General features: G+C 52.0%; 5 protein-coding genes and 15 non-coding genes across 22 annotated transcripts; 1 reads left to right on the forward strand and 19 right to left on the reverse strand.

Moving 5' to 3' along the window:
* Positions 1-280: 280 nt before the first annotated feature.
* Positions 281-22,542, reverse strand: PIP4K2B (phosphatidylinositol-5-phosphate 4-kinase type 2 beta). The gene is made up of 10 exons (XM_054088313.1): positions 22,298-22,542; positions 12,554-12,651; positions 11,266-11,362; positions 7,206-7,358; positions 5,970-6,116; positions 5,606-5,644; positions 4,136-4,249; positions 3,581-3,839; positions 3,093-3,196; positions 281-2,466 (listed from the first exon to the last, which is right to left on the reverse strand). Exons 1-10 carry the CDS (start codon positions 22,472-22,474, stop codon positions 2,386-2,388), a joined length of 1,269 nt encoding a protein of 422 aa, XP_053944288.1. The 5' UTR covers positions 22,475-22,542; the 3' UTR covers positions 281-2,385.
* Positions 22,543-24,217: 1,675 nt separating this feature from the next.
* On the reverse strand, positions 24,218-37,754 carry CWC25 (CWC25 spliceosome associated protein homolog). Of its 3 annotated transcripts, XM_054088316.1 has the most exons (13): positions 37,395-37,754; positions 37,124-37,309; positions 36,718-36,814; positions 36,282-36,476; positions 30,893-31,065; positions 30,049-30,285; positions 29,287-29,356; positions 28,674-28,801; positions 28,385-28,454; positions 27,442-27,632; positions 26,537-26,620; positions 25,788-25,949; positions 24,218-24,760 (listed from the first exon to the last, which is right to left on the reverse strand). In XM_054088316.1, exons 5-13 carry the CDS (start codon positions 30,925-30,927, stop codon positions 24,646-24,648), a joined length of 1,092 nt encoding a protein of 363 aa, XP_053944291.1. In that variant the 5' UTR covers positions 30,928-31,065; positions 36,282-36,476; positions 36,718-36,814; positions 37,124-37,309; positions 37,395-37,754; the 3' UTR covers positions 24,218-24,645. The 3 variants fall into 3 exon arrangements, with proteins under 3 accessions (XP_053944291.1, XP_053944292.1, XP_053944290.1); XM_054088317.1 differs by lacking the exon at positions 37,124-37,309; XM_054088315.1 differs by lacking the exons at positions 36,282-36,476; positions 36,718-36,814; positions 37,124-37,309; positions 37,395-37,754 and adding an exon at positions 31,823-31,960.
* TRNAC-GCA (transfer RNA cysteine (anticodon GCA)) lies at positions 32,261-32,332 on the reverse strand. The gene has a single exon. It is a non-coding gene; the product is annotated as a tRNA-Cys (tRNA).
* TRNAC-GCA (transfer RNA cysteine (anticodon GCA)) lies at positions 32,605-32,676 on the reverse strand. Its single transcript has one exon. It is a non-coding gene; the product is annotated as a tRNA-Cys (tRNA).
* TRNAC-GCA (transfer RNA cysteine (anticodon GCA)) lies at positions 33,077-33,148 on the reverse strand. The gene has a single exon. It is a non-coding gene; the product is annotated as a tRNA-Cys (tRNA).
* TRNAC-GCA (transfer RNA cysteine (anticodon GCA)) lies at positions 33,538-33,609 on the reverse strand. The gene has a single exon. It is a non-coding gene; the product is annotated as a tRNA-Cys (tRNA).
* TRNAC-GCA (transfer RNA cysteine (anticodon GCA)) lies at positions 34,142-34,213 on the reverse strand. Its single transcript has one exon. It is a non-coding gene; the product is annotated as a tRNA-Cys (tRNA).
* Positions 34,651-34,722, reverse strand: TRNAC-GCA (transfer RNA cysteine (anticodon GCA)). The gene has a single exon. It is a non-coding gene; the product is annotated as a tRNA-Cys (tRNA).
* Positions 35,112-35,183, reverse strand: TRNAC-GCA (transfer RNA cysteine (anticodon GCA)). Its single transcript has one exon. It is a non-coding gene; the product is annotated as a tRNA-Cys (tRNA).
* TRNAC-GCA (transfer RNA cysteine (anticodon GCA)) lies at positions 35,590-35,661 on the reverse strand. The gene has a single exon. It is a non-coding gene; the product is annotated as a tRNA-Cys (tRNA).
* A 1,531-nt stretch (positions 37,755-39,285) lies between the features above and the next one.
* Positions 39,286-39,357, reverse strand: TRNAC-GCA (transfer RNA cysteine (anticodon GCA)). The gene has a single exon. It is a non-coding gene; the product is annotated as a tRNA-Cys (tRNA).
* A 513-nt stretch (positions 39,358-39,870) lies between these two features.
* TRNAC-GCA (transfer RNA cysteine (anticodon GCA)) lies at positions 39,871-39,942 on the reverse strand. Its single transcript has one exon. It is a non-coding gene; the product is annotated as a tRNA-Cys (tRNA).
* A 499-nt stretch (positions 39,943-40,441) lies between these two features.
* TRNAC-GCA (transfer RNA cysteine (anticodon GCA)) lies at positions 40,442-40,513 on the reverse strand. Its single transcript has one exon. It is a non-coding gene; the product is annotated as a tRNA-Cys (tRNA).
* Positions 40,514-41,175: 662 nt separating this feature from the next.
* Positions 41,176-41,247, reverse strand: TRNAC-GCA (transfer RNA cysteine (anticodon GCA)). The gene has a single exon. It is a non-coding gene; the product is annotated as a tRNA-Cys (tRNA).
* A 1,924-nt stretch (positions 41,248-43,171) lies between these two features.
* RPL23 (ribosomal protein L23) lies at positions 43,172-45,540 on the reverse strand. Its single transcript, XM_054088323.1, has 5 exons — positions 45,467-45,540; positions 44,827-44,910; positions 44,429-44,557; positions 43,504-43,617; positions 43,172-43,299 (listed from the first exon to the last, which is right to left on the reverse strand). Exons 1-5 carry the CDS (start codon positions 45,477-45,479, stop codon positions 43,217-43,219), a joined length of 423 nt encoding a protein of 140 aa, XP_053944298.1. The 5' UTR covers positions 45,480-45,540; the 3' UTR covers positions 43,172-43,216.
* LOC128854621 (small nucleolar RNA SNORA21) lies at positions 43,850-43,982 on the reverse strand. Its single transcript, XR_008453608.1, has one exon. It is a non-coding gene; the product is annotated as a small nucleolar RNA SNORA21 (small nucleolar RNA).
* Positions 45,541-45,984: 444 nt separating the features above from the next.
* Positions 45,985-46,056, reverse strand: TRNAC-GCA (transfer RNA cysteine (anticodon GCA)). Its single transcript has one exon. It is a non-coding gene; the product is annotated as a tRNA-Cys (tRNA).
* A 2,978-nt stretch (positions 46,057-49,034) lies between these two features.
* On the reverse strand, positions 49,035-49,106 carry TRNAC-GCA (transfer RNA cysteine (anticodon GCA)). Its single transcript has one exon. It is a non-coding gene; the product is annotated as a tRNA-Cys (tRNA).
* Positions 49,107-49,315: 209 nt separating this feature from the next.
* LASP1 (LIM and SH3 protein 1) lies at positions 49,316-84,075 on the forward strand. The gene is made up of 7 exons (XM_009556682.2): positions 49,316-49,469; positions 54,361-54,455; positions 67,105-67,189; positions 76,748-76,855; positions 80,180-80,336; positions 80,434-80,531; positions 81,294-84,075. Exons 1-7 carry the CDS (start codon positions 49,401-49,403, stop codon positions 81,465-81,467), a joined length of 786 nt encoding a protein of 261 aa, XP_009554977.2. The 5' UTR covers positions 49,316-49,400; the 3' UTR covers positions 81,468-84,075.
* Positions 84,076-90,968: 6,893 nt separating this feature from the next.
* On the reverse strand, positions 90,969-100,129 carry FBXO47 (F-box protein 47). Its single transcript, XM_009556702.2, has 10 exons — positions 100,093-100,129; positions 99,505-99,675; positions 96,804-96,880; positions 96,172-96,249; positions 94,988-95,096; positions 93,935-94,111; positions 93,234-93,380; positions 92,479-92,621; positions 91,911-92,070; positions 90,969-91,081 (listed from the first exon to the last, which is right to left on the reverse strand). The coding sequence occupies exons 1-10, from the start codon at positions 100,112-100,114 to the stop codon at positions 90,969-90,971; spliced, it is 1,197 nt and encodes a 398-aa protein (XP_009554997.2). The 5' UTR covers positions 100,115-100,129.
* Between the last annotated feature and the right edge of the window lie 11,331 nt (positions 100,130-111,460).

The raw sequence follows: 111,460 nt of genomic DNA on the forward strand, positions 1-111,460 counted from the left end.
AGCTCTGCGAGTGTCTCGTTGCAGGATGCCTGCGGTTCACCAATTCCCTTTCTCTCCTCCTCCCCCATTTTTCTCTTCTTTCAAATACGCAATTTTAAGGTAAACCGCCTAAAAGATCCGAGCTAGTTTCGCAAAAGGAGAATGGCAAACTTACCAGGCCAAAGTTGCGGATTCAATACAGATTTTTAACAACTGTCAAGAATAAAAAGTGACTGGTGTTTAATTTTGAATTGACAGTAAACGTAAGTGCTTATTGTTTAAGAGAAAAGCATCATTTAAGAGAAAACTATCATTTAAGAGAAAACTGACATAACACTCACAAAATGAAGCTGATGATACCCTCCAAGTCCTCCCTTTTTTTACAGTATCCTCACAGCTGCATCTGTTTTGTGGCTTTTCCTGCGACACGCCTTAAGACACGCAACTCCCCAACCTCCCAGACGCGGTGCGTTACCCCGCATTACGCAGGGACTGGACTGCAGCGGCAGAAGGAATCTGTCCCCAGTCAAAGGGAATGACCCATGAATGAATAAAAAGATTCGTTATGACCCCTAATACTAATTTTTGATTTCTTCAAGACTATTTACAGTGCACTCTCGTGGGCTGAGGCTTTAGCCCCCTTTTGTCCCCTTTGAAGTTGAGACCTGTGGGATTCACATCACAAATGTGGGTATGAACATCAAAAAACCCCAAGCCCACATTCTGAATCCAGACCAGAGCTAGCATTAGTCTAGGGGAATTATCGGGATGTGATGAGCACCAGTTATCTTTCAAAAGGACCAAATTCCACACAGCGAACTGTAGCACGCGTTACAGCACAGGACAGACATTCGAAACAGCTTATTCCCGAAACAAAGGCATATGTGAAAACAGTTTCAAGGCAGATAAGCAACATGTTTCAACTGCAAGAGGTTTGTTCGAAACACTAAATCCTGCTGAGAAAGAAAAAGAACATTAAAAAAAGAACCGAAGGATCCGTAACCGTTGTGCAGCAGAGCTAACAAAACCCAAAGCAAGTCTGACAAGCTTGACTGTGAAAAATATTACAAGCGTTCCAGAGACAGAACAGGACGTTATTCAATCACGCGTATCAGTTCCAAATCCTTAAGGGGGGGGAAAATAATCTGATGCGAATGTTCAACCACTTCCACTCCTCGGCTGTCGCTCTAGAGAGGGGTTTGGAGCAGAGAAGAGTAAAAATAATCATGGCTCAAGTCCCGAGTCCTCTTGAGCAGTGGAACTTGCTCCACAGTCACAGCTCCCAGCACTCCCCACTGGTAGCGAGTCCAATGCCTTCGTGTGCAAGTCACATTGCCATGGAAAAACCAAACCAACGAACCAAAGAACCTCTGTCAGGACACAAATTCAAGTACCTGTTGCAGATCGGGCGAGTAAGGAAGACTGAACATTAGCTAGATTAACACTGGCAGAACCATGATGAGAAGCTCTAATCTAAGAGAGACGGCAATTCCTGACCGAGGCATGACAGGGAAACGTTCCGGATAGTCGCTACTATCCCGTATCTACAAATACAAAAAGCCTTTTTTACCTCTTTTATGAAATCTTCATAGCTGGCCAATTTAAAACACAATGGCTCCGAGCATGTTATTGTCTGAGGTTGTTCAATGCTTCTACCACTTCTCACACTGTATTTTTAGGCTCTAGGAGTTACACCTTTTTAAGCAATCATCTTTGGTAGATGTTCATTCCCCTTGTCTTTCTTGTAAATCAAGTGCAGTTACAAAAGAAAAAAAAAAAAGTTTTTATTACTTAAATTAACCAAAAAATATAAAGTGTCCCAGTCTGAATTTACCTAAAGTTCAGCGACTCCTCCTTATCAGAGTAATATTTTCCGTCCTTGAAATGATGAGCTATTTTCCTTCCAATTCCTACCAAGAGGGAAATAAAAGGGTTTGTATGTCTTTCTGGTTAAAGACAGTCCAATAAAAAAACAAAAGTAGGTGTTTGTGGAATCAGGCACTGCTTTGCTGCCACTGAACATGATCTAGAGCAACCCCTTTCATACAGTGCCACGTATCACATCCCTACGGGATTCTCTGGATCAGAGAGGAGAAAACGTCATTAGAAAGAGCAGTGCTGAAACAATGCACTTTTCTTGGTTTTAAAAAGCCCTCAAATCTATGTCTGGGCACTTCTGTAACATAAAAACCCACTTTTCCACCTGGGTCAAGTGGACTGTTGGAGGGTGCACCTAGAATTAGTTTTTTAAGTCACGCAGTGCCATACACTCACTCTTGCACACGCGCGCACACACACACGCACACCCCACATGCTGCTACAGTGTCTGTTTTAGTGTCACAGGCTGCGTTCTCTGTTTGGAAGTAGCCCCTCTTCTCTTCGTTTCTTGCTGAAGGCTGAAGACAACTATGTCAGGATATTGGAGATAAATTCGTTGAAGCGTTTAGAGTACTGCTCAGGGTTCACGGTGGAGATCTCTGCCCCAGCCTGCAAGGCAGAGAGGAGAGAAGTCACAACACAGGCAGTGATCATAAAACATCTCTCCTGGGCAAGACCCATCACAACTTGCTAGTTCTAGGGAGAAACAACATTTGGAAAGGTCTAGAGAGATCCCAAAGGATTTTAGCTCCAGCTGGATCTTCTGCAGACCAGCAAGTCAAAACATTGGATTTGTTCCCTCATGGTTTAGAGGAGATTTGAAACAAGCATGAAAAACTTCCTGTCCTGCTAACCTGGGCTTTCTTTGAGCCCTCTTGGGAAGATCAGGATTGGTGCCAGGGAACAGGCGGACCCCAGAAAGGGGCACGGTGGTACGTCTCCCTGCAGCCAATCCATTCCTACTCTGTGAGGCCACTGGTGCCACATCAGAGAAATGGAGCACGTCCCAAACTGGGATGTAAACCCAAGTCATCTCCAATCACCCAGAGGGAAACCCTTTCCAAGGCAGTCTTGAGGAGACAGTAAGTGAGGAAAAAGCTGTTCTTGGGCAAGGGATTACAGAAGAATTTCCATACTGATAGAAAAACCAGTGTCAGAAAACATCACACACACGGACGCAGGCATGCAAGCAAAGCCCCAAAGCCCACTCTCCCTGCAGGCGGCAGACTGCTTACCCCATGTTTCACTGTTTTGGCAGCATGTGCAGCTTTCTTCTTCGCATCGTATGGTGTAAGAATGTCTATAATAGCCATGAAGTACACTTCCTTCTTGGGGGCACCTAGCAAGGCAAGAGAGTCGCTAGCACACCCCGAGCTGTGAGCAAAGCCCAGCAGCATCCCCCTCTTTAAGAAACACACGGCAGATCTGTTTTGATGCAACGAGCAGAGAAAGCAAGGCAGCTGAAGGCTGCAGAGGTCAGAGAATGACAGGAAACAGCACAACAGAGGCCTACGTGCTTTCCAAACACAGCTTTACACTCCAAGTATCACTTCTACCCATTCCAGCTCGCAGCATCCACAACAGACTGTACAGCAATGAAGGGGATGTTCAGCAGGTTCTCTCTCTCTCTGAACAGTCCTCCTACTCCTTTAGTCCAGCCAGACCACAGGACACCTCCTCTGCCCTCCAGACCTCCTTCAGAGCAATATTCCACGATACTCACTTTCGTGGCTTTTCATCGCGTAGACATCAACAGAAGGATCGAACTCTCCTGGCCCAAAGAAGCGAGGGTAGTTGAGGAGGTTCCCGGGGCTGTCGGGGGGCGTGCCGTAGGAGGAAATGGGGTTGCCTCCGAGACCATCGTTCTCACACTCTTCATCCTCTGCCCGATCCTCCACTTCCATCTCTTCCTGCTCTGCTCGGTCAACATCGTGGATCCCAACCAGCAAGCTGTAGTCCATAATCTTCAGCTGAGCTAAAAACTGAGAGAAAGAGATGAGTGAGAACAGCAGCAGCAGCATGGGATCAGAAATCCTTAAGTCCTACCCTGCTAATATCTCCCTGAAAGGGCTGTAGTGAGAGCTAAACACTTACTAGACTCCAGAGATCTACACTCGAGTTCATGTGTCCACTGCTATCAGCATAACCCGGACTGTAATTGCTGACTGACTCAGGAAAGACTTGCTTTTCAGTCCCTGCTGCACCCCTTGGGCCAGAGGCCACAATGAGAAACCAGTGATGGGAGACAGAGTAAAAGCTGTCCCCAAGGAAACTCTACCTCCACATCCCGCTTCAGCTTTTCAAGGAAGTTCTTTTTACTCTCTTCTCCAACATGCAGCTTCTGACCTTCATTCAAGAAGTCGTTGTCCTTGAACGTCGGCAGATCCTTGGCCTGCAATGAGAAGCCCGTGTCAAATTCCCCAAAGCCCTGCTCCCCGGGGAGGGCTGGCACACTGATCCGTGAGAGATAAGGACAGCGGCTGGGCAGAGAATGATCCAGCGCGGGGCTGCACCAGGATCTTCTGCTTGTTTATAAGGTGAAGTGGCTCATTCTGTCCACTGAGTACGAAACCGGCATCAGGCAGAGCACAGTATTTGCCAGTGAAACCATATGATGAACTACACCTCATGGGGAACCGAAGGGAGATGCAGAGCACAACTCAACTTTAAAGACTGCCAGGAAGATATATTGCAGGCTGAAAGCCTGGCAGCCAGGCTCCTGCCAGAGATGGTCCACCCAGCTCCCAGAATAGAAAAGAAATGCATTTTGTTGGCTTCTGACCGGGGGGAAGCGGTAAAGGCTTGAAAAAAAATGCTCCTCTCCCTAAAGACTTCAGGGAAAAATTAAAACCACTGCTTTTTGAGCAACTGGCTTGCAGCAGGCCCTGAGGATTTCTCAGGGATACAGAAGAACACACAAGTCCTTTGTGCAATGGGGAATTAAACTGTTTTGTTCTTAGAATGATATATGACTGTGTGGTGGCTTTATATAGATCTAATAGGAATGGTCTGAGACAAATTGCATAAGCAGAAAAAGCTGGAGAGTAAACAGCCATTAAGCCAGGGACGCTTGGGCACGATGCAGCCGTGCCTCGACGCCAGAGCGCTCCGTGTAAATGGGAATTCCTTGGCTCATGCCAGAGATCTAATTTTAGGGCAGGATGGAGCAGACTTACTCTGCAGTCCCAAGCCTGAAAATCCCCACGTGCATGGGCAAATCACGCAGTACTGTGAGTTACTGCTGTGACTTCAACAGGAGTTTTCACGGCAGCATAATTTCGAGTTCCTAAATTCCTCTAAAGGCATCAGAAACCAAACTTACAAATATGGTGAGATATGCCAAGAACCTGAGAGGAGCTGGTCTGGTTTACAAAAGCCTCTGACGCAAAAGCCAACTGCTGACCTGACTCAGCTTGGCACACAGGGAGCACTACGAAGAAATCCTTCCACACAAAGACTCCACTGCACTACTGTGGGGTTCAGTACTTGTGGGATTGTCCCCCAAGAAGTTGCTCCCCCCCCCGGTACTATCAAGATAACAGAGAAGGGCAGGGCAGCACCAGATCTGCACCACTTCATCCTGAGTAGTTACTGGGCACAGCCTGAAAGGTGGGACAGAAACAGGTTATCAGTCAGGGCATGTTTAACATCCCCTGCTCAAAATCCCTTTGGAAAAAGGAAGCCACTTAGATCCCATCTGATTCCAACCACTAGGAGGAAGGAAAAGCTGGCTGGGGACGGTCCATACCTTCTCTTTATCGCTTGCTTCCCTGGATACTGTTGAGCCCTGATAAAAGAATAAAGAAAAGAGCACTGCTGGGCTGTGTGTCATATTCTTCAAGAATTCAGAGACACCATTTAATCCCTCCATGCAGAGAAATAATGAAAGCATTGACACTATCAGTGCTCAATCCCTTTTTCATGCCTGAGACGGACTTACAGACCTCCCCAGTGTAGCACAGGCTGCTCGGGATAGGCGGATGCCCCACCCAGACCCCCCCACCCCGGACCCAATCCCCTGAACAAAAAGCAAAGCCCAGGGCCTTGCCAAGTAGGTGTCCAACTCCCACCCTCTTGGCAAAGGAGCTCATGACTGCCGTCCAAACCCTCACCTTCAGGTCATATTTTCGGTGCACAGTCAGCCTGTGACTAAACACGTTCCTGGTAACCACCATGTAGGTTTCCACCCCGTCCACGGTGAGCCGGTACATGCCCAGGAACTGGGGCAGGAGGGTGTTCCCGTGACACTCCACAATGAACTGGAGGAAGGGAAGGACAGAAAGATGGCACTGTCACACAATACCCATCTCTGACAGAACACAAGCTCAGCAAGAAGGTGATAGCGAAGCCTCCGGTTCCAGCCACTTGACATCAATGCAAAAGGAAAGGAGGCTTGCAAATGCCTCCTGGTGTCTCAAGAAAAACAAGTTAAGGTATTGTAAGAATCTTCCAGCCCTGAGCTGAGACAGAGCATCCCACTGTGTGTGCACATCCAGCCTGCTGTAACGGGCTCAGCGTGCACGTCTGTCACCCAGCCACAGCGTGGCAAGCCTGCTCTCGGCACTGGCCAACTCCTTCTTGTGGTTATGTGAGTGTGTCTGAAAACAAAGAGCAGATGGACTGGCAGATAACCTGGACCAGGGTGGAATATTTCCAGCTGACCCACTTTGCCCTTCCCCGTCCCCCCCCTTTCCCTGCTGCATGGAACCATCTCCTCTCTGGTTCTCCTGGAAAGTCTGACTCAAAGGACTGAATGAGGAGGACATTTACAGATCTCAGGTACCAACAATCCATAATTCATTGATGTAAGGAGCAGGGTGAGCTGTGAAGGGGCTCAGCACTGTGAAGAAGCAGGCAGCTGTGTTACAATTGGCTCTCTCCTTCCAGTACCTAGAGAGGGCTACAGGAAAGTTGGGGAGGGGCCCTTGATCAGGGAGTACACATACAGGACGAGGGGAATGGTTTTCAGCTGAAAAGAGGAGAAATTGAGATGAGATCTTAGGAAGAAATGTTTTGCTGTGAGGGTGGGGAGGCCCTGGCCCAGGTTGCCCAGAGAAGTGATGGCTGCCCCATCCCTGGAAGCGTTCAAGGCCAGGCTGGTGCTTGGAGCAACCGGATCCAGTGGTGTCCCTGCCCATGTCAGGAGAGTTGGAACCGGATGGGCTTTAACCAACCCAAACCATTCCATGATTCTGTGATTCAGATGCTAAGGAACACTGTTCTCTATTGCAAAAGCTCTTTGCAAGCTCTACCAGGTTGCACACTGTGAATCCGAGCTCTTAGCAAACCACAAGATGCTCCCCAAGGCGTTTGCCACCTCCCCTCCCAGGGTTCCAGACTCACCGTACCTGATGGTACTTCTTTAAGATGTTGTGCATCTCTGCTACGTCCTCACTCGACACTGCCTTAATGACAAACCTCCTGTCATAGGTGGTGAGGAACCGGGCCCCGCATCGGCCCTGGCTGTCGCTGTTCACCGGGGCGCTTCGTGTCACTGAGTTCTGAGGGAATCAGAGTAAAAAAAATGAGGAGGAGAGGCAGAAGCTGCCACCTCCCTGGAGAAGAGAGTCTTGGAAAGCAGATGAGACATGGATGACCAGGGCCAGCTCCACAACCTGGCTCTGGAATGACAGACACCCCAGGGACTTTGTGCTCCATCTCTGTAACCACGACAGCATCCTGACCAAGTTTCAGAGCATATTTGCAAACACACACCAACCTGGACCATTACTAAAAGCATCTTTGAGTGTTCTGCGCTATGGAGGTGAACCCACTCGTTTACAAGTCTGGACATGGAGATTAGAGCTTTCATCTGGGCCTTCTATTTGTTTGTGTGCTTTACTCCAACACCTGGTATTCATTTATTAACTCATTAACTAATGAGCAGCATACACAGGCCATGACTTCCTAGCATTTTCTCATCGAAATCTAAGAACTGCCAGGGTATTTCCAAGATTTAAGGAAAACCAGAACAAAATGAATGAAAAAGGCCTGCCTTCCTTTCCACCAAAACACAGCCTAAACTGGCAAAAGTCTCATTGTCTGGGAATTCTTTACAAGTGACCCTGAGGCTAAAAGTCACGCTCACCCTCTGCTACTCTTACAATTGGACAAAAAAGACAGGGAGTATAAATAGCTTTGGTTGTTCTTCCGACAACCAGCAGCATCTGTCTTTTTCTCCCTCTCTCACCTTAGCAACCAAACATTGCCGTAAGACTCATCCCACCGTTAGAGCCGCTGCTCTCCACGCCTTCCAGACTAACCTAAGCAGGTCACCAGTTTTTGGCTTGTTTCCTCCATCACTGCCCGGCAACCACCTTCCAATTCCACCACCCCAATCGCCAGGGTCTGCTCAGAAGCCATTTTGTCACCCAGCAGCACAGGCTCTCGTTTATCATTTCTCTGCCGCTGGCACAAGCGCACAGCAAGAGTTGCGCTCTGAAACACTCTGATGCTGATGCCTGGCTAGTGGTTTCTGGCTCAAGATGTGGCTTTCAGGGTTTCAGGGCTAGACAATGCGTTTCATGGTTTAATTTTTAGCCGTTCTCTCCTTCCCTCCGCTCTCTGAAAAGCAGACAGCAGAGGGAGCCTGCTCTTCTGCAGACGCAGACATGCAGCGAGCAGAACCTGCTGTAAAAGAGGGATTTACCATGTCACATTGCAAGTGAGCTGAGACGTTTCCCTTCAGAACGAAACGTTTAAAGCTTTTAAAACTTTAATGAAGCAGGGGAAAAACTACGCTCCGGCCAATGGCTTTAGAAACCATCAGGAAAATAAAGAGAAACAAAAAACATCCCTTGTTTCTGGCTGATATTTGCAAATAAGTCTTTGCTACACGGTTTAATCACCCCCCCACCTCCAAAGGACAGAGCTTTTCTTCCAGAGGAGATGGGAAACAGAAATCGTGACCACATATGGACATCACCAAATTCACAGCTCTTCGGTTTACTTTGTTCCTTTCCTGTTACTCCCACCTCTTCCACAGTCCAGGTGTTTTATTTATCATCCTGGCTTGATTCCCACTCAAGCCATCACATTTCATCCACCTGAATTTAGCTCAATGAAAGTTTTCTGCTGTCTGTTCTAGCTGGACACTTTCAAAGAGCCAAACTGTTCTAGTCCAGAGAAGGCAGAAGTAAATCCTTCATGGTAACAGACTTCAGAGCAGCCTTCCAGTCCTGAAAGGGGCTCCAGGAAAGCTGGGGAGGGGCTCTGGATCAAGGAGTACAGGGAAAGGACGAGGGGGAATGGTTTTCAGCTGAAAGAGGGGAGATTGAGATGAGATCGAGATGAGATCTTGGGAAGAAATGTTTTGCTGTGAGGGTGGGGAGGCCCTGGCCCAGGTTGCCCAGAGCAGTGGTGGCTGCCCCATCCCTGGAGGGGTTCAAGGCCAGGTTGGATGGAACCTGAAGCCCCTGATCCAGTGGGAGGGTGGAACTGGGTGGGCTTTGAGGTCCCTTCAGCTCAAACTATTCCATGGTTCTATGGACTTCACTGCAAGTGTGTCGAAGGGTATGGAGGAAGCCAGCAGGCAAAGTAACTCCCTGGCACAGCCAGGCAAGGAGCTGCTGGCAAAGTAGCCTCCTCAAGAGCCGTATGAATCCTGGCACGAGCTATTGTCCATAGACCAGGAGACAACGGCATTACTCCTCCTGACAAAGCACCGCTACTGCTGAAGAACAAGCCTGGCAGCAGGAGGGACAAAATACAATTAATAAGCATGGACCGAGCAGCCATGTCTGGAAAATAAGAGAGCTCTTCCATCACAAGCAAAGAGATCTGTGTGTGCGACTCGTGGCTTGCAGGTAATTAGATGGCACTGAGCACACACAGGCATGAAGAACAGCATCTCCTTCTCGCGCTGCCCAGTTCTATCGCCAGCAGTGGATGGGCACGCGTCCAGATCGGAGCTGCCACATTTACTTTTGCTCCTGGGGATGGCCAGCCCCTCACAGAAGGAAAGCAAAGACAACTGTCAGTTCTGCTTGAAAAACGTGTCTCACATTGAGCAAACGCCCTCAGAGCGCCCAGCAAACCGGAGAACAGGCAGAGAGGAGGATGGGTCCTCACAGCCCGCAGAGAGGCAAGCGAGACACAAAGAAACAAAAATCACTGATGCTGGTTATCCTCCAAGGTCATCCCTTCTCACACAGGGACCAATGTGCTCCCCTGGGAACACAGGGGAGAGGATGGGACGCAGGTGCTAGACATCTGCTCCTTGCCCTGAACCACACGAGGTGAGAAATCAGATCAAGCAAATCCAGCATCTCACCAGCGCAAGGGACCACGCAGCTGAAGGAAGAGAACAGATCTCTTATATTAACCCTGAAACAGGGTGAGATCAGGCAATAATACAGATATCATCAAAGAGAATTGTGACACACCTGGAGAGGGCACAAACACAGACATATGTGCACATGGGTGCACACACGCTCCACCAGAAGGAAGGACTTTGGTGGGATCAGCAGGAACAGCTCCGCCTCCATCTCCTCTCCACATAACACCAGCAGAGCAGGAAGCACGGCTGGGGTCGCACGTGAAGTGAAAAAGAGAGAGAACAGGGAGCCTGCACCGCTCACTCACCACTCCAGCACCAATGTGCCTCTCTGGGCTGGTGGATTCCAGGGAGGAATTTAGTTGAAGCTCTCGACCAGTTGGTGCTGGCGCATTGCCAGCCTTTATCAACTGCAGCACAGTGCCAACGATACTGGGTTTAATTGCCTAACACTCAGCCTGCCAAAGGCCACGCCGCTATCAAAGCCACCCTCTTTTTTCTGCACTGGCTTTCCCCTCACTGAAGAGGTCTCGAAGCAGAGATTGCTACTACACATCTCCTGCGTGCCTGAGACTAAGGGCCAAGCGTGGAAGGGTGGTCCTGCTGCAGCAGCATGAGTTAGAACATCACTATCACTGGATTTAAGCCCAGTGGCATTAACACAAGAAAATATCTCTCCCCTCCAAGACAACCCGAGCCTCTGGCCTTAGGGGATGCATCCCACCTTGCTAAACCCAATTCAACAGCAACCAACGCTTGGCATACAGGCTCAGTTAAAGCAGCACCTGAATCTGTAAAAACACGACAGACTCATTTTCCTTGCAGATGTTCCACACTAGATCATTGTTATCCTCCAGCTCCTGCCTGTCTGCAGCCATCTGCTGCCTCTTATTTCATGCCCAGACTGTGAGCTCTCCAGAGCAGGGACCATCTTTTCATTCTGCAATTGCCCAGTGCTTGGCACAGCAAGACCTGCTCCATCACTGTGGGCCCTGAGGGTTACAGTGAAACCATTTAAATCATGATTATAAACCCATAAAACCCGACCACACAAGAATGTCGATATCCTTTGTCTGCCAGCTTGGTTATTCGGTCCTAGGGAAAGCTGTTAGGAGGGAGAGAAGAGATGGTACCTGGTAGTCTTGATCGTCGATCCCAAATCTTTCTCGGAGGTTTCGGAACACCAGTGGACAATACTCCTTAAATTTAAAGCGACTTGGCAGGTTTTCCCTAGGGCAAAGCACAACAGATATTCTTATACAATGATCGGCTTGTAAAATCAAACCCGACTCTTCTCCCACTTCACTGCTAACACCCCAGAATAACTGAGCTCCTTCCTACCTATGAGGGCCCTATTCTGCAAGTATTTACCCCCATCAGGGCAATTCATTTCTTTGGATGCCTACAGAAGTCATCTGCTCATAGAAAAAAGCTTGCAGGATGCAGTTTTTGACTAAAAGGCTCTCAAGATGAGGAAGAGCAATCTCCCCTGCCACAGGCACAAATTTGACAGAGTCATTCCTCTCTTTCCTCCTCCTTTGTTGCTTTGTTCCGTTCAGTAACACAGCTGCCCCTGCAACACACTGTCACTGGTTAAGACGAAAAGCTGAAGGAATAGGGGGGGTCTGATTTAAGATCAGATCACTTGTGCATCAAAAGAAAGGTTAACACACGACAAAGCATCTCACCCAGAACGCAAAGGGAAGGGGGTGAATCATCTCCAGCCTGGCCCCAGCGTTACAGGGTGTGCTTTGCTGCGAGGCCCCACCAGCTGGCAGTGTGACCTCCCCAGAGCACAGGTGAGCAGATAGATAACGCTCCCTGTTACTGAGGGACGCTGCATCTACTCCCTATCGCAGCTCTTATTCCACACACAGAGGATGATCCTGCTTGGACCATCGGTCCTGGTCTCTCCTCTCAAGTAACAAGGGATAGGACAAGAGGAAATGGCCTCTAGCTGTTCCAGGGGAGGTTTAGATCGGATACTAGGAAAAATGTCTCCACTGACAGAGCTTTGAAGCACTGGCAAAGGTTGCCCTGGAAAGCGGTGGAGTCTCCATTCCTGGAGCGGTTCAAAGAGAACACAGACATGGCACTTTGGGGCATGGTTTAGTAGGCATGGTGGGGTTGTGCTGATGGTTGGACTGGGCTTAGAGGTCTCTCCCAATCTTAATGATTCTATCTCTTCTCATCACTCAAAGGACATTAAGCAAACCATGAGACAGCATCTCAGTGACAGACAGAGCCGTCCCTGCCCTGCTGAGTGGTCCAGGCAGGGCACAGGCTCAGGGCACGTGTCCAGCCATACCAGATCCTCTTGGCATTACCACAGGGAACAACCCCAAATGTCTTCAACATGCCAGTTTCCCCACAGCAAAGAGCTCTAATTACAGACAAACTTGTTGGGAAGCAGTTACTTACTTGTTGAATAAATGATTGTCCACCTTAATCTTACTGTAGGCTTTAAAGTCGTCAGGCATTAACATGACAGGGACAGGAACATTGCTGAGTTCATTGATCTAAAAGAGAAAGGAAAGGGAGATTCAAAACCCAAGTTCCACAGCCCAGCAATTACTGTCAATGGACTTAGGAGGATGCCAAACACCCCAGAAGCTGGTTTTGAAGCAATATAACCCATCAGACTCCCAGAGCGACTTGTTGTGCTGAAGTGACCTGGAGAACAGTGGTTACAAGGCACAGAAACGTCTCATTCGATTGTGTGGTGAGTGTGCCCAAGCCGGCCTCGGTACTTTCATCTGCTCACCTTCCACTGATCACCCAGGACACAGCTTAGAACCGAGACAAACCTACAGACCAATAAATAACAGGTTTTATGTTATAGATAAACCACCTTTGCCTTTATTCCTTAACTAATTCTCATCATTGCAAATCACAGTGACCAAAGCCTTTGCCGTGCCCAGCCCGACCAGACTCTGGGCAGTGTTGGCGCAGCGCAGCTCCCCTGTGGATGCTGTTTCTATGCTCGCTGCCTCTTGTTGCTCTTATCCTACCTTCTCTGAAGGGATGAGTCACTCCACTAGATTGTTGTTGCTCCTTAGTCATGTGCGGCAGCCACAGGAACAGAGGGAAGCAGAAGAATGAACGTTCAGCTACTATTGTGCAGGCAGCCTCGTGCTACAGCACTCAGCAGCGAAAGCATCAATAAAACTTTGCCTCTGGACTCTGTCTAGCTGCGCTGCTCCAGACAAGCCCGCGCACTGACAGGCATGTGCCAGCGTTCAAGAGTGGGTCAAGAGGCAGCACGTTTCCAAGCTGCCTTTTCTGAGGGTGGCCCCGGCATCACCCATTCACACAGACTTCCCAGGGATCACAGAAGTCCCATCTAACTGAGCTGCTATTAACACACTGGATTTAGGAAGCAATTTCATTACAACTCCATTCCTGTGATTCCTGTGCCAAGCAGGTAATGCCAGAGAGCAGCAGACAACGCTGGCAACAGCAGGGTTTGGCTACGAGTCAGGCCTGGGTTCTGTTCCCAACACCAAAACCTCAGGCAGGTCAAGCGACTCCCAGCACGCCTGGAAAGCACACAGTGTTTCCCTGCTGACCAGGAAGGGGCTCCAAGCCACCTGGCTAAGGAAAAGGACTCCAGTTCTGGGATTCCCCACTCCTTGCGTGCCACAGGACACACAATCCCATCCAAAGACCTGCTGCCACATCTCCAAAGAGGCAGAGATGAAAGGAAGCGTGAGGGAGCCGTCCCGCAGCAGGATGTGTGGTACAGCTCAACTCTGCAAGGACCAGGGAGGTTTCAGCTCCGCAGCGAGCTGTCTAATTATATGAGCAAGCCTTTGATGAAGTAAGTATTTTTCACATCCCTTTTCCGTCATTCCCAATGAAAATCAGACCAGATTTAACAAACGTCAGACTGGGAAGACAGACACGTACATGCTGCGAAGAGAAAAGATGGCTATTTTCAGAGACAGTCATCCCACACAACAGATAAGCGGAAAGTAAACTGGCCAACGCTCCGTTAAGAGCAGAGATGCTACTCTTTGAAGCCCTGCCCAGTATTTACTTTCAAGCAGCACCAAGGAGCATTAAGCGCTCCCATGAAGTGTTCTGGGATGTACAGAGAATGCCGCACAGACAAATGAATTAATAATATCATACGCCTCCCGTCATTTGTAATCACAATGGAGCAGGGAAGGCAACACCCACCAGTGCAAGCTAAAGGCTCGATCCTGCACCGAGTCACTCCTCGAGCCGCAACTTAGAAGGGAAGAAAGGCAAGGACTGCAGGCAAGAAAGGGATCTCCCAGATCACGGAATGGTTTGGATTGGAAGGGACCTCAAAGCCTATCCAGTTCCACCCCCTGCCATGGGCAGGGACACCTCCCACTGGATCCGGTTGCTCCAAGCCCCATCCAACCTGGCCTGGAACCCCTCCAGGGATGGGGCAGCCACCACTGCTCTGGGCAACCTGGGCCAGGGCCTCCCCACCCTCACAGCAAAACATTTCTTCCTAAGAACTCATCTCAATCTCCCCTCTTTCAGACGAAAACCATTCCCCTACCCATCCTATCCCTACAATCCCTGACAAAGAGTCTCTCCCCAGCTTTCCTGGAGCCCCTTTCAGTGCTGGGAAGCTGCTCTAAGGTCTGCCTGGAGCCTTCTCTTCTCCAGGCTGAACCATCCCAATTCTCTCCGCCCGTCCTCGAATGGAAGGTGTGCCAGCCACTGCCCGCAGCTGTACCAGAGAGCCCCATGCAGCGATTTCCCCTCTGGGTGAAAACAGTGGGGAGAAGCGCTGCCTCCAGCCACTAATTACGGCTGTCTAACAGGAGGGGAAGCCTGGCAGCACAGCTCCACAGACACGCCTGTTCTCAGCCCCCTTCTCGGCGGCGGGTAAGGCACAAACACGTTATTATCAGCTTGTTCCAGAGCGGAGGAAGGCTGCTGACGGCTGAGAGGGAACAGCGATTTGGAGATCGTCTCCTCCCTGCCAGAAATTCAGACAGAAATGTTAGCAAAGTGAGATGTCAAGACGTCTCTGGATGCCCTCATTTCTGCCAAAGCAGGAACCTCAAAGCAGTGTTGTACCTGTTGCAAGTCTCCTGACTGGCAGAAACAGAGCGCCAGGATACCTCATCTCATTTAAAATATGGCCCCACTCTTCCCAAGATAAAACAGCCTGACAACAACCAAAAAAATCCCTCCTGCAGAAGCCTTTCCCCTCTTCCAGCTGCATACAGCACAGCTTTCTGGATTTTTCGGGATTCTGGAGGAGACAGGGAGAAGGCAGTGCTCGTGCTGGGGACTGGAATCACTGCTGAGAAGCAGGTTTCAGTCCCAGCACTGCTAGCCCACCCTCCACCACACACGACAGCTTTCAGTCAGATGGCAACTGGGCCTTTGCTCCTGACACCAGTCTGAAAGCAAATATGGGTTTGGTTTGGGTGGCTTTGTTGTTGTTGTTTTAATTTGTTTGGTTTTTAAACAAGAGGGAGGCGCACAGCTACTCCCACAGTAACTCCCGTGTTTGACACTTTCCTCGGGATGCCAAAGGAATGAAAGTTCCCCACAGTGCCTTGGAAAAAGGATATCCCAGACCCTCCCTTCACACAGCACAATCCTCCGCATGCAGTGCCCCTTCCTAAGGGTTATCAGGCCAGGTCTCACAGCACGGTGCCAAGCGAAACAGTAGAAGACCTTGCCCAAAGCAGACGGCACCGCTCCGGAGGGATCCTCTCCTGTGCTTATCGTGGTGGAATCTGAGCAGCCTCCCAGAGCAACGTGACTAACGCCTGGCACATGTTTGCTCTCTCGCCTTCTCCCCGGGGAGAGGCGTGTAGCAGGAGATTAAATATAGCAGAGTGTGTGTCTCTGTGTATTTATGCTACAGAAGGCAAGGTCACAGCGAGGGGTGCAGCGATGAGGTGCCCAGCAATCCCTGGCTCCCGAGGAGCCCATTCTGATGATTCTGAACCACCTGTCTCCTACAAAGAGATGCCACTCAGCTGTAGGAACTTTGCTGTACCAGGACCTGGTGGTGGCCACACGATGGACAGTGAAATCTTAGACGTGGTTCTTTGTTCTGGAAGAGGCAGGAGCAGAGGTGGAGCAGCAGTCATACACCTCGGTCCCTCACCACAGCGCTATTCCGCGCAGCACAGCCCCAGGTCCATGCTGTACAGCAATCTGTGCCTGGAGCAGTTCCACAGCTCCACTACAAAAGCTTCAGAGGTCCCCAAAGTGGAAGAAGTTAAGAGCAGCTAATTTAAAGCAGGCATCTGTCTCCAGACCCAGCACGATGCTGATTTTCTGTAAGTCCTTCAGCTTTTTAGACCTAATCTGCCTCTGAATCCTCTTGAAAATAAGCCCCTGCTTTCACACATTCCTCTGTGCAGTGGTGGCTGCCCCATCCCTGGAGGTGTTCAAGGCCAGGTTGGATGGGGCTTGGAGCAACCAGATCCAGTGGGAGGTCTCCCTGCCCATGGCAGGGGGTTTGAACTGGATGGGCTTTGAAATCCCTTCCAACTCAAACCATTCTATAATAACCCATATGCTGAGCACAAAGGAGGAATTTCTCAAGCAAAGCGAACAGCCCTGGGTTACCGGAGGCCACCCAAGTGAGAGGAGGTAAAGCAGCAATTGCCTGCTATGTCCAAACAGCCACGACCCAGCTAGCGCTACAGAGGGAAAGGCACCCAGATCCCACTGAGGGACAGACAAGCACTTGGGCAACAAAAGTAGGTGATTGAGAGCAGACCCTCACCTCTCCAAAGCTGCAGCTGCCTCCTCCTCTGCTTGCCCAGCAGCCAGAGGAACAGCAAGCTCAGCTCCACCGTCTCCAGCCCGAACCAGCAGCTCTCTCTTCACCCAGAGCAGCCCAGCCCTTCAGCTTCTGTCAGCAGATTTCAGTTTTGCCTACGCCGCTGAGATGTCTACAGCCACCCCTGTTCTTGTAGGGCTGGAAAACCCCACCTCCCTTGTTGGTTCAGCTTCTTTTTCCTGGTCACTAGAACTCCTGAGCAGTACCAGTCAGTGCGATTACGTGTTTATCAGTGGCTGATAATTTGTCTTTCCCATCAAAGCCAACTCCTTTTTCAATAAGAGACGCATCAATATTCTGTGTCATTCACGGACAGCTGTCAGAATGAAAGGGCCAGGCATAATTTGGTTTCAAAACCTGACTGTAGCCTCAAAGTGGCAATTACCATTAGTAAATTGATGGGAAAAGGCAATTTGTTTACTAACAAGATCCAGATGATGGAGCGTGTGAGTCTGCTCTCTAGGATTCTTTACAATAGGAATTTGCTCAGAAAAAAAAAAATACTTTGTTCCTCTCAAAGCTTTTCCATCAGGCATCGCATCTCAAAGAACTTCACGAGCCTTAGTTAAACTTCATAATGCTCTGGGGAAGGAGGGAAAAGACACAAAGCAAAATCACATTAACTAGCATGGAGAGAAATCCACATCTGCAGCAAAACTTTGCTGCTGCCTAACACAGAACAGCATCTGGGCAACGTTTTGAGAAAAAGATACTGTTTTCCATGAATTAGAGCATGATTAATCAGCATCCAAGCTAACAACACCCCCCTGCAATAGTATGGGAGCATGAACCTTGTAGTCAATAATTTCTATCCGTGCTCTAGGGACAGCAATGTGCTTTAAGAGGGAAGAAAGAGCATCTCCTCATGCCAGTGAACACACCTCTTCCTGAACAAAGTACTTGGAAGCCTGCTGGGAAGGATTCCCATGTCCCGGTGGAGCTGCAGCACAACGCTGTGCCTCAGGCAGAGGAATCAGTCAGTGCTACCCTGCTGCCCACCGCGGCCGTGGGACTATGGCAAATCATCTGTCCTCCCAGTCTGCTTGCAAGGAGGCAGATCCAGCGCTTCCCTTGGTTCCAGCAAAAGCTGAGGAACAGAAAGGCTAAACAAGCTACCCACGGCCACACAAGTCAGGGGCAGAGCAGGCAACTGAGCCCCATTTTCCTCGCTGAACTACGCAGGAAAACCTTTTCTCTCCAGACGCCAGAAAGGAAAAGGGCTCCTGGAATCTCTATTTTCACAAGCTAAGAAGGCTCAGAGCCCCAGTCATTAGCAGGGGTGATCACAGCCATCACCATATGCTGCGCTCTCCGGAGGTCAATTAGAGCCACAACACAGAGCCAGCGTCAGGAAGGACAAATACAGGCAGCTTTCCCTGTGCCAGCACCAATTAATAGGACTTCAACATCTGATATGTGGCAGATGCCGGCTGGAATTAACATGGCAACACCAAACCCGATGCTGCAGAGAAAGGAGAAGCATGCTGCAAATCCCAATTTTGCTATTTCACTTGAATACTAAATAGCTGTGTTTTATACTGGCTGGCACCACTCCTGAAGGTCCTGGGAGATGGGCTTCAGCCAGTAATCAGAGCCTCTGGCGCACAGGAGGCCATCTCGGGCAAGATCCACACCACCAGCAGGAGAGATCTACCCATCTGAGACTTGTTTATGGTCATCCCGTGCCCCTGCCAACATCCACAGAGCCCCAGGGATCATTTCCAGTGGAGGAACTGCCACCCAGAGGAGCATCACCATGGACCATACGAACCCTACAGCTCATTTCACCAAAAGAAACCGGAGTCACAGATCCAACAGTCCCCAGACTCGCTGGGATCCCCGTGCCTGGTACAACCAGCACCTTACAACCGTTTCTATGGTTTCCAGAGCATCACACAACACCACCGTGTGCATCTTGCTGCTCAGAACGAGATGGCTTCTCCCTTCCAGAACCATCACAACTTTCCCTCTGCCGCTGGCGAGTTCCCATGCACACGTGTCCAGCCGGAGCGTGGAGAACACGCATGGAGCCACTCGTACGTAACCAACCCCCAGGAGCTGCATCACCTCTCCCAATGCCATGACAACAGCAGCCACGAGCAAAGCTTCCCCAGGAACCGTTTCCACGTTTGCTGAATTTCACAATGTCTTACAGAAAACTCAGAAATCAAGAGTGAGTCTCCATGTCTCCACTTTCTTCCCCTCTCTGCATGAGTTGTCCCCTCCCATCCCCTCCCCCCCACGGTTTTCTAGATCAAAATTCTGCTGCTGAACTAATACCACCCACGCTTGGCCCTGTTTACACCAGCTACAGCCCCAACCCGATCCAAATTCGCTCGGCTTAAATGGCTGGGGACCACCAGGACCGCCAAGACCCAGCTCATGCTCAGAGTTGGCGTTCCAGAAAACAGATCCCGTTCTGGGTGTGTTAACATCACCATTCCTGATCCTCTCCAGACCCATCTCTGCCTGGATTCACACCAGCTGCTAACAAGCTTGTTTAAACACAAGGCAGGGCCGAGCTGCCGCCAGACTCGCTTAACGGACCCAAGGGAATTTCTTCAGTCAACAGAAATGGTGGATTGCATAAAATGGTTGTTTGTTTGATTTGTCCATGAAAAAGTTCCATCTCAAAAGCAAGTATTTCTGACAGACTCTTCCTGGCACAGCCTCGTGGTTTGTGCCGATAGCAGTTTTCTTCCCCTCCTGCTGCAGGGATCCCAAGGCAGGGCTCTACGGGCACAGTCAAGGGATTCATCCCTCCTCACACAACCCTGCTCCAGGAGCTGAACATCAACCAACCCCCATAAAAGCTTTTATACACAGTTCAAAGCTACTCCTGAACGTATTCCTCAACTGCTCAGACCCATCTGCTAGAGGCACGTAAGCAATTCCACTTCTCACATCACCAGGGCACCGACACCACCTCCGAAACACAGACCAGGCTGAGCCATTGCTCCAACACAGCCTGCCCTGCAGCACAGTCCCTTCGGCATTCCCAGGGCTCTCCCAAACAAACCAAGACCAGCAGCAGAGAGGTGGAGGAAAAGGAACCAGGAGGAATTGGCTGGGAAATCCAGGATGCCTGTCCAAGAGGGAGGAGGTCAGAGCTGAAATGTTCTCACCCCTTCCCAGCCCCTCAGGACAGCGTCCTCCTCTCTGGCAGCAATTCCTTTGTAACGTACACTCGGATACAGAACCATCAAGGAATCACAGAATCATAGAACCATTAAGGAATATAATATAACCATTAAGGAACATAATCTCACTGCTAGCTAAGCGTTCATGCAGAATTGCTGGCTTGCTTCCCTCTCCCTTCGCCCAAATACTGCACAGCCAAGTGCTCTAAAAGTTACAGGGTCCTGAACCAGCACCTAAAAATGTTCCCAGATTCCTTGTACACAGACAGCTCCCCCAAAAAAATCTCCAAAAGCCACAACCATCCCCACGAGGCCACACAAGCAACTCAGAGAATCCAATTTCCATTTCTCCAGGGCTCCCAATAGCCCCACTGATCAAAGCCTGATTAAATTCATTATCTTGCTTCCTGGGAAGGCTCTGAGCAGCACTTGGAATATCCTTTGGCTCAGAAAGGCAGTACTGTGCTGAACTACATTTGGAAGCTCTCACTCCATCAGCAGGCAAGCTAGAAACACAACTCTAATTTTTTTTTTGTGTTGTTTCTGCAAAAATTAAAGGTAAATGCCTTTTACTCTCTAAGAAACACCCGTCAAACCACCAGAGAAATAGGTGTCTGAGCCCTGAACGTGTATTAATTTAAGAAGGAATGGGGTTTCTGAATTCTTTGACCCCTGAATATTCTCCCAGAACAGCATCCAGAGAGTAAAAGCAAATCAATTCCAGTAGGAGGTTTGTGCCATCACAGATGAGGGAGAAGCTTCCAGAGGAAAATATTACGATGATCTTCAGAGCCTCCCGAGGAGGTGGAGCACAGAGCGGAGCCTTCACCAACATTTCCAAGGGACCCCTTCCCAGTTCCATCCCAAAATTTGCTCCAATCACCACCCCGAGAAACCAAGGGCGAAAGCCAGGACACACACACGGCCTGAGCTCTGGAAGCTGAAAGGAAGATGGTGACAAAGTTGGAGAGATGGGGCCAAAAGACCCCGTGATGTTTTGGGATTGAGTAGAGACACGTGTAATTGTCCCACGCAGCCAAGTGAGGAATGGGATTGTGGCTGTGGCGTGGGATCCCCTTGCTGTTACAGCTACGTTGGGATGCCCTGAGGGAGAAAACCAGGGGCTGTGACAGGGAACAGCGCTGTGGGTGTGGAGGGAGCATCCTCGTAGCCTCCAGTCCTACAGAGCTGTGCCAGGGCAACAGCAGCACAAAGGGATGGAACCCAATATGACATTATCCCTCCCCAGCCCTGGGAAAAAGAGACGTTGGCAAAGATGGGGTGCAAGAGGCAGGCAGAGGGAAGCATCCAGCAGCAGAGAAGCCTTAAAGCCACCCCAGGCATGAGGATGGCTGGGAGGCACCCCCTGAGCCGGGGGAATCCAAACTGCCTGGAGACAGGGATGTGCTGGGGAAGGAGCTCCAAGGCCAGGAGAAAGGAAGCATCAGGAACAGGGGTGGAAGGACTGCAGAGATGCTCAGCACAGGGCGGGCATCATCCAGGCTGGGAGGGCAAACCTGCAGCGGAGGGGACTCCAGGAAGGAATTGAGTTAGGGAATGGGTGCCAGGGAGAGAGAAGGTGGGAAAAGGCAGAAAGTGGGGGGTAAGGATGGAGCCTGATCTGGGTGGCGGGGTTGGGAAAAAGCACTGCCTGAAGGATTGATGGAAAGAACACAATCCTGGGGTGTAAGGGCTCACCCTGAGGGATGGAGGAAGGGGAAGGGTCCGTTTTTGGGAACAGAAGGGCACGATCTGGGGGCTGAAGGTCTGGACTGAGGGTGGGTGAGGGTCCTCCCTGGGGGAGAGCAGGGCAGGGCCTGATCCTGAGGGCAAGGGATCTGCCTGACGGAGGGTAAAACCCATTCCTGGGGACCAGCCTTGGGCTGGGGGGCAGGAAAAGGCCCCGTCTGAGGGAAAACAACGGAAAGGCCCGATCCTGGGGGGAAACAAGGGGAAAGGGCCTGATCCTGGGGCGCGAGGGGAAGGGGTCGTTCTAGCGGGGGGGGGGGGGCAAGAAACTGGGCTGAGAGAAGGAAAGGGGCTGATCTGGGGGAGAAAGGCTCTGAGCGAAGGGAGGGAGGGAGGGAGGGGAAGGGCCCGATCCTGGGGAGGGCGAGGGCTTGGGCTGGGGGGTAAGAGGGGAAGGGCCCAGTCCTGGGGTGGGAGAAGGGGAAAGGGCCCGATCCTGGGGGTGGGGGTGGGGGGGTCGGGGCCCGGTCCCGCGCTCACCGTGTGGTTCGCCCCCCACATGAGGACGCTGAGCAGCGGCTCCGAGGCCCGGAACAGCTTCACCTTCTGGCAGACGAAGTGTTTCTTCTTGGTTTTGGTTTTACTGGCGCTCAGGACGGAGCCCAGCGTGGCCCCGCCGCTCCCCGCCGCCGAACCCCCCGCGCAGTTCGAGGCCATGACGGACCCGGACCGGCAGCGGCACCGGGAACCGGACCGAGCCCCCCCCCTCAGCTACCAGCGCATGGTTCCGCCCCCGCCCCCCCCGGCTCTCCCTCCCCAATGGTACCGCCCGCCCCTGTCAGCCCCTGCCCCTTGGTCTGGTCCGGCCCGGCCCGTTCGCGTCCCCCCCTCGCGCCTGCCGCGGTGGTGCCGTCCCAGCCTTCCTCCTCCTCCCCCCCTCCCGCCCCCGCGGTGGTTTGCTCCGCCACCGCCGGCCGAGCCCGCTCCGGCCCCGCTCTGAGGAGGTGCCAAGATGGCGGAGAGCGGAGGAGGCGGGGAGTGGGAAGTACCATGTCTGCGCTGAGGGGGGAGGAACAACCGAGCAATAACTGGGATTGGAGCGATGACCGCTGTCTCGCCCCAGCCCGACCTGCGGCGAGAACGGGGAGAACCACAGCATGGCTTAGGCTGAGAGGGAACGGCGGAAAGAGCTGCGGAGAAGGCGAGTAAGAAGAGAAAGCAAGCGCCCTCCCCTCCTGCTCTTCCCGGAGATGGTCTCGCCTAGCTGGCGTGACGTCTCCGCCCAGGCCACGCCCCCTTCAGAGCGGACCAATGAGCAGCGACGCGCCTGGAATTATGAATGGGGGCTGCCGCGCGTCACCGGCGGCGGTAAAGAGCGAAGGCTGGGGGGGGCACCGGGAACCGGGGGGGAGGAACGGAGACGACGACACAGGACACACCGGAGGATGGGGATGGGACAGGGACACCAGGAACAGCAGGGAGGATACGGGGGCAACAGGAACCGGGGGGGAGGATGGCATAGGATACACTGGGAAGCAGGGAAAACGGGAACACTGAGGGAGGGAGGAGGAAAACCGGGTACTGAGGTGTCCCGGGGGGTGGGGGGAGGAACCGAGGATGGGGGGGCGGGGTAGGAACCGGGGACACCGGGAACCAGAGACATCGGGGACACAGGAAAACCGGGTGTCTGTGAGGGACCAGGAACCGGGGACAGTGTAGGGGACCAGGGACTGGGAACCAGGAACATTGGGTGGGTGAGAGGGAGGAACACCGGGAACTGGGGTGTCTGGGGGAGAACCGGGGACAGGAATTGAGGGAGTTGGGGGGAAAACCGAGGACAGCAGGAACTTGGGGAACCTGAAGGTCTGGGGGAAAACGGGGTCACCAGGGGGGCAGAACTGGGAACTGAAGAAACCCCGGGGCAGGGGGACTGGGAACCAGAGGGACCAGGAACTGGGGACACTGGGCAGGGAGAGAGGAAAGGACCAGAGATTGGGAAGGGAGGGACTGGTAATCAGGAACCAGGGACACCGAGGGAGACCAGGAACCGGAGGGGACCAGGGTCCAGGTCCCACGGCCAGACTCTCTGTGGTTCACCAGGTTCACCCCAGCCCTCAAAAGTCACAAAGAATGGTTAAAAACGACAGGAAATGTTTCTTAATTTAAAAAAAAAAAGAGCGCTCTGCAGTGCTGTACATATACATATTACTTACATCACAAAATCCCAGAGAAATACCTGCTGTATCAGGTACGCTCTGCTCATTTCCCTCTCCTTGGAAGCAGCTTCCTTTGGGTCAAACAACATACACATCCATGAGCAGCCAAATCCCGGCCACAGAGGATTCACAGGCTTGTCTAACATCCCCTTCTTACCCACACCTGGAATGGGGACAGCAGTGAGCAGGATTTTGTCTGTCCCTCACGCAAGCTTTATCAAATTCCACGAAATTAACTCCTGTGTGAATTTGTTCTGCTCCGATTTTTAAGGACTAACAAAACCAGGTGTTTTGATCTGGCATACAAAGAGCCTTGACAGTCTGCCCAGCGTAGAAAGAGGTTCCCACCTGGCGTAATCTGCAATATGTGTACAAAAGTGGCAGCAGTTATGGTGGAGAGAGAAGGAAAAGGACCTGGTGATGCATTAAAAATAGGATACAAAGGCTCACGAGTTCTCCAGCAAAGGTTGGCTAGCAAGGTCACACTTATGACAAAGGTATTCACGGCGCCACAAGTCCCAAACACGCTGCAGGCTGCAGCACGGCAATCCAATGCCTCTTTGGGAGATGGAGCTGTTCCTGGAGGGAGCAGCAACTCTGTGCCGGAGATTCTCTCACCTTTGGGAACCAGCGTCCATTTCACTGCTCACAAGAGCAGAGCGAGAACAAGGCTCATCTCTGCATAAAGTTTTTTTCCAAGGCAGCAGGAGTTCTCTGAAGAGAGTGGATATTGCGTTTCACCCGGTCCTCCAGGGTAGAAGTGGATGCGCTCTCTAGTTTTAAGCGACTGCAGAAAAGGCAAGCAAAGAAAGAAATCAGAATCTCTCTCTCCAAGCATTACACACCATTTCTAGCAGGATCCATCATCCCCAAATCCAATCTAACACAGAAAATTGTTCCATATAAAAGCCTGCACTGAAAGAATGGAACAGCTTCTAGTTTGGGTTGTGCCAGATTCAATGCCTTATTTAAGGCCAGCGCTCAGAAATACATTTTCAGTAGCTCCCAAGTCTCTTCCACCTTCCAAATACAACTGTTAATTACAAATGCATCCATCACCAGGGACACGATTGCTTTCTGGGAAGCAAAGGAGGGAAAAGCAATGTGCCCCCAAACAGAAGGCAGTTGGTCCTCTGGGAGCCCAAACGCCAGAGCTCACGCTGTGACCACACTGAGACGGGACATTGCAACCAACTGCCGCATTCTACTACTTCAGATCATGCTGCTGCGCTTTCCCAAATGATGTCCTCATGCCCTCTCCCACCTCAAACAACATATTGATAAACACAGTTTGCCAGTTCAAGCAGTTTCTTCTGCGCAGGGAAATATACAAATATCCCCCTCCACAAGATATTTTGCTCCTGGGGAAAACCTGTTGTGATTTTAAGCCGTTCTTGAATAATCCCAGCTCGAGGCAGCTTCAGGAATTAAGTACATATCCTCCTCTGAGTACTTTATGGAGCCCTGGGGAATGCTCCAAGGTCTCCCTGGAGCCTTCTCTGCTCTGGACTGAACAACCCTAACTCTCAGCCTGTCCTCGTACAGGAGGTGCTCCAGCTCTTGGATCATTCATCTCTGTGGCCTCCTCTGGACTCACTCCAACAGCTCCATGTCCTTCCTGTGCTGAGGACTCCAGAGCTGGTCACAGGGCTCCAAGTGGGGTCTCACCAGAGCAGAGCAGAGGAGCAGAATCTACCACACAACACAGCAGAGCTGAATCTCATAGGCCAAAACACCTCAAACAGAAGCCAACACTCGCTCCTGAGCAGCTGCGGCCTCAATTTCCCCTAAGTGAAATACTAAAAGACACTCACTTGAAGAACTTCCCATCCCTGGAGTCAAGTTTCTCCAGTTCTCGCTCCAGCTCCTCCTCCTTTTTGTGTTTCCTGAGGTTGTTCGCTCTCTCCTCGTCCCGCCACTTGGCGTTTTCCATCATTTCCTGGCGTTTACGCTCTAGTTCCTCAGGAGAGATCTTTCTGTTTGTGTAGACAACATCACTGCTGTGAATCAACAGCACGCTGAGCCCACTCCCCTCTTGCTTTCCACTCTTTAAGATGATTTACAATCCCAAAATTAGGAGTGTTTAACGTGTTTTTTTCCTTTGGTGGCAAATCATTAAAGCTCCTAAGTATACGTCTAAACATTCTGCTTTACCGTGCCCCTTGTAAGGGTCCATTTTCTCCCTTTCCTCCCCTTGCTTTTAACTGAGTGGCAAGATGATGCTGTCAAGGCCACATTTTCCTGATGACAGTGAAACAGAACACTTCTAATTAACAGCCTACGAGACAAAGAGTCACTTCATGTCACTGCCTTGCGCAGCGATGCAAGATACATGGAGAACCAGCAACCCCATGGGTTAGGGCTTGGGAAGCTCTCCAAGGCGTTAACAAACAATCAGGCTCAAGAAAAGGAAACAGAGCAGACCGTCTACTCGGCTTTCTGGACATCTAATCCTATCTGTTACAGTTAACAGAATAATATCTGATTTGCAAATTACAGCTGGCTGTTTCACAATCACCAAGGCAGTTTCTACCTCAAAGCAGAGGAAGAAGACCTTACATACCTCGTGTAACCTGGAGTATGCTGCCGTCGATAGCTTTTCTTGGGGGAAGGGCTTCTGGCTCTCCCTTTTTCCTCCTTGCTGTGCCTGTAACCCAGAAACACCCTTGTCAGGACAGACACACATTCCCACATCTCTAAACCTACCCTGGATTGTTCTGCAGACATTCTGAAACCAAGGCCTCTCTTGTGGCTGTGAGACTGTTCCCCCTCTACTCTAAACCAAATCCAAATGACTCTTAATATGCTTTGAATGTCTATATATTTTTACTTAATTTTAATTCTTTCATCAGCAAACAATAAATACCTGGTACATGATTTTATCACCATTTAGTAAAGATAATGGCTATAAATTGGAGAGGGGCAGATTTAGACTAGACATAAGGAGGAATTTTTTCATGATGACAGTGGTGAGGCACTGGCCCAGGTTGCCCAGGGAAGTTGTGGCTGCCCCATCCCTGCATCCCAGGCGTTCAGATGGGATGCAGCCTGATCCCTTGGGATGTGTCCCTGCCTATCACACGGGGCTGGAACTGGATGATGTTTAAGGTCCCTTTCAACCCAAACTATTCTACGATTCTATGATTGCACAATTATGAACATCTTTTAAAGAGAATCAGCAGCCCAAACAAAGCACAGTCGCACCCAATACCCGAAGGGCGCACCCTGGAAGAAGGTGTCGCAAACAAGAATCATAACTGCAGACAGCAGGACCCCTCCAGGAGGTAACCTGTGTGCTTCTGTACTCCTCCACAATGGCACAGCTTCTACCTTTACACCCAGAACCGAACAATCACATAGCCAGAACAGTGAAGCGGTGGAAGGAGACTGGACAGGAGGGATGTGGGCTAGAGAGAACTACCCCCCCAGCAGCCCTAGGTTTGCACTATCCAGGTTGGCCGCACTTACTGTTTGCTGTGTCTGGAAGGAGATCTTGATCCCCGGCATCCAGACTGTTCTGAATTCTTCTTGCTAGAGCGCCTCTGAGGAGAGCGGGACTGGCTCCTGGACCTGGAGCCATCCCGGTGCTTGTGGGATGCCCTCTCCTGGCCGGCAGCTGGAGAGCTCCGAGACCTGTAGCTCTGGTCAGGGTCTCTAACCTGGAATTCAGAAGGGTCTGTCAGGAGAGACATAATGGAAGAGCACAACAATGTAAGGCTGCAGGGGAGACCTCAGGCTAGGCTCAGCGCAAGAAGGTTTGCCTTTACTTATCTCACTCCCTAGGTTCTCGTTCACACCCCTGTCTGACAACATAAATACTGTACAATGTTCAGTAATTGAAACAGCCAAAACAGTTAAGCAGAGGATTTGAACTGATGTGCGACCCTAAAGAAACTTAACTTGAATTTAGAGCAGACAGAAGCCCTACTAGGCTCTGAACAACTTCAATTTCAAGGCTTAGGTGGCTTCAAATTGAATCTGAACTGTATTATATCACATCCCCCTCATGTTACTCTTCTTGCTGGTCATAAAATCATTAAGGTTGGAAGAGCCCTCGAAAATCATCAGTTCGAACCACCAGCCCAACCCCACCGTGCCAACTAAACCATATCCTAAAGTGCCACAACCACATTTTGTTTGATCCCCTCCAGGGATGGAGGCTCCTCCACTGCCCAGAGCAGCCTCTGCCAGGGCTTCACCTCTCTACAAGTAAAGATATTTTCCCAGTCTTGAATCTAAACCTCCCCTGGTGCAACTTGAGGCCATTTCCTCTCATCCTATCCCTTCTTACTTGGGAGAAGAGCCCAGCACCCACCAATGATGAAGTGGTCTTGCCACGAATTGCCAAAACACGTGTTATTCCCTAACCCAGGGCGCTTGCTACTGAGAGAGCTGTGCAACAAACACGTACTTGTAGGCCATATCCTGGGACTTTGGCAGGAGCAGGTTTCCAGGAGGAACTGTTCATCCTCTTCTGAGACCTAGAGAGGAAACAGAATACCACTTCTGAAGCAGATTCAATTCAAGAATATTTTTAGCATTAAAATGTCACAAAAATAATTTAATGATGCCAAACCAATAAAGTAACAATACAGAAACATTTAGGCCAATTAAGAGCATTAACCAGCAAGATAACAAAAAGACATGAAAAAGTGATAAGCAGGAAAGAAGGTATTTTTACCACAAAACCTCAAACATACTTATTTTTGCTTCGCTCATCCTCGCTGCTGTCACTTTCACTGCTAGAACTGCGACGTCGATGTTTCTTGTGCTTCTTCTTCTTCTCTTTCTTCTTCTTTTTCTCTTTTTTATCTAAGCTGTTCTGCAGCTATAAAGCAAGACACTGTTTGGTTAGTAATAACGACTGTCTCTGCACGTGGGCAGTCAGTATCACGGTTCAAAGCAGCAGAGTTCTCTGTGCAAAGGCTCTCAGAACAAAACCCAGACCCTCTAACGAGCTCCTCTCCCAAAACTAAGGAGCAGCACGGAGCCATTCCTGGGACCAGTGCATGTCACATCGTATGTCTAAAATCACCCTGTGGTACTAAATCAATAATTAATCACAAGCTAATAGAAAGCACAGCAGAAGAGCAAAACAACTTAAAACCGAACGTGAAAGGAAGAGAAATCAGTTCCTGCTGAGAGACTGATGAGAGACCTTGTTCTATCACACCAAGATCACAGAAAGCTGAATTTGTTCTGTTTTTCTGAGTCAGCTCCTTGCTAACAATACTGATTTTGATGTACGCTCCTCTCCCTGTTTCCATGGATTCTATGCTTTCAGTCTGTAAAGGAGTGCTGAGATGCACCTACCAATTGTTTTATTTTCTTCATTTTCACAGGATTATTCAAAACTTCTCTCTTCTTCTCCTCCTCCCTCTTCCTGAAGCAGAAAAAAGAAATTAGTGCTTTCAAACAACTGAAAATACCACATTTTCATGAAAGACACTGATCAAGTGCAAGCTCTAAGAACACAAGAAGCGGGAAACAGAGCAAGTTTTGTACATTCAGCACAACATCCAACTAAGGAGGAGTCTTGTCCTTATCTCTCCAGCTAAGAGTGCAACTAGCAAGGTAAACACATAATTGTTCTGTTGCCATCAATGCTAATAAATGCCTGAAATCTCAGAGCAGACCAGATTTATTCACATCCACATAATGACAGGGTGAGCTAAACTAGTGGAGAAAAATTAATGGGTAATAACAATCTTTGCATTTATATCTATGTTCCGGTTCGAGCTAAAGCAGAACAAACTTCCTCATTTTTCAGCTCAAATCTTAAGAGTTGAAATCATCAGCAAAATTATCCACAAGCAGTAAGCGCAGTGCAAATGTTACTTGACATCACATTGCTGTGCTAGAACACAGGACATAAATCCGGCTTGACTGTGCCAGTGGCCGGTAACGCCTCCGCAATCAGAACTGCCACTCCCAGCCTGGAGCTTCCCAACAGGCAGGTGCGGCTTTCAGGATCAGACCTGAGAGTGTCTTTACAAAGAGAAACAATTCAGCTCTCAGTGAGTTATTAACACTGATTGTTTGCCTCACCACAGCTTTTTGCTCCACCTTTAATACCTTATCATGAAGAGCGGATCCTCCCGGATCTTGTTTGCCATATCTAGGACAGAATTGGCACCGCTCTTGGCAAAAATGGAGCCTGGGAGAAGTCCCGTCTCACTGGAACAGCCTGCGTCCTTGTCTTCTCCCTTCTCAAAGATGTATTTGTCCACGGGGCGACCCATAAGATATTCCTCTCTGTTCACCATACCACCAGGGCCCTGGTACATCCACTCCAGCTTCTCTTCTTTTTTCCTATTGTCAACAAGACCATTTTATTTCACTTCTCGCCGTTCTAAATTTACACTTTAAGGCTCATAGAGGTGAGTGGAAACATTTTAGCACCAAAAACATTAAAGCCACGGCTTTCACAGGCACTGGGAGCCCCCGCATCACCTCAGCGGGCAGTGTTGAAAGAAATGAGAAACACACAAACTTATAAAACTGCAAAAAGACCCCGAGACTTTTACAAGGAGCTAAAACTTGGATCATAAATGGTTTTGTGACCACTAAACTCATTATGAAAAAAGGAAACACTTTCCCCAATCTGTTATTAAAAAAATGAAACATTTTCCCCCAATTTGTGCATGACTTTTCTGGGAATTCTATAAATATTGACCTACCAACAGTGTATAAAGTTGTGAGGTCTGTGTTGGGGGCTTCATACTCAAGTTTGGAGGGTCCGTCTCCCCCAAGTACCCAGAATTTGTGCAAACTCTGAATGAACAACATCTATCTTGGTGATGTAGGGATTGGCTACTGCCAATGTGGCAACAGAGTCACATTTTGTACAGCAGTGCTTGTCCGCAGAGGACATTGAGGGCCAACATCATCGCTCCGAAGGGCAGCAGCCACCCCTCACCTGACAGTGCCCATGTCCTCGGCGTAGCGCTGCATCTCCTCCCGCGCCCGCTCCTCCTGCAGCTCCCGCTGCAGTTCCTCAATCTTCTTCCTCTCGGCCTCATGTTTCTGCTCAGCTTTCCACACCTTCTCCACATTGCGAAGCGTCTGCGGGTGCCAGCTCTTCTTCAGGTTCTGCAGGAGGGGGACATCAGCACAGGACAGTTAATACCGGGCCCCTGCACTCCCTGCAATCACAGGGCAGAGGCCCAGACAATGCCACAAGCTCCTCCTGCCCCACCAGGAGAGAACTTTTAACAGCTGAGCCCCACAGCCCACTCACCCCCAAACCAAGACCACACCGGGATGCGACTGTTACTAACAGGATGCTGTGCTCATTCACTGCCCTCCCACCACGGGGCTGAGGCCCTGACAGCACCACCTGCTCTTCTTGCTCCACCAGCACAGGGCCGTTAATACCGGGCAACCGTGCTCTCCACTACCGTCCCATCCCGGAGCCGAGGACACACGCTCCTTCCTGCTCCACAGGGGCCGTTAACACCGGGCGACCGTGCTCCCAGCTGCTCTCCCACCACGGGGCCGAGGCCTGGACAGTGCTACATGCTCCGCCCACCCCACCGGGACGGGGCCGTTAATACCAGAACACTGCGCTCCCGGCTGCCCTCCCACCCGACCAAGACGGGGCCGTTAATACCGAGCCACCGCGCTCCCTGCTGCCCCCGCATCGCGAGGCCGAGGCTCAGAGGTCGCCACCTGCTCCTCCCGCCCCACCACGGCCACCGGTGCCGCTGTCGTTGCCGCGAGCGCCCATAGGCCCCGCCGCCCGTCCGCGCAAGGCCAGGCCCCGGGGGAGCCGCTCGCCCCGGCCCCGTTGCCCGCCCGCGCAGCCCCCGGTCCCGCTCGCAGCCCCCGGGCCCCGCTCGCCCCTCACCAGGTCGCCCCCTCCCATGGCGGCGCTGCTCCCGCCGCTACCGGCCTCACGCTGACGTCAACAACGCGCGCCGCGCAGTGCAGTGACCAACGCGCCGCGGCCCCACCCTGACAAAGCGGATGTGGCGTGAGTTAGTGACGTCACTTCCGCCGAGGAGAGTGCCACAGCAAATATGGCGCTCGGGTAGCTCCGCGCGCTCAAGCTATTGAATACAGGCGTTGATTAACGTGTAATTAACGCAATTAAGGACAAGATAAACGAGAGGAACGGCAGCTGTGCTGAGCCAGGGCCCTTCCATCCGCGGGAGACGAGGGAGAGGAACGGCAGAGACAGATCCCGTGCAGATTCCATCGCCAGGAGAGGTCCAGGGGTCAGGAAATCTGCACAGCCCGGAAAGACTGGGAAGAAGAAAAGGTAAAAAGGAAGCTTGAAGAGGAGAGGGGGCACCTGGAGTTGAACCAGGGACCTCTTGATCTGCAGTCAAATGCTCTACCACTGAGCTATACCCCCTTGATAGGAATCACACTGGTGGATTTTAAAATCGCGTCTAAAGGAAATAAAGTTTTCCTCTCCTCTGATGAGATTCAGTTACTGGAGAGAATGCATATGAACAGCTACGCTGCAAAAAGAGCCATGGAGCAGCCTCTTCTCCCCCGGGAATCTGTTCTTTTCCTTCTCCCCAGCACCTGATCAAACTATGACAGAGTCTGCAGACAGTCCTGGGAAAAGCATCAAACAGAGAGCTCCAAAGTGACTTTTTTTCCAGATAAAAAGGAAAAGGGAGGGGGCACCTGGAGTTGAACCAGGGACCTCTTGATCTGCAGTCAAATGCTCTACCACTGAGCTATACCCCCTCACACACCTGCCACAGCAACAACCCATAATGTTCCAAGTCTGCTCTTCCTCAGTCTTGGACCAAATCCTGGTGCATGATGCAATGGAACAACAACCACCATTCCAAACTCTCAAGGCCTCAGCACCCTCAGCAATGGAGCTCAGTGACCAACGCTCCAGGCACAGCAACACTCTCCCATGTCCCAAGGAGAGCCCTTCCTCTGCTTCCTCAGAGAAAGCCTGGCAAAAGGGAGCTGCAAGGAGAAGGAACACCTGAAGTTGAACCAGGGAATCCGTTGCCTTCCCTCTTCCCAGAACCCAATAAAAGCAGAGGGTAGAGCTTTCAATCAGTCTGGGGGGAAAGCACTGAACCAGAGAGCTCCAAAGTGACTTTTTCTGGATCAAAAGAAGGGAAAAGGGAGGGGGCACCTGGAGTTGAACCAGGGACCTCTTGATCTGCAGTCAAATGCTCTACCACTGAGCTATACCCCCCTGAGAAACCTGCTCATCCACCAACCAACAACATCCCAAGTCTGGTTTTCCCCAGTGCAGGATGTAGTGTGACAATCCCTGCAGTTCCTGACAATCAGAAACTCAGCATATTCACCAACAGACCTCAGAGACCAACGCTCCAGGCACAGCACGCGCTCCCACGCCCCATGGAGAGCCCTCCCTCTGCTTCCTCCGGGAAAGCCTGGCAAAAGGGAGCAGAAGGAGAAGAGGAGAGGAGGCACCTGGAGTCGAACCAGGGAATCCGTTGCTTTCCCTCTCCCCAGAACCCAATAAAAGCAGAGGATGGAGCTTTCAGTCAGTCTGGGGGGAAAGCACTGAACCAGAGAGCTCCAAAGTGACTTTTTCTGGATCAAAAGAAGGGGAAAAGGAGGGGGCACCTGGAGTTGAACCAGGGACCTCTTGATCTGCAGTCAAATGCTCTACCACTGAGCTATACCCCCTCTCTGAGAAAGAACCCTAAAACATTTCTATAGGGAGACAGGTTTTTCTGTCCTCTGGTGAGATTCCTTTAGCAGACAGAGCCCTGTGCCCCTCTATGCACCAGCCCAAAGCTGTACAGGGAGTTAAATAGGATCTATTATCCTAAATGACTGCTACAGAGAATTAAGAACAGAGAGAAGAACACACAGGCAGGGAGCAGCCGCTCACACCCTGCACAGCCCCTGTGGTTCCCGACGGTCAAGGCCTCAGCACCCTGAGCAACCGAGCTCAGTGACCAATGCTCCAGGCACAGCACATGCTCCCACACCCCATGGAGAGCTCTCCCTCTGCTTTCTCGGAGAAAGCCTGGCAAAAGGGAGCTGCAAGGAGAAGAAAAGATGAGACACCTGGAGCTGAAATACAGAATCTGCTGCTTTCCCTCTCCCCAGCACCCAATCAAACTGAGGACAAAGCCTGTAGATGTTTTGTGGGAAAAGCATCAACCTAGAGAGCTCTAAAGCAAGTTTTTCTGGGTAAAAAGAAGGAAGAGGGAGGGGGCACCTGGAGTTGAACCAGGGACCTCTTGATCTGCAGTCAAATGCTCTACCACTGAGCTATACCCCCTGAAAAACCTGTCCAACCAACAAACAATGCCAACCAACAAACAATGCCAACCAACAAACCAACAACATTCCAAGTCTGTTCTTCTCAGGCTAGGACCAAATCCTCATGTGGTTCCAGGACAATTCCTGTGCTTCCTGACTGTCAGGGCCTCAACTCCATGAGCACTGAAGCTCAGTGACCAACACACAAGGCACAGCACACGCTCCCACACCCCATGGAGAGCTCTCCCTCTGCTTCCCCAGAGAAAGGCTGGCAAAAGGGAGCTGGAAGGAGAAGAAAAGATGAGACACCTGGAGTTGAAACAGGGAATCCACTGCTTTTGCTCTTCGCAGCATCTAATCAAATTGAAGAACAGAGCCTGTAGACGTTTTGGGGGAAAAGCATTGAACCAGAGAGCTCCAAAGTGACTTTTTCTGGTTAAAAAGAAGGGAAAAGGGAGGGGGCACCTGGAGTTGAACCAGGGACCTCTTGATCTGCAGTCAAATGCTCTACCACTGAGCTATACCCCCCTGAGAAACCTGTTCCTCCACCAACCGACAACATCCCAAGTCTGGTTTTCCCCAGTGCAGGATGTAGTGTGACAATCCCTGCAGTTCCTGACACTCAGAAACTCAGCACATTCACCAACAGACCTCAGAGACCAACGCTCCAGGCACAGCACATACTCCCATGCCCCAAGGAGAGCCCTCCCTCTGCCTCCTTCGGGAAATCCTGGCAAAAGGGAGCAGAAGGAGAAGAGGAGAGGAGGCACCTGGAGTCAAACCAGGGAATCTGTTGCTTTCCCTCTCCCCAGAACCCAATAAAAGCAGAGGATGGAGCTTTCAGTCAATCTGGGGGGAAAGCGTTGAACCAGAGAGCTCCAAAGTGACTTTTTCTGGATCAAAAGAAGGGGAAAAGGAGGGGGCACCTGGAGTTGAACCAGGGACCTCTTGATCTGCAGTCAAATGCTCTACCACTGAGCTATACCCCCTCACACACCTGTCACAGCAACAACCCATAATGTTCCAAGTCTGTTCTTCCTCAGTCTTGGACCAAATCCTGATGCACAATGCAATGGAACAACTCCTACCATTCCAAACTCTCAAGGCCTCAGCACCCTCAGCAATGGAGCTCAGTGACCAACGCTCCAGGCACAGCAACACTCTCCCATGTCCCAAGGAGAGCCCTTCCTCTGCTTCCTCAGAGAAAGCCTGGCAAAAGGGAGCTGCAAGGAGAAAAAAGATGAGACACCTGGAGCTGAAACAGGGAATCCACTACTTTCTCTTTCCACAGAACCCAATAAAAATAAGGACGGAGCATGCAAACAGTTTGTGGGAAAAGCACTGAACTGGAAAGCTCCAAAGTGACTTTTTCTGGATCAAAACAAAGGAAAAAGGAGGGGGCACCTGGAGTTGAACCAGGGACCTCTTGATCTGCAGTCAAATGCTCTACCACTGAGCTATACCCCCACCTATGCAGCAAGGCTGGGTCTGGCTCCTTAGGGAGAAGGACCAGTTGGTTCTGCTCTATCCCATCTCCTGTGTTCCCACACTGTTGCCTGAAGGCTTTCCAGCAGCCAAGTCTGTGGATGCCCAGTTACCTGCCTCTAAAACCTCCCGTCCTGGAAGAGAACAAGGAACACCTGGAAGCCCTAACTCCCAAACACACCTGCCAGGACTTGCTCCCGGGCTGTGCCCAGCCAGCACAGAGCTCACTAGCCACGCCAAGCAATCGCGTTCCACAACACCTCCTGTGCTGCCGGCCTCGCTCTCTTCCCAACCAACTGCCCAGGGGATGGAGACAGGGAAAACCAACACCCAGAGCATTTGGATGACTGCCAGGCCATGCCCTGCTTGGAAATAGCACTGGAACACATTGCCCAGGGAGGCTGTGGCTGCCCCATCCCTGGAGGGGTTCAAGGCCAGGCTGGATGGGGCTTGGAGCCCCTGAGCCAGTGGGAGGCGTCCCTGCTCATGGCAGAGGTTGGAACTGGATGATCTTTAAGGTCCCTTCCAACCTAAACTATTCTATGATTGTACGATTCCCAAAACATCCAGAATAGCCGATAAAAGAGATGGAGGGCGAGCACCTTTATTCCCGTGCTGGTTTCTCTGTCTCTCTCCCCAGCCTAAGGAACAGCTCCAGCATCTCTTGGGAAGAAAGAGCTCTATCGCAGCCACAAGAGTGGAGTGCTTCCAGGACTGCCGGAGCACCTGCTGTGCCCTTCAGGATTTCAGGGCTGCTGGGAAGAAGCTCTGAGCGCTCGACTGCTCCGTGGAATGGCCTGTGGAAAAGACAGGAGCACTCAGTCCATGCAAGCCTTTCCCCAAAATCCTCTGCCCTGGCTGCTGCCAGTGCACAGCTCCCAGCTCTCAGGAAGCAAGAGAAACCTTTTTCAGGCCACGCTTTCTGACAAATTCCTGGTGGCCGGCCAAATAGTGCTTTACAAACATCCCGATGTATTTTCACATGGCCGTTCCTCACTCCAGATATTCCCACCCAGGAGCTGGGAGCAGGACACATACCTGCACCTCGTCAACTCCTGCTCTGGTTCTTCTGCTCCATCTCACCACTACAGAATGGATCCACTATGCATCCTTCCCTGCGTGGGTGACCGTAGCGCTGCAGGGAAGAGAGGGAGAACAAAAACTGAAGAATGCAACAGGCTTTGATGATGGGGTAGGGAGAAAGGGCACGTTTGTGAGAGAAGGCAGATTTCTTTTTGAGGGGAGGCAGATTTCCAGGACCCGCTGCAAACTGTTCCATTCCAAAGCAGCTTGGAACGAGTCTGGGCAGAGGAAGGAGCTGGCAACTGGATCCATATCCCTCAAGAGCTTGGGAGCACGGATCGTGCCTCCCCACAGGACCCTCAGCAGCAAAGCGGGAAGAAGATGGGGAAAGGAATCGTTAAATCCCACGGGACAGCCTCACCTCCTAACCCCTGCTCCAGCCACTCAGGCTCCATTTTTCCTGTTCCAAACCTCTGCAATTCCTTTTCCATCAGACTCCGACGGGGTTTGGGGTTGGAGGCTCAGCCAGCGGAGGTGAGAAGTGGCGAACACCCATTTCCATACAAACAGAGACATTTTTCCATCGGAAACGTTCAACTTCCAACCCCTGGCAAGGCAATATTCTTGTTTGCACATGCAATTATGCGTCACAGCTACAGGAAAACACTAATTACCCCAAACCCGCTAATTACCTTAATGAAAGGGAACAGCAATCAGCCGAGTAGCCTCTCCCAACACAGCTCCACCGCAGAAGCGGCACCGCCGGCCCAGCCGGTTCTCCCTATGGCGGCAGCAGCAGGGTCGGGCCGTTACAAACAGCCCCGGGCAGAGCCGAACCGGTAGTCCCAGGAACCGGTAGTCCCGGGAACCGGGACCCCCCGCTCCCCTCCCAGGACGGAGCCCTCAGCCCCGCAGCTCCTTTGCCTCCTCCTCTCGGCCTGCTCATGGGGTACCGGCTCCTCCTCGGGCTCTGCGGGACGGGAAGAGACAATACGGCCCCTCCCCAGTCGCCTCCCGCCGTGGCACCGCCGCCCTGGCCACTACAGGCGCCCCGTGACGTCATCACGGCGCACCGCGGGCCCGGCCACCCCGCGCGGCACGGCTCAGTGACGTCATCTCCCTCGCGACGCTGCGATAGTGACGTACCTTCCGGCGCGTCGCTGGGGAAGGGGGGGCAGCAGCCAAGATGGCGGCGGGGCGGAGGTTGCCCTGGGCCACCGCAGTGCCTAAAGGTGCGCTCGGAAGGGACAACGGGAAAAAAGGAACGGTAACGGGGGACCCCCCTCCCTGCGGTTCCGGTCTGGAACCGCGTGGCCAAGAAGGCCAACGGCATCCCGGCACGTGTCAGCCACGGGGTGACCAGCAGGAGCAGGCAGGGATCATCCCCCTCTGCTCGGCGCTGGTGAGGCTGCACATCAAATCCTGTGTTCAGTTTTGGGCCCCTCACTCCAAGAAAGACCTTTAGGGGGCTGGAACGCCTCCGGAGAAGGGAACGGAGCTGGAGCCCAGGGATTCTGGAAGCGGCTGAGAGACCTGAGGCTGTTTAGGCCAGGGAAGAGGAGGCTGAGAGGGACCTCATTGCTCTCTGCAGCACCTGGAAAGGAGGTTGTGGGGAGATGGGTGCGGTGCTGGGCTTCTTCCAAGTAACAGGAGATAGGACGAGAGGAAATGACCTCAAGCTGCACCAGGGGAGGTTTAAGATTGAGAATTGGGAAAAGTTTCTTCACTGGAAGGGTTGTCAGGCACTGGCTGCCCAGGACAGCGGTGGAGTCTGCATGTAACAGGGACCTGAGAGGCAGGCAGCTGAAGTACTCCAGGCTACGGTTCAGTAGTGGACAGTTAGAATTGGACACCACTGTCAGAAGTGGTGGCTAACCCATTCCTGGAGGGGTTCAAGGCCAGGTTGGATGGGGCTTGGAGCACCAGGATTGAGTGGGAGGTGTCCCTGCCCATGGCAGGGGTTGGACCTGTATGGGCTTTGAGGTCTTTTCCAACCCAAACCATCCCATGATTCTCTGATTGATGATCTTAAGGGTCTTTTCATCGAGTCGTGTGGTTCTAACGCGATGATTCTGTGGTTCCATAGGGGCAAGACCCAGAGTGCTGGTGATGCTTGGAGCCCAGCGGAGGCGGGGTTCGAACCTGGGGTCCCCGGGTCCCGGCCCGGCGCGGAGCCGCGGCGCCACCGCCTCCCACCCCGTGGCCTAAGCCCCCCCGCGCCCCCCGCGCGGCCGCGGCTGAGAGGCAGCGCCTTCGGCTGCCGGCGTGGGGGTCGCGGGTTCGAGCCCTGGGGGAGCCGCAGCGGCAAAGGGGCCCCGAGTCCCTCAGAGACTGCAGGAGCAGGGATCCCCACTACAGAGGCATTAATTACACACGCTAGTTAACGTGTAATGAATGCAATTACAGCATCAACAGCTCTGCTGAGCCAGTCATGCCTGTGTGCCTACCCCAGAGAAAAGAATAGGGAGAGGAACACCAGAGTCTGTGCGCTTGGCAGGTGACGTCCAGAGCTCAGAGGTGGCAGCAAGTCTCCCCAGTTTAGGAGGATTTGGGAAGAAGAAAAGGTGAAAAAGCAGCCAGAGAAGGGGGCACCTGGAGTTGAACCAGGGACCTCTTGATCTGCAGTCAAATGCTCTACCACTGAGCTATACCCCCCCACACAGCACCATTATACAGAGATTTAAAACCATTTCTATAGACAGACAGGTTTTCCTGTCCTCTGATTGGATTCCTTTACAGCGTCCTGCATAGCTCTGTGTGCTGGCCACAGGCTGTACAGGGAGATAGATAGCAGAAATGATCATAAATATGACTACTATAAAGAGTTAAGAACAGAGGGAAGAATACATGCAGACAGGGAGCAGTGCCTCACACCCTTCACAGCCCCTCTGGTTCCTGAGGGTCAGAAACTCAGCACCCTCAGCAACTGAGCTCAGAGACCAATGCTCCAAGCACAGCAAATGCTCCCGTGCCCCACAGAGAGCTCTCTCTCTGCTTCCTGAGGGAAAGGCTGGCAAATGGAGGTGGAAGGTGAACTGATAGGATTGGTCTCCTTTTCCACAGAGCTCAATAAAAACCAAGGACAGAGCATGCAAACAGTTTGTGGGAAAAGCACTGAATCAGAGAGCTCCAAAGTGACTTTTTCTGGATGAAAACAAGGGAAAAAGGAGGGGGCACCTGGAGTTGAACCAGGGACCTCTTGATCTGCAGTCAAATGCTCTACCACTGAGCTATACCCCCTCTATGAAAGGCCATTCTAAAAGACTTCTAGAGGCAACTAATTTTTTATGTCCTCTGATGAGATTCCTTTACAGACAAGAGCCCTGTGCCACTCCAGGGACTGTACAGGGAGTTAAGTAGGATTAATTATCATAAATGTGCATACAACAGAGAATCTGGAGCAGAAACAAGTAATGCAACAAAGAGACAAGGTAGGAAGCAGCCACGCATAACCTGTACAGCCCCTGTGGTTCCCAACAGTTGGGGACTTGGGCACACGGAGCAACGGAGCTCAGAGACCAACACTCCATGCACAAGAAGCAGCTGTGTGCAAACGGTTCCTCTCGTGCCTCACCAACACCCACAGAGCAGCCTCTTCTCTCCTGGAAATCCACTGCTTTCTCTCTCCCCGGCACCTGATCAACCCAAGGATGGAGCCTGCGCACAGTTTATGGGCAAAGCATTGAACCAGTAGAGCTCCAAAGTGACTTTTTCTGGATGAAAACAAGGGAAAAAAGGCAGGGGGCACCTGGAGTTGAACCAGGGACCTCTTGATCTGCAGTCAAATGCTCTACCACTGAGCTATACCCCCTCACATGTGGCTCTTTTTTTGTAGCTAAGAACATTCCAAGTCTACTGCTTCCCAGTCCATCCCCTCTCTGTTCCACAGGGACCATGTCCTGCTGCAGAACTCCCAAGCCTGAAATGCCACAGCACAGACACCCGGCACTCCGACACAGCAGACAGACAGTGCCTCCCCGCTTTATTTACCAGGTGCCCTCACCCAGCTCCTCCCTGGCTCTGTGTCCTCTCCCAGTTGCAGTCCCTTCCGTTTTGGTGAGTGGGAACTCAACACAGCAACTACCCCTGAGTCTTTGACAGTTTCCCCTCTCTTTTGAGCTCCAGCTGTAATGTGAAAAAGAATCCTTTGGAGAGGAAGCTGAGCAGATCCTATCAGTTCACCTTGTTGAACTCCATGAGGTTCTTCTCTTCCCGACTGTGGCCTCTCCAGGTCTCTCCGAATGGCAGCATGGCCTCCAGTGGTTCAGCCAGGCCATGGGTGAAGATGTTCCACAGGACGGAGCCCTGTGCCACCAATCCCAACCCGCTGAGCTTTGCCAGCAGCCGGTCCTTCATCCACCTCGCTGTCTGCTCATCTCACCCACACTTCCAAAGCTTCCAAGCGAGGCTGTTCCAGGAGAACCAGTGGAGCTCCGAGGGAAGTTTTTTCTGGATGAAGGGAAGGAAAAAGGGAGGGGGCACCCGGATTTGAACCGGGGACCTCTTGATCTGCAGTCAAATGCTCTGCCCCTGAGCTATACCCCCATGAATGGGGAGGTATTGGGTTCAGCTCCTTGGGGACAGGGACCATTCTGTCCTGGTCCTCATGGTCCTGCACTGCTGTTTCTCCCTCTCTATAGACCCTGCGGGGCAGAGCCCGGTGACTGCGCCACCAGGAATCACAACCGTTCACACTTTTCAAGCCACTGTAGGGCCCTGGTGCTCTCATCCATCGTTGCCTGTGTTTGTGCAGCTACACCAGAGGCTTTGCCCCCTTCTCCATCCTCCTCCCTCCACTCCCCACCAAGAACATTACCGAGTAGCATAGAAGAATCTCGGGGGATCTCCATGGGAGAAGTGAAGCGTGCAGTGGGAACAGCCTTGTGCCTGGGTGGATGGAAACAAACGCAGCTGTTCCAGGGCTGCTTGGGGTGGGAGCTGCAGCCTGTCCAGGGAGCAGCCCCCCATTTCCCACCCCACGGCGCCAGCAGCACACACGATGGGCGAGTCTTGGCGCTACAGAGCACGAGGACCACCACATCCAGGACAAAGTCACCCCCATTTCGCTTGTGAGTCTAAATATTTGCTCAGGAGGGCCAGGAAGCAATCAAATAATCCCTGGCTCTGCTTCAGCCAAAGAGGAACAGGAGGGACATCACAAGCAACTTCACAGAGCACCAGGAGCTCTTACACAGCCATACCTCCTCCCAACTCTGATCCCCAAAGTTCAGATCCCCTCTTCTACACACCAGCAGCAACCAGCGGTCCTGGGGAACAAAGCATTTACCCACCTGTGCTTCAGCCAGGAGCTCCAGTGTCCTCACAGCTCCTTGGAATGGGCCAAGAAACCTTCAGAGCTCCCTGTCCAGAACAGGTTCTTGCAGCTCCTGGTAGATTGGCAGCATTCCCACCACTTTTCAGACCAGTATCTCCAAGCAGTTAAATCACAGAACAGAATTATGGAATGGTTTGGATTGGAAGGATCCTTTAAAGCCCATCCAGTTCCACCCCCTGCCATGGGCAGGAACACCTCCCACTGGATCAGGGGCTCCAAACCCCATCCAACCTGGCCTGGAACCCCTCCAGGGATGGGGCAGCCACCACTGCTCTGGGCAACCTGGGCCAGGGCCTCCCCACCCTCACAGTAAAACATTTCTTCCTAGGATCCCATCTCAATCTCCCCTCTTTCAGCTCAAAACCGTTCCCCTTATCCTGTTCCTGCACTCTCTGATCCAGAGCCCCTCCCCAGCTTTCCTGGAGCCCCTTTCAGCACTGGAAGCTGCTCTAAGGTCTCCCCGCAGCCTTCTCTTCTCCAGGCTGAACAACCCCAACTCTCAGCCTGTCCTCATACAGGAGGTGCTCCAGCCCTCGGATCATTTCCGTGGCCTCCTCTGGACTTGTTCCAACAGCTCCATGTCCTTCCTGTGCTGAGGACTCCAGAACTGGATCCCGGTGGGGTCTCACCAGTGGACCAGAGGGGCAGAATCCCCTCTCTTGCCCTGCTGGTCCCATGGCTTTGGATGCAGCCCGGGTTGGCTTTCTGGCCTGCAAGCGCACATTACTGGCACACATTGAGCTTCTCATCCACCAACACCCCCAAGTCCTTCTCTTCAGGGCTGCTCTCAATCCATAAATTGCCCATTCTGGAACAAAAATGCACACCTACAATTTGGGAACCCCTGCATGAAGGGTTCTTGTCTATCACCCCCATCTCTAAATGGGATCAGGTCAGCCTAAACATAAAGTTTAAGTCATTCCAGTGCAACCCCCTTCCTGATGTTTTCCAGTAGTACAAGAACCTGCCTGGAAGAGACTTGGCATTGGATACTGGACTCCAGATCCCGTTTTCCCACAAAAGTGTCCATCCACACAGCTAGTTCTGTACAGAGGTTTCCCAGGCCTAACTCCCTCATCACAACGCTGTTCCGCTTGGCAGAGGCAGGCGCTTTGGCAAGGCAAACACCGCATGTTTGGTACAAGGAGTTTTATTTAAACCCTCCGGAGCAGAGCGCATCTACGCAATGCTTCCCGCGTTGGAGGCTATCCTGGGCCACAGATCCGCACACTCCTTAGCCACAGGGCCTGTGATTGCAGAGCCTGGAAGAGAGGGAAAGGACACTGTGTGAGGATAAAGCAGATACAGAGATGGTTCAGGGCAGTGCTTTATACAAGCACAAGCTCAGTCCGTAGAGAATCCAGGTCCTTTTCCCCAGGAAAACAGAGTCCCTAGGGAGCACTGCCACCCCACTACCCCTCTCCGCACTCCCCTTTTGCCCAATGCAACCGGATTCTCGTCCATACCTTTCATTTCCCCTTTATTATTGACTATCACTCCCGCGTTATCTTCAAAATAAAGGAACACTCCATCTTTCCTCCTGTACGATTTCCGCTGCCGGATCACCACTGCCGGATGGACTGCAATGAGAAACCAGCAGCTTGGAAACCACAAAGAGAAACTGCAATTTATAGCTAGTTATAACTTAAAACCAACTCTGTAGCACCTAGGGCTGCACCTACGCTTGGAAAATTCCATGTTTTTCCACTTCCCCACCTTTATTTCTAAACACATCATCAATCCACAGACAATATTCACCAAGAATTCCACCTTTCCTGGCCAGAGCGGCAGCCAAACTTTGTTTCCAAAGCAGAATGTCGCACCACTGATTGAAATCAACAGCACAAGCTGCCACTTCACCCAAAAGTGATGCCTTTGCTCTGCCCTTCCGCGACAACTCACCGAGCCACTGCACACAGACCCTGCGAGTGCTTTACAGAAGGGTGGAGACCACACTCCAGAGATCACAGAATTATGGAATGGTTCGGGTCAGAACAGACCTCAAAGCCCATCCACTTCCACCCTTGCCGTGGGCAGGGACACCTCCCACTGGATCAGGGGCTCCAAGCCCCATCCAACCTGGCCTGGAACCCCTCCAGGGATGGGGCAGCCACCACTGCTCTGGGCAACCTGGGCCAGGGCCTCCCCACCCTCACAGCAAAACATTTCTTCCCAAGGTCTCATCTCAATCTCCCCTCTTTCAGCTCAAAACCGTTCCCCTCATCTTGTCCCTGTCCCCCCTGATCAAGAGCCCCTCCTGAGCTTTCCTGAAGCCCCTTTCAATACTGGAAGATCCACTGCCCACCTTCCACATGGGATTGAGGAGGAATTGTTCTCCCTTTCAAAATCTGCCTCAACCCTGCAGGACTCGCTGCTCTTCTCCACACTCACCCTTCTTCCTCAGCTCCGGTTTGCCCTTTTTGACGGTCGCCATCACCATGTCACCCACACCTGCCGCCGGCAGCCGATTCAGGCGCCCCTTGATGCCCTTCACGGAGATGATGTACAGGTTCTTGGCACCTGCGGAGACACACGGGCATCAACCAGGCTGTCCAGGAAAACGCTTCCCTCTTCAAACCCCAATCAATGGGAGTAGCCCGGGCTGCCACATCACCCCTAAGTGCTGCTGCATCCTCCCACGCCTCCCTGATACAACATACCCCAATATGAGCTTTTTAAATGAAAACTGTTTTTTACGAACTCGTTCCGCAGACAGTCGCCCTCTGTGTTACCACGGGTGTCTCCTCCTCAGGCCCTGGTGGTCAGGACACGGCGGCAGCCACGCTCACCTGTGTTGTCTGCACAGTTGATCACTGCTCCCACCGGGAGACCGAGGGAAATGCGGAACTTGGCACCGGAGGAACCACCACGTCCTGTGGGTCAAGATGATCATTAAGAACACGGTGAGGGTGCACAAAGTGACTCCGGGCACTGGGGAATCGGCCTGACCCATCCTCCCCGCGATGGGGCTGCAATACCGGCCCCTCCAGCGTTACCTCCCCGTGCCTCACATTTTCCCACCCCCTCCCTCTTTCCCCGGGATTCTCGTTCCTCCATACCCGACCAATCATTCCCCGGGATTCCCGTTCCACCCGCACTCCCCGGGTCCCCCAGTTCCGCCAACCCTCCCACCGTTTCCCGGGATTCCCCGTACCGCCAAGCCTTCCCCCCTCACCCCCGCTCCCGGGACCCTCGTTCCCCCCACTCCCCTCCCCCGAGGCCTCCCGTGTCCACTCCACCTCCCCGGGACCTCCGTTTCCCCACACTCCCCCCACCATTCCCTGGGATTCCCGTTCCAACCCCCCTTCCCGGCCCCCCCTGCTCCGCCAAGCCCCGCCCGAGCAGCAAAGCGTGCGCTCCCGGCCGCGGGGCACCGGATGGAAGCGGATGGAGGCGGATCCCGCTGCTCCCCCCCGCGCGCCTCCTTACCTCGCTTCGACATCTTGGCGCCGGAAGAGAAGGTGGCCCGCGGGGCACGCCGGGATATGGGAGGAGTCACGTGGCAGGAAGAGTCACGTGAAGCAGACGAAGAGGTTGCAGCGCCCCCCGGAGGTGGTAGGAGTCACGTGACGCGGGGGGGGTGGCTGTGTGCTCCGGCGCCCCCTGGAGGCGGTGGGGAGCAACAACCCCGTTACCGGCAACGGTAGGAGGGGCGGGGAACGACCTCTCCGGTACCGGCTGCAACAGGAGGGGCGGGGAACGCCCCCCCCGGTACTGGCTGCAACAGGAGGGGCAGAGAACGGCCTCCCCGGGAGCGGCTGCAACAGCAGGAGAGAGGGGAGCGCCTCCCCGCTCCGAAGCCTGGGATACGCCTCGTCTGAGCTACCGGGAAAGCTTCAGAACCGGTCCCCGAGGGGGTAATTTGAGGCGAAAATTCTTCTTTGGGCAATTTAGGGTTTTGGGGACTGGAAGGCGGAAACAAAAACAAAGGGAAAAGTTAGAAAACAAGGGGGCACCCGGATTTGAACCGGGGACCTCTTGATCTGCAGTCAAATGCTCTACCACTGAGCTATACCCCCTCACACCGAAAGAGCTACTCCAGGCCGCCCTCGTGCTTCCAGCAGGAGCCTGTGGGGCACTGGGTCTGGGAGGAATGGTCCCATCCTGCTGGCGCCGCACTGGGAGGGACTGGGGGAAGCGGTCCCGTCTTAATTACACTGCACCTAGAGGGACTGGAAGGAATGGTCCCATCCTGCTTGCAACACACTGGGAAGGACTGGGAGGGACTGGGGAGGATGGTCCTGTCCTGCTCACACAGCACTGGGAAGGACTGGGAGGGACTGGGGGGGATGGTCCTGTCCTGCTCACACAGCACTGGGAAGGACTGGGAATGTTCCCGTCCACCTCCCTGGGACCAAGATGGACTGGGAGAGTTGGGGTTGTTCAGCCTGGAGAGAAGGAGACGTCAAGGGGATCTCGTTGATGCCGATCAATAACAGTCGCTGCCGATCGTCAATGCTGATAATAAGGGTGAAGGGCAGGAGGAGAGGGCAGACTCTGCTCAGTGGTGCCCAGCAACGAGGGGCACCGAGCACAAAGCGGAGCACTGGAAATTCCACCTGAACGTGAGGAAAAACATCTCTCCTGTGCGGGTGATGGAGCGCTGGAACCGGGAGGTGTGTGTGGAGTCTCCTTCTCCAGAGACATCCAAACCCACCTGGATGTGCTCCTGTGCCACTGCTGGAGGTGACCCTGCTTTAGCAGGGCTCGGACTGGCTGAGCTCCAGAGGGTCTTTCCCACCCCACCATGCTGGAATTCCACGATCAAGAGCATTAGCAGAGAAACAGGAGTGAGAGCAGCACTTCCAAGCTGGGGAAAAACACTTCCAGGCAGTCAATTTGTGCTCACGGCTGCTGCTGGGAACGGCTTCATCAGGAGAGCGGCCGCAGGGCTGCACCTCTCGCCATGCTCCCGACAGCAAGGCAAGAAATGGATCTTTCTGAGTTATCAGTAGGAATTACCCTCATCTGGGTTTTGCCTCCACGTGGATTTTTCAGCCTTAGCGATTCTACAAATTCCAATGTAGTTTAACCACAAAGTATAAGAGCTTTTTTGCCCGGTGGCGAGGAATGGCTTTTTATTTACTTAGGGATTGCCTCAAATCTGATTTCAGGAGGAAAGCACAAGCGATGCTGCTTATACTATTCCACCTGCCTGCTCTGCTGCGTGGAGCTGAGACAGCAGCTTGGCAGCTTGAAAGCAAATCATGAGAAATGTATCGTTGAGATAATAACTCCAGAAAGCAAAGAAGTCTCTTGTCATTTCACGGCTGTAAAATCAACTGTTAACAGTAAAGATGTGGTTTGGAGCTAATGAGAGACAAGCACCGAAGCGTTTTCTCGTGTAACAACGTTGATGTATTGCAACGCGGCGCTGCTCGGCGCATCTCTGATATCCCGGGATATCAGCTCGCATCCGACATCCCTGCGAAATCACCAGGCTTGGGAGAACCCAAGCGAGGGGACAGATGCTTCAGGCTCCGGACATGGTGCAGCTCGTGAAAAGAAACAAGAGAAAGAAAATCTGCATCGTGAGCCTCAGCGGAGTGATGGCCTCGGCTGCCCCTGGGAAGCTGAACCGTGGTGCGCACCCACGACGACGTCTGGGTGACGAGGAGCCTCCCTCGCCCAGCAGCAGCTCCCGAGCCAAGAGAGGAAAAACCACCCACCGCATCCCAAAATGCTGGATAAGCAGAAAAGCTCATCTTATTTTAAGCTGCGATGGACCGGGAAAGGGTGGGAGGGTGGTTTTGGGGGGGCTGGGAAGTGTTGGGTGAGGTGATCAGAAAGGGAAGGAGTGGGCGCCTTTGTGAGAGGATCAGATAAGCTGCTTTTAAAACGAAGGAAGCCAATTTTAATCCTGAAATGAATAAGAGGGAAGAGAGCTGAGCGCTCGTTTGATGTGGGTGTGCTTTATTAAAGCCTGCAAATAGCGGTTGCTGAGGCTGGTTCTTTTCTAACAGGCTCCGGGAAAGAAGAATTAAGGTGTTGTTATCTCCTGATAGAAATGGAATTAATGTTCTTACTGAGTCTTTTGTAACGTAATAACCCGAATCGACACTGCCCACCTGACTCGCTGCACGTCCTGCTGGAAGGGCTGTCCTGCAGGAAAAATCCGGATGAGCCAGTGCTCATGGGGCTGGGGCTGCCTGGCCGAGCTCGAGCTGAGTTGCTCACAGTGTATTTCAATAGAATTAAGCTAAAATTTGAAACCAGGTTGGGAATCGGTTTGGGAAAACCCCGCGCCAAGATGAGAGTTGCTGCCTCTCACCCACGCAGGTCCCTACCCAGCTTTTCATGGAATTATGGAACCATGGGATGAGTTGAGTTGGAAGGGACCTTGAAGATCATCCATTTCCATCCCCTGCCATGTGCAGGGACACCTCCCACTGGATCAGAGGCTCCAATCCCCATCCAACCTGGCCTGGAACCCCTCCAGGGATGGGGCTTGGGGTTGTTCAGCCTGGAGAAGAGAAGGCTCTGAGGAGACCTTAGAGCAACCTTCCGGTACCTGAAGGGGCTCCAAGAAAGCTGAGTGGGGACTGTTTACAAAGGCTTGGAGTGATAGGATGAGGGGCAATGGAGATAAACTGGAAAGGGGCAGATTTAGGCTAGACAGAAGGAAGAATTTCTTCTCTAAGGGAGTGGTGAGACACTGGAACACGTTGCTCAGGGAAGTTGTGGCTGCCCCATCCCTGGAGGGGTTCCAGGCCAGATTGGATGGGGTTTGGAGCCCCTGATCCAGTGGGAGGTGTCCCTGCCCATGGCAGGGGTTGGAACTGGATGATCTTCAAGGTCCCATCCAACCCAAACTCTTCCATAATTCTTACAATAAGGGACCCAAAACCGAACCCACCATTCACCGTGTGACCTCACCACTGCCAAATACAGCGACGGAATCACCTGCTCCTTCTGATCCTCGCCGAGATACCTTTGGCAAGACGAAAAAAAAAAAAGGGAAAACAAAGACAGAAAAGGAGAAAACATTCTTCTTCCCAGGGGGCACCCGGATTTGAACCAGGGACCTCTTGATCTGCAGTCAAATGCTCTACCACTGAGCTATACCCCCGCGCGCTACCACGCGGCCGCACCAGCCTTGTTCAACAGCGCCCCCACGCGTGCACCGGGGGCTGCGCAGGCGTGCGAAGCGCTGTTAAAGATGCACGGCGAGGGGTGGGGGGGGCGCTTTAGGAGGGGGGGGGAAGGTGTACGTGGACATGCACGCCCCGCCCACGCCGCTCCCCTTCCCCCCCCCCCTTTTCCCCCCCCCGTATTTAGGGAGGCGGCGGCTCAGGCGGAGGAGCAGAAGCTGCTGCGGCCGCGGGTGGGAGCGGTTGGTGCACCCATCCCGGTGTCCTGAGCCATGAATCCCAACTGTGCCCGCTGCGGGAAGATCGTTTATCCCACCGAGAAGGTGAACTGCTTGGATAAGGTGAGTTTCATGGGGGGGGTGAGCGTTGGGAGCTCTCCTGGGGGGTGCACAGCCCCACATCCTTATTTTGGGGGGGGTGGGGTGGTTTGAGGGGCTCTGCCGTGGGGCAGTGTGGGGTTTGGGGTCTCCTTGCTGTGCGGGGTTGGCATCCAGGCTCTTTCCAAGCCCGTGGGAGCGGTGGTGGTGGCTCCGTGGGAGGGGAATGGGATCGTTTTTCCATGTAGGAGAAGCCCAAGCTGCAGCCCGGCGCTTGTGGAGGGCGATGGAAAGCAACAGTTAAGGCTTTTCCTGAAGCTGGGAGCCTCATCTGGTTTGCATTAGCCCAGCTTTCTCCCCCCTCCCCCCCTTCCATCCCAATTGATGCTTCCCTGCTCCAGAATCCAGGCTTTGTAGTGCCTGCCTTGAGCCTTAATGTGCTGTGCAAGAGCTTTCACTGTCTTTTTTTTGGGTGGTTTCCCATCAAAACCAAAGCTCCCGTGTTCCTCCGAGCTGGAGGCGAGGGCTGGAGAAGGAGGCGATGGTGATGTCCCCATCTCCTGCTCCCATGGGATTCACTTCGGAACTAACCGAGCTGCTCTCCTCCTCCTCCTCTTCTTCTTCCAGGCTTCTGGGATGAGCAGTTTAGGGACTAAAAAAAGTAACTCCAAGAATGCGCGGAGCTGGGCAGCGGCATTCCTGAGCTTCGACAGACCCTGTTGCTCGCATTTTTAACAGATGATGTTTCTTCCTGAAGCTGGGAATGGCTGGAAGCTGAACTAGCAGCCCTGTGTCCTAGGGAGCAGCTGGATTGTTGGGAGCAGGGAAGTGGCTCTGTCTTCCGGAGCCGGCGCTGACCTCTAGGAGCTGCGGAGCAGTCAGATTGTGGGTAACTGGAAGGAGAGAGGGGACACAACCTGTTGCTTCCCCCTGTGCGGCTGCTGAGCTATGGGGGCACCACTGATGTGCATCCCAAGATTCTGTATCCTGGCTTTTTGGGAGCAGGTGGGAGGCTGCCGGCATCATCCCCTACTTCTAGGGATCTTGGTAGCTTTATGGTGCTACCAATCAGCCCCTGAGCAAACGGCTCCCCTCGGCAAACCCCCTCGCGGTCGTTTTCCCTGAGGTCTCCGGCTGTTGAGGCTGGAAGAGCCTTCCCAATTCTCATAAAAGCGTAGGATCGTGGAAAGGTTTGGGTCGGAAGGAGCGTCAAAGCCCATCCAGTCCCACCGCTGTGCCATGGGCAGAGACACCTCCCACTGGAGAGGGTTTATAGAGTGGCGGTTCCCCTCTTTTCACCCAACGCCGAGCAAAGTCGAAAGGGCAGCTCTGGCGGTGTTTGCATAAGCGCTGGGGCTGAACCGCGGCGACGAAGGGCTGTTGGGAGGAGAAGCGTGCACGTCGCTGCCGGCGAGCTCTTGGTGTGTTGACAAGCAGATGCGCTTGGCTTTCTCCTGGTAGTGAAATCAGGGAAGTCTGTTTCCCTTCTGAGATTTGCAACGAAGAGGGGGAAACTCGCAGCCTCGCCAGGCTTTAGCCGAGACCCCCACCTCGGGTGGAACTCTTGAGTTTTGCTGCTTCACTTCTCACTTTTGTTCCCTTGCGAAAGGCAAATGCCCTGCTGGGACTGGGGGAAATGGGTGGTGTCCCTTCCCCGTCCCTCCCCACCAGCGCTCCAGATAAGGTGTTGGGTGACGGAGCGGCTTCCGCTGTGGAAGTGACACCTCCTGTGCCGCTGTCGTCGAGTTTGGCGGTTGCAGCTGCAACCTCTGAACCCGCGTAAAGCTGAGAGAGTTGGGGTTGTTCAAGGGTTCTCCTTGGAGAAGGCTCCAAGGAGGCCTTAGAGGGATCTTCCAGTACCTGAAGGGGCTCTACGAAAGCTGGAGAGGGCTTGGAGCGATAGGATGAGGGGCAATGGGAATAAACTGGAGAGGGGCAGATTTAGGATGGACATAAGGAGGAATTTCCTCACCATGAGAGCGGTGAGAACAGGTTGCCCAGGGAAGTTGTGGCTGCCCCATCCCTGGAGGGGTTCCAGGCCAGGTTGGATGGCGCTTGGAGCAACCGGATCCAGTGGGAGGTGTCCCTGCTCATGGCAGGGCGGTTGGAACTGGATGGGCTTTGAGGTCCCTTCCAACTCAAACTATTTTCTACAATGCAAGTTGACTTTTTACCGTGAGTAGAAGCTACAATGAGCTGTTACAGTGCATCAAACCCAGTGAGGGTTTCCCTTCAGCCCAAGGAACCTCCTTTTGTTGTCCTTTAACCCATGAGACTCAAGCGGTTCTTACTCCTCAGCTTGGAGCAGTGGCTCTGCTTGGCAGAGGGATGTTGCGCAGCCGTACCGTGAGCTGTAAACGGCTACACCAGCACAGCCTGCGCCACTCTTTCCCCAAATCTCATCTGCTGTGAGTGGCAAAGTTGCCGAAAGGGCTCTGCCTGCGCTGGGCTGCAGCCAGCGTCCAGCCCGCTGCGGTCGGCGGTCGTACCTGGGATCGGCTCCAGATGTTTGGAGCCCTTCAAGCTTGGAATTGCAAAGCAAAGGCATTAATGCTTCTCCAAAAAAACCTATTTGAAACCTGTCCTCTTTCTCTGCAGCCGTGCAGGAGGGTGAGCGGTAGCGCTACTGGAAGCCTATATAATTGCTGGTCCCCTGTGTCAGTTCTGTCTTCCAGCTCTCCTTTAGTCCTGGCTTAGATTCCTGGATCCAGCATCAATGCTGTCAGTGGTAATACAATGCTCAGAGGCAGCGAGACGGGGAGATCTCTGTAGGGATGGTGCTTTCTGGGTCCACTCGAGCTGCGGAGTCCTTCATCGGAGCCACAGGACAGCAACACCTCAGCTGAGCAGTGCCTGATGCGATCCGAGGCAGGAAGATGCATTAATTGCTTTCTGGCTTTGGGGGTGAAACGCATCCCTTCTGTGCTCGTGGCGGAGGCTGCAGGCGGACAGCTGGCCTTCCCAGATCCTCCCTGGCTCTTGGGAGCCCGGGTATTCCTTGGAGGCAGAGGCTCTGAGGTCACGCTGGCTGTCACTGCAGCTCTGCATATTGAGAGTGGCATTTCTGGTATTTATGCACAGCTATCGCGGCGTGGAGGGGTTCATTAATTACCTCCAATGTGACAGCAACTCAACTGGAAGGCTGTAACTTCTGAGATGCCTGAAGACCTCAGGACTCGGCATCTGGAAGCTGGAAAAGGGGGAATAATCCCTGCGCAGGCTGGATGCGAACGAGGGTGTTGGCACAGAGCAGTAAGAAGCGAGCGGCGAGCTCTGGAGGAACTCGTAACTAGAGGAAGAGAACAAATATGTTGCTCTGAGCAACTGAAAGGAGGCGAATTGTCCTTCTGAGCTGAGTCACAGGCTGGTAGAACTGCAGCCGTGTTTGCGCACCGGGGTGTGGTACCTGGGGGTAGGAGGCACAAGGGTTTAGGCTTGGCTTTTGCTGGCAGGAACGCAGGCAGAGCCAAGAGTTGCAGTGGTGGAAATGACTTATTTCAAGCTTGAGGGTGGAAATCGTGGCAACCACCGCCAGCTGGCTTCCCGGGGTTTGCGTGGTGCGTGCCTGGCTGTGGGTCCTGGGTGTCACACCGACCGTGGTCTCCTTGGTGTTGTGAGCTGCTGCTGCAGCTTTCGGCTGATTTTTGGGGTGATGATGGGTGGTTCGAGCTGTGCCCGCGGGAGGAGGCGGCTCCGTCAGCGGGGTGGGCAGCTCCAGGGCACCGCTGCCTTGCCTGGAGTGAGTAAAGGCATTGCTTCAGCCTCTGCTTTCCCTCTTGCGCTGCTTCACCTCAGCTCCTGCCTGCGCTTTCCTTTCTGCCGTGCCTGGTTTGGTCTTTGGGAAGTCACACCAGACCCTGATGGCCAAAGGTGCCAGAGAGGGCACGGAATGTGGTCCCTGGTGACCAGCAGGGCATCAGCCTTGGTCTGCGTGGGGTGGAACTGCAGGACTGCTTGGCAGCAGCTCCAAACTGTTCTCTTAGGTCTTCTTCCAACCTACAAAGCCACTTGTGTTGGTTAAATTAGGTGTTGCAAGCCATAATGTAGGGTCCTGATCTGAATTCTGGGGAGTCCGCATTAGCCGTGAGCCTGCCTGTGCCTCGCTGGTTGAAAGGAGAAGGGTTGTGGGGTCACCTTGGAGGCTGCTGGTGTGAGAGTTGTGGGGAGACGGTACGAAAACTCCCTTCGCTCAGGCTGGCAGCTCCTCTTCTTTGTCGCTGTCTTCCCTTGGGATGCAGCACTGGCAAGAGCATTTGTAGCTCCTGGCAGCCCCACCGCGGGCAGAGGGGAGTCCAGGGTGATCCTGCATCGTCCGGGGTGTTTGGTTTGGGAGGTTGGGGGTTGACCACTGGAGCTGCAGGTGGAAGGATGGGATCTGTGGTGTCTGGACTGTGCTTTTCATGAGAACCTTTCTCTGTCTGTGTCTCCCTGGCTTGGTGTCTGCGCAACCTTACCTGACCTGCTCTTCTGGCTATCTCTTGGCTAACATCAGCAAAAAAAAAACCAACCCAAACCCCTAAACCAGCCTCTTTGAAGACTGCAAACCACGGCTGTTAACTCTGTTGACGGTCTCCCTGCTCACAGGGCTGTGTTGTGTTGCTCCTCCTGCCCTGCGTTTGTCCAAGCCCCGTGAATTCCTCACCAGGTGATGGGAACCAAGGCGCTGCTACCGTGCAAGTAGCAAGCGCTGCTGCCCTGTTGAGATGAGATGCACTGGGAGGGCTGAGGAGGGATTTAATTGTCTCCTAAACTAGCAAGAATGTGGTCCATCCTCTAGGTTTTGCAGGAGTTCTGGATGCCACCCCTGACCTCCCCAGGCTGGAGGAGCTGCCGAGTCGAGCTGTGCGATTCTAGCAGGACGTGGCCCTGTTTTGCCGGTCGCTCACCTTAATGTTTCTCTCGTCTCTCTTTCCAGTTCTGGCATAAAGCATGTTTCCACTGCGAGACCTGCAAGATGACCCTAAACATGAAAAACTACAAGGGCTACGAAAAGAAGCCGTATTGCAACGCGTAAGTCTCTGCTTTCGTTGCCGCTGTGACAGCGCTGGCGTGGGAGTCGCTGTGGGACGTACAGGACCATCCTCTTAAGTCCTGGGTTTTCTCTCCCTGAAACGGGGGATGTGGGGCACGCCGATGTCTGCAAAAACTGCCTTTCCCTGCCGCTCTGCAGCGTTTTCTGGGAGCACCTGGGAAGGGTCACGTCACTCAATTAATGCTGGTGTTAAAACAGTGTTTTTCTGGCTTAACTGGCAGCTTAACTCGGGATGGCTGCTCTCCAGGTCCAGCCTGGATGGGCCAAATGTGGACAAATCTCAAATACAGGCAGGCTTTTTTTTACATGGAGTTGATCTTCCCCTTTAAAGAAGGGGAAATAGAGGTGTTTATACCGCCCCAACTGAATGGGGGTGTTCGGGGAGAGGGGGAATGGGGTGTGTGGAACAGCATGGGACGCGAGTGTCGCAGCAGCCTGTGCTCTGCTGGGCTGCTGGCAGAGGGCTTTCCTCCACATCTGCTCACCCTGGATGTTGGGAAGGTAAACGCGTCTGAAGGTAAATACAGCTCAAAGGCAAAATCTTCCTCTCCTGAGTAGCGTGGGGAGATACAGGCAGAGCAGGGTGGAACGAGGGCAGCTGCCTGGACCACAGCTGAGGTCGCTTGTCTGGGTCTTCCAAGATGCATCCAAGTGGTGGATGTTCATCCACCCCATTCCTCCTAATCAAGAAGGATGCTTAATTGTACCCAGCTTTCTGGGCTCTGCTGATGCGTAATGAACCCCCGTCCCTCCTCGGTCCGTAGGGAAGCGCTGAGCTCTATGTACCCGATGTGTTCCTTAATGTCTATAAAGCAGCTTTGAATAAGATTTTTGTAGGGGCTTCTTGTACATTAACAGCTCTTGGAAAGAAAATTGGATAATGTGACACTGCTTAGCGCTTGGGCCATTCACAGAGTGCTTTAGAAACATTAATCCTGCCATCATCCTTCTGAGATGATTATTGCCCTGTTAATGTTTAAGACCAGTAGAAAGGAGAAGCAGTAAAGACCATCAGCTGTTTGGTGTCTCAGCAAAAGCCTTCTGCTTCCTTAGTTCTTCTCTAGGTTGGTTATTGCTGATGTTGAGCGTTGATGGTTGAGGTTTGTCCAAGGTGATCAAAACTCTGAGCTGGAGTGAGACTCGCATTCAGGTCTTGGTTGGTGATGGTTGTGTTCTGGGATCTCTCCTGAAATGCAGGGTGGGAATCGTGTGAGAAGCAGAATCCTGGTTTGGGTTGGAAGGGACCTCAAAGCCCATCCAGTTCCAACCCCGTGTCATGGGCAGGGACACCTTCCACTGGATCCGGTTGCTCCAAGCCCCATCCAACCTGGCCTTGGACACCTCGGGGTATCCATGGCTTTACTAGGCAGCACCTCATCATTCCTGGTTCTCTCTTTGTATGGGGCCACCACCACTGTTAGAGCTCTGGCTTCTGAAATGAAACTCAGAACTTCTTGGAGTACTGGAGGAGCATCGGGAAAAATTCAGTCTGAGGCTGTCTGAGCTGTTGATTTAGAGGGACGCTTGTTCTTGGACTGTGCAGGTCTCCAAACCTACTGCGGAGTGGTCCAACCAGCCCGGGATCTGAGCTCCAGACCTTGCTTTGCGGAGAGCTGTTGGAGATGAGACCCTGGGCTCTCCACAGGGTCCTCAACCAGAGCCTTTCCTCTGGATCACCGACACCCTTGCCTGGGCTGTGCCCACCCTGGTGCTTCTGCCCACAGGGATGTGCCTGAGGTCCTATTCTTGCTCCCTCTCTCCAGGCTGTTGGAAGGGAAGTGGGATAATAATGGGAAATTCCTGAGATTCCAAGAAGTCTGCGAAACCTCGACCCATCTCAGTTTCTCAACCCCCTCTGCTCCAGAGCTCCCTTTGATGCTGCTTCGCTGTCTTAACCCTTTAACAACCTCCCTGCAGAAGAGGCAGCTGCCTGCCTTGCCTTTACGCCGGAGCAGCCCTTGGCTGTTCAGAGTTGTGCCCAAAACCCTCTGTTAAATGCTTTGTTCCTCCTGCTTTGCCCAACGGTGCCTTAAAGCCGAGGGAAGTGGGAGCAAAGGAGAACTGCTGGCACAGAGCCTCCGGCAGCCGCCAACCCTTTGTCTGCTGGGGTGGAGGCTGTAGGGGTGCAATGCCCGGACGAGGGGTGAAGGGAAGGTCTGGTTGCTTCTCCCTGCTGTCCCTGTATCCGGAGCGTGTGGCTCCCCCGGAATATCTGGGGAGGAAGAAACGTTCAGGCAAGGTGAGTGTGCTTGGGATGAGGACAGGAGCGTTTCCGAACGGCTCTGGCTGGTGTTGGAGTTAAGGGGCGACGTTTTTCTGTTCTCCAAGAAGGGGGTGGAAAAGCAACGTTTATCCTGGCAGGGAAGAGGCTGCTCCTCGGAACATGCCTCAGCACAGGGTCTCCTCTGTTTGAGCCGTGGCCTCCTGCCAGATTCCTGAGTCTTTCTTCAAGAGAGCAGGAGGAAGAGGGCTGGGCTTCCTCCCTATCTGACATTACCCCGGCAATAACTCTGTGTGGAGCCTTTCACCAAGGTGCTTGGTTCACTCTGCCCTCCCGTGCCCATCAGTGTTGGGAACTTGTTGACCGATGTGACAGTCTCCACCCTCTTTGCTGTTCCGCTTCTGCCTTTGGCTGGATACTGGGGTCACTGGTTGCTCACTGGAAGCAGCATTCAAGGCTGGGCTCATCTCTGGACGTGAGCCCTTTGGACGAAGAGGTGGAAGTGGAGAAAGGGGGATAACCAAGTGAAGTCTGAGGCTTCTGCAAATGCAGGTGGGGAGGGCTGGGCTGCAAGCGTGAAGGGATCAGCTGCTCCAAAATATACATTATATATAGGCTTTCATTTATTATTTGTTGTGCGGAAGGGATGAGAGCTCCGTGCTGAGGCTGAGGGATGGGTCTGTGTCCTTTATGCGAATCCCATGTGGAGGTGATACCTGCGGGATGCTGGTCCCTTCCTTCCATGCAGCCCCGGGGATTGGCAGCTCTGCTTTGCCTCGGCCGTGGCTCGGGGTGCAGCATAAATCTGTGCCTGGAAAATCCTCTCTGAGCTTTCAAAGGCATAGATTTGGTCTGGGGAGTCGGCGTCTTCAGAGCCATCGCTGGGCAACACGGCTGAGAGGAGCTGGCGGACACCTGGGGGTGGAGCTGCGCTCAGGTGAGGAGATATGGCTTTGTAGGCGTGTTGGTGTTGTGTTGATGGTTGGACCTCATGATCTTGGAGGCCTTTTCCAGCCTTAAAAGTCTCCTATGTTCTCTCAGAAGGAGCGATATCACGGGCAAAAGGCTCCTTTTCTGTCTCGGTTGCCTACAAGGTTGCTCTGCCCTTGAGAATACCCAGATGAAAGCCAAGGCGAGACTTTATCTCGGAGCTGCAGGTTTGCCTGAATTCCTGCTGCTCTACAAGCAATTGCCCCGTTGGATGTCGCATCTCTGTCCGTCGAGCCCCGCTCTGCCTGCGCGCGTGCATCCCCGTGCTGGCCTCCCGCTGCTGGAGCGTGGCCGCCTGCCTGCACGCCCCACGCTGCTGGAGTTTTTGTGATTTCCTTGCTTCTAGGCACTCGCTGGCAGGAAGTTTATGGCCCTCCTTGCTCAGCAGTCCCTCGTCCCCCAGCAAGGAGAGGGCAGCCTGGCCTGACGGTGCAGCATCCTTTGTCTGAAGGTGCCTGCGGAGGTGGTGCTGAGCCCCCTTTGCTCACCTTTGCTGTAGTCCTGGCTCCGGCTGCGCTGCCGGCACAGAGCACATGGAAATCAAGAGCTGTGCTCCCCCTTTTCCTAAGCTGTGGTGTTTTTCCCCCTCAAAAAAAAGGGGCTAAAGGCTACATGAGACTGCCAAAAATATCTTGCGGAGGTGTGTCGGCACGGGCTCCGTTCCCTCCATCTGCCATACTTGCGTGACTTCAGCTTTCCTTGGAGGAGAATGACTTTTCCTTGGGGAGAAACCCCACCCGGCACGGCCGTGGCATGTGGATGTGTCCAGGGGGGATCCACGGGGCTGAGATTCCTCTTCACTGAGTCAGGGCAAGTGGCTCCCACCCTGCTTGGCTCACCTACAGCAGCACCTGGAGCTCAGCAACTCCGAACGGGAGCTGTAAAAACCTTTTAATGACCTGAAGAACCTCTCTGGTGGATTTCACGTGGTTGAAGTCCTCACTTTTCCATTCTGAATGAGCAGTTGGATACCTCTGGGCTAACTCCCTGCTTGGAAAAAGTTAGTGAGCGGCTCTGAGCTTCACAAGGAGGCAGTGATCTGTTCTTGGCATCCCTCTGCGCTCCATCTGGTAGCAGCCTACTACATTAATAAAGTGATCTTCCAAGTTTAGGGGGAGGCAGGAAGGGAAAGAGGAACAACTGTGCTGCTGGGACGGAGTCCAGGTGTTTATCCCATGCTTTATTTGTGCTGAGTTTCTGGATGAGAGCTGCCTTTCTGTCTTGGTGTGCACACTTTGCGTGCCGTGCAGTTCTGAACAGACTCTGCTTTTCGCCTCGCTGTAAATGAAAGCTGTCCTGCCCATATGCTGCTGGTGCTGGGGGGGAACCGCAGCTCCGAGGAATCGGGGTACAGGGAGCCTCTCCCTCACCTCTGTGTTTGGGGATGGGCTCTCTGAGCATCTCTGCGGGGAGAGGGGAATCATGGAGATGATCCGAGGGTTGGAGCATCTCCTGGATGAGGACAGGCTGAGAGAGTTGGGGTTGTTCAGGCTGGAGAAGAGAAGGCTGCGGGGAGACCTTAGAGCAGCTTCCAGGACTGAAAAGAGCTCCAGGAAAGCTGGGAAGGGGCTCTGGATCAGGGAGTGAAGGGATAGGACAAGGAGGAATGGTTTGGAGCTGCAAGAGGGGAGATTGAGATGAGATCTTAGGAAGAAATGTTTCCCTGTGAGGGTGGGGAGGCCCTGGCCCAGGTTGCCCAGAGCAGTGGTGGTGCCCCATCCCTGGAGGGGTTCCAGGCCAGGTTGGATGGGGCTTGGAGCCCCTGATCCAGTGGGAGGTGTTGGATCCATGGCAAGGAGTGGAACTGGCTGGGCTTCCAACCCAACCCCTTCCCTATTCTCATCTCCTCCAGCCCTGTACTGGCACCAGCAGCGCTGGGTGAGCAATGGGAGGGTCTTTGGGAAGTGGTACCCTGCAAAGTTCTGCTCTGAGTTACATCACGCAAAGCCATTTTTGAGGCAGGCTGTGAGCGGAGGAGAAGGCAGGAGCTGCACACGTGGAGGGTTGGCCCAGCCGTGTTGGCAGCCTCTTCCCGAAAACCCTGGGAGGAACTGGAGTCGATCCCTGCAGCCTGCTCTTTTGTAGTCGGATGTTTGCAACCCTTCTGCAAAGCCGTGCGAGGCTGCTTTTATTATTAAAGAAGAGAACAGTTTATTTTCTTTTAAAGCTTGTCCCCAAGAATCAGCGACTCTTTGAAAGGCAGGATGTGAACTTAGGAGCCTTTTGGCAGAGCTGAGCCTATTACTTCCTTTGTTTAACTCTTCTTTTCCGAAACTCTGATCCAGCTGCACAAAGGTGACCGTCTTCCCCTCGGCTGTGCGGGTTTGGGGGTGAGAGAGGGACGATGTGTTTGCATCCAGGGCTAAAATCTGTGCTGCTGCTGCTCCTCTCTGGACAGGGCTGCCAAAAGCACTTGCTTAATGCAGCCTGGATTGAATACAAGCAACACTTGGAGCTGGAGAAGCTCTTCTAAACACTCCGTCATCTCACACATCTATGGTGTAAACTGGCCTTGCTGTAGGAGCAGAGATGGGATTCTGAGTCACCCTGAAGATGCAGAGCGTGGGTCTTGCATCTCTTGGCTCTTTGCAGAGCAGCTGGACCATGCCATGCTGCACCTCAATGAGCTTTGACGGATGTGTCCCACCAGTTTCTCTTTATCGGAGGGGACTTTAACTCTTATCTCCAGCTCATGTGCAGCTCCAAAGGTAGAAATATGAGCGCTGCTACTTGAATTGCCTTCCCGGGAAGCCAAGTTGAGGGGCGAATGCTGCTTTTAGGGCAGGACTGGGGTGTGAGTGCTTGGAGATTCGCATCAATCTGTAGGTGAGATCGCTGATGTGCCTGCCCTTCACGCTGCACCTTTGGGTCTGCGAGGGTGAAAATACTACCCAGGTGCTGTGGATGGATGGGTCCCAAGGAAACTGGGACCGAGAGCTGGTGTGGGGCTGTTTCTGGATGCTGTGTTGGAGGAGGGGGCTGTGTTTGCTCCCTAATGTCCCTAACGGAGGAGCTTCCTACCTTAGCCTTGTGTTTGGTCCTGCAGCTATCGCTCAAATGAACCTCGTTTGGCTGTGCCAGGGTGTCCATGGCGATGCTGGGGGAGAAAGCAGAGCTGCTCAGGGTTTGGCTGTGAGATGCAAAGAGCAGAAGGACCCATCTCCCACGGGAACCCTGCATCTCGCTGTTAAGAGCAGCGTAAACTTCTCTCTGCCTCGGAGTTCCTGTACTCGAGCAGCTCCTCGCGCAGGAGCCAGACGGGCTCTGTCTGGACAGAGGAGACTCGATTGACCTGATTTAGCAGCATCACACAAAAAGCCTCCTCTGTGGTGGCTGTAGCTGGACCAGCACAGCCTTGCTGAGGTACCTCACCCAGGGCTCATGCGCGGGGTTGTGCTGTGAGCTGAAAAGCTCCTCTTTTTGCTGGAAGGATGGAGTTTTGCTGGGTTTTAGCGGGTGGTGAGCATCCATCCCCTCTGCGGATGGCCCCTGCCTGGCTGGGGGTGTTGCTGTGATGCAGAAAAGGAAAAGAAATGGAAAAAAAGTAAAGAGCTCTGGGCTGTGTCTTTGGGAGGGGCGATGCCCCACGCCGCGCTGGGGCAAACAACCTGGAAGTTGGAGCTTTGGGCCACCCATGTGCTCCTCCTGAGTTATTTCTGCCCCGGGGTGGCTTTCCGTAGCATCTCTGCGGATGGGTGCAATCGTCCGAGGTCTGCGGAGCTGCAGACTGAGGGGGGGGGGGTATTTTTCTCTCTTCCCCGAGCAAGGAGACGATGCTGCCGCCGCCATCCCAAGGGCTGAGCCTTCGCTCCGTCACGTGTCCCTCTGCCCCACATATTCGCGTGCCGCTTCGCTTAATCTGACAGCAGCCCCCCGCGGCGGGGATGGCGATGGGGGGAGGGAGGCAGCTGGGTGTCCTCTTCGTTAGCCTCTAATCAGGCAGAGGATGGATGCCAGCAGTGTCTGCGAGGAGAGACCCCAAAGTGTGAGGCCAATCCGCCGTCCGTCTGGCGGCTCTGTCCGCGAGACCAGCAGCTTCCTCGCCGTCGGTTGTTCGAATAATCCATGTCTAGAGCAGCTGTGGGCATTCCGAGGGCTCGGTGTGAGCTCACCCTGCCTGCATCCCGCCTGGTTTCCAGTCCCTGGCTCCAAAGCTATGGAGCACCAGCGTTCACACTGAAACTTGGCTCCTGCTTCATCCTCCCGCATCCCTGCACCCTCAGGCAGGGAAAACACTGCGATGCTCCTTCCAAAACAGGAGCAAAGTGTTTGTGTCTTGTTGCAGCATCCATCAGAAGCAGGAACCAGGGCATCTCCCTCCGGGTAGCTCACGCAGATGTTTTTGTTCCCCTGGCTCCCATGTGCTCTAGAAAGGTGACTGATTTTTGCCTGGGTAGCTCTTGCTTAGCAGCAGACTTTACGCAAATGTCACATCTAAGGGTGCGTGGGACTAATTATTTCCTTGCAGTTTGTCAGAGGCAGATGGTTGGAAGCAGCTTCCCCTGTTTGTTTTCTCGGCCATTTGTGCCTGGAAGGTTTTTCTCATGGCCCTTCAGGGCTTCTTCTTCCTTTAAAGTGACCGTTGTTCCCTGCGCGGTTCCCTACCTGTTGCACTAACTTGGGAAAGGAGTGTTTCTGCAGGAGGAGGGCGTCGGGGCAGGTGTGCCCTTGTCCCGGGAGGGCACACGCGTGTGATGCCGGCCAGGAACCCGCCGGCTGCAGCCAGGTGAGCTTTTGGAGCGTGATCCCTTCTGCCGCTGCTGGCAGGAAGCCTTTTCCTCCATGGACTTTGGGGTGAGCGCTGCATGGAGGGCACTAAAATTCCTGCTGGTGCCACTTCTGGAAGCCTTTGGCTCCTGTCCCCGTTCAGGAATCGCACGGGTGGGTTTGGCGTGTGTTGCTCACGTAGTTTCTGATAGAGCGAGGCAGGTTGAGCAATGAGCACCCTCCCCCTTCCCTGCTTCCTCAGCCAAGACCTATTTCTGGTGACGGCTGGGGGAGGGCAGCGAGGACCCACAGCTCTGCTCCATCCTTGGCTTTGACTGTGAGAAAGGGGAGAAGCGGCTCTGCTCTCCGCCACGAGACCACCCGAGGGATGAGCCCATCTTCGCTGCAGATCCCGCAGCCACCCTGTTCCCACGCGCACGCCGCCTCCCGCGCTCCCAACCCAAGGCAATTCACTCACTGCTTTCTCATTAAGCTTTAATTTATTGCTGACTGTTCTTGTGGCTGATTCTCATGCACAGGAGCTGGTTTTCCCCCTCCCTGGTGTGTGGCACGGATCCGGGCAGGGGGAAGCGCTGGCTGTGGCAGCGAGGGGGCTGTCACCGCTCCCGCATGGGGAACCTCCAGCTTTAAATTCCCCAAGGACTGAAATGCCTTTTCTTTATCTCATCAGCTGGGGCGAAAAGCGATGCCTAATCTTAAGGGAAGGCGCTCAGCGTGTGCATCTCATCCTACGCCTGGTGCAGGCGGGTGGATTACTGCAGCATCCTAACAGCAGCCTGCAGGGGCTCAGGGCTGAGCAAAAAGCTGCCTCCAATCCTTGGGAGGTTTCCTCAAAATCTAAAGGATGCGGAAACCTCATTCTAGCGTAGTCTGTGTGCTCTCCGACGGTCTCTTCCTCTCCCTCACCAGGACGCAGCCTGCTGTGGGCACGGCGTTCCCGTCAGTGCGAGAAGCTGAGCTGTTTGCTCTCTTTCTGATGGTTTTTATTGTTTCTATTTTCCATCTATGGCTTTCCAGTTCCTCAGCTCCACTGGGATGGAATTCTCCATTTCCAGCCCTCGCAGGGACTGGGGTTTCCCTCCTCCCTACATCCGGAGGTGGTTGTCGGGGACTCATCTTCTCCCAGGCGTTATTAGCGTGCCCAGGGCATGGGATGTGGTTGCCATGGCAATGGGATGATTTCGGCTGGCAGCACCAGCGGATTGTACAGGAGCTCCTGGGCCGTCGCTGAGCTGTAAACGCGGCTCTGCCTCGGAGTGCACACAACTTAAATCTCACATTTGTCCTTTGTGGGAGCCCCGTGTCTCCCCGTGGGGCTTTCCTGGCAGCCTGGGGGGCTGCGTGCAGCCCTTCATCCCTGTGCCCTGCAGGGAACGGGGCTGTTAGAGTTGGGGATCTCTGTAAAAGCTGCTGCTGAGCAGTAGGAAAGTCATCTGGATTTGTGAGCACCCCGGGCGGTGGGGATGGCGCTCAGCTCTCCTTGTAGGACCGGGACGCAGCTCCGTTCCCATCGTCACATCACGTCTGGTCTGTGTTACCTGTTGCCTTCCAGACCTGATCTGCAAACGGTGAATTAGCGATCTGGGAGGGTGTTTGGGGTTTTGAGCTGTTTGTACTTAAAAGGTGCCTTTGTTTTCTTTGACCTTGGTGCGAGTCAGGCAGTGACTTCCAAGAAACTCAGGAAGAGGCTCCAGGATGTGAGCGGTGACTGGGGTAAAACAAGAGACGCGTCTCTCAGCTGTCCTCTCATGCCCCTCTGAGCTGAGGTAGTGCACTTATTAGATTAACACGACTGTTAATTAAGCCCCAGCTCCCCCAGCAGTTGCCTAATTGTGGTTTGGACAAAATAACGCCCAACTCCTGCTGGTGATGGTGGTGGTGGTGGCTCTGGACTCTGCCCAGTAGGTCCCAGCCTCCTCGTAGCCGTTACCTGTGCTGCCCCTTCCCAAGGGGGAAGAATTCGTCCCTGGGCTGTGGCTGGGGTGCAGCACCCCTTGAGCAAAGGCTGTTATTTGCAGCCCCCCCTGGGCAAGCACCGCCTCGGCCACCAAAGGCTCTTGGCTACTAAGAAGGGGTTTTGTCAGCTTTGCGATCTCATCTCGACCTCCCCTCTTTCAGCTTAATATGAGAGATTCTGAGAACTCAGTGAGAAACGTGGATCTGGCGAGGTGGGTGTTGGGTGTAGAGGACCATGCGTGGTGAGAAGGGCTTTTTTCCCCTCTTCGTAACATCATGGAATGGTTTTGACTGGAAAGGACCTCAAAGCCCATCCAGTTCCTACAGCTCTGCTGTAGCTTTATGGAACATCTGCCTTGATGTTGTATCGCAGCGATCCCAGGCGCACCGATGCCCGGAGGTAGCGGGGAAGGGAGCCTGAGCACACAGTATTATATCCCCTCTAATCAGATTAATCTAACCAGAGATTAAACAATATCCTTCAAGCAGTCTGTGATCTGCTGTTTGTCTAAAACTGATTCTTTGTCCGTTGCGATCTCATTGTGGGGTTGGGGACGGTTAATTTAGGCTTATTTGGAGCTGCATCCTCTGTGCTCCCCATATGTTGGGGTCTCCCGGTCCTCACCCATCAGATGCTCATGGGATGGATGGGCGGCGTTTCCCATCCCTGTGGGACCCTGGTGTTGACTCCCACCTCCCCAAAGCAGCTGAGATGATGGTGATGGGCCGTGGCAGTGGGGTTTGTCCAGCTGGACCAGACCTAAAGCTGGACCAGACCTCAAGCTGGACCAGACCTAAAGCTGGACCACCTCCCCAAAGCAGTTGGGATGGTGGTGATGGGCCGTGGCAGTGGGGTTTGTCCAGCAGGACCAGACCTAAAGCAGGGCAGTTGCAGTTTTTGAGCTGGAGGATGCATTCTGCTGCTGTGCTGGGGAGGGGAGCAGGCACGGAGCTGCTGCTTGCTGAGTTGTATTTTCCCCTTTCTGCAAACCACATCTGCATTGTTTGGTTTCTGTGTGCGTGGAGGGGGGGTTCTCTTTATTTTTTCAGTGAGGCTGAGGCAGCTATTTTTATTCTCGTGTTTCCTGCACTGCTGCTTTACTGAGGTATGTGCTGCTCTTGCAGGTCTGTGGTTGCCTGTCTGTTACTGTCCTGCTCCGACGCTGCCGTTTCAAGGCAGCAGTTTTCAGCCAGGCTCTTCCACGGGCAGCTGGTTTTCTGCTCGTTTACCCTCATTTGGTCACACTTCGATTAGCCTTGGGCAGAGGTGCTAATGCTGATCCCATAAATAGATAATTGCTGAGGCCGGAGGACACAGCGTCACAAAGCACAGCCCAGAGGCTTCTTGAGACCCACAAAGACGCGTTTCATGTGGTCTGGGAAGGGGTGGGAGCTGCAGCAGTCCCATAGTTTGCTGTGTAGCCCTCTGGTGAGGGAATCATGGAATGGTTTGGGTTGGAAGGGACCTTAAAGCCCAGCCAGTTCCAACGCCTGTCATGGGCAGGGATACCTCCCACTGGATCCAATTGCTCCAAGCCCCATCCAACCTGGCCTGGAACCCCTCCAGGGATGGGGCAGCCACCACTGCTCTGGGCAACTTATTCCAGTGCCTCATCGTTCTCATAGTGAAGAAATTCCTCCTTATGTCTAATCAAAATCTGCCCCTCTCCAGTTTATCCCCATTGCCCCTCGTCCTATCACTCCAAGCCTTTGTAAACAGCTTCTCCCCAGCTTTCTTGGGAAGCTGCTCCAAGATCTCCCCGCAGCCTTCTCCTCTCCAGGCTGAACAACCCCAACTCTCTCAGCCTGTCCTCCTACGGGAGGTGCTCCATCCTTCGGATCATCTTTGTAGCCTCCTCTGGAGTGCCAGGCTCGTATTCTGCAGCACCAGGAAACCACAGGCTTCTGCGGCTGAAACTTCAGTAAAATAAGCAAATAAACCCACCCTGCTCTCCTCTGACAGCTGAAGCAGTGAAACGGGCAGAGCTGTTGTAAATCAGAGCGTTAGCAGCATTTGCTTGGACTGATGTTACCCCGAGGGCTGTTTAATACGAAATTGAAAGCCTTCAAGATGTGTTAAGGTCTCTCCAGCAGTCAGACAGGCACAAACCTAGAATGGCTTTAACCCCTGGAAAAAATCCTCCTCTTTTTCCCCTTTTTTTCTTTATAAAAGTACCGGTGAAGTTTAGCTGAAGTTAATAGAATCATAGAATGGTTTGAGTTGGAAAGGACCTCAAAGCCCATCAAGTTCCACCTCCTATCAAAGCCCATCAAGGGACACCTCCCACCGGATCCGGTTGCTCCAAGCCCCATCCAACCTGGCCTGGAACCCCTCCAGGGATGGGGCACCACCACTGCTCTGGGCAACCTGGGCCAGGGCCTCCCCACCCTTCCAGGAGAACATTTCTCCTTAAGATCTCATCTCAACCTCCCCTCTTGCAGCTTAATATGAGAGATTCTGAGAACTCAGTGAGAAACGTGGATCTGGCGAGGTGGGTGTTGGGTGTAGAGGACCATGCGTGGTGAGAAGGAGCCGTCGTCCCAAGCGGCTGCTGCTAAAGCTGCGTGTTGAGGTGCCTCCAGCCCCGGTTGTGCTGCTGCTCCCTGCGATGCTCTGGAGCGGAACTGCAGCTCTTGGCTCTCCTGGACGCTATGGGGTGGGTGGGAAAGAGCTGTGAGCCTGGTCGTGTCCATAAGGAATATTGTCCTAATCCTCTCCTTTCTCTCTCCAGACACTACCCGAAGCAGTCCTTCACCATGGTGGCAGACACTCCCGAGAACCTGCGCCTCAAGCAGCAGAGCGAGCTCCAGAGCCAGGTGAGCGCGTGGGGCTCTCCTCACCCGGCGTCGCCGTACTTTACGCCAACGTTCTCCCGTGCTCTGGTGCTTTCCTACGCCCTCGCACACCGGAGGGAGAGGCAGGTGTGGGGTGTGGGTCCCTCCTCTCAAGGCTCACCCATCTCAGCTGTATTTACTTTGGTTTTCATCCACGGCTACTGGGAGCTCCTAGAGGTGGGAAGGGTCTGGCAGGCAGTCTGCCTCTCCCAGTCCATGCCTCGCACCAGGGATCTTTTCCCAGTTTCCATCCAGCCACACGATGAGGTGAGACGGCAAACGACCTCATCCGGACAGGCGCTGACTCTCCAGGGCTTTGGGTACACCCGAATCTTGTAGGGCTTGAAAACTCCGGCAAGCAGAAATAAACAGATAGAGGGGATAACGACTGGCGCAGATAAGGATTTATTTCTCTAAGTGGGAAGAGAAGAGCCTGTTTGAGAAGGGCGTTGTCCAGACGTGCCCTGTTTTATGCCCTGAGGTTGTCCTTGGATCAGCAAAAGTCCCCGGCCTTGGCGCGTGTGGCTGTGGGCTGGGTTCTCCTGTTGATTAACTCTGGATGGTGGGAACTGGTCGCTTGGGTGGGACCTTCCTTCTCTTGCTCTGAGCCGCCGAGAACAGAAAAGGAGCCTCGATTTTTTGCAGAGGAAGCACTGGAAGGGCAAGGTCAGCACAGAAACGGGCAGCTCTGGTGGGTGACCCTTCTTCGTGGGAGTTCACTCTGCTGCGATGGAGCTGCTGAGATGATGCCCTGAACCGTTGTTAGGAACTTTGATGTCACACCACTGCAGACGTGTGCTTGGAGTACGCTGTGCTGGAAGAAAACGCATCCAGCGGCAATTTTGGCTTGAGTCAGCGTCTCGTGGGGGAGCGCAGGATGTGGCAACTGTTCTGGGAATCTATTTAATTCAGTTTTTCCTTTGAAAAGGGGTAAAAAGACTGCCCGGAGTGGTGTCAGCGAGGCACGTTGGCTCAGTTTGGTGGTGTAGCAGTGTCAGCCCTGGGCGGAGGGAGGACAGCGGAGGATTTGATGTAGTGTTTGCAGGGTGAGCAGTCATTCCTTGGGATCAGTGCCCGCCTCTCCCTGCTGTGCTGGGAAGGATGCTGTGACCTTTCTTTAAGCTGCAAGAGGGGAGATTGAGATGAAATCTTAGAGAGAAATGCTTTGAGGGTGGGGAGGCACAGGTTGCCCAGAGCAGTGGTGGTGCCCCATCCCTGGAGGGGTTCAAGGCCAGGTTGGATGGGGCTTGGAGCAACCGGATCCCGTGGGAGGTGTCCCTGCCCGTGGCAGAGGTGGGACTGGATGGGCTTTGAGGTCCTTTCCAGCCAGAAACGTTCTATGATTCTTTCTCTTCCCATTAGACTAAGCGTCAGGAGCTGAAAAGCAAATTGCCCGGGAATGCCTCCCACTGGAGGAGGAGGGAGAACCTCAGGACCTCACCTGTGAGCAGATAGAACTCCCGTGCAGCCAGCATTGAATTTTGAAACCTGGCCTTTTGCAAAGTCCCTTCCGCAGAGGGAGTTGCCCAACAGCTCCTTGGCTTGCGCAAGCGCAGCCTGGCTCAAGGTTAGAGCTAGAGCTCAGCCTGGCTTTGTGCGTCGTAGAGCGGTTGAGGGCACACGGTTGTTTTTCCATGGTAACAATCAAGATCCTGCTGCACCGAGTGGTCTGGAATCTCCAACGCTGTTCTTACAATGAATTCAGGCTCTTCGTTAGTTGTTGCTTATTAAAGGAGACCCCGGGGAGGGAGCGGACTCCACTGCCGGCACTTTTTTTGTAGCTGGTTGGGACTTTCAGCTCCTTGTGGGGTGTGGGAGGAGGCTGGAAGCAAACCCGATGGAGGGGGTGTCTTTATTCTTTCAAGCCTGCACCTCCAGAAGGTGGTCACCAACACTCAAACAGGAGGAGGAACGATGGCCCTGGGAGGGATGTGGTCCTGCCCACCTCCTGGACCTCAACAGGGGCTGCGGCTGGGATAGCACAGGGGGGTAGGAATGCCTTCTGCATTCCTGGTTGTATGGGAACACCTTGGAAGAAGGGCTGGGGTGCAGGAAGGGTCTTCCAGTCTGCCGGGCACCGTCAGTGCTGGGATGAGCTGCAAAGTGGGACTTCTGTGAGCAGGAGAGAGAAGAGAGAGGCTGCTGGGGAGGGGATGGGGGAGCAGTGGAAGGGGATGGGGGACCAGTGGGAGGGGATGGGGGAGCAGTGGGAAGGGTGGGAGAGCAGTGGGAAGGGATGGGGGAGCAGTGGGAAGGGTGGGGGAGCAGCGGGAGGAATGGGGGAGCAGTGGGAAGGGTGGGGGAGCAGCGGGAGGGAATGGGGGAGCAGTGGGAGGAATGGGGGACCAGTGGGAGGGAGGTTGCACAGCTGAACCAGGTGGAAGCTGCCAGGCTGAAATGCCTGCGCCCTGGGGAGGATAGATCCTAAACACGCTTCAGATAAGATCTTAATTCCTCTCTGCCTTTGTTCTACCTACAAAGGGAGTCTCCTCTTTTCCAAATGCCAAACATTTGTATTTCTTAAAGCACTCCGGCTCTAACGTTAGCAGCAGCAGCTCTGGTTCATTGACAATCCCTTCTTACTAATTGCAGGAGCCGAGCAATTCCCTGGGGACTGGAATAGGTCACTGCAGCCCTTCCAGAGCAGGCAGAGGGGTTCACAGTCTTGGAAATGAACGGGGTGAGCTGGAGCTGTTAGCTGGGACAGGGAGAGGCTCCTGGAGAAGGGCTGCTGGCTCCGCTCTGCAGTGATGACAACCTGGCAGGACACTTTGCTGCTTCCAGTGCCACCTAAAAAGCACCTCCTGGCCGAAGCTGCTGGGACAGGCAGAGCTCTGTGCGTGGATCTTGTAGTAAAATCCCTTGTGGAGCAGCATCGGGGCTACGTGAGCAGTCACATCGTGCATTCAAGCTTGCATTTGCCGGCCAAGCTCAACTGTCGAGCCTGTCGTGCTCATCACAAGGCTTTCCTGAGCGCAGGTCCTTCTGGAGAAGCTGTGGCTGGAAACAGCCGGGAGCTGTAGTAGAAGACAGGTTGCTGGGTCTGTGTCCTCTGTGAGGGGTTTCAACTGGTGGAGGTTGTTCTGTAGTGACGTTGGGCATCATCACTCCCGGTTTCTCCTGTTGCTCCGAAGCAGAGCTCACGTGGGGCCGGAGAATCGCTGTCCTCGTGGAGAACCCTGAGGAAGGCTGCTCCTGTATTTTTCTCTCACCGAAAATACACTCCCTGTCCCTTCTGGTGTGACTGGAAGAGCCAGTGGGTCAGCGGAGCTGTGCCGTGGGTGGGGAGGTGGGGATGGGGCAGCTGCGTGCCGAGCCGGAGCGGTTTCATGGCGATTCCGCTGTCTCTGCTATTTGTGTCTGCTGAGAAGGCGTCTTCTGTTCTGGTCACTGGTAGATGTTGGATAATGATCTCTCTCGTGTGGCTAAATGAGTCTCTAAAGTGACAGCTTTTACGCCTGCAGCCCTTTTTTATGGCCTCTCTTCCCACGTGCGGGAAGGAAATTGCAAGTTCCCGGCCTGTGGCTTTTCTTCCAGGCTCTTAAAATGGGTGGTTTTGGGCACAGCCCTTCCTGCTTGGAGGCTCCCATGGAGTGGGAGGCAGGTGCCCATCTCCTGTCCATCCTACAGGAGCTGTCACCTCGGAGCTGCTGCTGGTGACATCGAGGATGTGGACACAAGGAGGGTTTCATGTGCTTGAGCTGAGACTGTGAGGGGTTGTGATGTGTGAGAAGGGCTGCTCCGGCTCCCTTCGGATAATGCACGGATGCACAAGTCATCCTCCTCCTTCCTGCTGTGGAAGAGTTCCTCCAGGGAAATTAGTCGTGGATCCCGTTTTTTTTATGATGATGATGGAATGAGGTGTGGATGCAGCACTGTCTGCATCATAGAACCATGGAATGGTTTGGGTCAGAAGGGACCTCAAAGCCCATTCAGTCCCACCCCTGCCATGGATCCAACACCTCCCACTGGATCCGGTCGCTCCAAGCCCCATCCAACCTGGCCTGGAACCCCTCCAGGGATGGGGCACCACCACTGCTCTGGGGAACCTGGGCCAGGGCCTCCCCACCCTCATTGGAGAACATTTCTCCCCAAGATCTCATCTCAGTCTCCCCTCTTTCAGCTGAAAACTGTTCCCCTCATCCTGTCCCTGCCCTTTCTGATCCAGAGCCCCTCCCCAGCTTTCCTGGAGCCTCTTTCAGTGCTGGAAGCTGCTCTAAGGTCTCCCTGCAGCCTTCTCTTCTCCAGGCTGAACAACCCCAACTCTCAGCCTGTCCTCATCCAGGAGGTTCTCCAACCCTCGGATCATCTTTGTGGCCTCCTCTGGCCTCACTCCAACAGCTCCATGTCCTCCCTGTGCTGAGGACTCCCGAGGTGGTCACAGAGCTCCAGGTGGGGTCTCACCAGAGCGGAGCAGAGAGGCAGAACCATTCAGTGTGTGGATGAACGGCAGCGATGAGCCGGAGCGACAGGAGCGGCTTCGTGGGTCGGCAGCTTTGGCAGGAGAAACCTATCAAACCATATGCTTCTGTCCTTCTTTTTCACCCGGGGTCGCTTGCCCTCCAGTTTGCGAGGGAGCAAAGGGAGCAGGACCCCGCCAGCGTGGCTGGAGCAAGGATTCCTGGATCTCTAAGGGATTCCTGGATCTCTAAGGGATCTCTGTGTGCAAGAGGGGTTCCTGCAGCGCCGGGGGTCGGAGGGCGCCTCTCCCACCCACCCAGCGCTGCTGCCAGACTCTTCTCTGCGTACCCCGGTGCCCTTATAAGGGCAGCGAGAAGCTGAAAAGCGCCTTGTCTGTACGTTTCCTCCCTCTTTCCGGCCTTCTTGCTCAGCCCTGCCGATGGCTCCAGCTCGGCAGGATTGCGCCTCTCCTGCGCCAGAGCCAGGAAGGACCCTGGATCCTATTCAACTGCAATTTCCCTGTGCCGAGCATGGGGACAGCATCTGCCTTGTGGTCTCCTTGCTTCTTCCCAGCATCCCTGATGCTCATGCGATGCCCTGATTTCCGTGGGCTGGGGTGCAGGAACCCCAGCGAGCTGGGAGCACCAGCCTTGGAGATGTTTTGGGGGAGATCTGTCCCTGGGTACCAGCATCTTCCCCCCAAAACTCCTGGATTGGGTCCCCTCTGCCGTCAGGCACCCTCATACGTCATTTTTTTAAGGGCTAATTTCATAGAATAGTTTGGGTTGGAAGGGACCTTAAAGTTCATTTGATTCCAGCCCTGCAGTGATGGACAGGGACACCTCCCACTGCAATTTCCTGTCTTCTGAATATTTCGAGGGGTAAAAATACCCAAGGAGGATGGAAGGGGGTGGATTTATAAGGGTAAAAATACAGAACTTGGTAAAGGAACTGCTTGGCCTTGTGATCAGCTTCTCGCTTGGTGACTCTTTCCCTTTTAGCCTGCGTTCCTTGCAGCTCATCAACTTGTGTGTTTGCAGCCGGTGCGGGTGTCTGGGTCGCCTTCCTTGGGGTTGACTGCGGGATAAACTACGGAGATGCCCTGAGCAGCATCTCCGAGCGCAGCAGCGGGACCGGCATCCCCCGCGCAGGCTGCGGAGCTCTCAAGGAAAACAGCCTTTATGGAAAGCAGAGGGGATAAAGGATAAACACGGCCCCTCTGAGCAAACCGGGGCTGACTCACCCCCTCCTGATCCCCCGTGCGGGGCTGTGTCACGGGCGTCGTGCCCAGCGCTGGTGACCATCGGGTGGGAGGAACCACAGGGTAACAGCTCAAGGCTGCTTCTTCCTCATCGGTGGTGTTGGAGCTGTTTTCTCTACCCCAGCCAGAAAAAGGGGGTTGAGAGTTGGGGTTGGTCAGCCTGGAGAAGAGAAGGCTGTGGGGAGAACTTAGAGCAGCTTCCAGCACTGAAAGGGGCTGCAGGAAAGCTGGGGAGGGGCTCTGGATCAGGGAGGGCAGGGATGGGATGAGGGAGGACAGTTCTAAGCGGAAAAGGGGGAGATTTACATGAGATATTAGGAAGAAATTCTTCACAATGAGGGTGCTGATGGTCTGGCCCAGAGCAGTGGTGGTGCCCCATCCCTGGAGAGGTTCCAGGCCAGGTTGGATGGGACTTGGAGCAACCGGATCCAGTGGGAGGTGTCCCTGCCCATGGCAGGGGTGGCACTGGATGGGCTTTGAGGTCGCTTCCACCCCAACCTATTTTGTGATACTATAATTTGAGCAAAAGGAGGCTTCTGCCTTGAAATCTGTCTCTCGTGTTCCTCTGATGTGCTTTGGCATCTTAGTTGTGTGACTGTCCTCCCAGGGTCGACTCCGCAGCCTGCTTCATTAAGCTTTTCCTTTCTAATGTCACATTAGAGTTAGAGATCTGGCGTGACTCAGTCCGTACCATCTATCTGAGGATTCCAGCGATACCTCGTGGCTGTGAAGAGGCAGCAGGGGCTCTGATATGCTTTCAAACCTTGCGTTTGTCTTAGCCTGCAGGATAGGAAGAGGAAATGTTGTGTTTGCGAGCAAAGCATCGAGCTGTGGGTGTCTGCCCCGCTGTAACCTCTGCAGCCAGCACTGAGCTCTGCTCTGGGTGCTCGTGGCAGGGCTGGTGTCCGGCGGCACCTCCTGCTCCCGACAAACCCTCCTGGCAGGGCCATTGGAGTATGGGATGCCCAGAGCTGGCCTTTTCCGTGCAAAATGGAAACCGCCGTGCCTCATTTTCCTCTGGAAATCTCTTGTTTCCCATGCTGCTCTGGACCAGGGATGGGGCAGGACCTGCTCCACGGTGTCCTACATGCCCGCAGCCCTGGCAGGGTTTGACCGGGACACGTCTGCTGTGCCAGGTCCCGCTCCGGAGCAAGGCAAAGCTGTGGGAGAGCCCAGATGGCAGCAGAGGTGTCTTGGCTTCTCCAGAAGATGCTATAAAATGTTTGGCAGCCTTTCCTGAAAGGTGTTTCCAGGCTCAGCTGGGCTTACCGTCTGGATGGGAGGCAAATATGTGAGGTCTGGAGGAGCCTCTCCGTAGGAGTACGTGTCGGAAAGAAATCGGCTTTATCCCACCTCCCCCAGCGCTGCTGCTTCGCTGCCTCCAAGCTTTATCTTGGCACATCAGCGCGGTGCCGATCTGCAAACACAGCCTTCATCCTGCGAGCTTTTTCTTGGCGGGGCCAGCCCAGCTTCCCAACTATCCGTCTGGCGGGCAGTGTCCGGCTGCGGGATGGGTTACGGGAAGCTGCCCGTGCTGGCAGACCTGCTGGTGTCCGGCCCCTGCGTTTCCCTGCTCGGGGAGCGATGCTTCGGCTGCTCTTCCAGCCTTCCCTCATCCCAGGCAGCTCCTGCTCCTCTTTGCCCACCACCGGCAGCTCTGCCTTCAGCCTCTCACCAGCCGGAGCGGGTGAGCGTCAGCCCCACGCTGCACACGCAGAGCCAGGCTGCTGCGACCCACAGCTTGAATGTGCTTTCGTGAGAGGCAGTGGTGACCTTTTCATTTTGTGACACCACACGACTGTCCGCGGTGCGCCAGGTGAACTCCGGGGAGGAGAATCCTGGCTGGGGCAGCGTTGATGGCAATAAGATGGAATCCCTTAAGGCTCTTCCCTCCCCGCATAGAATCACAGAATCCCCAGGTTGGAAAGGACCCATTGGATCATCGAGTCCAACCATTCCTAACACTCCCTAAACCATGTCCCCAAGCACTTCATCCACCCGTTCCTTAAACACCTCCAGGGAAGGCGACTCGACCTCCTCCCTGGGCAGCTGTTCCAGTGCCGATGACCCTTCCAGTGAAGAACTTCTTCCTGATGTCCAACCTGACCCTCCCCTGGTGCAGCTTGAGGCCATTCCCCTTGTCCTGTCCTCTGTCCCTTGGGAGAAGAGCCCAGCTCCCTCCTCTCCACAACCTCCTTTCAGGCAGTTGTAGAGAGCAATAAGGTCTCCCCTCAGCCTCCTCTTCTCCAGGCTGAACACCCCCAGCTCTCTCAGCCGCTCCTCATAACCCTTGTTCTCCAGCCCCTCACCAGCTTCGTTGCTCTTCTCTGGACACACTCCAGAGCCTCAACATCCTTCTTGTGGTGAGGGGTCCAGAACTGAACACAGTACTCGAGGTGTGGTCTCACCAGTGCCGAGTACAGAGGGAGAATCCCCTCCCTGGCCCTGCTGGTGACCCCATTTCTGATCCAAGCCAAGATGCCATTGGCCTTCTTGGCCCCCTGGGCACACTGCTGGCTCATGGTCAGTCGCTGTCAACCATTACCCCCAGGTCCTTCTTCTCCGTGCAGCTCTCCAGGCACTCTTCCCCCAGTCTGTTGTACCCCAAGTGCAGGACCCGGCATTTGGCCTTGTTGAGCCTCCTGCCATTGGCCTCATCCCATCGATCCAGCCTGTTCCGATCCCATTGCAGAGCCTCCCCACCCTCCAGCAGATCCACACTTCCACCCAGATGGGCAGAAGCAGCTCCTGACAGGCGTTGGGGCAGGGCCAGAACCTTGTGACGAGGTCGGGAGGCCTCTCTGCACATCTGCTTCCTCCCCACCGTGAACGTGGGGCGTCTTTCTGGCCGCTCGGATCTGAAAGTCAGCAAAGCTGCTGCGTCGGGGCGGGATGCGCAGCTGCGTGCTGCTTCCTTCCCTGTTGGAGCCATCGAGCAGGCGCTTGGGTTTCAGCTTCTGCAGAGGCCACTTCTGCTTCTGCGTGACGTGAGTGGGAGCAGCGATCCTGCCCGGAGCGGGGCCGGATGGGACCCTCAGAGCCGAGGCTGTCGAGGGCTGGGATGCACATCTGGGCTGTGGCTGTGTGCTGTGTTAGCTCCCTCCTGGCAGGGCTGGAAACTCCAGTCTTGAAGCAAAGAAAACCAGGACTTTTCAGCTCCTGGGTGTGATGGGAAGGGATGTTCACGTCGGTGTGCGGCAAACAGAAAGGAGGATGCTTGTGTTTCACCAGCCTCCACCCTCTGCTTTTATTATGATCTTCCTGGGTGTATTCCTTGCTAGAGGCAGCGAAACGTCCCCCCACATGGAAAGGCTCTTGGATACAGCCCATCAGGTCCTCGGGGCTCTCGGGCGGGTGGCTTGCCGTGGGTCAGCCGCTCCGTGGGACACGACCTGGGCTCACTGGTGGCCAGCAGGAAACTCAAAGTAAATCTGTGTTACCCCACAGAAAGAGAAACAAGATCAGCAGATGCCTGGGAAGCTGCTTGGGTGTTTCAGCTCCTGGCAGCGCCCCGTTTCGCCGTTACGGAGTGCGTTGGGGTCTCCCAAGCAAGGCAGAGGCTCTGGGAGAGAGCTGCTGCATCTCCTGAAGCGTATGGGTCTAAATGGCCTCAAGCTGCGCCAGGGGAGGTTTAGACTGGATATTGGGATAAATGTCGTTCCTGACAGAGTGGTGAAGCCCTGGCAGAGGCTGCCCAGGGCACTGGGGGAGTCTCTGTCCTTGTAGGGCTTCAAAAACCATATGGATGTAGCACTTTGGGACATGGTTTAGCAGGGACGGTGGGGTTGGGCGGATGGTTGGACCGGGTGAGCTTAGAGGGTTTTTCCAACCTTAATGATTCTATGATTCTAGATTGGTTTTTTTTCCTTGCTACCCAGATTCGCTACAAGGAAGAGTTTGAGAAGAACAAGGGGAAAGGCTTCAGCGTGGTGGCCGACACTCCGGAGCTGCAGAGAATCAAAAAGACTCAGGATCAGATCAGCAATGTGAGTAACTTCTGTCTGTGTGGGATATTGCCGTGACCTTCCTCCTACCGGAGGAGGCTGGAGGGGCTCTGCCCAAGCGGACCCTTGCTCCGACGGCTGCTATCGGACACACGAGGCTGCAGCATCGAGAAAGCCTGGCAGCGTGAATCTTCTCGGGTATTTGTGATGCTCTTGCACCTCTCCTGGCTCCTCTGTGCTGAGGGTATACGAGGGATTATCCAGGGGTATCTGAGGTATCCAGAGGGGTATCAGAGCCCTTCAGTTCTCTGAAGGTGCTCAGGTCCACGTTGTCTGTGAGAAGCAGGGAGGGGAGCAGCAGAGTGGCATTTGGTGGGGGCAGATGTGGACCAGGGGAAGTCCTGTGCACCCCTGGTTGTCACCGTGACCCACAGCGTGGGCAGCACTGCGGGGTCTGGGCTTGCTGGGGCCATCCCCACGCTGTTCCCCCGACGGACTCGGTCCCTCCTGTGCTCTCTCTGCTTTGTTTTTGTGGATGGAAGCCGTGGCCGAAGGCACACCTCTTCCTCCTGTCCGTGTGCAGCTGTGGCTGTCCTCTGCCAGACCTCTCTTCTGTCAACTCCTGCAGAGCCCTCCCAGCCATCCGGCTCTCAGGAGCATTTGCTGCTGCCGCCGTTGCTGTTGTTGGTTTGTGCTGAGGCTGCGTTGCAGTCCCCAGGGTCCCAAGGGTGGGACAGGCAGCATCATCCGCTTTCCTACCTAGTGCCAACATCTCGCGGGACAGGCTTCATCTTCTGCTTTCCTACCTACAGCCAGCATCTCGTGGGACGTGCAACGTTATCCGCTTTCCTACCTCGTGCGCGCTTCTCGCAAGACAGGCACCGCCATCCGCTTTCCTACGTAGCGCCTGTGCCTCACGGGACAGGCGACATCGCCTATATTCCTACCTACAGCCCACATCTTGCAGGACAGGCAACGTCATCCCCTTTCCTACCTACAGCCACATCTCACAGTGGCCACCGAGCCACAGCAGCCTTACGGGGAGCTCCTCGAGGTCCCCCGGCCACGCACAGCTTCCCTCTTGCCTCGATGCTGAGATGCAGGGGTTCCTCCAGCAGCATCCCTGTTCTCCTTTGACCTTCTGGAAGGAGAGCTCTGTCCTGCGTCTGCAAGAAACTCCGCTCTTCTGTTTCTGAAAGCCAAGTTCAAACCATGCCCGGGTTTCAGTGGCAGCTCGTGCTTCACCCAGCAGCCGCCGTCCGGGCGCTGGTGGAGCTCTACGTGGCAGACGTGGACCTCTCTGCGTTGCCATGGTGAGGGAGGAAGATGCACGCTCGCACACAGAGCTGCGGCGCTGGCTGCGGCAGCCGTGGGGCGGATCTGTCCCCTGCCCAAACGTGACCCTGTGCTCCGTGACGCTGTGGCACTGCAGTGGCATCTGCCTTCAGCCGAGCGCAGGGAGTGAATTAACCTTTAGCCGCTAGCGCAAGTCACGCTGTTCCTTATCAGATGTCCAGGAGCTGTTGCAAAACTCAGCCCAGCAGAAGGCAGAGCTGGGAAGGCAGGATTCTCCCTGACCAGTAAACCCGCCCCTGGAGCACAGCTTCGCATGAGAAAACTCCTGGACATCCACGGCTTCTGTGAGCTTCTCCCAGCTCGGCAGTGCTCTGAGCCGCTCTCGCTTTTCCATCCTTGAGCGTTCCTGCCGTAGGGACAAAGCCCCTGGGGTGGGAGCTGCTGTCTGCACCCCCGGCGTGTCCAGGGGACGAGGGTTTGTGCTTCCAGGAGTGCAGGGAGAGGGAGAGCTTTGCCTCCACCCGCAGCGGGAGCTCACGCAGGGGCACACGCACATACACAAACCGCAGCAAAGCGGGACGAGGAGGTCGTTTATTCCCTTTTCTGATCCCATTGTGCAGTTTGGGGCAAGGGCTGATCTCTCCTGGGATTGCTACGGGATGTTGCATCCCAAAGCGCAGGACATCGAGGGCTGGGAAAGGCTTCCCGCTTGGGAAACGGACCTGGCTGGAAGATATTCCCTGGGGGCAGCGTCTCAGTGGGGTCTGAGCTGGCAGAGGATGAGCACAGCTTCCCTGCCACGGACCCTGTGGGCTTTGTTCCGGAAAGCGCTGCTCTTTTTGAGAGCATCTGGAGGTTTGGGGGGCATTAAATAACACAGCAGAGAGCTGTGAGCAGCCCGGTTCGCTCTGCTCAGCCCCTTTCACCCTCTCTTGGCCACCGTAGCGGTTTTCAGCAGCTTCGCCGTGGGCATCTGGCTGCCAGCCTGAGGTGGCAGTGACCCACTTAATAAAGACAAACCTCCTCCCTGCAGAAAGCCCGGCTCGGCGGGCAGCTTTTCGCTCCCAGGGGCGCAGCCGGGCAGGCGCACGGGCAGCAAAGAGGCTGCCTGGCACGGCTCGCCGGGGCGTGAACGCATCTGCAGCTCAGAGGTGTCCCAAAGTTCTCATGGTGGAAGATGCCAAGAGGGTCCTGCATGTGGGGAAACCCTCCTGGTGATGGAGCTGTGCAAAACCTGAGCCTCTGACCGCTGGGAAACGCCGTCCTGAGTTGTCCCCGCTCGGATTCCCGGGACAGGGTGCTCATTCTGGGATGTTCTCCTTCCTAGGAGGGTGGCTCTGCTCCAGGCGCTGCCTCCTGCCTGTGCAGGGAGCCTCTTGGAGTGCCCTTCAGTAAATAACTGTTTAACCAGCAGACAAATGGGCTCCAGGTGCTTTCCTGCAGCAGTGCATTCGTTAACACAAATGGCTATTAATTTTTACACCCACGCCCAGGCGGCTGAGTTAACCCTTCCCCTACCAGCAGCTGCAGGGGAAGGCTCTGTGCTGGTGGCTTTGGTGGTATCTGCTTTGAGTTTCCTTCAGTGAAAAAAAAACCCCGAGACCCTTTTGTGCTTCAGTTAAAGAGAAACCTGGGGGTGGATGTTGGAGTGGAACCTCCGCGGCACCCACTGGACGTGGGAGTTGCACACAGGACTCGGTGTGTGCGAAGGGATGGTTCCTAAAAGGTACTTTTGCTCCATTCTCCCGTAGCCTCGGGGTGTGGGAGCCCAAGTTTCAGCCACAGCTGAAGAAAATGCATATCTGAGACATCGGACACAGAAACCTTCTTTTTATGCCACAAACCAGGCTCTGAGCGAGGGTCCCTGGAGAGATGGGGGAAGGAAAGCCGCTGGGGGGGCCGTGCAGAGTCCTTGGTAGCGGAATGAAATGAGCTGGGATGAGGTGAAGGATGTTTCTGGTGCTGAAGGGCTGCAGGAGCTGCTGCCGTTGCCGAGGGGTCCGGGCTCAGCCTCACAGCAGAGCCGTCCTAGCTGTGCTCTGACCTCTCCTTCTTCTCCTTTTGCTGTAGATCAAATACCATGAAGAGTTTGAGAGGAGCAGGATGGGCCCGAGTCCCAGCGAGGGTGCTGAGCTGGAGCGCAGGAACTCCCAAGAGAGCACCAATTACCGGAGACCCGCAGAGCAGCAGCATCAGCCGCCTCATCACGTCCAACCCAGCAACCCAGGTGAGGCGGGGGGCAGCGCAGACGGCTCTTTGCGAGGGGCTTTGCGGTGTCCCCCATGTTCCAGCGCCGGATAATGGACCAATCCTTCCCCCGCCAGGCTACCAGCAGCAGCAGCAGCCGTCGTCCCAGTCCTACGGCTACAAGGAGCCCGCGGCACCAACCTCTACGCAGCGCAGCGCTCCTTCTGGAGCAGGGGTGAGTGCAGCCCAGGGCTCCCTGCGCCCACCTCGCCGCCAGCTCCTCATTTTCCACCCTTGAGGGTCAGGGTTTGCTCCGCTTGCTCCCTTTCTCCTGTGTTTCGAAGGGGCTCTTGGGTTGAATGCTGAGTGCCAGGTTTCTGCTCCATCAGCATCCTCGCGTTGGGGAAAAAACCTCCTGGATCCCGCAGGGCTCTTGCACGGGACTCAACGTGGCTCCTTAGGATCATTGCATCGTGGGATGGTTTGGGTTGGAAGGGACCTCAAAGCCCATCCAGTTCCACCCCCTGCCATGGGCAGGGACACCTCCCACTGGATCAGGGGCTCCAAACCCCATCCAACCTGGCCTTGACCACCCCCAAGGATGGGGCAGCCACCACTGCTCTGGGCAACCTGGGCCAGGGCCTCCCCACCCTCACAGGAGAACATTTCTCCCTAAGATCTCATTGCAATCTCTTCTCTCTCAGCCGATAACCATTCCCCTTCACCCTATCCCTGCACTCCCTGATCCAGAGCCCCTCTCCAGCTTTCCCGGAGCCTCTTTCAATCCTGGAAGCTGCTCTAAGGAATCCTTGGAGCCTTCTCTTCTCCAGGCTGAACATCCCCAACTCTCAGCCTGTCCGGGTACAGGAGGTGCTGCAGCCCTTGGATCATCTCCGTGGCCTCCTCTGGCCTCGCTGTCCTTGCCCTGGGACTCCCTCGTGGCAGAGCACAGGGATGCTCCATGCCCACTGACCCCTCTCTCTCTCTCTCTCCACAGAAGCGTTTCCGCGCCGTCTACGATTACAACGCGGCTGACGAAGACGAGGTCTCCTTCCAGGATGGCGACACCATCATCAACGTGCAGCAGATCGACGATGGATGGATGTACGGCACGGTGGAGCGCACGGGCGACACAGGGATGCTCCCTGCCAACTACGTGGAGGCCATCTGAGCCGCGGGACGGGACGGGGCACGTGGCTGACAGCCGAGCCCCCGGCCCACGCCGGCCCCCGTGTGTGTGTGCGCGCGCGTCTCTCTCTCTGCCCCAGCATCCCTTGTCCCACGTGCTCTGCCATCGCCCACCAGAGCCGCGTCCTGACGTCTCGGTTACTCTTTTTCTGCAGCCGCCTCTGGTTTCTCTTGCCAATTTAGCTTTGTTTTAGCTCTGTCGGGACCGAGGGACTGTCTGCCAGGGATGCTGGGGGCTCGAGAGACCAAACCGCCGCAGCTTTCCTTCTCCTTAGGTCTCCCTTCTCTCTGGCTCTCCCGGGCGCTCCGGCATTTCCCGGCTGAGGGAAGCAGCCAGGATCCCGCAAAGGGAGGAGGAGACCCTCTGTTAGGACCAAATTGCTCCTGCCCTGGCAGGGATGGGCAGAGGGCAGCGATGTCTGCAGGGATGAGGTGAGGGGTGCTCATTCCGAGGGCTGGGATGGGCTGGCAGCCTCCGCCCTGCACTGCTCCGGCTCATCCCGTTGCTTCTCCTGGCTCCTGTGCAGCATTTCCATTCAGTCTTCACTCCCTTCAGTCCTCAAAACAGGAAAACATTCACGGTTAAAATCCTTATACAAAATCTTCCTTTCTCCTTGGCCTTCGAAGCGGGGGCTTTGGCTGCCTCATTCCGCATCTCCATCCCTCGGGATGGAGCCGAGGGGCTGGGAAGGTGCAGGTGAAGGTGTAGCCGCAGCGCTGCTCCTGTTGGAGGGCTGGAGGTGGGCTGGGCTCCACGCTGAGGGGAAGCGCTGCGATGCTACGCCCTCCCGTCCCCCTGCCCCGCTCCAGGTTTGTCTTTGGGCGCAGGAGCCGGGGGTCCCCAAGAACAGCCTCTTTCTCTCTTGGCAGTGGTCGCTCCCCAAATTCACTCAGAACCTTCCTGCTTTTCTCGTGCTGCTGTGGGGCTTTTGGGACCCTCTGAGGGTAGATGGGTAGATGGTCTGGGGAGCCGGCAGGATCAACTCCAGTCCCTGTGCCTCTTCCGAGCCTCGTGTGAAAGATCCTCCCTCTGTTTCACCGCACTGGGGACCATCCTGGGTGCGTGTCCTCTCTGGCAGCTCGGAATTGAGTGGTGGAAACCAGGGTTCAGCCCCCCTGAGCCAACCCGCACCTCTCGCTGCTCCTCAGTGGTGGTGGTTCTGGGACCACTTCTCATTAGGGATGGTGTCGTGGACCAAAAATCTCATAGCACATCCCTGTCTCCTGCTCTTTTGGGCTTGGAAGGTACTGGAGATGGATGGGGCAGGTCTAACTGGAAGCCTGTGTGGGGACGGTGGGAGAAGGATGCTCTTCTGGCTCAGAGAAGCCAAACGTTGGGAAGCGGTGATGCCTTTGTGCTGCCTCCAGCACTCCCATTGCTCCGTGGCCACTCGCAGCTCAGCCTGGGCCATGGACACTGGGCAGCTGGAGAGGACCATCCCCACGCCAGGCTGCAGGGCCAGCTTCCGAGGGGAAGCTGCCACTTCTATCTATTCCTTAAGGAAAATAAGGAATCTAGGGACCAAAGTGGCTGAGTTGAGACATTCCTTGGCTCTCTCCGGGGACACATCCTTGGAGACGGTCTCATGGAGAGGATCCCACCACCTCGTGCTTGCAGTCCCCTTTCTCAAAGCACGTGGGACTGCGGGGGTGGTTCGTGGCTGGGGTTGGGGTGACCACGCTCAGGGGGTGCTGGAGCAAACGCTGCTCCGGTGGGGAGGGACTCCTGGCCGGGCAGAGACCCACCAGAAGGACCTGAGATGATGAGATGGGAGTATTTTGTTCCTGACTCCTTCCCCAGCCGGCTGCAACGGGAAGAGTGACAGGGACTCCTGGCATCGTCGTCGCCGCGGGGTGAGAACGGCACCCCAGAAGAAGCCGGGATGGGCTTTACGGGATGGGAATCCCGGTTGGTGCTAAAACAAGCGAGCACAAGAGCAGGGGAGAGGGGGTGGCTGGGCAGGGGGGGAGCCTGCGTCTCCCTGCTAATCCTCTTCTTAATCACATTCTTGTCTGGGAATAGGGGGGGGAGTATCAATGTGAATAAACTGTTTTTTTAATGGACCAAATAACACGGGCAATTACATTTTGGTATATAAACCTTTTTTTAATGCTACCTGGAAACCATTGTCCCGATTCTCCCCTCCCACGCTCTGCCCCTTCTTCCCTGCCATGGGAAACCAACCTCTTACCGCTTGATTTCTGCCTTTTCTCTCAACTTATGCACTTTTTTGCCTTTTTTTTCATAGCTGAAAAGCACCTAAACCTGTATTTAAAAGAAAGAAACAAAGAAAATAGTAAAAAAAAAAAACCCAGAAAAAAGTAAAAGCTCAATTGCTTCTCATCGTGTGTAAAATAGATCTTGTCCATCCCAGCTTTCCTGGTTGCATCTCAGTGCTGAGCTTAGAACGTGTTTTCTTCTGGATCCATCGCTTGATTGGGGTTTGTCCTTGTGTACTCCTTCCCGTCGGGTTGAGCACCCACTGGTAAAAAAACACAATTTGGCCTTTTTTAACCGAACCATCAAATGGAACAAACTGACCGATTCTCTCCCCGGTTTACTCGAATTAAAAATAAAAGTATAATTTTTACCTGCCGATTGTGCTGGCTTTGATTGCGGTCGCTTTTCTGGCTCCCTTGGACATGGAGATCTCGGCGCCGGGGGAGGCTGATGGAGCTGGGATCTCCATCTCTGCCTGGAACCCCTGGGAGTGGGAAACGCCAGCGCTGCTGGGAGCCAACCTGGGGACAGAGAATCATCGTAGAATGGGTTGGGTTGGAAGAGATCTCAAAGGCCATCCAGTCCCACCCCTGCTATGGATCCAACACCTCCCACTGGTGTTGCTCCAAGCCCCATCCAACCTGGCCTGGAGCCCATCCAGGGATGGGGCAGCCCCCACTGCTCTGGGCAACCTGGGCCAGGGCCTCCACACCCTCACAGGAGAACATTTCTCCCTAAGATCTCATCTCAATCTCTTTCAGCTCAAAACTGTTCCCCTCATCCTATCCCTGCCCCTCCTCAGCTTTCCTGGAGCCCCTTTCCATCCTGGAAGCTGCTCTAAGGTCTCCTCAGAGCCTTCTCCAGGCTGAACAACCCCAACTCTCTCCCTGTCCTCATCCAGGAGGTTCTCCAGCCCTCGGATCATCTTTGTGGCCTCCTCTGAACTCGCTCCAACAGCTCCATGTCCTTGTGCTGAGGACTCCAGAGCTGGATACGGGGCTCCAGGTGAGTTCTCATGAGAGTAGAATAGAGGAGATGCAACTTCTTGCCTTGTCCCTTGTTCTCCGCGTGGCTTGAGCCCCGCTGCAGCATGGGTACCTCGGAGCATGGGGAAATGAGCATCAAAACTGGCCCATCAGCCAGGTTGGAGACACCCTTGCAGAGAGGGGTGCAGGCGATGCCTCCACACTTGCTGACCCTCTTTGGGGGTCTTCCTCTCAACGCCAAATGCTGGTTACACCATAACTTTGAGGTCTGCTGGCGTTCAGGTGTGCCCGTGGCTGCTCTGGACACCAGATCCACCCAGGGAAAGGGTCAACTTTACATGGAAGCCAAGTCCTGGCGTCACCAAACCGTGCCAGGAATACAGCACCACGACAGCCCTATCCTCCCACCCCCAGCCAGCCCTCGTGCTCAGAAAGCAGCTGGTGACGGCTCAGCTCGGCTGCTGCGGCTTCTCAAGGTGGGATTTTTTAGTGTTTGGCAATGGGATAAGAAAATCTTGAAGGTGTGCGGAGAAGGGTGTTGCTTGCGTCAACAGCACCAGCCAAAAAACTGAGGCTATGAAAGCTCAGTGGCTGTTGCTGCTCACTTAAAGCCCTGTTACTTTAAACCAGACTGAAGCAGACAGTGTGACACCGAAACCAGAGGATGCTGCAGCATCCTGCGAGTACCAGACTCTGAGAGGTGCGAGATCAGCGTGGTCCCAGCTGATCCATGTGGCGTTGTGATGGCCAAAGCTCATTTTTGCTGCTTTCCCCATCTGCTGAGCTCTTTCCCAGCTGCAAACAGTGGTTGCGTCTCCGTAAGCAGCTCCATAAACTGCAGTTTGGGTTGGAAGAGCCAAAAGCAGCCGGTGCCTCCCGGGAGCCCCTCTCGCAGGTCTGGGCTGAGCGAGCGCTCCTCCGCCCCAGCAAGGCTGAAACCCCATCTGACCGCTGGTGTTTATCCCTTTATTTTCCGCCTTCCTGCCGGAAAGCGGCTCCATCAGCTCCGGCATCATCTCTCCATCCTGAGCAGAGCGAGCCGTGCTCCGGCTGCGAGGGGAGGACGCAGCGGATCGGAGCGAAGCAGGGACTCTGCCAAGCATCCCTTTCCCAAGCCGTGGGGAGCTCCTCGCTCACCATGCTGGATATTTTCATCCTGATGTTTTTTGCCATCATCGGCTTGGTGATCCTGTCCTACATCATTTATATGCTCTAAGAGCGATGCTGGGGGAGATGCGGCCCAGCATCAGCCTCGCAAGCGAAGCATCGTCCAGGTGAGCCGGCTGCTCCTCTCCTACCAGGCTTTAATTTCTGGGAAGAGATATATCTGGGAAGGTGGGAAAAGGGGATGGTTTTGTGTTTAACGCCGTTGTCTTTGGCTGCTCCCTCTGCCTGGCCAAGGCAGCCGAGCCACAGCGCTCCGATTCCTCCTGGAAGGAGGCCACCAGGGTTTATTCTATAAATCAGAGCATCTCACCTTCCATGCTGGGTTCTCCCTGCTGGGTTTATCACCCTTTTCCCCTTTGGAAAAGCTGCTCTCTGCCTTTTATAGCGCTGCAGCATCGCCTTGCAGCTTTTATTCCCGTGAGGGAGAGAAATAAAACAACAGAGACGGGAAGCAAGACAGGATCCCGGTTGCATCATGTTAAAGAAGGCAAAAGGGGGGGGGGGTTGCCAGGCAAAGGGGGGGCGGCTGCTCATCCCACCCTTTCACCTCCAGCATCTCCTTTCTCTTCCACAGCCACCACTTGGTCCATCTCCCTTGGAGCCTTCTGGAAAAGCGTTAACCCTCCGCCAACACCCGGCTGCCCAAGGCGGAGGACGGAGCCGCCCGGGGTTCGGCGCTGGCGTGGCAGAGGGGTCCGGAGGAGGGGAAATGGGGTGGCAGGGGTGGCACAGGCGAGGGCAGCGAGGTGAGGTCCCGCTGCCGAGGCGTGGGTTGTCCCTGGTGATGCATACAACGTCCCAGGGGGATGCGAAGGTCCTACCCGTCGACGTGGCTTCCGAGGTCGGTCAGTTGGATTTCATTTTAGAAAGCACTTCTATTTTTAATGATAAATGTTGAAGGAAATGAAATAAAGAGAGGAACGAGATGGGAGACCGAGAGTATCTCTGGTGTTGACTCTGTCGAAACGCATCCCCGCGCATCGACTGCAGGGCTGGGAGAGCAAACCCCACTTCTGGGAAGAGATGTGAGCCCTGAGAGGGGTGAGAGAGTGGCAAACCATTCCAAAACACATCCGTGGCCCCCAGGATGAGCAGGAGGGGTCCCTGATCCGGGCACAGTGGGGGCTGAACCGCCCTCTCCCAAGTTTGGAGGGTGCCCGAGCATCTGGCTGTGGCTCTCCCTCACTCAGGTCCCCTCCCTGATGTTCAGGGAAACTCCAGGAGGTCTCGAGTCACCTCAGCGTAGGAAAAGGAACATTATTAATACGATGGAAATTTTTGTAGGATGGAAAGACCATTTCAGAGCTTAATTTTCCCCAGCTTGGAAAGGGCTGGGAAGGTATTTGGGGCATCAGGAGGATTTTTCCTGTCCTTTTAGGAAGCCCTGCATTGATCCCTGCCCTTGCACACTATCAGATGAGGGATTTCAGTGTCTGGGAATGCTGGATGTAGCCGGTGCTGCCAGCTGAATGCTTCACACTATGATTTCCTGTTAGTAAAACTCCTGAAAGAAACACCAAGTCGATGGCTTTGCTCCCGAGCGTGTGCACCAGCTTCAACCCCAGCTTCCCAGGGCGGTCTCTCCTTACCAGAGCCCTGGGGATGCGGAAAAGCTTCTCCTCGCTCCACCACCAAATATAGTCGAAAAGCAGAAACTCAAAATATTCAGGGAGGAATTTCTTCAGGCATAAGTCATGTTCTCAATAATCCCCGCTCCGTCAGTCTGTATCTGATGTCAACATCTGCAGTGATTAAGAGTGAATGAGTAACGAGGAATGCATGGAATGGAAACTCAGCTGAGTGTGAAACCAGGAACAATAATTTTCTCTTACTCCGGCCGCTCCTCTCCCCACGAAGGGCCGGACAGACCCGGCAGCTGTACACAGCAGTGCCGTCCTCCGCGCCCCAAATCAGTCAGCTCATGCTGGAAGGTGAAGTGACCCATCACAGCAGCTGGGAGCTGCAAAGGGATGGAAACCACCAGGCAGGAGAGGTGTTTGCAGACAAACACACAGCCGCAGCGACGGGAAGAGCTGTTCGGCAGATGGAATACGTTTCACCATAGCCCAGGTGGCAGTCGGGGTGCAGCCCTGCTCTGAAAACAGGATAGAGAGCAGCCCCGAGGAGAAGGACTCGGGATGCTGGCTGATGAGAAGCTCCGCGTGAGCTGGCAATGTGCTCTCGCAGCCCAGAAACCAACCGTGTCCTGGGCTGCATCCAAAGCCGTGGGACCAGCAGGTGAGGGAGGGGATTCTACCCCTCTGCTCCACTCTGTGAGACCCCACCTGGAGCCCTGAGTCCAGTTCTGGAATCCCCAACACAAGAAAGAGATGGAACAGTTGGAACGGGTCCAGAGGAGGCCACAGAGATGATCCAAGGGCTGGAGCATCTCCCGTAAGAGGACAGGTTGAGAGAGTTGAGGTTGTTCAGCCTGGAGAAGAGAAGGCTGCAGGGAGACCTTAGAGCAGCTTCCAGTACCTGAAGGGGTACAGGAAAGCTGAGGAGGGCCTTTTTCCAACGGCCTGAAGTGATAGGATGAGGAGGAATGGGTTTAAATTGGAAGCGAGAAGATTTAGATCAGACATTACGGCGAGGCCCTGGCCCAGGATGCCCAGAGCAGTGGTGGTGCCCCATCCCTGGAGGGGTTCAAGGCCAGATTGGATGGGGCTTGGAGCAAATGGATCCAGTGGGAGGTGTCCCAGCGCATGGCAGGGGGTGGAACTGGATGGGCTTTGAGGTCCCTTCCAACCCAAACCATCCCATGAGTCTATGAAAATTCCCCTGGCACAAGGAGAATTTTTCTTCTCATCCTGGGAAAGTTTTATCGACTCCTCATGGCACCACTTTATCATCTCCCTTTCTCAGCTCCTCTGGCACATGGTGCCGCCCAGAAGCTCCCCCGGGCACCATTAGCCCAGTGGTGTTTAATTGCAAGAGCCAATCAGATGGCAATATTGGAAAAGGAGGCTGCAAGGCTGGTGTTTTTTTTCCAGTTCAAACAAAACTGGTTTGGGAAGTTCCACTTGGATGGGTTTGCACTTTGAGCCTTTGGGGAGGAAAGTCTTTGACTGGTGGAAATGCTGACGTAGGTATGAATACTGCGACACCAAACACCAAACCTTTGCAGGGCTATTGTGCGTGCAAGAAAAAGAGCAGTTAATAATAATTAATAATGCCATCGATATCTCACACTTGGCAGCCACATAGAACTTGCATTCCTGGAGGATCTGCTGTGAGAGCGAGCTAGCTCCGGCAGAGCTGACATTTCATCTTCATCGACTGCTGCCAGTGAATCAAAGAACAAGCATTTTCCTGTATCGCTCTGCTCACATAATGGCATCCCTTGTGAGGGGCTGTAATTTATTGCTGCTGTGTCCTCGGCCCTGGGAGATGAGACCGGCACTGGCAGCGAAACTACACGCCAGCCCCGCAGGGCTTTGTTTCACAAGGAATACAATGGGCCGAGAAGATGCAGCGGCTGAAGGCTCCACTCCATTATTCTGAATTCTGTCTGTGGAGGTTATTTATTGGTAGGGATCCCTGCGCATGAAGGGAGGGAGGGCTAACGAGCCGCGCTGCAGCGTTCCGCCTCAGCGCTTTCTTGGCTGTGTTTCCCTGTCACTCTATGCACCGCAAGCCTGTTTTCTCCTTGTATTTTGAGTTCCTTAGCGATAAATTTGGAGGCATTCGGTTCACCGAGCAGACTTCAAACAGAGCCTTGGGTTTGGTTACGTCAGAAATAAGACACAGCTGCAGCACAACTGTAGTATTGCAGCGTGCGCCTAACTACAACCTTCAAAGAGGCAGAAAAAAAGGGATGTCAGAAGCAATTCCTAGCAGACACTCCTCTTGGGAGAGGTTTCACCTCTGCCATCTACCGGCACGCTGCAAAGACACCCAGCAAATACACACCCCGAATCTGCTCCTCAACGTCCCCAGATCCTGTCTGTAACTGTATATTCAACAAATATCACAAGAATTTGTAACACACAAAGTTGCAAAGCAAATAATCACAGAGCTGCTGTCAGCGCAGCCTGATGGAATCGAGTGGGGACACCTGAGCTCAATCAGCGCTGTTTAGCCGCTCCCAGCAGTTGAGGACTGGTTTTCAAAGCCAGATGTGTCTCTCTGCAACTCGGGTCCTGGTCCTGAAGGAACTCTAAGAACGTTCAGGAGGAGAAGGTGGCTATTAAATAACAGGGAGGAAACAGCCATGTTGTAAACAACACACTGGGAAGTAAGTGCTTTTTATTATGTATCACATATTTTTGTTTGGAAGTCAATAGAGCAGAAAATCAAAACCTTTTATAAGTAGCAAACATTTACGTACTTTAGTGAAACAGTGATCTTAGCCTACGTGCATCGAACGTGTCTGCAACTCAGCTAAGTGCTTTAAAGGCAAATCCACTTTAACAGGTCAGTGGGTATGTGAGGCAAGGAAAAAGATTTCAAGTCTCTTCTGCTCAATGGTTACAATGCACCTGTGGTTTGAGGGGAAAAAAATTGTCCTCTTTGGTCAAAGGCATCAAATTCCTTTCAGGAATCGCCTCTTTCCACTAAGACTGAATGTACAACCTATGGAGCACTTCTGTCACAGAAAGTAAAAGTTGGGGAGAGACCCTGGCAAACTGGAACAACGTAGCTGTGCTTTGCTAATTGCCTCTGTCTCTCTCTCCTCTGATTCCCAAGAGAAAACAAACCGAAAAGATCAAAATGTTTTCACTTCTAAACTAAGATAACATTCTTCAATTTGTGTATGCACATCAAATATGAAAACCATGTCATTTTTATTGTGTATGCAAACAGACACAGTGGGAAAAGAATGCAGTTGGTGTTCCCAAACGAGCGGGCCCCAGCCTGCTTCCCCAGTGTCTCTCACCGCAGAGGAGCAGAAGGCACAGGACTCTGCTGCCAACAGCTCGAGGTCCTGTAGAATGTTCCATGAGCTCATTCAGCTGGCCTGACATGTCACCAACTTCTCCTGCTGCCACTCCAGCTCTTACTGGAATGGAAACTTCAGAAATAATTGGATGTTGCTTTGCAAAAGGAAAAAAAAAAAGTGAACCCAAATCCAACAGGAGTAGAGCAAGAGTCAGTAAAATTCAGAGCATCAAATGGGGTTGCTTCTCATGGTCAGGTACAGAATTTCTTTGTGGAAGTTTGCTTGTGCATTTACAAGGTGAAACAAATTCAAAAAGCTGCTGTCTTCTTCGTCACGGTCCCCTACCAAGGGAAAGAAAAACATTTTTAAATGATCAGTGAAACTAAAGGACTCTTTGAAGATAAATATTACTCCTTCAGTGTTTTCAGCAGTGGCTGAATCAGCAGCCTGCTCTCAGATTTATGAGGCCTTGGCTACTGCACCTGATGGCAGATAGCTGTGCAATAACACTGGAGACGAGCTCCAAAATCCCTTCACCAGCTTGTCTGAAGATGGACAAGAACAATTGTGCATTAGGACAAAAATCCGCCTTAACTGAGCAGGCCACTTGCCTTTACAGCTTGCCACCCTCATCAGTTGGGAGGCTTTAGGACACCTGACAAGCTGCAAGCAGGGAGCAACTGCAGCTTGTTGAGTTGAACAAGCTTGGCTGGCAGCTGCACAAAGCCTGCCCTGACGCAGCCCCAAGGAGCTCAGGCCCCATGCTCTGGTGGGATGTGTTTTAAATCATGGTTGGTTTCACCGTTTGAGGCACTGGGAATCTCTTAGGCAACAGAGATTGGCTAAAATAAATACCTCTCCCAATTATGATACTCGATTTGATTATTTTATGTTATCAAAACTCCTCAGGCACTCCTGCTCTGCCTGGTGAGGGCAGGGAGGAGGACAGGCTATGAAGCCTTAGTAACTGTGCTGCTTGATGCAAGGCCAGGTTGGATGGGCCTTGGGCAGCCTGATCTAGTGGGAGGTGTCCCTGCCCATCACAGCGGGGCTGGAACTGGATGGTTCTCAAGGTCCCTTCCAACCCAAACTAATCTATGATTCTATACCTTGCTCAGTGCTACCTCCTGATTCAGGAGCTCGCCCTGGCTGGCAGACTTGTGGGCTTACCGGACAGGACAGTCTGCAGCATGTCCATAACCACGCGAGCAAAAGTGTTCTCCACGCATTGCAGGAAGTTGTTCCTCTCCCCTGCGGTGCCAAAAAGTTTGCAGACTTTCTGCATCATTTTTACGGCCCAGTCCATGCAGTACAGGTCCTTCTCACAGACCTGGCATACACAGGAAGTATCAGAAACAGCCTTTTATGATGAATACAATGTTTTCTGACCAAAATAATTCTATGATTCTAGGATTGTATCTTAGAATTAACTATTGATCCTAATGAATGACTGGATTGTTTGCAGCCATGGAAAATTAGGGTTTATTGTTTAGACATGGAGGTTGTTCTTGTTGTTGCTAATGGAGGAACTTCTCAGCCTTTTGTTAGCGGTGCTTCTCCTCAAGGAGAGACTGGCTACCTCACAAAGATGTGCTGGAGAGGGAAGAATATCCAGCCTCTTGCTGGGCTTACTCCTGATATGTAGGAGTAGATGGGAAATGGCTTTGCAGTCTGAGGAAGCAAATCTAGGGGTAAAGTAAATAAAAGGCCCGAGGTTGCTCTGTTCAGGGGTACTCACCAAAGCCAGGAAGACCACAAGCTTGGCTAACTCGATGACTCTCCCGCTCGTAGCTTTACTGGCCATGAAAGTGAAGCAAATGTTGTTTCCGCTCAGGATAAGAAGCCGAGCGTTGTTCTCCATGAGCCACTCGTGGGGAACAACTTTGTAACAAAACAGAGAATTTTAGTGATCTTTAAACAAAAAGAAAAGAGTGCTGCAAAAACTGTTCTGGAAGATGTGAAATTAGGAATTGCTGGCTTTAATAGGTAACCAGAATTTGTGAGGAGATCCCTCTGGAATACAGTTGCAGCAATGAAGCCGTATAAGCAATTACTGGCAGCACAATTAGAGCTCTCCCTGATGGCTTCTGTGACACGATCTTACCCGAAACTAACTTTCAGTGTGGCCGTTAACATTATTCGGTGGAATTTGGGCTTGAACAAACACTATGTTTTCAACTTATGCAGCTTGGACAACGTTTTCTTAATAACGAATGGGCAAGACTTTGAGTTCTAAAGGTCTGAACGGATTCTTAAAATCCCTCACAATAGGGAAAGACAGCCTGAATTTGTAAGCAGTGCTGGGTTTCTCTCTCATTCCCAGCTACTGCCTGGCTTCCCAGTCTAATGACTTTTCCAGTTACACCACAGCTACTGTGAGGAAGATTATGGTCTGTTTCCTGAGGCGGCTGAGTGGCTGAAACACACTTAGTGCCAGATTTGGAGGGCATGAGCATATAATCCTATGGATTAAGGATAAAGGCAAAAACACACCTGACAGCTCATCCACAAGACTGATAACATCATCTGCTGTCCATTCTTTAGCTTCTGTATCATACAGCAGTTTAATTGCATCTGCCAGACCTTTCAGACTGGTCTCATCTGTTGGTCCTTCTATCATTTTCTGCCAAACCACATGTCCTGAGCAATATATTAATCACAGCTGCTATTAAGTGACAAAGCAATTCTTTTTAAACAAGGAAGGTGCTAAACTGGGCCTCGCAGCAGAGTCAGGGGAGGGAAATTCAGGTAACACAACTCTGTCTTTGTGACAGAGAGATTTTTTTTTCCCCATCTGTCGTTTCTGCAGGGACAGTGGCAGTTGCAGCACAAATCAAAGGGGGATTTAAAGAAACCCAGGTCTAGTAATTAAGTGAGAAAGCATGCTTTTCTTCAGGGAAACAGATGCTGCTTTGAGGCGAGTTTGTGTTAACTCTACCACAAACAGAGGAGAATAGAGGAACAGGGGTGCAATTTCTTCGCTTGAATTGTAACTTCATACATATATGTGGATGTATATACGTACACACATGTATATCATTTATGTTTGAGATCTGTTTAAGAACATTTTTTTTTCTAGGTGATAAGATTACATTTTATTTGCATAAAGCTTGGTTTTTGGAAATGCTGCATCTGGCACAGAAACCTCATTCTCAGGGATCAAACTTTTAAAATTAACCCCCCAGACTACTCGCCATCAAGAGAGGACACAGGTCCAAAGATGATATACAGCAGGCGAGCTTGATTGACCATGGGCCATGGCTTTAAAATACGCGTCAACCAAAATGCAGAATCACTCCGGTGAATCCAGTGGCTCAACAAGACGTTTCGGCAGTACAACCTTATCCGCAGCTCCAGCTTTCGGGCGCTTCCTAGGGTAAAAGAGTGTAGATGTTAGAAATACATTAGGCCTCAGGCAATACAGATGATGATAACCAAGAACATCGGGGGTATTTAGTATAATTCTCATCTGTTACTTCCCAAGTTTGGGTCTTTTGGATACGTTGAACTAATTCAGGCCATAGACTCTATGGATGCACCCTCTCATGCCTTTCTGCAGCAGATAGTGTGTGTATTTAAGGGCTCTCAGCTATGGTTTTTGGTTACTCTGATCTTTTCTCTCTGAAGGCATCAGTAAGTGAATACAGGAGGAAGTGTGTACAAGGCTGTACATGAAGTGTTCCACAGAAATAGCCAGTTCTGTGTTGAGTAACATGGGAATTTCTTGAGAGGCGTGTGCCACATCAGTGTTGTGTTTCAGAAATATCAAACAACTTTCTACTGCGTTGTTTTAGTTCTGTGCTGGTTCCTTTGCTATTTATTTTACTGGCACTGGGCACAGTGGGAAAGATTCAAGTCCAGGCTACTGTTTATGTATATACATAACTTATGCATCAGTTTGATAATGGAATGATTCAAAAAAACCTTAAGTGCCTCTCAAGACAGCTCTCCTCACTACAGGATGTGTGTCAAAGACAAAAGCACTTACCTTTGCTTTTAGTGAAGAAAATAAGAACTGTATTCATCTATATGAAAGCTGAGTATTTGCTTTAGAATGCCTGCCTTCTCCATAACATTGGAGCTAACGGAAGCCTCGGGAGAGTCAGGAAGGGATTGGTGCTGCAAGGCTTAGCTGAGCTAAAGCATTCTCAATTCTAGATGCATCTTATAATCAAGATTCATTTTCTGACTTCTCCATGATAGCACACTTTGATTTTTGCAGGACTTTTATCTGCTTTGGTTATTACCTGGTTTGCTGCTGACAACTGTCTGTACTCTGCGGGGTAACTTGCTCAGCTCACAGAGGAAGTTAAAAACGCGGTGACACTCTAATTCATCCCAACCTGCTGTCAGAATCTGGAGATTACGGAAGAGGGGACTAAAAATCAATATAATGAGCCATAGATTTAGATCACACTGCCATTTCTCATATTAGATAAATGCAATGTGTCCTGCAATTTATCAGAGAGCAGAGGGAAGGTGTTGTACCTGTAGCTGTTATCTGCCTCAAAGCTGCTGTGCATTACAGCAGAGGTTGTGCTTAAGCTTAACGCAGCCCAGAACGAAAAGCTGCTAACACTGTTCCACAATTGGGGCCAAGATTTTGGGTTTGAACCATATGTGGAAAAGTACACAAAGGTATTTGCTTTGAAGACAAAGCAAAATAATTATCTGTAACTCTTAATGAGGAAAAGATAATCACTTTTTTTTTGTATTATCAAATACTTTAATGCCACATACGTATATGGCACCCATCTGCACAAGTTTCTAGGACTGAAATGTATTTAAAATGTGCTTAAAATGCCTGTTCTTGTAAGAGAGAATTTGTTTCTATATTTTCATAAACAAAGCTGCTCTCCAGTAAAGCCTCGATTAGGGCAATCCTGACACTTCACAATCAAACACCTCAAATAGTGTTAAGAAGATCCTACACTTTGCTTTTTACTGCGTATTTGCAATCACAGGAGTCACTACAGTAAATAAACTGTGGATTGCTGAACTAATGCAGTTGATGCTGATAGTATTTTGGTTTTAAATTAATTTTAAGCCACCACAAGCTAAGAGAAATATGATGTGTTTAACCATTTGCTTTTAAATTAAACCATCTCTGCTCTTGATTTGCGAATGTGAAGATGGGTAATAAAATGCTCCCTTCTTCCACATCTTATTGGATAATAAATCGCTTATCAAAATCCAGACAAGTTGGTAGTGAAATCCAGACCAAGGAATTCCCAAGAGTCAAATCAGTGACTTTAATAACCAGAAAGGAAATTCAGAGAGCTGTGTGAATAAGTACCTTATCCCTACCTCCCAAAGCTCAAAACCATCCCAAATTCTAAATAAGTTGAAAAAAAATAGATCAATTTAGAAAACTACCTTAATTTTCTTTTATATTTGTGATACTTTCCTTCTCTCCATAAAGATACTGTACCTGTAAGAATATCCCGTAGCACTGTAATCCTAAACAATTCAAAGGACTTGGACAACCCAGAAGTTTAAAACAGGAAACCTGCAAGTGCACAACACTGGTAATTAATCTTAACCAACCGTAACGTAATTCCTGTAAATGAAAGTTCTCTGTATGACTTCTGCATCAACACTGAGTAGGGAGATTCAGGATTCCCTTCCCTTACTGCATAAGGAATCAAGTTATAGCATCTATGTTATGGATTAACATTGTATTCAAAGCTGTGGTCAAATAAGTGTTCAAAGGGCCTCTAAGAGCAATGCTGTTTGCAGGAGAGTAAAATTTCACTGGAGAGCTGTACTCTTCTGCTGCTAAATTCCTAGCAGTCCACAACTGAGGAAAAGTTGAAAACTACTGATCTTGGTATAGGAAATCTCATAGCAGCCTTGTGTTTGATATACTGGCTTACTTTTTTCTATTTTTATTCAAATAAAATTTTAAATAAAAATTGAAAATCAATAAACTCATTGCGCTGTGCTCATAAACTTTGTCAAAGGGATAGTACAAGGCATAATTCAACTAGTAATTGCCTTATAGAAATGGTGTTGTAAGTGCAAGGGGCAAATGCTAGTGAAAGGAACTGAATGTGAACTTACTTCTGCGAGAATCTTATGTACAGACTTCAGCCGGTCTTTTGTAGGTAACAGAAGTGTGCATCTCTTAAGCAACAACCCTGTGAGCAAAATGATTGCACACACAACCGTGAGTTCACATGCATGGCACAGACGTTCCTGGATCAGTTCATGCAGTCGCCTCGCAGGCACGTGCACGCTAGGGAGACAGAGCTGCTGCTGCAAAAGGCAAAGAGCAGCACAAACCGGTGTTCCACGCGTTGTGTGCTTTTGCAGCAGGGATGTCTTTTACTAAAGAAATGGTGCCAAGGAGTACGTAGGCTTCCTATGCTGTAATTTGTTTATTGTGTTGTTTGAAAGTCCCTCTTAGTCACAGTTGGAGCCTTGTTAAAATGGTTATATTGGTTTGGGAATTACAGCTGCTAAAAATACTGGAAATAAATGTTACTTGTTGCACCTCTTTTACCAGCCTCCTGGGGATCACTGGTTTTCCCCTTACATCACCGAAAGCAGAGCTTCCAAGTTTTTTTCAAAGTAGCCTAATACTTTAAAAAGAAAATATTTTAAACTGTATTAATGTAAAATATAGTCAAGAGATGAAATTATTTTCCTCTCCAGGCTGAAATGGTGTGTGTTCAGGATGTCAGAATCTGGAGTTCATTACAGCGCAAAAAAAGCTGTTTGTTAACAGCATCTTTTCCTACCTCACTGACAGAAAATGGGTTAACAGCCTACTCTTCAAAAACTTCTACCAGAATAAAATAGATATCTCGTTTGTTAATTAATCAAGAAATCCACAGAAAAGCATGTGCTTTCCTGGGGAAATAATAAAGGAACCTTATTTTCCCAAGTTGTCAGTCTCCGCAAAAATACAGAATTTCTCCAATGTCAAAAAGTACTTTATGCATTTACTGTGGTTATAAACGGTCTCCTTCCTTATTTAGAAGTGTGTCGGCATTCCTACATGACAGACACAATTTATCCATCAGCCAAGGACATGGTCCCAAGCTCAGCCAAGGCAATTTTCTGTGGACTGGATCAGACTTTGGACAAAACTCCCCGAAGAGCAGTTGAAGTCATTTGGGCAGTGTAGCTGCAAATCAGAATACAGGGGCAAACTATGTTGAGTAAAAAGTGTTGAGGAAAAGGTACAAACCCGGGAGCAGCAGAGCAAAACCACTGCTGCGAGGAAGGACTGGGCCACCATCATTTATAACTCGAGCCTGTTTGAAACAATGACTGAAATCCTGACCCCTTTTACAAGTGCTGGAAGATTTTTACTGCGGACTTGAGTAGAGCCAGACCCCTCCACATTTAAGTGAGATTTATGCAAACTCTAACCCTGCCCAGGCTCTCCGCACAGCAATGACTTTTCCCATCGAGTCTATGCTTTCCTGCTGTAAAGTAAATATTGATTTTGCAACTGACCTCTTAACAAAAATGTTCTCTTGAGCCTTCCACTGATGACACAGATACTGCCAGTGATCTTTATGTTTTGAATATGTGATGGTTTTGCTGCTAGGCCTACTGCAGCAATGGGTTCACACCCACATGGGTTCACGTTGCTACAAAGCCCAAACTCATTTTGATTTTTTTTTAACAGAATTGAAGGGTTTCAGACTTCATTTTAAAAACAAAATGCTAATATTATTTTAAGGTATCTCGAAACCTTTGTGAATTGCTTATAATAGGAGGTCTTTGGTCTAAATGACTTTAACAGTGTCCCTTTACCCTTGTGTATTCCTTTATTTAATGTGTTAAGTTCAAACCGTATTTATAATTCTGCATCAAACCAAGGTATCATTTTATTTCTCTGTAAAATAAACCACATTTTTGGGGGTCAGATGGGTAACAGTATATAGATATGGATCGTTAAGTTTTAATTTAATTTCTTTCTCTGATAGAAAGAGGTCTGAGCACCTGAAGGAAAGAACTTTTCACCCAGAAAGGGTTTGGCTAGCACACAGCACACCGTGACAGCGTAAGTGCAGACCTTTTCGCATTGCACTTAAGCCAAGAGTGACAGGAAAATGTGTCCTTTGTGCCCATTTCTGTCTTTAGACTCTGACAAAGAGCTGTCACGGAGATGGCGGCTTACTAACAACTGTGATAACATTTTTGTGACAAGCTTACTCCTTTCCTAAGAAGCAGAACGTGATCTGCGATACATCCCAAGCAGACTATCGAGCTGGCTCCCTGACAGAAACTGTTGTTGGCCACTTTAGGACTAGGCTGGGTTTAAGTACTGCGGCTGTATTTCCCAGACTAAGGAATGTGAGCTACTCCGATGTGATACATGAAGGCAGTCTGAGCAGCCAAATTCCTTAGGCTCGCGTGGGGCCTGGGAGCCTCGGTTTCTGCTGCAGTTTCCAGTGGTGGTGTCCAAACAAACTAAATTTGGAAACACCTACTACTGAGAACTGATCCTCTGCCCGAGCCCTCCTTGTCGTTGAATGTAAAAAATTTAACACAGAGGAGGCAGAATGTACTGTAGTTTTCCCTAACTAAGAGGTTTTGGAATCATTTCAGGTAATTCCTCTCCCTGCCAGTCAATGGTACTTGAGTGGGCTTTTTGGAATGGGGAGGGACTTCACTTTCAGAGGGAGTGGAGCAAATGATTTGGGCCACATCTCCAGCGTTTCAATGATCAACGCATTTAACAGAAGGAACCTTTTAGCTGGGTTTGTTTCTCCTCTAATTGTTACCATTTGCATTAAAGTATCACCTAGAGATTTGTAGTGCTCTAAAATATAGGAGCCTTCTCTCTTGCCAGGTAGCTCAGGGTTATGGAAGTCTTGCAGTAAGAGCCTTCGGTTTCCTGCTGGGGTTGAGATGTAATTAACGAGGCGGTTGCTGATAGTTTTTGACACCATGCTCAGTATGCTGATATCCTTCACTGAAAAAGCAAAACTCAGTACATTTGTAAACATTTACTGGCAAGAAAAATGCTGATCGCTAGTCAATAACTTTATCTTACTTCAAAAACAGGCCAAGAAATATGATTTATTAATAAAACAGAATTTAATTAGTTTATCTCCTTTGGCAACAGACTGTAGTAATTAAAATTGATAGATCTAAGGTATGCTTTTCACATGTAGCAAGCAAAAAACACTTAGAAAAATGTGTAATTATCATTTAAATTTGGTTCATTTGATCCTTCACACATAAAAGGTGAAATTCAGAGAATAAGTAGTATGAAGTGACTTTAACTAGCTAAAAGGTGAAAAAACAAAATAATGGCTTTCTCAAAATGGAAAACTTTTGTGGTAATTTTCAGTTATTGGAAGTAATAGTTTTCTTCTTAGATGCTCACCTGGAAGGTAATTCAATACCATTTGAAAGATCTCTAATGGCAGCGTTTGAAAACGTCCAAGTGTTGACAGAGAGTGGGAATCTGTGTCTGAGCGGTTGCAACGTCGTCTGGAGCAACGGTTACAGCACTGATGCTTCTGGCTGGGAATCAAGGTGTAGCGGGTCATTGCTCTACCAGTCTCATAAACTTCACCTGGATAGTGAAAGTCTTGTTTTCAGAGGAGGAAAATACTAGGCTAAGAGGAAATCTCTCTGTTGTAGACACAGAAAATCTTTTTATATAGGTAGGATGAATTTTTGTTATTATTTAGTGCAATGACGTGGAATTTACTGAAGAATTTTCTAATTCTGTGTCTCAGAGAATGGAGTGTTTGGTTGTTCATAGAGGAGGAAAGGACCAAAGCATTGGGGGACATCATATGTGTAGGACATCATAAAATGAGGAAGATAGTTCTAAAGGGAAATACATGAGGATGTATATCTGATGGCTCAAGCTACGGTAATTAACATTCTCTCATCTTCTTACACTAATTATTCAACAGGATACTAAAGAGTTATAGAGGTGCTCATCACCTCCTGGAGGTGTTGAGGCCAGGCTGGATGGGGCTTTGAGCAACCGGATCCAGTGGGAGGTGTCAATGCTCGTGGCAGGGAGTTGGAACTGGATGGGCTTTAACGTCCCTTCTGACTCAAATCTGTTATTCTGCGTTATTGAAATTATTTTCACATTACTTGATTCCTTTAGCGCAACAACTACTGACAGGCATGCATTTGACCAAAAAAGAGAATAAAAGTGCCAAAGTGATGCTTCAAACCATTTTTTCCTGCAGCATTTGAGTTGATACACGGCTTAATTTCATATGATTTCACATGCGTGATAGGCACATAAATGTGCCCACTGACCCAGGCTTTGCCAAGGTGATGAAGGTCTGAAAAGTAGTAAGTTTTAAAGACCAATAAATATGTTCTTTTGATTTGCCCTCTGGGTGCTGACTCTCTTCTTGAACAGATACACATCACGTGGTCAGGCAACAATGAGTTTGAGACTCGCAAGCTCTTCAGTATATTTTTTTAACTGAGGTTTTTCACACTATTTCTTGATTCCAGCAGCTGGGGCTTCAGGGAAATTGCCAGAAAGAATGAGTGCTGCAGTATAATTACAAGAGCTGGCAGCAGTAAGATAACGGGAACCCATCCAAGCTGCAGTGCAACATCCCAGTTACCATCAGCGGGAAATACACTTGGAGAATAGACCTCATTGTTTCAGAGATTAAAAATTTACAGAAATTACAGAAAACAAGTTCCAAACATCCTTCATATTTATTACGAAAGCACGCAAGCCAGACCTCTCTAATATGCCACAAAGCAAAACTGCCACATCCACAATGGGAGCACTGTTTGTGCTGACAACGGAGAGAATACGGGGCATTTCATTAAATGTGTTACAAATGGGTCTGGCTGGCTTGTGCTTGCGTGCTGGATAGAGTTCGCATTGTGCATTTAAGGAACTTATACTTTGTTGGGAGCATGTTTAGTTTGGGTATGGTATCGTTCTAGCTAGCTAAAGAAGCTTCTAGTTTAAACTCTCACAAGGCTCATGAGCAAGTGTAACTGCTCCTAAAATTAGTGTTTTATTAGGCATTCAGACCGAAAATGGATGTAACAACTTTAAGAATCATCACAATACCCCCTATAGATAAATATACGGTTATGTGAAAAATGTTTATCTTCTAAAAGCCAAGAAAGCAAAGTCTGAACTCAGTGGAAGTTTTATACAAACCACAGTAGATGTGAGACACCTTGAATTCCTTGTGTGTAACACACGCGGCAGCTCCACTCCTGCTTAAAAACAGGGCAATGCTAAACTTGGATCGAGGCAGGTTAGGTCTGATCCATATTTCCGATTCTGAAATAGAGATACAGTCGTCTGAGACTTTCTTTTCCTCCCCTGTCCCCCCCCTTTACTGTCTTTTACAGGACTGTAATGATTTATGGCATCTTTAAGTGTGTTTTTTGAAAGTCTTACCTTGGGTCTGCAATTGTGTTATGTGGAAGAGAGAACTACTCGGCCACAGAGGTTTTCAGAAGTGCTCAATCTGCTTCTATTCCACTTGAAGTCAAACCCACTACCACTATTTTAATTTAGAACAGCACTAGATAAAATTAATGTAAAGAAAAGTGAGTAAAAGCCGTGAGTTCCAAAGGCAAATATTGTAGACTTTACTGAAAGGTCCCATTTGCTTCCTCTTTGACTTAACGTGGTTTTTATTTCTTAGGGAGTTCAGCCAAAGCGGGGCAATGGGCTGTGCATCTCCATCTGCTGCTGGGATACCACTTGTTTAGAGAACTGCTTAATCCAGACTGGAAAATTGAAAGGTAAACGTTAAATATTTAACAAGCTAAACTCATAATATTAGCCAAGAAGGGTCATCTTATTTGTTGCTCTAAGCTAATTTGTTTACAAGGCAGAAAGCATCAACTTCCAGCCCTCTCTAGGATGTTTCTTGTCCTTAAGCAGTCGCTAAACTCCTGCTAATGGGTGCATTTTTGTCCTGATATTTCTGTTAGCATTTGGCAAACATTTATTGCAAAAGGTTGTTTGCTTTGGAGATTGGTTTGGAACATTTCCGCTGCCCTGCCTCCTCACAGAGAGCATAAACTGAAAATTGCTTTGAATATTAACTCGATAGGGTTGTTTTTCTTTGGTTTTTTGGGTTTTTTTCCCCCCAATTCTCTTTTTTTCCTTGTCAGTGCCAATAAAAATATACAAATTCAAGCGCAGGGTGACCAACCTGAGGGCATGGAGGGCGACCGTGGGGTTCTCTCAGGACTTGTGACCCCCACAGCTTACAAAAAAAAAGCATATTTTCATTTATGCCAAAGACTCCAGGTTGGATTGGTAATGGAAACCATTCCATCAGCACCCAAAGCCGTGAATAACCGTGAGCAGAAAGCACAGCTTGTGGAATCCTGATCCCACTGCTGATGGCGACTGGGATTTCTTTGTTGGGAGGGAGAGGCTTGGTTTGGGTTTGTCCCTTTCGGGACCACCAGCAGGCACTTTTTCCCCTCAACCCAAGCTTGGTTTCCTCCTCAGACTGCGGTATTTGAGGGAGTGGGTTATATTTAGCCTTTTATGTGTATTTTTGGGTTGTATTTAGCCGAACTGCAGCAGACCTTTATGCCTTCTCCTCAGCAGCCCCTCTCCCCTGCCCGCTGCCCGTCAAAATTGTGGCTAAAAGGCTGAAAATCAGGACCTGTGCCCCCAAACTGATGCATAGGTAACAGAGAAGGTCTCCCAGTCGCTGCCTATTGACCTTTTCAGTAAAAAGCACCTTTTCAGTGCTTTTTTTACCTCAGCCACCACATCACCCCTCAGGCTGTGCCTGAGGGAGCAGCCAAGGAACATGGGGTGCGCAGACCCCGTTGCCTACCACACCCTGAGGGGCAAAAGCAGAGAAATACATTGTTTTGAAGGTTATTATTTAAAATTATCCTTTTTCGAGCACAGTTTCAGTCAAACTTCACTACCTACTGGGGTTAAAAAGAGGGGCTGAGGCACAGGAATGGATGCGGGCAGGCAGAGCTGCGGATGAGAGCTTCACTCAGGCAGAAATCATGGAGTCATGGAATAATTAGGGTTGGAAGGGACATTAAAGCTCATCTAGTTCCAACCCCCTACCATGGGCAGGAACATCCCACAAGATCAGGCTAGAAATGGGTGCAAACAGGGGGAAAAAAAAGCCATTTTCACCTTCAGGGCGGTGTTTGTGAACAGCACATAAGTGTTGGGGGAAAGACTGGGCTGTTCTATTCCGGCAGCGTTTCATTAGTAATATAGTAATTAGTAATTAATATAATTCTGCCCCCTTCTTTCGTGCGTTCTGTGTTAATCACTTTGTTTTCCCGCCTTTTCTCCCGCCGTCCCTTTCAGCGCGGGGAGGAAGGGGGTGGGGGGGGGGAGCAGCCTCGCGCGCGGCTCTCCAGCCCTCTGTGCCCCGCCCACTTGATTATTATGCAATGAGACCACGCCCGACACAGCGCCAAGACCTCCGTCTGTGACTCCGCCTCTTTCATGAATAATTAACGACGGGGCGGGGTTTACCGCTATTTGTGAATGGGGCGGCTGCGGGAGAGCCACGTGGAGGCGCCTCCTGTGCTGCAATTGGGGCACAACAACCCCAGGCAATGCTCCAAGAGGAGAGTGGGTGGAAAGCAGCCCAGTGGAAAAGGATCTGGGGGTGCTGGTTGACAGCCAAGAAGAGCCATTAGTGGCCCAAGTGGCCACCAGCATCCTGGCTTGGATCAGCCATGGGGTGGCCAGCAGGAACAGGGAAGGGATCGTCCGCCTGTGCTCGGTGCGGCCGCACCTTGAATCCTGAGTTAAGTTTTGGGCCCCTCATTCCAAGAAAGACATGGAAGGGCTGGAGCGTGTCTGGAGAAGGGAACGGCGCTGGGAAGGGGATGGAGAACAAGGGGTTTTGGAGCATTGAGGGGAGACCTCATCTCTCTCTGCAGCTCCCAGAAAGGAGGTTGCGGTGAGGTTGGTCTCTTCTCCCATGTAACAAGTGATAAGACAAAAGGAAATGGCCTCAAGTTGTCCCGGGGAAGGTTCAGATTGGATATTAGGAAAGAATTCTTTACCGACAGGCTTCTCGGGCACTGGCGGAGGCTGCCCAGGGCAGAGGTGGACTCCCCATCCCTGGAGGTGGGTGGACAAGGTGCTCAGTTTAGTAGACGATATCTACGGTTGGACTCGATGATCCCAAAGGTCTTTTCCAACCAAGAAATTCCATGATTCTGTGAGATCGATTAAGAATTTCTTCTCCATGAGAGTGGTGCGGCACTGGAACAGGTTGTCCAGGGAAATTGTGGCTGACCCATCCCTGGAGGTGTTCAAGGCCAGGTTGGATGGGGCCCTGGGCAGCCTGATCCAGTGGTACGTGTCCCTGCTGATGGCAGTGGCATTGGAAAGAGGTGATCTCTAAGATCCCTTCCAATCCAAACTAATCAATGATTCTATGAGATGGACTCTCGGGGGCAGCTTGGTGTCTTCAGGTTGTGGTCCTGAAGACCACATGGCCATGCCCATGGCAGAGGGTTGGAACTGGATGATCTTTAAGGTCCCTTCCAACCTAAACCATTCTGTGGTTCTCCAAAGATCTCTACACAGCTTTTGCAGCACGATGCTGCGGTCCACGCTCAACATGGAGCCATGGAGCCTGCATACAAATTAATTGCTCTGCAGTGGGAAGATGTCACCATTTCAGCGTGCCGTAAAATATGTCTTAGAGCAAAGCTGTAGCATTGTAAAACAAAAACGTGGCACCATTCCAGCCGCAAACATCATCAGCGGAGGCTGTGCTACAACAAGGAGTCGCAAATCACGGTGCAGCCATTCGATGTTGTTGTGTTATCCTGTCAAACAGCGTTGTCCCACGGTGCTGCCATCTCGGGAAAGCCATTCTTTGTCAAATCAGGAAACGGTTTGTATTCCCTAACAAATTGGTTTTTTAATAGAACTATTTATTCTTACAAATTCTGCTTCCGAAGTAGCTGACGGGGAAGAACCAGTCTCTTTGGGATGGTTATTGGACCCCTCAGGGAGGTTTCCTGCCTGCTCCTTCCCATACGATGGCAGCAAAGCACTGCAGCTGCTTTCAAGGACTCTTTCCCCAGTCTCTTTTTTTCCCCCAATGACAGTTATTGGTTTTGTTTTCTTTTCTGGAGCTTTTTTGAAGGTAGAACTTTCCTTAGCGAAACTGAAATAGAAACAAAACAAAAATCAACCATAATCATAGAATAGTTTGGGTTGGAAGGGACCTTAAAGATCATCCAGTTCCACCCCCTGCTATTGGCAGGGACACCTCCCACTGGATCAGGCTGCCCAAAGCCCATCCAACCTGGCCTTGAACCCCTCCAGGGATGGGGCAGCCACCACTGCTCTGGGCAACCTCTTCCAGTGCCTCATCATTCTCGTAGTGAACAAATCCTTCCTTATGTCCAGTCTAAATCTGCCCCTCTCCAGTTTATAGCTGTTGCCCCTCGTCCTATCACTACAAGTCTTTGTGAACAGCCCCTCCCCAGCTTTCATGTAGTCCCTTCAGGTACTGGAAGGTCACCCTAAGGTCTCCTCAGAGCCTTCTCTTCTCCAGGGTGAACAACCCCAACTCTCTCAGCCTGTCCTCGTATGGGAGGGGCTGCAGCTCTGGCTCCAGTCTTGGCTGCCCCATCCCTGGAGGTGTTCCAGGCCAGGTTAGATGGGTCTTGGACAGCTTGATCCAGTGGGAGGTGTCCCTGCCCATGGCAGGGGGTTGGAAGTGGATGATCTTTAAGGTCCCCTCCAACCCAAACTATTCTATGATTCCTTCCAAGCCAAACCATTTTATTATATTCTACTGGTGCAGCTTTTTGGAGCCTGACAGGGTTTCCCAAGTCAGAATCTCCATCCAAGCTGTGTTTAATATGCAGTAGTGGACCTACATAAATACATACACAGTGATTACCATAATTAACGACAGCAGCAGCGACACCGAGCTCTGCAATTTAATTGCGTTTTGGAGTAAAAGTATTACCTTGTGTTTGGTTTAAATTGGTCGAATGAGTCACGAGGTGCTTTTTTTCCCCTGTTTGGGGCTCTCTAATCTGGTCAATGTTTGTAAATGGGTTTGAGGTGATGGGATGAAAGCTAATAAGGAAAAACGTACAATTGAGTTGTTATAAACTATGGTGAGGGTTCTCCTGGAGTGCTAACTGCTTATTCTATGCGTGAGTGGTCTTGTCTCGTGTACCCAATTTATCTTTGCTCTGCCTACGCTGAACATGTGAGCAGCATTCAGTAACTGGTAAAAATATCAGTCGTGTCTCTGCAGCTCTGCTGCTGTCAGGGCCAGAAACGGTGGCAATGTTTAAATGACAAGGGGACCGTGATGGAGTCAGCTTTTCAAATACCTCGGGTTTAGATAGCAGGCTAGTAGGGTTTTTCCAAGGAGCCCAAGCACGATGGGCATCTAAAACCCACGGGAAGGCAGGAGGTGGCTGTAAATGTGCCAAAGACGTTTTTAAGAATGTCATTAAATTCCTCTGTAAAGGCCACGTAGGCACCGTCTTAATTTTTCGTGCTGTAAAACCAGCACGATTTTCAGTCGTTATTTTATTTATCACAGGTGTCCTTTTCAGGAAAAGCATAGGAGAGTGCCTGGTAGGAGCAGCATCTCTGTTTTAGGTGCAAATACGAAATAAGAATGGTCAGGGAGGGATATCAAAACAAAAAACGAGGATGCTTTTGTACATTGGGGTGGGGAACCGGAGGAGCCCCTGGAGACCCCTTCCAGCCCAAGCGATTCCAGAGTGAGGGAAGGGGCTCTGCGGTCTGTCATGCAGTCAATAATCGAACTGGGTCATTTCTCTTTCCCAACCTTAGTGGTTCTGTGATTCTCCGCATGGACAAATCACATCTGGATCTGCAAGGGCAGGGTTGTGTCGTGCCGCTCTGCCTCCTCCTCAAGCCAACCCTGTTGCGTTTTCCACTCTGCAGATGGGAGGTGTGTGCCAAGCCGGTGCGCTCAGCCTCCCCAAAGAGATTAATGCTTCCAGGTGTTCTTTTTACCTTTATTTCCGAATATCCCATCCTCCATGCCTTCAGCCATCGCCTGCCGCCGCAGGGGATGTGAATAACCAGAAAGTTGCTGAGCAACGGGCAGAAAGCTGGCGTTCTGCTGCGGTTTCATGAATTGAACTGGGGCATTAAAACACCAAACGTGGTGGGAGTCGAAAGAAGAGGCTGGAAAAATTGCACCTTGAGGACCAGCGCTAGAACAGCATCTGGTGCGCTCTAAAATGGAAAAAATAATAATAATACACTGTAGAAGAAAGATAATAATGCTGCCAAGTTTTGTGTCACTTCATCCGCAGTCTTGGGCAGTAGAATTTCTTCAGCTCTGTTGAAATCATTTTTTTTCCTCATTTGCTGAATATTTATTCACTCCTGAGGTTTCACTGAAACATTGGAGTGTTATTAAGGAGCTCAGATGCAGCCTTTCGTTTATACGTGAAGAAAGGACTTTAAGGCTTGTTACAAAATGATAGAAGCGTACAATTAGTGCGGAATCGTTGACTCATCCCACACTGGCATTGTGGAGCACATCACGGCACCGTTTTGTATCATCCTCCTTAGTGAATCTTCAGGGAAAAAAACAACATGCCAGTACCTGAAGAGGCTCCAAGAAAGCTGGGGAGGGACTGTTTCCAAAGGCTTGTGGGGACGGGATGAGGGGCAATGGGTATAAACTGGAGAGGGGCAGATTTAGACTGGACATAAGGAGGAATTTCTTCTCTATGGGAGTGGTGAGGCACTGGATCAGGTTGCCCAGAGCAGTGGTGGCTGCCCCATCCCTGGAGGTGTTCAAGGCCAGGTTGGATGGGGCTTGGACATCCTGATCCAGTGGGAAGTGTCCCTACCCATGGCAGAGGGGTTGGAACTGGATAATCTTTAATGTCCCTTCCAACCCAAACTATTCTATGATTCTATGTCCTCCTTGGTTGGCATTCCGATTTAGGGTCATCTGGCAGAATGTGAAAGGGCTGAGGGGTGGCACAGGGCTGAGAAGGGGCAGGGAGGTGTGCACCCAGCAGCCACGGGAATGGCTTGATCTGCTGAGAAACTGCTTGGAATTTTGTTGACACCAAGTCCAACTTCATTGTTATTTTGCTTGCCGAACCGTGCAGCGCTATTGGTGAGATCACAGAATCACCAGGTTGGAAAGGACCCACTGGATCATCGAGTCCAAAACCATGTCCCTAGCTGGAGGACTGAAAATTTAAGAAAAAATAGGCAAACAGGGAAAAAAAAAATTAAGAAGGAATCACTCGATGATACATTCTGTGCGCTGAGGAACTGAGGTGAATCCATGGCCTGGTTGCTCTGATGGTTCTGTGACACTGTATGCGATGCGACCTCTCTAATTTCAAAACAAAGTGTTGGAACACAGGGCTGCAGAAAACCATGGCAGGATCCTCACTGTGACACGGAATTCTTCAATGTCCTTGTTCCTCTGAGGATCACAAGTGTCTTGGTTTGAGGCATGTGGGGTAGAATTGGATTTGATGCCAGGACTTGCTGTTTCGTCCTTACCTCTTCCCCTCATTTTGGAAACTCTCTGTGGCTGAGACGAATTAATAACGCTCTGTCCTCCTTCCATGCCTTTCAACCAAGGATCTTCAAATGCTTTGTGTGCATTGAATCCCAGAGCTGTGCAATGGGGTGAGCCTTATCCGAACGTGCTGGAGCAGACGGAGCCGAGGGACTTCTTCAAGGTTGTTTGGAAGATACTGGAGGCAGAATCCACAGTTATGACTCTTATTTCCTGCCTCAGATGATGGCACTAAACGTTTGGATGGAGAAAATGTTGGACTGGAAGAGGCCAAGCAAGGAAATGGGTGGATTTTGTGCCCTGGGGATGTTGTCCATCCTTCCTCTGATACTAAGGAGCTTGCTTCTCATCGGAGCCATTCCTCGCTGAGGATCTGGCCACTAGGTTTTCCAGTCTGCTTCTTCATTATAAAGATTCCTTTTATTTTTCCTGTCTTCAGTTATTCTCCGTCTTCCAGTTTTGCGGAGAAATAACAACCGGCACAAGAAAAAAAAAGAAAGAAGTGGATTCCTAGGACTTCATTAGCATCTCAAATCCAGTTCCGCTGGTTGTCTGAAGGGCTGAGCGAACCTGTCAGCGCGTAACTCGTGCTCTGCCTCTCTGCTTCTTTTTAAGATGCAGCATTCAGCCCTAAACAGATGGGAACCTGTCAGCACAACGTGGAGATAATTACCCATCGGAGCCATGGGAAGCTTCGTAACAGCGAGGAAGTTACTGCAGCCAACGCCGCTCTGCCTTTATGATCTGGTGAAGGTTTTCTTGGGCTGAGCATTTGCATTGGCCCTGGTATCCTTTGAAGAAACACCAAGAAAAAGGTTGGTCCCATAGGGGTGCAAGTTCTTTTCAAAGCTGGAGAGCTTATCGCTCTCTACAACTACCTAAAAGGAGGTTGTGGTGAGGTGAGGGCAGATCTCTTCTCCCTGATAGCGGGGGACAGGACAGTGGCCTCAAGATGCGGTAGGAGAGTTTTAGGTTGGATATTAGGAAGAACTTCTTTACTGAAAGGGTTGTCAAGCATTGGAAGAGGCTGCCCAGGGAGGCGTTTGTCACCCGAAGGTGCTTAAAAGATGAGTAGACGTCCTACTTGGGGACCTGGTCTAGCAGGGCTGGCTTGATGGTTGGACTCGATGATCTTAAAGGCTTTTTCCAACCAAAACCATCCTATGATGATTTCTTCAAGCTTCTGTCTTACTCTTCCCTGCTGTCTGTTGAGCAGTCCCATGTCCTTCCTTTCTAGGTGAGACAACGCGAAGCGTAACGGCATTTAATATACACCCAGGTGAGGACTTCACGAGCCCTAATTCCTTGCTCCCAGTCATAACCAAAGCTTAATTCTGCAGCGCTTGTAAAGTGCAGATTCAGAACTGTGCATCTATTTCCGATTTTATTCTACCGCCCACGGGCCCGTTTTGTAGCAATCTGCTCCCAGATTGCTTTTGGGGCCATTAATTACGGTTCAGCATCCTGTTGTACCTGAGGTTGTGTTTCCAAGGGTACAAACCCTTGTTTACCTGCATAGCACTTAAAGTATTTTTTCCCCATTTTGGGGATGTTTAGTATGAAAACTATTTGTCCAGGAGAGCTGATGGTTTTGCATATTTGTATATCATAAAGTATTGGCTTTCGTGTGTGTGTATATATATATATATATATAAATAGAATATATATGTATATTCTAATTATCTATCTGTTACAGTTCTGCTCAGAAAAATAGAGCAAGGCATTGGGAGCATAGAATTCTTTTATTGTGTTTAAATTAACTTATAGCTGTTTGTATCGTATGAGCGCAGTTTCTTCCGACCTGGAAAAGACTCCTGGAGAAGAGAGAAACAGGGAGTTGAAGGGCTTGGGTCGAGGAAAGGAGAAGCAGCTGATGTATTACGTCTTTTTCCAGTACTGTGACATGGTCATAGCCAGTGAAAGGAGGGACAAAAGATAGTGACGTTGACTTCAGAAGGGCATCAGGGGCAAAGTTCTGCTTAGGAAATGATGCATGTACCTTCTCAAGTGGCGTCAAGGCCATACATGCGATGGAACAGCCCCGATCCAGGAAGTTTACAGCCTGGATGGCCACAGGTAAACACGGTGTTACTGCTCACGGGTATGGAAGAACAGGTGGGATACCAGGAGATCTTCTGCTATCGGAGACTCGCATCTCCTAGACCACAACCCAGCACCTCAACGACAGCCCCCTCCCTACATCCTTCATCCCAGCGT

This window comes from Cuculus canorus, chromosome 25 (assembly GCF_017976375.1).
Source record: "Cuculus canorus isolate bCucCan1 chromosome 25, bCucCan1.pri, whole genome shotgun sequence".
NCBI lineage: Eukaryota > Metazoa > Chordata > Aves > Cuculiformes > Cuculidae > Cuculus > Cuculus canorus.

Coding starts and splice junctions, on each gene's coding strand:
- LASP1 (XM_009556682.2), top strand. CDS start 49,401: ATGAATCCCAACTGTGCCCGCTGCGGGAAGATCGTTTATCCCACCGAG. Junction 54,456..67,104: donor AAGAAGCCGTATTGCAACGC/GTAAGTCTCTGC, acceptor TTCTCTCTCCAG/ACACTACCCGAAGCAGTCCT. Junction 80,532..81,293: donor GCGCTCCTTCTGGAGCAGGG/GTGAGTGCAGCC, acceptor CTCTCTCCACAG/AAGCGTTTCCGCGCCGTCTA.
- PIP4K2B (XM_054088313.1), bottom strand. CDS start 22,474: ATGGCCTCGAACTGCGCGGGGGGTTCGGCGGCGGGGAGCGGCGGGGCC. Junction 11,363..12,553: donor GACAATCATTTATTCAACAA/GTAAGTAACTGC, acceptor GCTTTGCCCTAG/GGAAAACCTGCCAAGTCGCT. Junction 5,645..5,969: donor ACCGAAAATATGACCTGAAG/GTGAGGGTTTGG, acceptor TTCTTTTATCAG/GGCTCAACAGTATCCAGGGA.
- FBXO47 (XM_009556702.2), bottom strand. CDS start 100,114: ATGGTATTGAATTACCTTCCAG. Junction 99,676..100,092: donor GGTATTGAATTACCTTCCAG/GTGAGCATCTAA, acceptor TTGCTTTTTCAG/TGAAGGATATCAGCATACTG. Junction 91,082..91,910: donor GCTGCAGACTGTCCTGTCCG/GTAAGCCCACAA, acceptor TTCCCTTGGTAG/GGGACCGTGACGAAGAAGAC.
- RPL23 (XM_054088323.1), bottom strand. Junction 43,618..44,428: donor ACCGGAGCTGAGGAAGAAGG/GTGAGTGTGGAG, acceptor TTCTCATTGCAG/TCCATCCGGCAGTGGTGATC. Junction 43,300..43,503: donor TAATAAAGGGGAAATGAAAG/GTATGGACGAGA, acceptor CCTCTCTTCCAG/GCTCTGCAATCACAGGCCCT.
- CWC25 (XM_054088315.1), bottom strand. Junction 30,286..30,892: donor GAGGACATGGGCACTGTCAG/GTGAGGGGTGGC, acceptor TGTTGACAATAG/GAAAAAAGAAGAGAAGCTGG. Junction 29,357..30,048: donor GATCCGCTCTTCATGATAAG/GTATTAAAGGTG, acceptor TTTCTGCTTCAG/GAAGAGGGAGGAGGAGAAGA.